A 141,381-nucleotide genomic window follows, 5' to 3' on the forward strand; every position below is an offset into this window, starting at 1 on the left:
AGCTCCCGGGATTAGGGATCCGATCCGGGTGATCCTGTCGGTCGAACGTGATTGCGCTCTCGGACCATTTGAGGTACGAGGGCGCGGCTGTACTGACTGCGCAAACTTCTCGGAGTTTGCGCTTCCTCTGACTCGTAGTGAGACCTTGGGGAAGTGCTCGCAGTTCTTGACCTTGGGGAAAACCTCCCCCTGGGGGTCGTCGTCCTTGGGGGGCTCTTCAGTGCTTGCCTTGGTGATGATGTCGGTGTAATACCGACGGAAGACAGTGCATTCCTCAAGGGTGTGCTTGGTTGGCCCTCTGTGATAGGGGCACGGCTTCTTCAACATTTCGTCGAAGAGACCGGGGCCAGCAGGAGCCCGCTTGGGGTTTTTGCGATCAGCTGCGGCGACTAGATTGTCGTCCGACTGTCCCTACTTCCCCTTGCGACCCTTCTTCTTCTTCTTTGGGTCGCGTGAGCCCGAGGCTTCGGTGGCCTCGGCCTTCTGCTTCCCCTTGGCCGCGCCGTCGGAGAAAATGGCGCCAACTGGCTCTTCCCCTGAGGCAAAGTTGGTGGCGATGTCGAGCAGCTGGCTAGTGCTCGTGGGGGTCTTGCGTCCGAGCTCGTGCACAAGCTCTTTGTAAGTGGTGCCGGAAATGAAGGCTCCGATGACATCGGAGTCCGTGATGTTGGGGAGCTCAGTGCACTGTTGGGAGAATCGCCTGATGAAGTCTCGGAGAGACTCATCGGGCTTCTGCCGACAGCTCCTGAGGTCCAGGATTCTCGACAAAGATCCTGACCAGGTCAGCCCAGTCGTGGATCATGCGCTTAGGGAGGTGCTCGAGCCAAGCCCTGGCCGTATCGGCCAGATGGAGTGGGAGGTTGCGGATGATGAGCAGGTCGTCGTCCGCGCCGCCTAGCTGGCATGCTAGGCGATAATCCGCCAGCCAGAGCTCAGGGTTGGTTTCCCCTGAGTACTTGGTGAGGTTGGCGGGCTATCGGAATCGCGCCGGGAACTTGGCCCTTCGTATGGCCTCGCTGAAGACGCGGGGACCCGGAGGCTCTGGTGACGTGCTGCGGTCGTGATCGGGGTCGTACCTCCCGCCTCGGCGCGGTCGGTATCGTCGGGACTCGGCCTCGTCCCTGTCACATCGCCTGGCCTCGAGGGTCGCCCGCACGTCCGCGTCGGCTCCGACGCGCTCGTGTACTGACGGGGCCCTATTGCCCCCTTGTGGGTTAGGGGGCGGCGGACCTTGTACCGTTGGTGCCTTGTTAGGAGGTGGTCGTTCCTCACGACGTCTCGTGCCGTGGGATTGTGAGGCAGAACTCTCTGCATTTTGCACCACAGCCCGCTCCAGAAGGCCACGCAGCCCCTGGCGCACTCTCCTTCCCTCAGGAGTCGACGGCTCGGGCATCGCCCTGAGGACGAGTGCAGCGGCTATCACATTCTGGCTGGCCGTGCTGAAGACTGGGGCGTCACCCCCTTGGTCCTCGACAATACGGCGGTTGACGTCACGGGCGCGGCGTCTAGCCTCACCCCCGTCTCCGCGGCCGGATGGGTCTCGGACCAGGGCTTCGCGGAGTTGGCGGAGGCGTGCGCGTTCTTCCTCGAGCCTAGCCTCCAGCTCATCGAGCTGTTCGAGGTCAGGGCGGTTCCCCCCAACGGGGGCTGATGCTACCCCACGGGCTCCAAGGTCGGTTCCGGGAGTTGGCTTGGGAGGTGGAGTTGCATTCTCTTGCCTAGAGGGCCCTGCGACCCCCTGGGCGTTATGCGGTGTGCCCCCGACTTCCAGGTTGAAGCATTCTCGTGTCGGGTCGTAGCTCCCGTCGTCGGAGTCGGAGTAGCCGAGACAGTAGTTGCTGGCTTCCAAGAAGCGCATGAAGGTTTCTGGGTCGCCGCACCCGGAAGCGCCGGCCCGCTCGTCGTCGCCTGAGGTAGGATCCTCCGGGTATGACGAAACGGGCGGCGTGGAGATGAGGTCCAGTGTAGACCTCAAGTGGTGACCTGGAAGTTCCACGTATTCACTTAGCGAAGTGCTCGCGGAAGAGGCATAGGTGGCGGCGGCGTTCCTGAGCCCAAAAGGTAACTCGGGGGGTGCCACTGTTCTTCCTTTACCCATGGGTGGAGGAGGTCGGGATGTTGAGGCCCCTTTGTCCCCCTTGCGGGGGACGGGCGCGGGCCGTCCCTTCCCCTTCGAACGGGGTGGGACGGGTAGCCGCGATGATCCTCTATTGGTCCTGGGAGCAGAGCTTAATGCCCCGCGAGCCCTTCCTCTCGCGCCTGTCGGGCCGGAGGAGCGGGCGATCTGGTGAGGAATATGCGGGGGGAGGGCCGGACGGGTCCTAGCCTCAGTGGTAGGGTCGAAGATCCTAGATGTCTGACGCCCCCGCCGTGTGCCCCCCGCAGGGTGTCCCGAACGGCTCCCACACACTGACTGAGGTAGGATCGGCTCGGGACTAGGCTCGACATCACCACGTGGCGGGAGGAGGATCATGTCGTAGCCGGAACGGAGGGACATGAACTCCAAACTCCCAAACGTCATGATGGTGCCACGGCGGAGCTGGTGAAATCCGTCTGCCATCCAAGCCTTCCCAGTAGGGACAGGCGAGCGTCACGTAGAAGGCCCCTACCTGGCGCGCCAACTGTCGGCGTCTAGACTCGTGGTCTAGGCACTAACAAATATAAGTCTGTGTGACTGTCCAAACTTGGATGGCGATGCAAGTGAGACACAGAGGGTTTATACTGGTTCGGGCCAAGAATGCCCTACGTCCAGTGCGATCGGGGGTTCTGTATAACCTTGCACCCAAAGGTGCTTGTAGTAGGGGGTACAAGCAGGTTGCGAGAGAGGGCTGAGTCCCAGGTCTCGGCTTTGTGGTGGACAGAGTGCTGGTTGTTGCTCTGGCGAAGAGTGTGTTAGGCGTATGTGTGTGAAGACCTGATCCTAGCTATGAGCCCTGGCTCCCCTTTTATAACCTCAAGGGGAGACAGGGATTTACATGGGTAAATTTCCCTGAGTGGAAGAGTTACAGCCCCAACCCTGTTGAAGCCTGTACGTCTTGTCCTTGAGGGATGGTCACTCCTGTGGAGGTTCACCGAGCCCTGTAGGAGTCGTGGGGGTCGGATCACCGGTGCTGCTGCATGTCGCGTCAACAGTGGGAAGAGACGTCAAATAGTGGTGCTGATTAACCTCCCCCATTCCCTTTCTACTGTGAGGCTGTACGCCACAGTGAAAGAGGTAAGAGCACACAGTGAAAAAGGTGATGCTGCAGTGCCCAGGGTGGTTGGAACAGTCGTCGCCCTGCCCTGCTGCGGTATGGGAGACATCGCGTCTGTCATGTCGTGGGTACGGGCGCCGTGTGGTGGAAGTCTCGCTGCCCAGGTGGAGTGGGGTCTGGTGCCCGAGCCTGGAAGGGGTCGGGCGAGACAGAACTTGTCGTCCGAGGCCCTGAGGGGTCGGGCGAGTCGGAACTTGTCGTCCGAGGCCCTGAGGGGTCGGGCGAGTCGGAACTTGTCGTCCGAGGCCCTGAGGGGTCGGGCGAGTCGGAACTTGCGTCCGAGGCCCTGAGGGGTCGGGCGAGTCGGAACTTGTCGTCCGAGGTCCTGGGGGGTCGGGCGAGTTGAATGAACTGGGGCCCGTACCCTGATGATTGTGGTTAGTATGTTTTTTGCGTTTTGTATTGCTCTGATTTGGGTATCCCTTTTTATGGTACCCAACAGTTATTTTCCTTATTTATACTCTTATACATTGCGTATTTTGTAATGTTTCAATAGTATCCGTGAGATGTGTATGTAATATCGATAGAATGTTACGATGTATTTTCGATTGTTCACATACTACCCATTAGAAGTTGCTTGCCATATTTTGGTTTTTTTTCTACATAGTATTCAATATTCATGTGATTTTCCATGATGTATTTTTTATGCTTCACATAGTATCCATGAGATGGTTTTTGTTGCATTTTGTTATCCATGTAGTATCTATGAGATGCTCCACGACAAATTTTCAATTTTTTCAATCTCCATGAGATGATTTTCTTCCTACTATTGGATATGAATATCATGGAATATCATTATCGTAAATGAAGATGTGAAACATGGAATTTAGAATGTCTCTTTGGAGATGCTCTAAGGATCCGTCCTCTTCTTTGCCAACCACATTGTCGGTCCTCTTTTTCCCCAGCTCCTGACCCAATGAGCGCCCACAATTCCCCTTCCTCCCATCGGCGGGACATCGGCTCCTCTCTGCGACAACTGTCAGAGTCTACTCTTCTCTACCCCGTGTGGCTCCTCTGTCTTTGTTGTCGCCTAGTAATCGAGCCTCGGGCCATCCTAGCCTCTAAGGCTTCTAGTCTCATTAAGCTAGCTTGGCACGGGAAAGCCCATGACGTGTCATGTCTAGGCCAAAGGCGAAGCCCGTGGGCCGTGGCCACCTAATCGGCATGGCATACTGTGCCTAGCCCGATGTTTACAAGCCATATTCTCACCGGGCTCGTGGCGTGCCGGGCCAGGCAGCCCGTTTGACCATGTATATGTCTTAGCCACCAATCGCTTGCTGTGCCATGACAATTATTTTCCAAATCAATCAGAGATATTGTCAAACAAGACCGAGCACGGGTATGAATTAATTTTCTATGGCCCAGTTTCACTCTGAAGTCTTCGTACGTAGCACTCCTGATAACTATTCTACTCATCCTGGACTGTTCTGAACTCTGAAGTCTTTGTGGCTGACATCTATGGACTGGGTCTCAGATCAATGACATATCCTGTCAGTATCCATTTCACCTCGTGGTGAATTGACCCCCGGATAACTCCTCTCCCTGTATAATAATCATTTTGCATGATGATTAAACTTCTCAAACTGAAACTTACAGTGTAAGAGTCCAATGCTTCGTGTCGTCAGTGAGCTCTCTCAAGCTTTCCTGACAACCAGCTTCATCGTCTTCTTGTCCTTGATGTGCCAACTCCTCCCGCATGGCGTCTCCGGCTGCGCTCCGAGTGACAGGATTGCACTCACGAGCTTCTCTACCAATCTCGACGCACAGACCAACCCATGGCCAGGCGCCGAGAACTACTCCGACGGCGACTGTTGCCGGTGGACCGGTGTCCGTTGTCGCCGGTTCGTCGGGTTCTTCGGAGCTTACCAGCAGCTCCGGGTTGTCAACCTGGACCTCGCCGGCCTGGGCGTTACCGGCTCCTTGCCGAGCTCGCTGGATCGCCTGGACAGGCTGCGCGTCCTCAACCTCTCCGGGAACTCGTTCCACGGCGCCGTCCCGCCGGAGCTACTGCGCATGCCGCGGCTGCGGGTGCTGGACCTCAGCCGAAACGACCTCAGCGGCGTGCTGTCTGGGGCCGGATCCGGACCGTCGTCTTCTGCTGGCAGCACCTCGGGGATCAAGCACCTCGATGTCTCCTTCAACGGCCTGACGAGCCTGCGGCCTGACGTGTTCCAAGGGCTTCCGCTGCTGCGCAAGTTCTCGGCCGAGTCCAACCAGCTCACCGGCGTCCTGCCGGGGTCGTCACTGTCGTCGTGCTCGGAGCTCGAGTACCTGAACATGGCGAACAACTCCCTCCACGGCACGCTCGGCTCCACCAACTTTTCACGCCTGACGAGGCTTGGCGCCCTGCACCTCGGCTGGAACCGCTTCCACGGCCGTCTCCCCGCGAGCCTCTCGCGCTGCCGGGAGCTAAGGGTGGTGAACCTTCGCCGGCACAGCCTCTCGGGGCCGGTGCCGTCCTCCTTCCGGCGGCTCCGGGCGCTGACCTTCTTCGACGTCGGCGACAACAGCATCTCCGGCGTTGCGCAGGCGCTCCGGGTGCTCCAGGAGTGCCCGCGCCTCGCCGTCCTCATCCTCACCACCAATTTCAAAGGCGAGGAGATGCCCGGCGCCGCCGCTGGCATCCGCGGGTTCCCGAGTCTCCGCCTGCTCGGGATCGCCAACTGCGCGCTCCACGGCGCCGTGCCGCCGTGGCTGCGCACCAGCGCTCGCCTCAGCGTGCTGGACCTGTCCTGGAACAACCTGACCGGCCGGATCCCGCCATGGCTCGGCGGCTTCGAAGCGGTCTACAGGATAGACCTCTCCAGCAACGCGCTGACGGGGGAGATCCCGCGCTCCCTGACGCGGCTCAGATCTCTCGCCGGCGGTGGCAATGCCTCGGCGCGCGTGCGGCTGTCCATGTCCGACTACGGCGTGCGGCTGTACGATTGGCACGTGGAGCGCGGCCAGCTCTGGTACGACCGCTACATCCCGCCGTCGCTAGACCTGAGCCGGAACCGCCTCGCCGGCGTGATCCCGCCGGAGCTCGGCGACCTCGTGGCGCTCAACCTGCTGAACCTGAGCTGGAACGCGCTGTCCGGGCGAATCCCGGCTACGTTCGCTTCCCTGAGGAACCTGCAGACACTGGACCTGTCGTACAACGAGCTCGCCGGGGAGATACCGCCGTCGCTGACGGGCCTGACCTTCCTGTCCTGCTTCGACGTCTCCCACAACCGGCTGCGAGGCTTCATCCCCGACGCCGGCCAGTTCTCCACGTTCCCGTGCTCCAGTTTCGCCGGCAACCCTGACCTCCACCTCCACGGCAGGTACTGTGGCGGAACCGTACGAATGCCGGAGCACGACGGGCATTTCCTGATGGCTACCATCGACATTTTTGGGATGCCGTTTATGCTCGGGATGATCTCCGGTCTCTGTGCCACCTTGTTTGTTCATGTGGTTGTGTCAAAGAGTACCAAACCCTCCGTTCATTGAGCCTACTCTTATTAGAAATTAAAAAGGTAATCTTGTTCCAAATTAATTATAAGATATTTTGGCATTACATATATAGGACATGTTCGACTTATCTTATTGGCAACGGCAATGGCTGCACCGGTTGCACTATTTCCACGCACAGTGATTTGTGTCTTTGTACTGCCAACAAAAAAAAACAACGGCTGCAAAAGATTCACAGCAAACACATCTTTAGTTTTTACCATGACTTAGCCAACTATCTAGAAAAGCCTAATTGAAGTTGGCTAGTTGGCTGACTAACAACTAGTTAGAGCATCTCCAGATTAGGTAGTGGGGGTAAGAAAATCAATTCCAGCAGACTACGACCCAACAAATTTGTTGGCTACCCAAATCCCCCCTCCCACTGCCCATTCATGTTGGGCTAGAGAGACTACCCAAAAATCTGCTCGGTTATTTTCTCTCCCCATGTGTGCCCGCACACAACTTCCTCCCCCCTCTGCTGTTTCTTCTCCTAGCTTTGTCATTGTGTCGAGTATGGTGGCGACCAGATCTGGCCATTCCTAGCCACGAGCACACCCCACCGACGCTCCCTGACGACGCGACAGGCATCCATGGTGCCTTCCCGACGCGGCTCCCCACCAGCACCTTCCCGTGTGTGGCTCCCCAGCATGGCGGCCATCCTCGATGCGGCTCCCAGCGGCACTTCCCCACGCGTGGCTCCCTAGCACGGCGGCCGCCCTCGACGCCGACGGCCAGCCCCGACGTGTCATGGGCAGCGCGATGGCCTGCCTTGCTTGCCATCATGGTGGTCATCCCCGATGTTGGCAGTCTGCCCCAGCACGGGCGCGAACGCGGCTTCTCAGCATGGTGGCCTGCCCCGACATGGCCTGGTTGGCTCGGTGGCCTACCCTACATCCCTAGCGCGGTGGCCGTCTCTAGCACCGTCTGCTCTGTGTGACTATGGGAAGAACACTAAGAGAATGACATATGGGACCCATATGTTCATTCTCTGCTAAGATAGATTTGGGTAGCCTGATTTAGGTAGTACTGCTGGAGTTGGAAGCGAAATATGGGTAGTATAAAAATAGGTGGCTATCTAAATAGACATTTAGATAGTATTGCTGGAGATGCTCTTAGAGATGGCCAGTTGACCAATAACTAGTTGGGAGCTTGACTAAACAATCAGAACTCGCTTTGGTTTCCTAGCGAGCTAGCCTCACTTAGCTAGGCAAGCCAAACCTTCTAGTTCACTTCAGCAAGAAAAAAATCTCCCAATATGGAGCCTGAGGTAAGCGAGCTGAGAATACAAACATCTGGCTTGTTTTAACTTGTAGCTTAGCAAGGTAATACAATGCCTAGCAAAGATTCTAAATATGCTCTTAGTCCATCTATTATCCTTTGTTTGGAAAGGCTACACCTAATAATTATCCCTATGCATTCATACATAGCCTAAGAGCATCTTCACTGGGTTGACAAAATATATCTTATATTGGGTTCAATGAGACCAAGAAAACACAATTTTTTATTATAGGGGTGATGTGCTCCCACAGGTTGAGTAATTCTCATCACCTTTATCCATAGGACCCACACTAGTTGAAAAAATATATCTTTCACCCTTTGCTCTTTGGATCTTCTCGGCGCACGATCATTGCATCGATGGCATTCACCTGCACATTTGGAATGATGGTACGACAACCTGCTCGACCCTTTTTCACTCGGGTGTCTAAAGCAATGTTGTGCTCAATTGGAGGAACTGCACGACAGTGGCTTGCTCGCCCTTGCATGCGCTCGGTTCTTGCTTCACGCAGTGACGGATCTAAGATGAAAGTTCATCTTCAACTTCTAGTCCCCTCCCCCCCACAAAGCAACCATGAAAAAAAATTCTTAGAGGGCTTTTAGGGGACATCATGGGATCAGCGACGGTAGGAGGCTTCAGCCCCCCAACACTAGATCTGCCCCTACTCAGCAAAGATCTCTTCTTCTGATCGCTACTTGTCACTATTGGTGTGTAGATGCACTTTGGCGGCACAATGCAACAGAGTGGCATCTTTGCCATGTATCTCTTTGGGCACTTTTGTCATTACCAACATGGTTATGTCATCCATCGTGTTAGTCAGTTGTAGTGAATAAGAGGTTAGCTTATTGGCCCTAAATGGTAAATGAAGCTTTTTGGGGTACACATCCACCAGTTTACTTGAGACGGAATGAATCTACAAGGGAAAGAAAGTTAAATGAGTCAACATGGAACAAGTTGTGCTCAAGGGAAACATGAAACGATAGGAATATGAAAATTCCCTAAATATATGTACTTAGAAGTTTCTTAGGAGTGTCGGTGTACCCTGTAGCATTATGGTGGTGGTGCACATTCTTCTTCGCGGGCCCGTAAAACTTCTCGCCCTTGGCCTTTGCTTCATTGCGAGCGAGTTGACGTCCACTTGCCTTTGCGCTCGATCGCTAGGAGTAGTGGTGCCACCACCTGCTTGCTCAAGCGTTCGGTCGTGGCGGACCACTCGCCCCTGCTCTCGACCACCCAAAGCATGGCGCATGGCGACTCAAGTGCTCACACGCTCAACCACCGGAGGAGCGCCACATCAACTTGTTGCTCAAACGCTTGGCCGCCGGAGGAGCAGCGATGATATGGCCATTGTTACATATCTAGTGTGTGGTTGCGCGTGAGAGGGAAAGAGAGAGGGGATGGAATGCTCTCCCCTTCTTTGAGGGATTATGAGAGAAGTTTCTCATCTCATCAATTAGAAAACAACTAGGAAAATACTAGAATTTAAAAGAGAGTCTGTTACAGCTGTTTTTCTTCTTCAGCCCTCTTTTTTCCAAAGATATAGAAAAAAAATGAATTTCCTTTCTTAATTGGTGGCTCAGTCTAGCAGGGCCCAAAACAAAAGTGCATATCTCAGGTTTAGTTTAGAGCTAAAAAAAACTTTAATACTGTAGTATTTTCGTTTGTAGTTGGCAATTATCCTCCGATCATGGGCTAATTAGGCTTAAAAGATTCATCTTATAAGTTATAAATAAACTGTACAGTTAGTTATTTTTTTATCTATATTTAATACTGCATATATATACCATAAGATTTAATTTGATAAAAAATCTTGAAATTTTTTTGGATTTTAGGATCAGCTAAACGAAGCCTTGGTCTTGGGCGGTAGGGGTACCAAACCAAGAAGCATCTCGAGTCTCGTTGATACGGCACGAGAGTAAGGGCTGGGTAACCGGCGGCATCTTCATTTGGGCCGGGCTGACTTATCGGAACGGCCCCATTTCGCGCCGTCGTCGACTCGCCATGGCCACGTCCGCTCCACGGCGGCCCCGCCGCCGCACCGTCGTCGAGCGAGAGGTCTCAACTCTCAACTCACCAAATGGCCGCAAACCACTGACACCGCCGCAGCTCTCTTAGGTCAGGTCGAGGAGCCCAGAGGCACGGCGGTGGGCGAGGTCCGCGCCCTCTCACTCACACGGATGAGCCACAAAGCGACGCCGCCCTCGCCCTCCCGCCGTCCGGCTGCCCGGCCGCGCGACCCAACCTCCTCCTCCCCCGCCGCACTTGTAGAGATTGGTGCTCAATTAACATCCGACTGATCAAGTAAGCGCTCATCAGCGTATATCTATTCCGAACAAATTGCAGTTCGGTTTACATTGCGTCCTGTTGGCTTTCCATCTTCTTCGTTGGCGTTTCTTTGGTTTTCTTTTCAGCATTCGACTGTTCGGATGGTTCGATTCCTGAAGCAAGTTGCAGCGATGAAGTACACGTGGAGGTTCTGAATTTGCCCTGCACATATTAACCTCTCTTGGTGCAGGTCAGACGTTTGAATTCAAGCGTATCTAGAGATCTCCACTTTGTTAATTCCACGCCTTCAGTCAGTGTCAACATCGCCACTGTTATCTTGCCCTTGCCTGCTGTTGTCTGCACCTATGACCTATGTTGGTCTTTCATGTTGCACTCATACTACCTGAAAAACTATTCTAACTTATCTCAAGCCACTGCTGTCCATAATAAAAAAAACTCATGGAACTTGCATCAGCGTCACATTTGACGCTGTGATTAATAATGTCTTGACTCTTTAGGGTGTCTAAAATAAGGTTTGTTTCTTGTGTTGTTGCCATGTTCAAAGAGGAGTTCATGGTTTCTTTTTCTTTCACCTTGCAGGAGTGTCTTCATTTGAAGAATAATTGTAGCTGCGGATAATGATTAATGAGGTGCAATGGCTTTGCCTTGAGATTTACCGCGAGTGTCCACCAAAGGCACCTAAAAGGGAAATGCCCAAAGGGGATGCAAGGTTTCCAGGTGAATAATGATCCTCGTAAGATGCATTTGAAACACAACCACATAAAATCCTACATGAAGTGTACAGGCCTTTTTTCTTATGCATCGGTGCAAATATATTCCCTAAATGAGTGAATGGTATATTTGTGTAGGATACAGCTCTCTATTCTATTGCTCTTACCTTTTTTTCTTATTTATTGTCTGTTACCTTCAGATATAACATGTTTTAACTGTTGGTTGAAAATACTATGTGGGCTATATCATCCCTCCAATTCTCACCTAAAAAACTAAAAAGTTGTCCACCTTAGCATACATGGAAAATGTCAAATCAAATAATGCTAATTGATTGCTACAGATAAGCTAAATGAAGCAAAACTAAGCCAGGAGTATGTTGAATCAAGGAATATTATCCATGCTGAAGAAAAACTTCATTTTTCTTGAACCGTGTTTGACCTTTCAACCAATGTCAGTTAATTCAGTTATCATCTTTGATTAAACTACCAATTCTCATAGCCAGGGCAGCAGGGCTTTGTATTGTTTAACTGCAACACGCTAGACATAATAACACAGCTGTCGGACCTCTAATACCATATATAACTGCGATTCCTCTCCTCCAATGATGCTAATGCCTCTCATGACTACTTCTAGCTTAATGCTAATCCTTGCATTCCTTTTTTCTCTTGCCATTACAGCTAATACCGCAGGCGGGTTAGCTCATACAAGTTACATGAAGAAAGGCTCCTCCCTCTCTGTTAGTCGTGCTTTTGATATCATACAATCACCGGATGACACCTTCTCATTTGTTTTCTACAATCTTTCCTCTACTGCCTTCACCATATCCATCTGGTTTACCACTTCAGCTGATAGAACCATTGCTTGGGGTGCAAATCCCAACCACCATGTGCATGGTCAGGCTGAACAAGGATGGTACCATGGTTTTAATGGATTATGACGGCACAGTTGTGTGGCAAACTAACACAAGGTCCAAAGGAGTAGATTATGCTGAGCTCATGGATTCTGGGAACCTTGTTATGAAGGATCAAGGTGGCAACATCCTCTGGCAGAGCTTTGACCATCCAACTAACATGTTGCTGCCGACACAACCAGTGACAGCCTCCACGGAAAAAAGTCTACATAACCCCCAAACTATCTAGGGTGTAATACTTTATCCCCAAAACTATAAAATCGGATATTTTACTCCCTGAACTTTCAAAACCGGTCAAATAACCTCCTCGAGTGGTTTTAGAGGGTGGTTTTGTCTTTTTCTTTTTTATTTATTTTTGCTAAATCTTTGAAAATCGTAATAAATCACAGAAAAATCATAAAATAAAAAATTCAATTTTGTTGGACTTCTAATGAGTAGATGTACACAATGAATATATAATATGGTATATTTTAGTACAAAATTTTTGTTGTAGCTTTAAATCTATATTTTTCTGTAATTAATAAGGAAATTCATATATGTAGTTTCTATGGTTCAATTGTGGTAAAATTTTTATGGTGGGCTCATTATTGTATGCTTGAACTATGATAAAAGTTTCGTAATCACGTATAACTTAGTTACAGTGGCGCTTAGCCGGTGACCACCCTAAGCACCACCGTTAAAGCCGGTGACCTCTGTAATGTGTTTCACGCTTATCCTAGGGCACCTCGCTTGATGTGTTAGCGGTGTATGTAAAACTCTAACTTCTAAACACGCCCAGCATGGTTTCGATAAAAAGATGAGTTCCAGACAGTGGTCAGTGTGATTGGACAAATCTACCATATGAATCTGGTGAGAATAAGGGGTGTATGTTCAGTCGAGAATGGATCACTGGCAATGTTCTTGTTTGGCAACCAGGGACCAGTGGCGGAGGGAAGGGGGGGCTGAGGGGGGCCTGGCACCCCCCAACCTTCCCATAACTCCCTTAATACACCTCATAGATTAGATGTTTAATTATCTAATTAGCTAGTTAACGATATTATCTGTACTAAGATTTTTATTCTTATTTCATATTAATCTCTAATAGTTTCTTATACAAATAGAATATAGATCTTTCTAATATTTTCTTCATATCTTTTATTTTTATTATTGCCTATCAAATATCAATTTGTCCCCTACCACACACTCTAATTAGCTAGTTAATTGAAAAACAACATTTTTCTTGTTTAATCCTTCTGAATTGATCTCCAACAATGGGATCTATATTATTTAGCATTAGTCTTCCTATTATCTTTCTTATCTCCTATGTTTGTATCATTATTGGTCTAAACTCTAAACGGTCATTTAGCCCGTTGTACTCAACTTTTAAACACTAACAGTGATATGATGTTTCTGTTTAACCTTCTATTTAAATGACCATTTTACCTGTTTAAGTGATCGTTTTGTCTAAGACTAAACGATATGTAACTGAATGTTTGTCATTTGATGTTAGGATCTAGTACTAATTAATTTTGCCCCCGTTTAACTACTTGTTTTTATTGTGATTCTTTTTCTGGACAAAGAAATAGAATGATCAAGTGAAGGTTAGAGGCCTGAGACTAGTTAAATTTCTCTTTTATTTTTGTTAGTTTTTCTGCTTTTTTTGCATCGCAACGCAAACGTTTATTTTGGTGCTATGTACATCTTTGTCATGTAATATTTTGACACACATGATTGTTCTTGGTTGCACAGCCCCCCTATGTCCAAATCCTGGCTCCGCCCCTGCCAGGGACTACTACAATGGGATCAGAGGTACAAGATAGCTGTTGGTGTGGCCAAAGGGTTGACCTACCTTCACCACGAGTGCTTGGATTAGATCGTCCACTGTGACCCTAAACCTGAGAACATACTCCTGGACCAGGATTTTGAGCCCAAGATTAGTGACTTTGGGGCTGCAAAGCTGCTACAGAGAGATCAAACTGATCCAAACATGTCAAAGGTTCGTCGGACTCGGACCAGAGGCTATGCTGCTCCAGAATAGGCCTCCAACATTCCCATAAATGAAAAGGTGGATGTGTATAGCTATGCAGTGGTGCTTCTAGAATCAGTCATAGGGCGAAGAGCATCTGAGTTGGCAGCAACTGGTACAGTGATGCAGAGGTTGCTATGAGATAGTTAGTATGGACAATCAGAGAGAAGCTGAAATACGGTGACCTGTCATGGATTACTCACTTTGTGGATCCTAAACTGAATGGCAACATCGTGCACTCAGAAGTTCTGTTGATGCTGGAGTAGCTTCCATGTGCTTGGAGAAAGAGAGGAGCCAGAGACCAAGCATGGACGATATAGTGCAGAAGTTTCAGTTCCATTCCTGTAATAAATAAATAAATAAATAAATAAGGCAGAATAGCCATATTGGTCCTAAACTATTACTCAAGGCTCAGTTTCACCCCTAAACTTTTAAAATGGCCGTTTTAGTCTTCAGATTCTATTTTTAGGCTCAATTTCATCCCAGAATTATGAAGATGACCATTTCAATCCTCAAACTTTGCATTTTGAGCTCGATTTCATCCATAAACTGCCGCAATGGTGCGGCCGTTGGGCGGGCGCAGACGAGCATCGATGACAGCAAGCGCACGCAGCAGCCGTCCGGCGAGCGCACACGGCGGCAACGCGGTTGACGTGGGCGAGAGCGATAGCGCGACTGGTGCAGGCAGGCGTGGCCGCCGCGGCGAGCACATGCGAGCCACCCAGCTCGAAACTGCTAGTTTCTTCCCAATGGCAAATCCATCGCTTCTTAGTGCATCGTTCCGAGCGAAGACGTCGTTTCCCTCCGAAGAAACGATTTCTTCAGTTTTGACTCTCTTTTCTCATTAATTAGTCTGCCATTTCAGTTATTTTACTTAGGTGGCATCTTATTTAATAGAGATAGAAATCGTCATAATGTCACATTAAGACTGCCCTAAGGGTTCAAAGAAATAGTCCCAAATAATAAAAGAAACTCTTGGAATTAATATGTTAGGTGAATGTCTTTCCTGCGTGCCGCCTGGGGACTACCCCAGCGTGCTGCCTTGTCTCTTGGCATGCTGCTTGGGATACCCCCCCCCCCACCCCCACCCCACCCAAAGAAAAAAAATGATTCTTATTACTGTCAATATAGATAACCCAAAAATGTAGTCTCTAATTTTTTTCTCTATATGTATGTAATATTCCCCATGAAATCAAAACATTTTACTATTATAGTACTGTCACAGTGACACAGAACGTGTTTGTGCTGTAATAATAATTTTATTAGATTCTTAAACAATAGATGAAGAACTGACAACCCTTAGCATGAAATTTCAGTACCTTGTTAGATTGACAGGCTGTTGGAATTAAAAAATAGTTACGACGTAGATGTGTAAAATCAATCATATGGAGATTGAGGCAGTTGAATAGGAGAAATACAGTTCAGAGTGTCGGCCACGTATAGAAAAAACTTGTTCTCACCAACTTCCAAGTCAGTTCAACTGATATGTCATAGTTTTAAATTAGGAACATAAGCCACGCTTCCATCATGTGCTTGATGAGTTGTTTAACTGCAAGTCTGCAACATGGTCAGTATACTGCCATACTGGCACAACCATGGGAGCACCAAGAACCAGCATGCATCTAAGCTACTCCTCTCCTCCCTCTATCTGATCAGTAGCAGCACTGGTCCTCTTTACCCTGGTATCGTTTGTGCATACCGTGTATCATGGTGAATCCGTTTTTGATACTACACCTTACATTCCTTTTGATATGTTCCCTTTTAGATGAAAGAGTAGCAGAGATTGCTCATGCCACTTACCTTCATAAGGGATCTTCCCTCTCCGTGAAGCAACCCTCAGATGTCATAAGATCACCGGATGGCTCCTTCTCATTTGGCTTATACAATCTCTCATCCACTGCCTTCACCTTGTCAATCTGGTTCACCAATGCAGCTGACAGGACCATCGCCTGGACTGCGAACCGAGACCGCCCAGTGCATGGGAGTGGATCAAAGGTTACACTGAAGGATGGCAGCATGGTTCTCAAAGACTATGATGGTACGGTTGTGTGGGAAGTCAGAATAAGATCTGCCAAGGTTGATCGTGTGGAGCTCATGGACACCGGGAACCTTGTGATGGTGGATCAAGGAGGCAACATCCTGTGGCAAAGCTTCAACCATCCGACCAACACTCTGCTACCAGGTCAGCCACTAACGGCCACGACAAAGCTGGTATCAACCAATCCCTTACACCAGTCAAGTTATTACACATTGGGCTTTGATGAACGGTACATTTTGTCACTTTCTTATGATGGGCTAGACATTTCCAACCTCTACTGGCCTAACCCAGACCAAAATAGCTGGTCGAACAAAAGGATCTTGTATAACAGCAGCAGGAGAGGTGTTCTTGATAAGCTTGGGCAATTTGAAGCTAGTGACAACACGAGCTTTGTTGCTTCTGATTGGGGTTTGGAGATTAAGAGGAGGCTGACACTAGACCATGATGGAAATCTTAGGCTTTACAGCCTGAATGAGCCAGATGGAAGCTGGTACATCTCTTGGATGGCTTTCTCCCAGCTCTGTGACATTCATGGCCTATGTGGTTGGAATGGAATATGTGTTTACACACGAGCAGCGGCCTGCACTTGTCCTCGTGGTTATGTAGTCGTTGATCCAAATGATTGGAGCAAAGGCTGCAAGCCACAGTTCAAAATCACCTGTGGAAAAGGTGTTCAGCAGATGGGCTTCGTGAGCATTCCTTGGACAGACTTCTGGGGCTCTGATACGGACTTTGTCATGTCTGCATCCCTGGACACTTGCAGGGAATTGTGCTTGGAGAGTTGCTCCTGTGTAGCATTCGTGTACAAATTTCATCCACATCCACATGGGTGCTACTTAAAATCTGGTCTCTTCAACGGCAAGACAACTCCAGGGTACCCTGGTGTTGCATACATCAAGGTTCCTGAGAGCTTTCAGTCTCACTCACAGGCAAATGCCTCTGACTTTGCTCATGGTCATGTTTGCAATGCATCAAGAACACATACATTCCATTATGCTGCCAGCAGAGGTGATGAAAAGGGTACGACATGGTACTACTTCTATTCGTTCCTAGCTGCATTCTTTCTTGTTGAGCTCTGTTTCATTGCTGTTGGTTGGTGGTTCATGACAAGAAAACAGTCAGCACGCTTGGCAATATGGGCAGCGGAGGATGAGGAAGGTTTCCGGGTGGTAGCAGATCATTTCCGTAGTTTCACCTACAAGGAATTGCAGAAGGCTACTAACAATTTCATGGATGAGCTTGGCCGTGGCCGACATGGGACTGTGTACAAGGGCATTCTGCAGGACAATCGTGTAGTTGCTGTCAAGAGGCTCATAGACATGACGGGAGGCGAAGCAGAGTTTGAGACAGAGGTGAGCGTGATTGGGAGGATCTACCACATGAATCTGGTGAGAGTAATGGGTGTATGTTCAGAGGGTACCCACCGGCTGCTGGTCTATGAATTTGTGGAGAATGGTTCACTGGCCATGTTCTTGTTCGGTAGCAAGGGATTACTACTGCAATGGCCTCAGAGGTACAAGATTGCAGTCGGAGTGGCTAAGGGATTAGCCTACCTTCACCATGAGTGTATGGACTGGATCATCCACTGCGACGTGAAGCCTGAGAACATACTTGTGGACGAGGAGTTTGAGCCCAAGATCAGTGACTTTGGGTTCGCAAAGCTGCTGCAAAGAGATGCATCTGATTCTGACATGTCCAAGGTTCGAGGAACTAGAGGCTACATGGCTCCAGAATGGGTGTCAAGCGCTCCTGTGACTGCGAAGGTGGATGTCTACAGCTTCGGAGTTGTGCTTCTGGAGCTGGTGATGGGCCTTCGGGTGTTTGAATTACCGACAAATGGCTCTGGGGATGCAGAGTCTGCATTGAAGCAACTGCTATCGACGATTGGAGAAAACATGAAAACTAGCGATGGAAATTGGATCGATGACCTTGTGGATCCTAGATTGAATGGCGATTTCGTGCGTTCAGAGGTGTTACTGATGCTTGAGGTGGCTGCTCTGTGTTTGGAACATGACAAAAACCAAAGACCGAGCATGAGTAATGTACTGCAGAAGTTCCTCTGCAGATAATGAATCTGGCAATGCTCTAAGTACACTATCCTCTTAGTATTTAACTATTCTCTTCCACTTAAGTAAGTTGTGTAGTTTTGCATTCCACTTTTTTTTCTTACATGGGTGTAAAGTCGATTGGTTTGGTGGATGACTAATTTGGTGTAACACCCCTTCAAACTTTGAAGCATCACTCTGGCACTGAGTTGCATGTTCTTTGAACTTTGAAGATGTTGCTGCCTCTCTTACAGTTGCTTTTGTAGTGAGTTACTTGATCTGTTAGCATCTTTATCTTCGGTTGACTAAATATTGCTTTGTCATTCTGTTCAGAGTTGTCTTGGTTGGATGATTTTTCTGTTACTTTTATCCTCTGTCTTCTTTGAATGAAGTAGTGACCAAACAAAAACCTTGGAGCCTTTTTGTTGATGACCTCTAAGCCCTGTTATTCACAATAGTCAGTTGTCAAATACTAGTTTTCTAGGGGAGCTGGAGCAAACATGCTTTAGCTTTTCCTAATGGATGATCTGGGAAAAAGGATCTTGCAATATGAACATGTCCTTTCTGCTTTCATGTACAGAATATCCGACAGCTCTAGTTGAGAGGTAAATTTCGCTAGGACATAGTTTTTTTAGTGCCTTTATTAGCTTAGCTGCTTTAGAGACAGTCTCAAATCGAGATCGATGGCTACCACATCGTAGATCAAGGTAAATCATAAAAAAAACATTTTATAATCTATATAATAAGGAAGTTTATTTGATATCTTAAACAATATTGTTTTTCATAAACTTAGTTAAACTTACTATGGTTTGACTTAAACAACTGGAAATCCCTAAGTTTTGGGTTGGTTCAGTGGATCTGAGTAGATAATTAGTCTCCGATGGAGTGAGAGGATATATATTAGATTAAAATAAAGCAGCAGAGCAAACAACTGATCCATGCATATTAGCATACGCGGCACACCACATGGTTTCTAGGTTAGGAGTGCCCTGGGCCAAAGGAGATAGATACATGTCCATTCTCTCGTACAAAAACAACCTCCTTCCATTATTGTAGGCCATATTTTGGTAGGAAATGATGAGAATACTTTCAAAATATAGTAATATTTTGCCATTTAATTTCTCTCGTTGTATGCCAGCAGCTGCAAAATCAACTTCATATATTAAATAAAGGCACTTTGAAATTTAAATATACTGATGATACAACTCCTGAACTAAAAACAAGTACGATTTGACTATTTTCTGATTAAGACTGATATGCATTGTAAACCAACTAACTAGTGTGTGGGGACGTTGCAGAGCTGTATAGTGCGGATGATAGTGACCTATAACAGTATAACTACTAGAAGGCTTTAGGTACTTGAGTCCACAGAAATAAGAAGTCGAGTCATTTCTTCTTTTTCTTTTTTTTCGACAACAAAAGAAGTCGAGTTCTTGTAAAAAGGAAGCAAGGTAGCAGGAGCTCAAAACAAAAGATTTTAAAAAATGACAATGAGCCGTCTTTTAGAATTATAATGGTTTGAGATATTTTAAAAATGTGAGTTCTCTAAACTTACCCATAATAAAGCATGGGTTTTATTGACTCATGCATGAGAGACCGGGTCGACCAGTATAGTTTTTTTTCCCACCTTAATTTTTAAAGAATTTGTGAGGCGATAACAAATTTTTGTACCATTGCAAGCACATAGGTGGGATTTTAGTGGTCTATATGATATAGGTGGAATTGAGGAGGGCAAATATTTTTCTAAAGTTCAAAGTTTACAAAGAAACCAATTGAAACAATATGAAGGAATGATAACAAGTGGTGATGAAGAATTAAAGTTTCATTGCTAAGTATTGTAAGAATTTGTTTGGACCATCGTCGACTTAATTAGGTCCCTGCACGACCAAGGAGGCACGAGAAATTTGAGGTCGGTCCCCCTCAACGAGCGGGTCATTTCGCGCCCATACGACCACATGGACTTCATTTATTCCCAACCTAAGTCAGCAGGCATGATTTGAGCAGCCGAAGAGCATCTTCAGCAATTTCCCTACCTCACTTTCCAGTAGTCTTCCAATACTATTTTTTTGTCCACCAATATTTCCCACCTCTTCCCTCAAATATATAAAGAGAGAGTTGTATCTCCCGATAACATAGACTATCATAACCATCATTTTTCAGCCATCTTTTTCTCTACACACAGGCCTTATCTTTTATTTGTGTATTGGTGGAATATATATTAGGGTGCTTTTGTAGCGAATCTTTCAGTATTCACAAAATAATATTGAGCTACCCCAATGTCTATACATTGGAGGACTACTAGAGATGCTCAGATGTATGAAAATGTTCCCAAGCAACTATTCATAATGAAAAAGGTCCAGTAATTTTTTGTCAAGAGAAGAGAGCCTATATTATTTACTCAAAAAATAGAGTTACATTCTTGGACAACCATTTGCTCTAGACACCTTGGAACATTAAGATACAACAAAGCTGAATGTATGCCCCTCTTCGCCATTTGTGGAAGCTCATCATGAATAGTTGCTGGACGATCTCTAAGGCGAGTAGTTGCACCTTCCCATCTCTAGGGTAATCCCAGCCCCTGATCCCCACCCTTCATGGCAAGCCCTGCACCATTGCAGATGGAGGGATGAAACCTGCAATTGTGTAATTTTTAGTATGAATTCCCTTTTCTGTACGATATTATCCACAATGGCCAATACTTTAGGTACTGTACCATTAAACATCTCCTTTAGAAGAGCTTTGGTGGGTAACAGATTGCTAAAATGATATCACTTAGTTTCTAGGTTTATGACTACAATCTTACATAAGGGAAGAGACACATTTATTTGGGGATTGCACAAATAACTGACTTTTGTCAAATCTATGTTCAAATTCCTTGTCAATAACAATCCTCGGTGACTAATAAAGAAAATTGGAATATGAAAACACTTTTGAAAACTAAAGGGGCTTATATCATCAGAAAGGACAATTTAGCAAGAGTAAAACATGCTACTTTTTGTAGACATGAGAAAACCGTAGTATCTCTTCTTTGAACATTTATGAAAATTCCTATTTCGTGTTGTTTTATATTGAAAAGCATCTAGGCCCCTAATGAGTTTCGGTGATTAATGACAATGTTGATTACTATGACTAACGTGTGTTTTGCAGAGGCAAAGTCATTAGTGTTAGGTCATGGTAATAGGTACTCGATGGACATGGACGTTCATGTCTAATTAATAGTGGAAATCATTTCGGTTTTTAAAGAATGGTTGGACATCATCAAGACTAGACTAGGTCTAGGTGTCATATGGTGAAGAAGGACACTTAGAGTAGTTGAGGACTTTGTTTTCCTTTGACCGTACTATTAAGAGGGGCATTGAATGAGTAGCTTGACCTAGGCAAGAATTTAGGTTTAGGTGTGGTGCACACTTGGTAAACCTAGCACTAGGCAGCTCAGAGATAGTCTTTAGATCGAGAGGAACAAACTTTGTTTTGGAATGATCGCGTTTCGATGAAGTTTGGGTGCCTAAGTAGGCACCGGACGCTTTGTGAGTGCATCCAGTGTGGTTGAATCGAGTCAGAGTGACTGAGTGCCTAGGGTTAGGCACCGGACGCTAGCACCGGACTCACCGGGTGCGTCCGATCCTAAACCCAGGGAGGTCTGCATTTGACTAAGGCATCCGACGCTAACACCGGACTCACCGGGTAGCGTCCGGTCCTAAACCCAGGTAGGGTGTAAGTTTACCCTCACACCGGACGGTGTCACTGGACGCTCAGAGGTAGCGTCCGGTGCTCTGTCAGAAGAGAGTACAGTTAGCCGTTGTGTGTCACCGGACGCTCGGTGCAATGCGTCTGGTGCAACATCAACAGCGTCCGGTGCTCCCGTTTTTAGTGTATAATGGTTAGCCGGCCCTTGGACTTGATGGGGAGTATTTATACTCCTCCACCTCATCGATGGGAGGTCTCTTGCCCATTTGATCAGTTGAGAATCACCTTGTGGTGCAAGAGAGAAGCAAGAGTCTAGAGAGGATTGAGATTTGAGAGATTTCTTGTGAGAATCCTTCTCTAGTTGAATTCCAAGAGTCAAGTGTGCATTCACCACTCTCTAGTGACTTGTTTGGGTCAAGTGAGAGTTCTTTGCTTGTTACTCTTGGTGATCGCCATCACCTAGACGGTTCGGTGGTGATTGGAGGCACAAAGACCGCCCGGAGTTCTTGTGGGTGACTCGTGTCAAGCTTGTCAGCGGTTGTGGGTGATTCACCACGACGGAGTGTCAAAGAATCAGCCCGTAGAGAGCACTTGGTCCTTGCGCGGACCAAGGGGGAGCAAGACCCTTGCGCGGGTGCTCCAACGAGGACTAGTGGAGAGTGGCGACTCTCCGATACCTCGGCAAAACATCGCCGAGCACTTTCTTGCTCTCCTTCTTTACTTTCTAGCATTTACTTTGTGCAATTACTTTGAGCTTTTACATTCCTAGAATTGCTATGCTAGAATAGGATTGGAACTAGGTTGCAAAACTTTTATTCGGTAGCTCTCTAGTCACACTAGGCACAAGAGGTTGAATTGGAGCTTATAGGTTGCTTAAATTTTTAGAGAAGCTCAATTCACCCCCCCTCTCCCTCTTGGGCATCTTGATCCTTTCATATATACTTTCATACTTAGAGCACCTAATCTCTAGGTTTTGCAAGGGGTGGGGGGAGTAACATTCGAAGCTGTTGACAGAAGCCTTACCAATTCGTTGGGCCTTATGGCTCACAAGAAAAGGAATGGTATGTAAGGTATGCATACCAAAATAACCTTTTTTTTTATGCACCATTCAAGAGGACACATTGCCTACCCGTTACCATTGTCATCTTGAAGAACATTGCAAGGCTGCTAATTTTTTCCTGCTGGAATTTGGAGTCATCGATGGATTTTTTTTTTGCCTCTTTTAGATGGCATTTTATGTCTAGAATTGGTTAATAATATTTTTTATTTTGCTACAACTATCAAGAATGTATTGTAGCACTGGATAAATGTTGAAGTAGTTTTGGCCTATTTTATTTTTTAGAACTATCAAGAACGTATCCAGCCTCGTTTTCCTCCTAACCTCTTCTCCCTGTTCCCGGCTATTATTGTAGGCCACATTTTGGCACGAAATTAAATACCTTTAAAATAATCATGTTTTGTCATTTCATTTCTCTCGTGATATATAATATAATATACTAAGTTAGCAGCTGCAAAATCGACGTCATATTAAATAAGAGGCATTTAAAACATAAAAAAAATATATACTGACACAACCTGTGAACTAAAAAACGCGTACGATTTGAGACTACTTACACTTAATAACTACTAACACTGCTTATTTGACACCCCACCCCCCCAAAAAAAAAGTTAACACAGATCCTAACCAATTATTAATAAACTATCACCCATTTTATATTATACTTTGTTGTTGCCGTCGGCAGAAATAATGGAATGGATCATACAGTATCTTTGTTATTATTATCCACGCATGTATATATTCATTCATTCACTCATCCAACAAGGGCCGACAAATTTTTTTTAAAAAAAAAAAAACAAAAACCGGGCTGGGCTGGGCCCCGCATTAGCCCAGCCCAAAAGTAGCGTGCGTGGATATATAAATAGTCGCATATACCCCTCGTCCTCTCTCTCTCTCTCTGTAGCGTAGGAGGTGGCATCACTGGCACGGAAGCCCAACTCTCCCGTCAGCTCCGTCGTCTGCGCCGCGCTCCTAGCTAAGCTAACCTCCTCTCCCCTTGTTTCGGAAAGTGGAACAAACCATGGATGCGGCGGTGGCGGCGGCGGCGGAGGCTCGGGAGCGGGTGCGGGCGAGCTTCGCGACGGGGAGGACGCGGGCGGCGGCGTGGAGGGAGGCGCAGCTGCGGGGCCTGCTGCGGATGGCGGCGGAGATGGAGGACGACGTCTGCGCCGCGCTCCGCGCCGACCTCGCCAAGCCCCAAACCGAATCCTACGTCCACGAGGTACTAAGTACACATGAGTTAACTATATACGTAGATCATACTACTATTAACTAGTAATTAATTATAACATCGTAAGAGTAATTAAGTACATGAGTATATACGTAGTGTACTTGTAATACATATTTGGTATAATAATTATTGAACAATTACACTTAGTTTTGGTGATGTCTCTAGATATCGCTGGTCACCACCTCCTGCAAGTTTGCTCTCAAGAATCTCAAGAAATGGATGAAGCCCCAAAAGGTACTGTACTATCTATATCTGCTATATGCAGTACATACTCCGTCATCAAGTGGTGGTTAGCTAATTTGTACACCGTTGTGGTATTGTTAGATCTATAAATTTTAGGTATAATATATATATATTTTTAGGTACATAGTATAAAATTAAGTTATGTATTTAGTAAAAAAGCTAAAGCGACGAACGGAGAGATAATTATACGAAGTAGTATATGTGCGTACGTGTGCACGCATTTCTACGCCTGTAAACAGACCTCCGATCGATATAGGCTCAAACCGCTCATCATCAAGGCTACTGATCTTTTTGCGTTCTTCAATTCTGTTCAAGAATGGAGAAAGGTCATGCAGCGCAAGATAAACATTGGGATGCTCATGCATATGATGATCATCATGTTTTTTTTTGTCTTATTAAAAGTATGAAACATCGCTATACAACACATGCAAGTCATTGCTCTCTCAGCTCTATCCCACAAATACAAGAAATAGTTTTACTCGTGCGGCCTTAAACTTCGACCTCTAAACTTCTCTTAACCAATAATAATATACTACCATGGCAACAAAAATTTAATCGTTATTGTTGTACACACTTTTGGTCAAGCCTCTAGGTGACATTCCCCGTGACTAGAGTTTGAATCCTTGGTCAGGCAAATTTCTAGTCGGCGGTGTAGAAAAAAACCTCCTCAACTACCCTATATTTTCAAAGCACACGTAAAATGGGCCGGCCCTCTCACTGGGTAACAGGTCCCTATGTGCGGGTAGGGCATGGGGTTCGAGAGTTTTTTCGGGCTAGATGAGAAATTTTGTACCTTAAGCTAAAATAGCTCAGGGTGTCTATCCCACAACCCGAGTTTTCTTTTACCAACTTTTGTAAGAACAAGAAAAAACTTTCAATATGATCAGACTTAGAATGACCTTTAGAAAACTTTTGTAGCATAAGCTTTCAATATGATTAGACTAATTATTGATCAAAATTGAATATATATGTTGTTGCGGTGGACAAGGCATAATAGGTAAACTCACTCATGCATGTCACAACTCACAAACACAACAAGATTTTTCAATTTCTCCTAGTAATGTGGGTTTCTCCTAGTGTTTTAACATTTAAAATTTAGTATAAACTTTCCCTACTAAATGCCTCCTAGTGAGGATTCCCTAGTGTTTGACTAGTGGTAGTGTTTTATTACTAACTAAAAACACTAGGAGAACTCCACCATTTTGGTAGTGAAAGCTTGTTTGTTTGAGCTTATCTACCGAATCTTTCAGTCATTCAGCAGTGTTTTTCTTTTATAATAAATTAGCGAACAGTAATTAGGCCTTGTTTAGTTTGTAAAATTTTTGGGTTTTGGCTACTGTAGCACTTTCGTTTTTATTTGATAAACATTGTCCAATCATGGAGTAACTAGGCTCAAAAGATTCATCTCACAAATTACAGGTAAACTGTGCAATTAGTTTTTATTTTCATCTATATTTAATGCTCCATGCATGCGACCAAAGATTCGATGTGACGGAGAATCTTGAAAATTTTTGCGAACTAAACAAGGCCTTACGCAATTTGGATAACTATGCAGTTTCAAGAAATAGTCGTCGTTTGTTGGTCATTAATTTCGATTTAAAGCTAGAACATACTACACACAGTTAGTTAGTTAGTTAGTTATGGCATGTTGACATCTAATAAATAAATTAAATACAAGACCATGCACTTAGCTTGAAGATGCCACGCGCAGTTGTAAAGTGTCAATCAACCCTTGACCAAAATTCCCATCTAAAATATAATTATACTCCATCCGTCCCAAAAATAATAATGTTATGAAATACGTGTTGATCAAACTTTTTAAATTTTAACTAACTTTATAAAAAATACATGTTACATTTATATCTCCAAACAAATTTGTTATGAAAAAAAAAAGTTGGCTTATCAGGAAGTAAGAATTACATCTATTTCGGAACTGGTCCATGTGGGAAAAATATCCTTGAGCTGCTTATGACATGCATGGCCCGCCCCACCTGCACCTGGTCCTGCAGCCGCCCATGAACTGGATGGAGCGTCCTGTTCTCGCATAGTATAGCCTCGTCGTCACCTTTTTGCGTTGTTCATCTCACACCACCCACACCCGGTAGGTACTGCACGGCCGTGGCCGTGCGCGCCACCCAAAACATCATTGTCCCTCCCAACTGCATGCAGAACAGAACCAATGAATGCGGCAATGTATACTGTAATAATAAATCGTAACGACATGTATGCATGGTTGTTTCTGTTTGCATGTGCAGGTCCCCGGCGGGGTGCTGACGTTCCCGTCGGCGGCGAGGGTCACGGCGGAGCCCCTCGGCGTGGTGCTCGTCATCTCCGCCTGGAACTACCCCTTCTGTACGTACAAAGCTAGCCCGCGCATTATTCATCATCATCATGCTTTTTAGTTACCCATCCCACTCGTTTAAATCAATGCGCGCGCATTCATGCTGCCTGCCTTTGACTGAAAACGACTAGTAATATTGTTGTTCATAATTAAATACTCCGTAGCATATAGTAGTACTAGGAAAAGAGATGGACCACTACTACACACGATGTCTCTGAAACGCAACGGTGGCTTGCTGTCGTCGTTGGAGTCTAGCTTGTTCCACCCACCAGTGGAAGCCATGGGCTAGCTATGGCCCCATGCCGTGTCTTTAATGAATTTTAGCTGAACGAGCCTAGAATATAACTTGTTTCTCAAAAACCAAAAACTTTTTAAAATTTTCTATCACATCAAATCTTACGGCACATGCATTAAATATAGATAAAAACAAAAATTAACTGTACAGTTTATCTATAAATTATAAGACAAATTTTTAAACCTAGTTACTCTATAATTAGATAATATTTATTAAATAAAAATAAAAATACTATATTGTCAAAATTTAAAAAAACTTTTTTGAATCTAAACCAGGCCATAATTGATCGAATGCTGGCTTAGCTTGACGCGACATATATATCGACGAGGAGCGAGCGTGAGGAGAGGGGATGCGACAAGCTTGCCTCAGAATGTGATGCCAACGCGTCATCAGCTCATGCGTGCGTTCGGCATGAACCATCACATCTAAAGAGGGCACACTCGGATTTAAAAATCATTTTAGATAAAGTTAGGATCAAACATTATAAATATACATCATTAATAATTTTTAAATTGTTAAATTTATAAATATAAAATTATATAAATAGACTTATCTTAAAAAAATACTTTCATACAATATATATTATTTTTTAAAATATAAAAGTAAAAGATTAAAATTATGTTTTAGAAATCGTGTTGGTGTCCTAACAACTTGTAAATTACCGAGGGAGTACGTGCGTGGTTCGTATCGATCGTCCACCCCCACCGGTGCCTGTGTTTTTAAATGCTACTGTATCTTCCTATCAAAAAAAAATGCTACTGTACCTACGTAGCTAGGAGTAGCTATCACGTCGAATTTCGTCCGTGCGCATGTGTCGATTGTTGTAGGTACAGTTGATTAATTATTCTGACCGTAGTTAATTAATCGATCGTATGCAATGGAATGGAGCAGTGCTGGCCATCGACCCGGTGGTCGGTGCCATCGCCGCCGGCAACGCGGTGGTGCTGAAGCCGTCGGAGGTGGCGCCGGCGACGTCGTCGCTGCTGGCCGAGCTCCTCCCGCGGTACGTGGACGCCTCCTGCGTCAGGGTCGTCCAGGGCGGCATCCCGGAGACCACCGCGCTCCTCGAACTCACCTGGGACAAGATCTTCTACACAGGTCCGGTCGTCTTTTAATTTGCAAACTGATTATATATATATATATATATATATATATATATATATATAATGAATGACCGAATGAATGAATGAATGAATTTCAGGTAACAGCAAAGTGGGACGCATTGTCATGTCCTACGCTGCCAAGCATCTGACTCCCGTCGTCTTGGAACTCGGCGGCAAATGCCCCGTCGTTGTCGATTCCAACGTCAATATCCACGTAAGCAGCAGCAGCAGCATCCCGGCCGTTTCTCTCTCTCTCTGATCACTAATCTATTTTTCTGAAGAAAAAGAAGAAGATGATGATGAATTTGAAATGCTGAATAATGAAGGTTGCCGCCAAGAGGATCGCCGCCGGCAAGTGGGGCTGCAACAGCGGCCAAGCCTGCATCTCTCCGGATTACATCGTCACCACCAAATCCCTTGCACCAAAGCTGGTACTGTGCTACAACGACAGCACTTCACTGATTCTGGCCTTGTTTAGTTCGCAAAAATTTTCAAGATTCTCTGTCACATCAAATCTTTGGTCGCATGCATAGAGCATTAAATAAAGACAAAAATAAAAACTAATTACACAGTTTAACGAAGCCTCTGTTCGTGCTCTTGGCGTCTGTGTGTGTATGATGAAACAACAACCAACCTTGGCATGGCATGCCATGGCATGTGCAGCTGGAGTCCCTGAAGAAAGTGCTGCGCAAGTTCTACGGCGAGGACCCGCTGCGGTCGCCGGACCTGTCGCGCATCGTCAACTCCAACCATTTCAACAGGCTCAGGACGCTCATGGACGACGGCACGGTCGCCGGCAAGATCGCCTTCGGTGGCCAGAGCGACGAGCAGCAGCTGTGAGTGGATTGCATTTTATACATTTTACAGCAAGCATTATTATGAGTGTTACCTTTTTTTTTACCTTGCAATTCAGAAGATGCATTGCGCAGCTTTTCAAACAATTTCTTCTTCGCCATGTTGCAGGAGGATCGCCCCTACACTGCTGCTGGATGTCCCGCTTGATTCTGCGATCATGAAGGAGGAGATCTTCGGGCCTTTGCTTCCCATAATCACGGTACGGGAAAACGAAAAAAATGTCATGTTGTTGGATCATCAGACATTCAGACATCTCTTTCTCCTGACTCTGCTCGACTAAACATTAATTTGTACTACTCTTGGATGAAATCACATTCTGCTCTTTTTACACTGTCGTTGCTAGCAGGTTGACAAGATCAGCGAGAGCTTCGCCGTGATCAACTCCGTGAGCAAGCCACTGGCAGCTTACCTCTTCACCAACGACAGCCGGCTCAAACAGCAGTTCGAGAGGAACATCTCGTCAGGAGGGATGATATTCAACGACACCGCCATCCACGTACGCTGACATTTACATTTCATATTTGCACAAAAAGAACATGATGTCTGAGTCTGACTGCTGCTTGCTCTCTGAACTGCTGTTTGCAGCTGACAAATCCACACCTGCCATTCGGAGGAGTTGGGGAGAGCGGCATGGGCGCGTACCACGGCGCCTTCAGCTTCGACGCCTTCACCCACAGGAAGGCCGTCCTGGACCGCAGCAGCTTCCTCGGCGAGGCTAGGGCGAGGTACCCGCCATACACGCCGGCGAAGCTCGGCATCCTCAGGGGAGTGCTCAAGGGCAATCCACTCGCCATGGTTCTGGCGGCTGTTGGGTATACAGGAGGAAGAAGAAGGGCATGAGTTGATTGATGATCCCTGCTTCATACTGATAATAATAAGCAGATTCGACGCATACGTAGTAGTGTGTCTCTTTTTTTTTTGGTTTTAGAAACGTATAAATTAAAGTAATAGTACATTTCTGTGCAAGTACGAAGGATTTGCACATGCAAGTAAATTTGGAGAAATGGTTTGGTGAATTGTTGGAGGTTGAAAAGCTAGACCAGAAATGTATCGAAACAATTTGGTAATTTGTTCAAGGTTGAAAAGACCAAAAATGTATGAACACTTTTGCGTAGGTATTCAGATTTCAAAGGAAAAAAAGTGACGCTTCTTTCGTACAACGTAGGTCACACACTACTGTACCGCCAAGGAAAAAGTGACACCGCCTTCGTACAGAGGAGTAGAGGAGTGTAGGTCACTAAAGTTTCGTAGAATTTCAAAAGCATCACACACTACATCAACCAACGCAAGTGGGGACTCATGCCAGCGGCATGTTACTTCCTAGTGATGAACTGATGGCCAAAAAAAAAAATTTATGGTTTTTTCTGTTTGTTTAAGGAGAAGATTATGCAAGTGGGGACTCATGCCAGCGGCGTGTCACCACAATCTTGAATCAACTGTTTTTTCATCTACCTAGGCAAGTAATGGGGTCCTGATCGAGCATCTTGTGTTGAGTATTGACGAGCCGGCCGCATAGCACACACTTTGTTAGGAAACAACACAAGATGCATGCATTTGGGCCCTATCGGCCTATTTCATATATATGGGCTGTAGTTGGGCTAGACAACATGGATATTCGATTTATTTTGAGAATATGATGATGACAGCAAAAATACACGCAATCTGCAACTTATTACATATCTCACCGATGCAAACGCAATCTGCAACTTATTACATATCTCACCGATGCAAAATATTTAACATATACAAACCCTTTGTTCTCAATTGTAGGCCATTCTGGTTTTTTTCTGCATCTAGATATACCTTATGTCTAGATATATAACTCTTGATATTAGAAAGTTTAAAAAATAGTAATCCAATAAAATATGAGATATGCACTGGTACAAGTCAAATATTTTTGAACTGTTCAAATGAACTTATATGGAGAAATGACCAAAGCAAAAGTTATAGATCATGATGAGACCTACAAATTTGCAGTTAACAACCATTTTCATTTGAGATCATTTTGATACATGAAATTTGATATAATTTTAAAATTTAAGGGCACTTTATCATTTTTTATATACCGTAACATTGTAAAATGAAAAGCACTTTGAAGGGCACTCGATCTCACAACTTCTTGATCCATAGTTATTACCATTATCAAGAGAACAGAGAGGACACATTGTGTAGGATTTTCTATGTGTGAAAGATGTATAGTCCCACTTTATTCAATCAAAGTCGAATAACGAAATGACCAAAATAAAAGTTATAAATCAACTTTGTTATTGATAACTTTTAATCTAAAATTATTTAATATCTAAAATTCTATTTAAATTCCTTATATTTTAACATTCAAATTTCGGACTATTAAAATAAATATTAGATGGAGAAATAACCAGAACAAAAGTTGTAGATATTTATGAGTTTTGCAACTTTGTTGTTGATTATTCTTTTATTTAAAATCATTTAACATCCTCTCGTGTAAAGAAACAACCCTTCGTGTAGAGTGACGTGGTGGTGTTTGTAGGCCCGATTCTTTTCTCTCTATAAGGCCTTGTTTAGTTCCTCCCCAAAACCTAAAATTTTTCAAAATTTTCTGTCACATCAAATTTTTGACACATGTATGAAGCATTACGTAGAGATGAAGACAAAAACTAATAACATAGTTTGTCTATAATTTACGAGACGAATCTTTTAAGTCTAATTAGTTTATAATTGGATAATATTTGTCACATACAAACGAAAGTGCTACAATGTCTGTTTTCCAAAAAATTTTGGAACTAAACAATGCAAATAGATAGGCAGATCTCTTACGTATTCTCGAGATCATAATTTGACCTTAAGCTTACAGAGAAAGGAAACTAAAGCAAAGCAATGATGGCTGTTAACATTTGCAAATTCAAGATCCAAGGCATCCTACTATCCTTCCTCAACACACACTCCCGAGTCCCGAGCTAGTCCCTTGCAACCTCTCAACCCATCACAGCTAAACATAGCAATCTCTTTCTCTCTCTCTCCTGCTTGCGCGCGCGGACGACGCTGGAATGTTAGGCGCATCTCGTACCACCACCACCACCAACACCAACACGGCGTCGAGATGAGCGGTGGTGGCGACGGCGGCGACAAGGAGGCCTTCTTCCACTGCCTGGACCGTGTGCCTTCCGGCCTGCACCTCGACGCCGACTTCCCTTCCGACGACGACGATGACGACGAGGACGACGTCCGCGTCTCCTTCACCTCCGCCGCGGGCGACCAGAACTTCAAAAGCTTCAGGTACCAGGCGGCCGTGCCGCTGGAGGAGGAGGACGAGGACGAGGAGGACGAAGAGGACGAGGACACGTCCAAGTACGACATGTGGATGTCCGACGAGCCCATGTCCATCCAGGAGCGCCGCCGCCGCCTCCACCAGGGCCTCGGGATGGCCAGCAGCCGGGACCTCGCGCTGCGCCGGCACAGCATGAAGAAACGCCCCGCCGATGTCCCGCGGGCCATGTCCCGGAGCGTGTCGAGGCCAAAGCCACCGCCGTCGCCGATCCCAGTCACCGGTACCGCCTCGGCCGCCGCTGCCAACGTGCCGAGCACTACCTCTGCGGCGTCGCAGGCGGTGGCTGCCGCCGCGACGCGGCCGGCGAAGGAGGCCATCACGAGGCGGCGCTCCGACAGCAACCTTGTCGTCGTGCGAGACGGCGCGTCGGTCTCGGGGTCGCAGCAGCCCTTGCGTCGCGTTCGTTCCTTGCCGGCTCGGCCCGACGCCGCCGCCGCCGCCGCCCGCGACAGCGGCACGCCCGTCGTCGGGAAACCGCAAGCCGTGGCTCCACGCGAGTTGCCTGCCGTGGCGCCGCCGGCAGCGCCAGCGGATAAAGGCAGCAGCAAAGGCGACGGCGACGAGGGGAGCAGCAAGAATAATCGGGACAGCGAGAAGGAGCAGGTGGCCGTCGTGGCCGCCAGCACACCCAAGGACGCCTCGTCGAGCACCCAGATGGGCGTGCCGGGGCTCGAGGAGATCGAGAAGTTCATCGGCAACACCCCCATCATGAAGCTCATGCGGCGTGGCACGAGCCAGCACCAGCAAGCGCCGCTACCCGCCGGCGTGCCACCCAAGGCCGACAAGGCAGGGAGCAAGAAGAAGGGCGGCTGGCTCAAGAACATCAAGTCCGTGGCCATTGGTTTCATCCAGGACAAGGACACCAACGCCAAGTCGGGCGCCGCGCCCACGGCGACGGCCGTGCCCAAGTCGGTCTCCACCAATGCCTCCGCCGCCGGGCCGACGCCGCCGGCGTCGGGATCCGAGCGGCCCAAGGTGCACCAGTACGGCAAGTCGAGCAAGGAGCTCACGGGACTGTACATGTGCCAGGAGATCCTGGCGCACGAGGGGTCCATCTGGAGCATCAAGTTCAGCGCGGACGGGCGGCGGCTGGCCAGCGCCGGCGAGGACAGCGTGGTGCGCGTGTGGCAGGTGGTGGAGACCAACGCGCCACCGTGCTCGCTGACAGCGATGGATGGCAAGTCGGGCCAGCTGGCCGGCCCGCTGCCGCCTCCTGGCGCGGCGGACGGGTCGGCGGCGCTGGCCTCCATGTCCAAGAAGGCGACCACTAAGGGGAAGAGCGGCGGCAGGGACGGGCTCCCCGATCACCTCGTCGTCCCGGACAAGGTGTTCGCGCTCGCCGAGCAGCCGGCGTGCGTCCTCGAGGGCCACCAGGACGACGTGCTGGACCTCACCTGGTCCAAGTCCGATCAGGTCGATCTTCCGTGCCCCATAGCCATTGCTTTGCTCTGCTGCTTGCACAGTGACAGCAAGCAGAGCCTCTGATGAGCGCTTGTTCTGGCAGCAGCTGCTGTCGTCGTCGATGGACAAGACGGTGCGGCTGTGGGACACGGAGAGCAAGGCGTGCCTCAAGACGTTCGCGCACAGCGATTACGGTGAGCAAGGCCATTGATGGTTGCTTGCTTTGTTTCTGCCAACCAGCTGATGATTCTGACATGCCAAAAATGCAGTGACTTGCATCCAGTTCAACCCGGTGGACGACCGGTACTTCATCAGCGGGTCGCTGGACGCCAAGGTGCGGCTGTGGAGCATCCCGGACCGGCAGGTCGTCGACTGGACGGACCTCAACGAGATGGTCACCGCGGCCTCCTACACCCCTGACGGTCAGGTCAGGCCCATCACCACTCACACTGCTCATTTCTCAGTTTCTCACCATTGATCACTAGCTCATCTTCATTTTCTAACTCGTTGCCACTGATATCTATCCATGAACAAATGTATTGAAGGGAGCGATCATCGGCTCGCACAAAGGGAGCTGCCGGCTGTACAAGACAGCAGGTACTGCTTGCATAATGGTCTAATGCCATTGTCTAGTCTTCATGATCAGTTATCAGTAGTTGCTGGCAAATGTTGTTTGCTTTAACGATCTGTGGCGGCGCTTGATTCTTGTCTTGCCGTTGTAACAGGATGCAAGCTTAGCGCAGAGGCGCAGATCGATATCCAGGCCAAGAAGCGCAAGGCGCAAGCGAAGAAGATCACCGGATTACAGGTACACAAACCACAAACACAATAACACTACACATACATCAATCAGCAAGCATTTTCAGCTTAATTAAGTGCATGGCATGTTTTATGATCTTGCCATGGTTTTGCCCTGGGTGCATGCAGTTTGCTCCGGGGAACCCTGCCGAAGTGCTGGTCACATCTGCCGACTCCCAGATCCGTGTCTTCGACGGCGTCACCATGGTCCAAAAGTTCAGAGGTACAAAATTAACAGTGGATCAATATCCTAAAGTTCAGAGAACAATCGCAAGAAAATTAAGTTCTTCTCCCCCCGCTCTGTTTTCCAAAAGGTTTCAAGAACACGAGCAGCCAGATCACGGCGGCCTACACCTCGGACGGGCGGTACGCCGTGTGCGCGAGCGAGGACTCGCACGTGTACCTGTGGCGGACCACCCGGGTGCCGCCGGCCGCGGCCATCGGCATCGGCATGAAGCCCAAGACGTGGTGCACCATCCGCTCCTACGAGAACTTCTACTGCAAGGACGTGTCCGCCGCGGTCCCCTGGACGCAGTCGTCGCCGGCGCCCGGGGGCGCCGGCGACGGCAGCCCCACCGGCGGAAGCCCGGTCTGCAACGACGAGTCCTGCAGCGTCGCCACTAAGCCGGAGGGCGGCGACCCGAGCAACAGCGCCGCCGCGGGTGGCGGCGGCAAGGGCGACAGCGGCAACGCGTGGGGCCTGGTGGTGGTGACGGCGAGCTTGGGCGGGGAGATCAGGGTGTACCAGAACTTTGGGATGCCGTTCAGAATCAAAGGCCAGGGCAATCTCTTCTATTGATTTTGGCCACTCCAACATCAGGGTGTACCACAACTTTATTGGGATGCAATTCTTTGGGCTGTTGGTGACTTCTTTTCTCCTAACTGTATTTTTGTGTACATGTGCAATGCAATTCAGCATAGGACAGAGGTGCCATGATTTGGTGTGTTGTAGCTAGTGAGATGAGATTTTCACTTGTTACCAAAATTAGTCAAAGTAAAAGAAATTTTTTATATATATAAACTTGTAATACAAGAACTCAGAGGTTTATACATATTGAAACAAAATAAAAGGAGATAAATTTTACACATTAGCCAGACATCGAAAGATTAAGCCAGCAATCTTAGAACATGATGAAAGAATATGCATTCTATACTAATTCCAACACCACAAGACATAAAAATTTTTAACCCCGACAGACTATTTCATCAAATCATCAAACACTACGCCGAATTCCACCAATTGAAACTCGTCGAAGCCCGGTTCCGGCGGCGGGTCGTCGTCGTCGTACGGGGGATTGAACTCACCGTGCACCAGGAAGTTCGACACGGCATCAGTAAATGGCTCAAATTCCACCAAGTTCGTGTAGATGCCAGGATCAAGCATCGGCTCTGCGCCTGCCTTCCCGGCGTCGTCGGCGAGCTCCGCCGGTGCCGGGGCCGACACGTCGCACGGGGGTTCCGCTTCGGCCGACCCCGCCGTGGCCGTCCCAGGGATCTCTTGCGGCGGCGGTGTGGTGGCCACGGGCTCTGCGCAGCATTGGTTGTCGTCGTGGATTTGGATCATGACGCCTTGTTCTTGGCACGGGGAAACATGGACCAAGCAGCTCGACGACGTCCCGCTGTCCGAGCTCTGCCGCGGCGGCGAACCGTATGACAGCCGCGGCTTCTTCTCCGCATGGTTCATCACCTCGCCTTGCTGGGGATCAACAAGACGGACGCTCGGCGAGGCTTCCTGGTTGTAACATGGATCAAGAACGTGCAGCAGCTGCGGCTGCACGGCGGTGCCGCAGTATTCATCCGGACCGCCCTGCACGGCGGCCTGGCATTGCCGGTAACCAAGAAATCGCTGATGAGGCGCGGCCGCGGCCGCGGCGTGGCCATGGTGATGAGCGGGAACGCCCCACGGCAGCATGGCCCGGCCATGTTGATCTCCAAGAACGGCTGGCGTCGCAGCGGCCTGCCCGTGTTGATGTCCAAGAAAGCGCAGCAGTGGCGGAGCCGCGGGCTGCTGGCCGTGTTGATATCCAAGAAAGCGCGGCGCTGGCGATGGCGATGGCGTTGGCGGTTGACCTTGCTGATGTCCAAGAACGCGCCGCGCTGGCTGGGCTTGCTGAAATCCAAGAACGCACGGCGGCGGCGATGGCGATGGCGTTGGCGGTTGACCTTGCTGACGTCCAAGAACGCGCCGCGCTGGCTGGGCTTGCTGAAATCCAAGAACGCGCGGCGGCGGCGATGGCGATGGCATTGGCGGTAGACCTTGCTGATGTCCAAGAACGCGCCACGCTGGCTGGGCTTGCTGAAATCCAAGAACGCGCGGCGGCGGCGATGGCGTTGGCGGTTGACCTTGCTGATGTTCAAGAACGCGCCGCGCTGGCTGGGCTTGCTGAAATCCAAGAACACGCGGCGGCGGCGGCGCTGTGCCCTGCACTTGGGCGACCGCGTCGAACAATCCCGGCGACGCCACGACCCTGACCGGCTTCAATTTGCCGTTGCGGTCGAAGGCGACCATATCGTCCCCGAGGATCTGCCGCTTCTTCTCCTTATCCTCCTTGTCCAGGCGCGGCGAGAGGTAGATCCTGCAGAACACGACGAAGGTCCCGTCGCCTCCGCCGTGTCCGTCCTCCTCCAAGGCGGTGAACTCCTCCATGAGCCACGGCGTCTTCTCCCCCCTCTTCCTCCCATTCTTGCCGACGTAGAAGCCGAAGGAGCGCCTCCTGCCGCCGTGGGGCTGCTCGCCGTCGCCCTCGCCGTCCTCGGTGCCGACGACGCCCTTGGGCGTCTGCTCCGACTGCCAGCTTCCGCCCGTGGCGACAACGCGCTTCCCGCGGCCCGCCGCCGTCTTGCCGCGGCCGCCGCAGCGGCTGAGCAAGAGCCACTTGTGCTCGAACCCCCGCGAGAAGCCCGGCTCGCGCCCCAGCAGCAGCGCGCCGGGGCTGTCGCTGTAGACGTCCACGTCGCAGATGACCCGGTCCGTCTGCAGCGGCACGCCCGCCGCCCACGGCTTGATGTAGTCGCGCACGCACTCCTCCGCCGTCGGGTTGAAGTAGACGCCCGGCGGAAGCGCCCGCAATGGCGCCGCCATCGCGCTCGCCGGCCTCCGGCCCCGCCCCGCCCTAGTTCTAGTTCTACGCGGTGTTGTAGACGGAGAGAGAGCAGAGCAATTTCGCCGGCGGTGGAGTCGTAATCGTGGCGGAGTTGTTTCGCCAGAGCCGAGGTGCTTTGGCAGCTTTATATGGTGGGTCTGTGTCCGCGTCGAGGTCGACCAGGGTCAGGCCCAGTCCACGTCCAGGCCCAAATCTGAGTCGGGTTCGGGTCCGTCTCCTATATCCCAAATAAACCAGACTTTATTTTTTTTCTAAGAACTATTAAAATTAGTTTTTCACCTTCTTTAACTTTTAAAACTAATTGTTTTTGCATCTTAGGTGATTTAGTTTCACTGTTCGCCACGTTAAAGGGGGTAAATTGGACTAGGTGAAAGTTTATGGAGTTAAAATCGAACTGAAAATATTTTAGAAACATCCAAAAATCTGTAAAATAAATTAAAAATTATCGAATATTTTCCATTAAAAATAAATAATTTAAAATACTAAAATTTTATTTATTCTTCAAACTTCATATAAAAATTGTTTTACCTTGAAAAAATATGAAACTAGTTTTATATTTCTTTTCTAAAATCATGCTTCGCCTTATGGTGCCTAGCTAGAAATTGTTTGAATCTTGATAGACTTTATTTTAGTGCTTATTTACTAGTAGAAGCCCTCTTTATCTATTACTAGCCAACATTGAGGTGTAGCATGGAGTTTATTCTCCGCATGGATCATTAAGTCTAAGTTAAGGTTAACATTTGGTACTACGGATGTCAATACATTGTGGTTGTCTTTGCTTGTGTGAGATCTAGTGCAAAATTTGTTAGAACCCTATTGGGTGCACATTTGATAGTTCTTTTCACTCAAGTTTCTTAGAGGAGCATATGTAAATGTCAAGTTGCTCATTCAGTGAGTGTTGGTTGCCAAGTTATGTGTTTCATATGGAGCACATTAGAAAGTAGATTTGCATTCTTCACTATTTGATCAATGCCTCAAGTGATTACTTGGCCTATCCTTTGGTGATCGAGCAATTTAATTTGTACGGATTTGGGTTTGGAGGTTATGTACACATGTTCAGACATTTGCTAGGGCTAGAATTTCCTAAAGACTTAGATTTGTTCATCGAATTTGGTAATGTGTGCTTGGGACTTCCTGGTTGTTCCTACTTGCTCAATTTGGTAGCTTCATGTGAAGCATTAGTTGGAGGTTTGTATATGCATTTGACTTAGAGTTGGAGATGAGCATTTGGCATCATAATTATGTGTGGTGTTGGCCTTGTTGTTCATTCAGTGGAGTTAACTGACGTGCTTGTTTGTGGGTCAATCATTTGCCAAGTCAAATTGAGCTACCTCTATGTCGGAGGTGATAATTTTGTTACTTGTTGATCATTCATTTGAAGATGAAGCATCTAAAGATTGGACATTCAACATCAAGAAAGATGTGTTGCTCTATGGTTCAATTGTCGCTAAGGTGGAGAATTGTGATGTTCGTGCTCCTAATGACAGCATTTGAAGCTCATTTGACCAATTACATTATGCAAAATATTGCTTATATGTTTGGTTAGGTTTCTAGGGACTTTTTTGTGACTATATGAAACTTTGGAGGGCCTTCCATAAAGTTCCCACTTCTGCCCAAAAGGACCTCCTGAGATCCCCTTCCTGTGTGTGGCTTGTTCATTTGGTTTTGATGGGGAGAAAGGTAGGGTTTTAGAGAGAAGAGGGTAAGGCTTTGATCTACCAAATTCATTAGTAGAAGAGTGATATTTGTGGGGATTAGAGCCTCACAAACGTTGTTGGTTCCCGCCTCTTGTATATTCATCTTTATAGTGGATTGTTTGCTCCTCGACATCCGTTGTTTGTCCCCGCATGATACGATATTTATCTTGTCATACTTATTGATCAGATCCTATCTTGCTTATTATTTGTGCCATTTTATCCAAATTCATGGTGCGACATATGAGACATACATGGGTTCTTTGATATGTTGACGATGGGATTGATGTGTTGGTGAGTTGATCCTTGCAAGCATCTTCTTTATAGTGAAGTTTGGATAGTGCTTTTTGAAGAATTGATGCTATGGAGCTATTTTCTAGTATGCACATAAGGTGTTTGGTGAAATGCTTGCTAGTTTCGATGCTTCCACTGCCCCTCTACTTCACAAATAGTTTATCTAGACAATAAATAATTCCTTCTAAATCATGAATAAATCAATCTTGTAATTGGCATAATACATAAAACATAAAAAAGAAAAATCTTAGGCATTATTTTATTCATAATTTTGAACTTTATCTTTCATTGATTATTTACATACTTTAAAAGAAAGACAATAGCATTTGAAATATGCACTTAAATAGCAGCATATGTCTTGAATATGTTTTGGGGGTTCTGAACAGTGTAGTATTTAGTTTGTTTTTTTGTATAAATAATCCTGGTTTTCATAGTTGCGCGCCTTCATTGATCAATTTTTAATCTAGACGATCTTACATAAAACTAGCAATGGAATTTCAAAAGGACAAACAAAAAAGCAAACAAAACTAGCACTGGTTTAGTTGATCACATCATTGATAAAGGGGTAGCTGTGTTACAATATGCTGATGACACCATAATCTGTTTGAAACATAGTATACAAGGAGCAAGAAACATGAAGCTTTTACTTTATATGTATGAAATGATCGTTGGTCTCAAAATTAATTTCTATAAAAGTGAAGTTTTAACTATAAATGATGAGGATAACTGGGCTAGTAAGTATGCTGAGATTTTTAACTGTCAAATTGGAACATTTCCCATCAAATATCTCGGTGTACCAGTCAGTCCAAGTCGGTTACATGTGATTGATTGGATGCCTTTGGTAGAAAAAAAATAGTAAAAAGCTTGATGTCTGGAAAGGAGGCTTAATGTCCATTGCTGGGAGGAACATTCTTATCAATGCTAGCTTGAGTAATACTGTTGTGTATCATATGTCTATTTATCTTCTTCCCAAGACTATCATTGATAAAATTGGTTGATGGAGAAACCGTTAGAGAATCTCTTTCCTGATCTATTCAAGTTGTGCTCTCTTCCTAATATTTCGGTGGCTTCTGCTAGACAAAATTCGGTTTGCTTTTCTAGATGGTTGGTTGATGACTTAAGAGATGATTGGGGTCATATAATGAATCAATTTAATGAAATTTATCTGAATAATGATGAAGATAGGGTCATTTGGAATCTGGGAAAGAAAGAAAAGTTCACAGTGAAATCAGTATATAAAGCTTTAACAAAAAAATGATGCTGGTCCTTATTTTGAAAATTTGGAAAGGAAAAATTCCTGCAAAGATCAAAATCTTTCTATGGCTGGTGGCTAACAATGCTATACTTACAACAGATAACATGATTCGTAGGAAATGGACTGGTGACCCTTCTTGTCTTTTCTGTGACCGAGATGAATCGGTTTCTCATCTTCTTTTTCAATGTTCTATGGCTAAAGCCGTGTGGGGGATTGTAGCCTTTTCCCTGGGAGCAACAAATGTGCCTAGAAATTTTAATCAATGCTGGTTGTGGTGTGAGAAGTGGCTTCCTCATAGACAAAATTTTCATGCAATTGGCATTGCAGCGATTTGTTGGGCTATTTGGAAAACGCGAAATAATATTTGCTTTCAAGGAAAAAAGGTCACAAGTCCTATCACCATTATATGCCATGCATGTTCGCTTATTTCTTATTGGGCAGGATTGTATGAGAACCTGGACAAGGAAGAACTATCGGCTGGTGCTGAGACAATGCTGAAGATTGCGTTGCAATTGGTGGGTAAAGCTAAAGGTCCCCAAGATCAAGAAGTGATAAAAGGGAGAGATGCTGATGCCGAAGACCACTGATTGTTCTGCGGTTCTGCAGCTGCCGTTTTGTTACCCTTTGTTCTGCTGGAGTAGCTGGAAGTCTACTTTCACCCTGGATGTAATCCATTTTGTTGGTTCCCTTATGTCCGGTGGCTTTGAGGGGTTAGTTGAGAATATTGTAGTTCGTCCTTTTCAGGTAGTAGTAAGCATCGGTCTCTGGATTTCTGATCCTATCTAAACTCTTTGTACGAATTGTATTTCCGTTGATGAAATGGAAATGGGGAAGATCCCTCGTATCGAAAAAAAGGGAAGGCGATGCTTCAACCTTAGGAAAATGAATCTTTGTGGTGACGAACGCAGTTTTTTTGCCCTTAAGGGTACATACCCTCACTCTCGCATCCATTAGATTCACATTGAGAAGTGTGCAAACACACATCTCAATGCAGTTTTGTATGAGATCTGTGTTTGCATACTTCTCAATGCAAATCCAATGAATGAGAGAGTGAGAGCATATGCCCTCAAGGGAAAAATAAACTTTACCCAGACCTAAATATGCCAGTCATACCCCAACAAGAATCCTTGTGGTTCCGAACACTATGCTCTTTAGGTTGGTTTCATAATCACTGTGTGATCTATAACTTGTAAGCAAGTAACTAAGCATCACTGAAACCTTTTACCCTTGCAACTTTTCTATGCATGATTTTTGTTTTGTAGTTGAGACCTGTTAATGCAAATGTACCATCAGTGTTAATGTAACGAGTTCACTGCATACACATGTGATTTTGACGTTTTGTAGGATAAAGTAAATTTTGCCCCTAAGGGCACATGTCCTCACAAATGTGAACCATAAAATTTACACTGAGATTCGTGTCCAACAGGAGACTCCTACTGGGCACGAATCTCAGTGTGAATCTTGTGGTCTATGTTATGAGGGCATGTGCCTTTAGGGGTAAAAAAATTCATTGCGTTTTGCAGTTGTGAAATGTTGTGGTTGGTTTGAGTTGTCACATTCTGTGTTTTGCTAAATAACAGGTTACAACTACGAAACTCGGCAACAAAGTATACAGTATACCACCCAATGTCTATCTTGGTTATTGCAAACGTGGCAGGAATGGCCACATTCTGTGTTTTGCTAGGTACGTAACTATTTGGAAGAACAGCAGCAGCCACCACTATGAACTTACACTAGCTCTAAGCCTCGACCTCCGTGGGCCGCCACATCGTCTTCCTGACGCAGAGCAGCCCCTGCCCCTGCTTGGACACTGTCATCCTGACCTCCCAGTGCAACGATCTCACCATGCTCTGCACCTCCTCCACCGTCGCCTTGTCGTCGCGGACGATCAGCTTCCCCTCCGGCCTCAGCATCCTGTCCACCTCGGCGATCACCGGCAGCAGCTTGCACCTGCATCAGGGACGAGAGGATGATCGGAACCCATGCTTGGGCGGCCATGGCTCGGCTAGCTGTACCTGCATGATCTGATGGAGCTCTCACCTGCTCTTGAGCTTGGAGAAGAGGTGGTCGGCATGGACGAGGTCGTACGTCCTCGGGTATGTGCTGAAGGACTCGCACCAGTCATGGTACATCCCGAACAGCCCGCGCTCGTAGATGATCGGCAGCGTGTCCGGCGAGTCCACGGTCACCACGTTCATCACCCACACCTTCATGTCCCGCAACGCCGCCGCGAACCTGCAGCCGGCGACGAAGACGACGACGACGACCAGACGGCCGGAGACGATGACGACGGTGAGAATGATATCCATGGTGCGTGGTGAGATTGAGAGTGAGATGTCTCCTATCCTACGCTACGCACCCTCCGTAGACGGCTCGCATGTCCATGACGTTCCGGACGTTCTTCCAGTCGATGCCCATGCCGTGGAGGTACGAGTTGTCCACCACTTTCCTCCAGTGCTGCTGGTCCGCGGCGAAGTCGGCGGGCGCGGGCTTGCCGTAGACGCCCACCTGGTCGGCGCTCAGCCAGTAGGGCGTCGTCGTCAGCCGCTCTGGCCACTGCGCCGGCCACCGCGAGCCGCGCGCGGACGCGTCGGTGGGCAGCCGGTGCATGCACGGCCGCAGGGTCACGTTCCACGTCGCGTCCTGGTCGTCGTCGGAGTCCCCGCACAGCGGCGGCTCCGCGCGCGTCCTCCCGTCGTAGCACTCGTTGCTCGTCGGCTTCTTGAACACCACCATCGCCGTCTGGTCCACCGTGTCGCTCGTCCTCTTCACCATCTCCCAGCACATGGACTTGGTGAGCGCCGCCATTGCTGTTGCAGACAAAACAGGAAGGAACAGGATCAATCATGGATACAACTCAACAAGGTATGGATTTGGATTGGAATGAAAACCTACCGTGCCAGATCTGGACGTCCTCCGGGACCTTCCGGTACACGGGCGTCGCCGACCAGACGAAGAGGCCGCCGGGCCGGAGGAGGCGGTTGACCTCCAGCAGCAGCGTGCCGCCGTCGATGTGCCACGGCACCCGGCACCGGGCGCAGTGGACGACGTCGTAGGAGTTGCCGGGGAAGGGGAGGCGCTTGGTGCCCATGACGGCGGAGACGGCCGGGATGCCGCGCTCCAGCGCGAACTGCACCTGCGCCTCGTGCTCGTCCTTGGGCGCGAACGACATGGTCAGCGCGTCCTTGTCGAACATGAAGCCGCCGAAGCTGGCGACGCCGCAGCCGACGTCGAGCACGACGCGGCTGCGCCGGCCCCACGCCACCTCCGGGAGCCCCTCCTCGATCACCTCGATGTAGTGCAGCGCGCCGTTCTTGAACTGCGTGCCGCCGCCGGGGAACGTCAGGTGCTCGCCGGAGACCTTCACCCAGTTCTGGTGCCCCTTGTAGGACGCCAGCATCGTGTGCGGCACGTTGTGGTACCAGATCTTGTCGCGGCTGTGCGGCCACGGGATCGGCTGCCGGTACCCCTCCGGGAGCGGCACCAGGCACGACGGCGCGTCGCCGGGGCAGTGCCGCTCACGGTGCTCGTAGTGCTTGTTGCTCTTGAGCTTCTTGATGGCCGCCTCGTTGTCCAGGCACGGGATGTAGTCCGCGCCGGTGCTCGCGTTGCAGAGCTTCCAGGTGTGGCTGTACGTCTCCTCCTCCTCCTCCGCCGCCGCCGTCTCGCCGGAGGCGGCGCCCTGCTCCTTGCTCTTCTGCTTCTTCTTTCTCTTGTTCTTGCCTGCAAGCGCCGCCTTCTCCTCGCTCGACTCCGCCGCCTGGGTCGGGAACGCGGCGTTCTCCGCCGCCGCCGCCGCCGCCGCCGTCTCGTTCAGCAACTCCGCCTGCCCGCTCGGCAGCAGGTCTCCTTCTCCAGCCGCCGGTTTCTTCTCTTCATCGGTTGTGGCGCTGCTATTCACTGCTGCATAGCTGTCTTCAGTGATGTTGCCGCTGGCGCTATCATCCGCGGCTGCGAATGCCATGGTCTCGGCCGCGACGTTCTGGCCTCCGGAAGTCGCGTTCTTCGATGCCGCGCCGGTGCTCGCGTCGTCGTCCGTGCTTTCCACCTTGTCGTCGCCGTTGGCAGTTTCATCGGAGTTTTTCTCAGCGACGACCTTCCCGTCTTCTTTCACGGGCTGTGCGCCGTCCATACTGCCATTCATGTCGTCGAAGCTCGTCTGGTTCTTGACCGTGTCGTCGCCGCCGCCAACGGTCTCCTTCGACTCTGTCGGTGTCTCCTTGGTGCTGTTGTAAGCCTGGCCGCCGGCGTTGTTATCGTCAGTGGTGGATGCCTCCTGGGCAGTGTTGTCAGCCTGGCCGGCGGTGCTCTTGTCGTCAGTGGACGCCTCCTCTTCGCTCTTGTCAACCTGGCCGCCGGCTTCGCTCGTTTTCTTGTCGGCGTTCTTCTCGTCCTGATCCTGTCCGGTAGTGGTGGTGGTGGTGGTGGTGGTGTTGTTGCCATCGATGGCCGTCTGCTCGGCGCTCTGCTCGACTTTTTTGTCGGGATCCTCCGGCTTCGCCACCTCGCCGCCCTCCGACTTGCCGTTCTCGTCGGAGAACGTCTGGTTCTTGGACGGCGTGTCTCCCTCGGCAACGACGCCGCCGGCAGGCTCGCTGGAGTCCTCCGCGTCCGTGCCTCTGCCGGTGCTGTTGGCTGTCGCGTCCGTTCTCCCCGCGACGTCGCTCTGGTTGACGTCGTCGTTGCCGACAGTAGTGACAGGTTCGGTCGTCTGCGCGGCGCCAGCGCCGTCGTCCTTGTTGTTGCCGGTACTGTCCCCATCAGCGTCCTCCTTCGTCTGCGACGCGTCGCCACCGCTGCCATCATCTTTGCTGCCGGTGTCTCCGGCGTCCTCCTTCGTCTGCGGCGCGTCGCCACCGCTGCCATCGTCTTTCTTGCTGCTGGTGTCCCCATTCTCCTCCGTCGACTGGGTGCCACCTCCTCCTTCGCCAACGCTGCCATCATCTTTCTTGCCGGTGTCCCCATTATCCTCACTCGACTGCGTACCGCCGCCAGCGTCGACCCCTTCGCCACCGGCGACGCCATCTTTCCTGCCAGTGTCCGCCACCTGGTCACTCGCTTGCTGCGCGACGTCGACGGACCCGTCCTGGTCCTTGGCGCTCGAGGTGTTCTCGGGCGTCACGGTGACCGCGATGTTGTTGGACGACGCCATCATCCACGCGGCGACGAGGCACAGCGCCACGAAGACGACAATGGTCGCCGAGGAGCAGAACGACGACGACGTCGGCGGCCTCCGGGCGGCGCCGGCGCCGGCGCCGCCCCCGCCGTCCAGCCTCTGGTACCGATCCCGTTCGAACAACGGCATCTCTTGATTCGGCTTTTCAGCTAGCTCATGCAGTGCGCGCTCACACTATCTGCAGAGGAATTAATGCAACATGGATGCCGAAATGTCAGAAATTCAGAAAAACCGTGATGTTCAGAACAAACAAACAAAAATAAGAAAGAAAGAAATCTCTGAATCAGATCTCCAATATCTAGCTGCGTGCACAATGAATAAGGGATGAACAGACACACAAAAAAAAACATGCAGTTGCAAAGTGATTCCAAAGTCGGAATTAAAATGCAAAATCTGAGCACTGCAACGGCAATCAAAACCTGAAATGAAATTGGGCCAGCAAGCAAAGGATCAAGAAACATCACCAGGTTGAGAAGCAGCGGCTCCGGCCGGGAACCGACGGCGAAACGGTGAGATGAAGAAGATGCCCTCTGGATCTTAATTGGCAGCCCCAACAGAGCGATGATAGTGGGAGGGTTCTTGGATTCCTGGGAGAAGTGGCCGGGGGAGGGTGGTGGTGAGCATGCAGTGCAGGTGCAGCAACCTCAAATCTACCGTGTTTCTATTTCCCAGCGACACGCAACCGGCCATGCAGGCGCCGATCTGAAGCTTCTTCTTTTATTGGCGATCGAGCTTGGGTGGAGGGGAGGGGATGATGCGAGAGGTAGCGGCAAGTGAGGAGAAATGGGGGCGACCACGAGCATCATCACTCCCCGGTGTTATGGCGCCATCTCGCCATACAATATCATTTGTTTGCATTTTGGCAAGAATATATGGAATTTGTTTGTACTACTCGTTGCAGTCCTAAACATAAATCCACTAAGACATCGATACATTCTATGATTCAGCATTCTTTTCTTAAAAAAAATTACACACTCACATTAGCGTCACCGCACGCACTCTCGACCTGATGAAAGCCCCATCTCTAAGAAAACATCTGAAAGACTAAAGTTAAGCACATCTAAAAGTCGACAAAATCTATATAGGTGTCTTGCTATCGATAAATATATTGTCTATCACTTAAAGCATAGAACCGTTTAATTCCTAGATGTTCATAAACGTGATCATGCAAACCTAACCTGGCTACCTCTACGAGGACACATCCGAAAGATTTAGAGGACACATCTCAAAGTTAATGAAGATAACATAAATGTCTCGTTATTGATAGGCATATTATGTACCACTTAAAGAATAATATTGTTAATTTTAAAGCAAATTCAGAAAAACATAAGTACTTATGTTAAGTCAAAAACTTAAACCTGAATGGACATGTTCTACCACAAGAAACCTAACTAGCTAAACTATCTATGAGATATATTATTTCAATCGAAATCACGAATAATATTGCTTGACCCTTTTCTATCTAACTCTTCAATTTTTTAGAAAGGATAAAGAGCGTGTTTACCATCAATCGGTTTTCTTTAGCCACAAATGAATCAAGTTAACCAAAATATTCTCTTCATGTTTACCATGGCTCCATTTGGCCAAATTCAAAGTTATTTTTATTTTTTTTTATAATAAAAAAGCAATAACACTTCGGAGGACAATTTTGGCTCCAATTTAAGCAAGTTAATATAGAACCAAAAAGATTGTGATGTTTGGGCTGATTTATATTCCATCCCTTATTTATATAAACTATAATTTGTTCTAGATATTTATGTACATTATTTTTTTATATATCTAGAGATATACTTCCTCCCTTTTTTAATTATACAAGACATTTTATTTTCCTAGGTTTATTGCTTTAACTATGTATCTAGATACATATTTGAGTTCATAGCAAAATTTATATATCTAGAAAAATCAAAGATGTCTTATAATTTGGAATGAAGAGAGTACTACATAATTTTGGAATGGAGGGAGTAACTTTTATTGTACAAAGATTTTGTAGTTCAGCAATGCTTCAACGCTCATTCTTGCATGTAAGCACTATAAGTGGAAGAGAAGTGAGCAAAATTTTTTGTTTGAATAGCTTTATCTTGTACTTCTTTGATTTCAAATTATAAGATGTTTTGGCTTTTCTTGATACTTAGTTTTGTTATGCACTTAGATATTTAGTATAAGATGTATTCTTTTCTAGGTTTATTTCTCTTACTACATATTTAGTACATCTAAGTGCATAAAACAATTAAGTATCTCAAAAAGCAAAACATCTTATAATTTCGAACAAAGGTTCTACGCACGAAACCATTAGCGAATATAATTAACTCAAAATTGTAACCTGACTAGAAAGTTATGGGCAGAAATACAGTTTTATTACATCTGCCACATCTAATATTTTAAGTCCATTCCTGTAGAGAGAACGAGAAGCTATGATATACTAGCTTGTTTAGCACGAGAAATCTGATGAGAAATGGCAGAAATTCACAGTTGACTCGTGCAGAGGAAGCAGGTTAACCAACTTTTTCGTGCGTGCACTTTTTCCTGCACACCTCTCCTGTCAACTTTTGCATGGGTGCGTGGAGGTATATTCACAGAGCAGATTTGTTATCAGTGGCTGACTGGCACGTACACTTGGTGGTTATAGGGATCTAGAGCGTAAACAATGCATGCAGCGATCATCACAGAATTAGTGATCAAGTTGAGTAAAATCCACAAAACTGTACTTAGGTTGATAATAGAATTATTCAGAATACTCCCTCGCTCTGTTCCTCTGCGATCATACAATGAACCAATGAAAGATGTGTCATACTATTTTCATCAAAGGTAGTACTTAAAAGTTTCTAAATAATCATTATGTAAATATCTGTTATGCCTGTTTTAATCTAGGCCTTGTTTAGTTCCCAAAAAATTTTGCAAAATTTTTCAGATTTCCCGTCACATCAAATCTTTAGACACTTGCATGGAGTATTAAATATAGATGAAAATAAAAACTAATTGCACAGTTTGGTCGGAATTGACGAGACGAATCTTTTGAGCCTAGTTAGTTTATGATTGGACAATATTTGTCAAATACAAACGAAAATGCTACTATTCCTATTTTGCAAAAAATTTTGGAACTAAACAAGGCCATATGTGATATTATGTGTGTTACAAGGGTCTAGGAAGGGTCTACTGTTGTTTGGATGCTTGCATGGATTTTAATTCAGGCCTTGTTTAGTTCACCCAAAAATCAAAAACATTTCAAGATTCTTTGTCACATCGAATATTGCGGCACATGCATAAAGCATTAAATGTAGACGAAAACAAAAACTAATTACATAATTTACCTATAAATCGCGAGATGAATCTTTTAAGTCTAGTTAGTCCATAATTGGATAATGTTTGCCGAATAAAAACAAAATACTACAGTACCCAAAACTAAAAAAAATTTGAAACTAAACAAGGCCTCAATTGAAGAGCTTGTTTGGTTAGGCCTTGTTTAGTTCCCAAAAAATTTTGCAAAATTTTTCAGATTCCCCGTCACATCGAATCTTTAGACGCATGTATAGAGTATTAAATATAGATGAAAATAAAAACTAATTACACAGTTTGGTCGAAATTGACGAGACGAATCTTTTGAGCCTAGTTAGTCTATGATTGGACAATTTTATCAAATACAAACAAAAGTGCTACAGTGTCGATTTTGTAAAAATTTTTGGAACTAAACAAGGCCTAAGGGACTAGCAAACTTGTCCGGCTAGGCAGCTTCCTAGAGCGCGTTAGCTGTTGAGGTCGCTGCCTGGTTGATCAGGATCCAAATGTGCTGCTCTCTAGTGTGACGTGTCCGTTGTGTGAGCTTAGGTGTAAAGAGCATCTATACACTACTAAAATAATAGAGTTTTTTTAGTGTTTTTAAGTAGTAATAAAATACTATCATTAGTCAAAGTACTAGGGAATTTCACTAGAAGACATTTAGTAGGAAAAATTTGTACTAAAATTTAAATGCTAAAACAATCTCTACTATAATTGAAATCTTCTCTAGGCAAATTCCACCTGCAAGATCAACGACTCACAACACATGTCTTACAGATTTAACGGCCTAGATTAGAAGTATGATCACGACCTTACACACCCGCTTCCACCCACTCACACGCGACCGCACACAATGTTGTGACCAAGGTTCGATTCCCAGGGCCGCTGCACTGGAGCCCCCCCCTTTTTTCCCCTTCCGAGACGAGAGAAGGGATACAGGAGCCGGGCGAGATCAGAAGACCGTGCTTGCGGCTCCATAGCACCTACGCGGTTTAGGCGAAACGCACAGCGGCTCCAAGCATCGGCTACCTCCACTCTCTTCTCTTCCCGTCGACCTCTGTCCTCCAACTTCTCGTGCACGTCGTGCTATGGAGAGCGCGCCGCAGGCGATGCCGAAGAGGAGCCCGACGACGACCACGAGGATGCCCCTGGCGCGCTCCTGGGGCCCGGCGGCCGCAGCCGCGCCCGCGGCAAGGTGCGGGAGATCGGGGCGGTGGATCTGGACGTTGGCGGGGATGGAGTGGAGGTGGTGGTGGTGGTGGTTGCGGTGGCCGTGGGGGACCTGCGGACCGAGGCGGCGGACGCGGAAGACGGTGATGACCGTGGCGACGTGGGGGATGCCGAGGTGGTGGTGGACGGCGCCGTCGCCTCTGCTGGGGTTGGGGTTGGGATCGACGGGGAAGGCGACGAGGAAGGTGTGGCACGGCCGCGCGTCGGCGACGAGGAGGGACGCGGCGACAACGGCGAGGAGCAGGAGGAGGCGGCGGAGAGCCGGATCTGCGCCCGGGGAAAGGGAAGGTTCGCTGAGCGCGGTGCGCGCTCTAGGCGGCGGCGGTTGTCCTCCAGGGGCTGGGGCGCGCGGCTTAGGGTTAGGCGCTGGGTCACGGGTCTGAGTGGGATGGCGAGGAGGCCAGCTGGGCCTTGGCGCGCGCGTGGGCCGGAGGGAAGGGGAGGGCGCCGGCCGGTTGCTTGCCCAGCTGGGCTGGCGGAGCGACTCGGGCCTGGCTCAGTTGCTGGGCCACGGGGAGGGAGAGGGAAGTTAGGCCACGGGAGGGGGGGGTGCTGGGCCACACAGGGTGGGCTTCGCGGCGTGGGAAGGGTGCTGGGCCGCGCGGTTGAGAAAGTGGCGCAAGGAGGTCAGGGAAAAGGGGAAAGAATTGGCCCAAGAAAGGAGAAAGCAAAAGGTGTTTAGAGAAATATTCGAAAAGAGATCGGATAAAATCCAATGGAGTTTTGAGACGTACTCCAACGAAAAGGTTGAGAAGGGATTCGCTAGCCTTTGAGATAGGCTCAACGAAGATTTGGTAAGACTTTGCTACGGGTTTGTGCACTCCAAAAGAAACTCAAAACCCTAAATAGGACTAAACACTAAACCGACTCACGAACAAAGCACTTGCCTACAAGCAATTCTATATTGATGCAACGGTTTGTTAGCGGGTTAGGATCGAGTTTCACCTAGAAACTATATGATTCACACAATTATAGGAAAAATTTTAAAAAGCTCATATTTTTGGTTTTTCGTAAAAATCTGGGATGTTACAGCTGAGCTTGGATGAAGTCGACTCTGCTCTGCAGCCGGGGGGGGGGGGGGTGTGGTGTGGTGGTGGGAGGGGAATCCGAGGGGAGACGTGTTTATTGCAGTTTAGCCCCTTTGTTTGTTCCTCGTTGTAGGAGAGAGAAGAATTTATTATTCCTTCTTATTCATGAGTGTATTCTAGGTTATATTATATGAATGATCATATGCAATTGTGTGAGACCAAACACTATGAAAATATTATCATTGTTTCATTGAAAGGTTTTCAAGTACATCCTTACAATAGATCCGTAGCGTTAGCACGGGCACTGTACTAGTAAGAGAAGTCCACCTCAACTAAGAGAATTAGAAAAATTGTGGTTGTGATATGGCTCATACGGACAGGTTTTCTATCCCTCCTATCCATCTCTGTTTTTTCTTTTTGAAAAAAAACTTTTTCCTCTAAAAGAATCTTTGCCTCTAGGCTTCCGGCTATTTATTTTTACGGCTGATGCTAATACTGATGCTGATTTATTTTTTTTAAAAAATATTATTTCGTAATAACAGAGCATACAAGAATCAAGACCTCGAGGGCACCATTTTCTCTTTATTTTTTCCCGCTAATAAATGCAGGAAAAATTGCTATTGGTCCATGGTTCCATTCCCTTCTCCAGCCTCCACTGACGCGGACCATTCTTCCTCTAAACCCCTCCTCTCCCCCGCCGCCGGTGCACCGACATGGCCGTCCACCACCTTCTCCGCCGCGGGGTCTCCAGCGGCTCACCGATCCACCCTCTCCGCGGCCTCTTCCTCGCCTCCAAGGTACCTGCGGCTCCTCCCCTCGCCCTTACCCACTGCCCTCGCCGTCACACCGGTCCTTGATTTCGTGCGTGCTTCTTTCCCGGCGGCGCAGGAGCTTGGGCGGCACCCGTTGAGCTCGGCGGCGGCGGGAGACGCAGCGGCCGAGCTGAGGAGCGCGCGGGAGGACGTCAGGCAGCTGCTCAAGGCAACCTCCTGCCATCCCATCCTGGTACGGTAGTTCTTTCTCCTCGTGCCGAGGCTCCCTGCGGTTGGAGCAGACAAGTGATTGTACTGTGGGATCTTGTTTATTCATCTAGCCACCCAGAGATTCTGCATCTCTACAAAGTCTCTCTCATGTTTTCGTTCAATTGATGAAATAATAATACTCTGCAACCTTTTGTTTTGGGTAAGGAAGGAACTCGGTCGATTTAGTTGGCCATATTTTTACTCAGCTGACCACACATCAGTTTATGCAACAGAGTTAGCTTTGGGAGATGTATTAGTGCCCCAAATGCACTGTTCTTTCTGTTTATGCTAGATTAATTTTGGTATTTTTGCTTGTGTGCACATTACTGTTTTCCTCTTCGCGAATCGCAATCCAGCATTAGCTGCTTCAGCCTCCGGGTTGCTTAGATACGACTTACGAGTTATATTTTTGTTCAGGTTCGATTAGGTTGGCATGATGCTGGTACCTATGACAAGAACATTCCTGAGTGGCCCAAGTGCGGTGGAGCTAATGGTAGCTTGAGATTTGAAGTCGAGTTAAAACATGGGGCCAATGCTGGTAAAGCTTCTTCTCAATCGATTAACTGTAACTTCATGATGAGGGGATACTCTTACATTTAGTTTCATAACAGGTCTTGTGAATGCTCTGAAGCTGATCCAATCGATCAAGGACAAGTTTTCAGGTGTTACGTATGCAGATCTGTTTCAGCTTGCCAGCGCCACAGCCATTGAGGTCCCTTAAAATTGCTCCAGCTTGCCAATGATTAGGTGATATTTATTCATAAATTGTTTCTTGTTAATGACAACTGACTGGTTGTTCTGGTTTCTTTCATTTCAGGAAGCAGGTGGCCCCAAAATTCCGATGATCTATGGAAGGGTTGACGTTACTGCCCCTGAACAATGCCCACCAGAGGGGAGGCTTCCTGGTCAGTAATAATGAATTTTTGACCGATCTTAACTCATATACCATAGTGCCAATTTATGTTGAGTCTGACTCAGAATCCAGAACCTAGAACATAGGGTTGTTCCTTGAGTTTCATTTGATTGATGTTAATCCAAGCATACTCTTACAATCATTGCTTAGTGATTGAAACACCGAATCGGTATCTGATTCATTAACCTTTGTATGGTTGTGCTCAGAGTTCCACCACATAGCAAACTTTCAGCTAACTCCCCGATTAAAACATCGATACCTATCTCTTATCAAATCATTATCATATTTAAACCCATAGATGACTTGTATTTGCTTGCTTAGTTGTTCATGAAAGTTTGGCATGTTAGCACACTGGCAGCTTTCAACAGATTAATATTACCAAAGTTTATGATCCATGTCACAGAAAATATACTTTGTCCTAGTCCTGGACATCATCCACTTTAAGCTGAGACACATCCTATCAGATTTATGGTACCTAATGTTTATTTGTCTTCAAGGTGCAAATTTGGCACACCAAAAACTAAAATACAAACAAAATGCTGATGCAATATTGGAAGTAGAGGATGTAAATACAGCCCTGGCTAACTTTAATGGTATCCCTTTTCATTCCACCAGTGTTTGTTGGGTTATCTGTAGTGCCTCCAAATTCAGCTTTTGAGATGCTTAGGACAGATTAATCTATATTCTTTTGGAATTTAATTAGTAAGATATGAAGGTAGAAACAAGCTAAAGTCATAGAACAGTGTTATGTGATCTGTAAAGCATAAGTCTTTTTAAAGAATTACCTTTGTGGGATTTACAGTCTGGTCAAATCAAATGGCTGAACATGCAGAGTGCACAGGGTAAATTGTTTCAAGTTCCCACATCCTACAATGTAACAAAATATTGAGAAGCTGCGCTACCTAGAATAGAATCATGTTCATACAGTTGTCTTATGGTCATAGAATTCAAAATGACACTGCACATTATCTTCCTAAGCATTGCAATTTTCTTGTTTCAAACACCCCTATCCAGTGGTTCCTGATTGATCTCTTCATGCCATATAATTATTTAAGTTGACAGTTCAACACTATACTGCCAATGCTTTGTTTCTGTACAGAAGATTTTATTCCAAGGTTACTCATATTTCTATTTTCTCACCCATGCAGCTGCTGGCCCACCTTCACCTGCGGAACATTTGCGTGAAGTATTCTACAGAATGGGCCTGAATGACAAGGTGTGAAGTGTGAACTGAATGCTGTGTTTAAATTAGACTCGGCATAATTCTATATTTGCTAGTTACAACTATTTCCGTTCTGTAGGAAATTGTTGCACTGTCAGGAGCTCATACACTTGGACGGGCAAGACCAGAGCGTAGTGGCTGGGGTAAACCAGAAACAAAGTACACTGTATGTAACCTACAGATTTAATCATGTGCTGTCCTTTTTTTCAGTTATTGCATTTGCATGCCTGTCCCTGTCCTTCATAATTTACTTATTATATTAGGGAGTAAAATGTGAGTGTAACCAGTATTTTTTATTCGTGCTAGACTGCTAGTTAATTTCTTGTTTGGCTTTGTCCTACTGATTGGTCCTTGCTTATACATTTGCTGCATGGACACCATATTTGATTACTTGTCTGTGCTGTTATCTGATAAGACATTATTGTCTACTCTGCCCGCTTTTCACTATATTGTGGTGTGTCTGCTAGCTTTCTCCTCTATGGATCTTATCTATATTCTCTCCACCATTATTCTTGTAAAGATGCTCTTTGTGTGATTAGTACACTAATAGCACCTTCACATTTATACAGTCTTGTTTGCTGAATGGTGATGGAGTGGTGTTACCTCACTCATTTGTTAATTGTTCTTTTGTTTGATACTTTGATATGCCAGAAAGATGGACCTGGTGCACCTGGGGGGCAATCTTGGACATCTCAATGGCTCAAGTTTGACAACAGCTATTTCAAGGTATTGTCCATAAGTTTGCCATAGGATACCTTTCAATCATGTAGCTTTAACAAAAATGTGGGCATAACAATTCAGGCTATCAAAGAAAGGCGAGATGAGGACCTCCTAGTTCTGCCTACTGACGCTGTGCTGTTTGAGGATTCCTCATTCAAGGTTAGTGAAGGTCCTCATGTTGCAAAAAACTGCACATATCTAGCTTTTCTCTTGGACCAAGTCTCATGATGACTTTTCATACTTGAAGATCTATGCTGAGAAATACGCCACGGATCAGGATGCATTTTTCGAGGACTATGCTGAAGCTCATGCCAAATTAAGCAATCTTGGGGCAAAATTTGACCCGCCAAAGGTAAAAGGATTCATGACACTTTCCAGTCTTGAGAGGTGGTCAGGTACTCAGGTCATGTAACATGCTTTTCATTGAAATGTTTGCAGGGCATCTCACTTGAGTAGATGTGGATGAAGGCGACTCGACAGGGTCATGTTCCTTTGCACGACCATTTTCGAAGGTTTTGCATGGAAAACTTGTTCGAGTTCATTGACGGCCCCAGAAGAAGGATTCACTGATTAAAGGAAGATTTTTGTGCTGAGCATGCTCTATTTGAGTAGTATGCTACACTAGAATAAAGAGGCATCCGTCATTTCAGGATAAATATTTGTCACACTAACCGACGTTTACCTTGGTTGCATGGTACTGCATTCAGCTTACCAAATGAATGTTCCCACCGAATTGAACCAAATTTTGTTCTTCCATGTGTCCTGTTTGTCATTTATGCTAGATTACATGCGCAAATCTTATGACACTCAAATTTGAGTTTTATTGAGATGATATATACTCTCTCCGTCCTATTGAAAATGACGTTTTGAACTCCATGCCATCTTGTTTGACTGTTTGTCTTATTCAAAATTTTTATATAAATATTAATTATTTTGTTATGAGTAATTCATTTATTTTATAATTTGTAAAAAAAAATAAATAAGATGAATGATCAAACATGGTACCCAAAAGTTAAAAACGACACTTTTAATGGGATTGAAAGAGTATCGTACATGCGATTAATATGCTGCTCTTAAGGTATTAGGCCTATCTCAATAGTGTTTTATCAAAGTTTCATGAATATTAAATATGCTGATGTGATATTATATTAATAAAGAGGGAGAGGTGATAAGAGTTTTATGTAAGTAAAGAGAGTTTTATGGGGATGAAACTACACTGGATGCATTGAAAGCTAGGTCACGAAACCTCTGCTCCCTTCAGCTATACGTCTATACCCTCGCCGTAGCATACGCTGGGTTGGAGCTTGCTGTTATTGTCGACCTATTTGGCTGATATAGCTGATGCAATATTACTAGACCGGGTAAACAGTATCGATTCAACACTAAAATAGCGAATCGTTGCGTTAAAAAAAAATGAATCATTCTCTCACAGCACTGCAAAACGATTCCAAAAAACAGTAAAATAACGAATCATGCTCTGACAGCACTGCGGTTGCAAAACGATTCGGATTTAGGAACCGTGGAAAAGAAAAACGACTTCGAAAACCATGAGCAACAACATACATTAAAACATATATAGGAAGACTTCATATTTACAACTAAATGGATACAACAAGAAGTAACTCTAGATGACCAATGATTTTATTACAGCATTGAAACACTACCTAGACTGTCTACCAAGCTACTGCTAAATTTTGGGCTGACCTACTGGCTACTGCCTAACCTGAAGAGAATTGAGCTTCTTGTTTATCTCCCCAAACTTATCCTTTAAGCGCTTGATCTGAATCCAGCAAAACAATACTGAATATTCGGAATGATCCTAACATGGTAAGCACTTAAAACTGTAGTTCTTTTTATATAGAAAGACATACCCGCTTCAGTTCGATCTCCAGCTCTCGCTTCTTCTGCCCAAGTGACTGGCGCAGCTGAGTGACATCAAAGATGCTATCAAGTTCCTCTTCAAAAGCTGATTCAAGGTCTTGTCTTAGAAGTGCTGGTAATTTGTCAACAATCGGCATGAGGAGAAAGCAATTGAACTGCAATTTCATGATGAGCCAAAGCATTATGCCATGAACAATGGAAAAGGAACAGCTTTTAGTAAGAAATATCAGGTGAGCTAGGGCATAACAAGTTTTTTCGGATGAGGGAGACCTTCAGTTCAGTGGTGACAAGAAAATGCTCTTTGATTCCAAGAAAAATCTGGTGAACCAGCGCATAAACAAGTCTTTCAGATGAGGGCACCAGACGTCTGTTCCAGAGTGTGCTATCCAATAGATCAACTAGTCTTGTCTCTGGCACAGCACTGGACGAATTTGTGTCTGAATGGTTTGACTTCGAGTCACCCTTTGCCCTGTCCTGTTTGTTGTCATTCAAGCCAGAAAACTGCTCGTTCAGTGTATTCACTGATAGTTGCTCCGGTGCAACAAATGAATCGAGGAAGTGTCTCAATCCAGCACGGTTCTGCATCCAATAGAGCAAAAACATCACACATGCTGATAGCATGTATCTAAAATTCCTAAAGTGTAAAAAGTGCACCTTGTTGTGAAGGGACCAAGTGACATAACGAGTGGTACTCTCCAGATCTTCCATACACCTGCATTAGAAATTTGAACATACAAAGAAATAAAAATCTATATTGCCCATGTAACAATTAACAAAGCCTATATAAGCACATCAGGGGGAACACAAATGATGGGATTTAGCAGTTATAGCTAAGGAGTAAGGAGTGGGAAACTGGGCATGTACAATAGGTCAATAGCTAACAAATAGCTGCATCTATAGGGTCTTGTACTCTTGTTTGTTTTAGCTTGCAGATTGTGGACAGTGGATTTCAGGTTGTTACAATCTGCAAGCAAGGGGGAGGTAGATCGTAACAAACTGCAAGCTAAAACAAACAAGGCGTATTTGTAGGCCGGAGTGTGTGTTTTGTGTTCCTTTTGGGTGTGTTGGTGTGAGTGTGGGGTGGTGTTGAACCTGTTTTGTACTTTTGCGTTTGAGCCTCCTTTTCTCCTATCTTAATGCAATGATACGCAGCTCTCCTGCGTATCCCAGAAAAAACAAACAAACAAGGAATAACTCTATTTTACTAATCCACTTAACTGAAAAACACAAACCCCTCAAATCGCTTATTACAAAATGCTCAGGGACACAGGATTTGACATCAACAGATCAGCGGTAAAAGGTACGATGGTAAGAAACTAAGAATTGGGATATCCACATTCCACCATTTGTGACAAACTCAAAACAGCCTTCACTAGGATAATCGTTAGACCAAATAACTCCACCATTCCATAAATATTGTGAAACAAAATGACTAGCATTATAACTAGTCAACTCCCTGCCCACCACTGAGAGCATATGTTGAAAAGGATCCATACACCTTTTCATCAAATATGATATTCCATTCAATCTAAAAGTGCTGTTTTTATCTTTTTCTTTTTCAATTTGAATGGAAACTGGAAAATGACAGCTGACAAGCATAACTAAGTAAATGAGTCAGAAAAACGTTTTCAACACTTATAGATAAAGACAAATAGGCAACCTATATTTTCAATAGGTGATCCATAGATAGCACAATAACTGTTGACAACAAGAAATGTTAGAAGAGGTGGCTGCAGTTTCAAATCAAAGATGCTAGATGCAAGATGTCAATATGAGCATTGCCTTTGCAAATAAATTGTATTTTCACTAGATTGCACACAAGCAAATAAACAATATAGCCATTCATATGTATTAGAATCTGGAAGGTTTACCTTTGACGACATGATTGCTCAGTGGATTCAGCAAACCTCTTGAAAGCTTCCTGGACACGCCTTACAAGCACTTCATGGCTACTAAAGCCCTCACCATCTTTCTACAAAGTCCCATCAGAGCAATTTTCCAAAAAAAAAAAAAAAACATAATCAAAAGACAAAGAAAAATCCTATCATTTGAATAACTTAAGGACAAATTAGTACCTCCAGCAGATAAACACAGATTGGGATCAGCCTCTTCAGTATGTATAAAAGCCTAAAACCCAGCTGCGTTAAGATTAAGTAACAGTTATCAATCTCAGAAACATAGTAATCAAATGAAGATCAAAGCCTATCTAACCACTACAAAATAGTTGAACTATTTAATTATTTTGTTGATCATGCTATTGCTACCACTATCTAAATATATCACATGCTTTAGAAAGGGAATGTCTTGCACAAGAAGCCCAAACAAAAAAGACACGTCTATCATGAAAATGACTGTTGCAGGTTTCTGAAACCATAATCACACAAAGTATGACAAATATATATGGAAATGGAACATGACGAAATCCAAATGGCAGATCAATAATGAGCCCACACATGAGGCAAGCTGACCAACCTGATGAAGGAATGGCTCAAATGTGTCACGTGCCTTTGCCACAGCAATTACACAAGCAGTCCTAACAAAACCAGTCAATGTTCAGAATGAAGAAAATATACAGTGTAACTATATTATTTCGGAATGAAAAATGTGCTTATCTATATTCAATTCAAGAAAACTAAGTACAGACGTACAGTTTTACTCAGGTCAATTTCAGTCAAGCTAAACTAACTTTAAATTCCTTACGGTTCTTAAAGATCAGCATTTAAAATGTGCAATATAAGGATGTCATCTTTAAAATAAAGAAACCGCAAAAAACTAAAGAAAGAAAGAATAGTAGACTAATACAACTTAAGAACACCTCGCATTGCATTTTGTGTTTTGATGCAATTTCATGTCAATATAATAATCTAATCCTACCCTTAGCATGAGCCTAGAATATCCTATTCAATGTTTGCAGATTTGAATCTCTTCCACTGATGTCATTTTAACTCAATCTGATCATAGGAATGTAGGATCCTAGGATACCTGGAGTAGTTTGTCCCATCATGAATATCCTCAACACCACAAGCATTGACAATTTCCTCCCTAGTTATTGGAGGGCACCTGATACTACCAACTACCAGACGAAATTCAGCCATTGCCCGATGGTATTGTGCACCACCATAAAGACGCATTCCACCATTCTGCAAAAAGGACATTTAAAACATTTGATAAATGAATTAAAAATGCACTTAATATAACTGTAGTCTATATTACATCCATAGCCAAGGTAGTAGTATATGGTGTGCGAAACAATAAACTAATACAACTAGCTGAGTAGTGGAGATAAAATATGTTTAGCCTTTAGCTTCTGTAGAAAACAAATGCTTAATGTTCAAAACGTGGTAAAAGATGATGGCTTCATGGGTCAACTACTCAAGTAGCTGAAATCAGCGTGCCCCTCCTAAGTACTAATTGATTAAAGGCTTGTCACTTGTTAGGAAAGCATATTAAACACAATCAGGGAGTAGTAGTGTGCATCTTTAGTACCAAAAAGAAAAAAACTGAACTTACTGGCATCATCTTGTTCGGGAGCTGGAAATTCTCACTTCCTGTAAATGTTCCTCCATTAATCCTCTCATTAACTAAAGTTTCTCCTGTGGTCCAACAGTTTAAACAAGTCATAAAAAAGCAGAATGTAGCAAGAACCTCAAGACCTCCATAAAATAAATCACACGAGATTAAATACTCACCAAATTTATCAGGGGGTGCCACCACCATGCCTTTCAATAGCAAAGATAACTGAAATGAAATAATCCGGCATTAATTTTAAGTCTATCTCAAACAGCTTTTATTTCTGAATACAACATTCTAAGACAATTCGTGGAATCAAATGCTGTAGTGCAAGAAGATTGCACCATCTAAGCAATAATGTAGTTTTTTCCTTATATGTGTGGTACAAGCACCTTGGTCAAAAATGAGTCATGGAATAGCTGAGCTTTCTCCTTCAGTTTGGCTTCGTTCATATCACTGTTCAGATATAGGATGTCAACATAAACAATACATCTTGATTCTTGAATAACAAATATATTATCATGAGCATGTAAAGTTGGACATATGGGGAAGAACATAACCCAGCCTTCCATCAAAACTTTAAGCTTCAGAAACACCACATAACCCACTACAAGGATCCACTTTATTGAATAGGTAATCAACTAAAAGTGTAAAACATCACCTGAGTTCATGACTGACTTCACGCAATTTACTTGTTGTATTTCGATGTTGCTTCTCAAGAAGTGGAATGATTAATGGAACACTCTCAACATACCTTTCAGTAACAGAAACAACATTTGTATCATTCAAAAGAAAGATATGAGAATGAAAAAATACATTATTGCTAATACACCAGTACCTCTTCTGCAGCAACTCTTCCAAATATAATCTTAAATTACCCACTCCAATTCTATCTCTCTCCTTGGTTGTAAGTGACCTTCCTAACTTATCTTCAATAGATGCAATATCTTCCATCTCTCTTGATAAGATGGCCTTCATGACAACACAATAAAAAAACATTAGATGCCTTGTGGAAAAGTTTCCTGCTTATGTTATACATACATAAGAGAAAAAACCCAAATTTGGATATCTAATGAGCAATGCTGGCAAAAAAAGCTGCTCTGAAACATAGGCATTGTGTTCTGTAAAGCAGTTCAGTTAGAACGTTCCGTAAAAGCAGTTTTTTTTTCTTTCTATGATATTCCATCCCTTTGGAATATATCAAGTTTAGGATTTCAGTAGTCAAGCTCTGTTGATTTTTTTTTAATGAAAAACTATGGGGAAGTTCACCACAGTATTGTTATAAAATAAAGATTGTTATGTACATAGAACAAGGTTAAATTGCGAAGTAGTAATATGATGTGATTGTAATGTAGCCCTTGGAAATGATAACATGCATTATTCTTTATGAGACAGTACTGGCTATACCTTCTTAAACTCTTCATTTGATCTGAACACAGCTTCATGGCAAGAACCAACTCTACCAGAGGGTACTGATGTGAAAAAGGGAGAATCTCCCAATAAGGAAACATCTAGCACACATGTTGGTGGGTGAAGAAACACTTCAACATCAGAGGGGCGAGCAAATTGTGGTATTTTAGTGTCCAGTTTTGTAGAGACTAGAACAGTCCTGGCGAGATCAGGGTCGACCTGCAGTACCAAAAGGCAAAATAAAACTTTGTTTAGTGGAAACATTTTATCAGTTGCAGAAGGGTTGTGCTAGGGGCCTGTTTGGTTCCCCTTGCTAAATTTTAGCTAGCAAAAATTAATTTACTACTCTTAGGTGACTAGTGGGACTAAACTGTTTTAGCTCCTTTTTAGTCGGTGTGTTTGGAAGTTTAGCTACTAAAATGACTAAAGTTTAGCTGGCTAAAATTTAGCAAGGGGAACCAAACAGGCCCTAGGTCAAGCTCTGGTTGAAGGCCCACAAGTCCAGAAAGTGATTTTGTCTTTTGATTATGTATGACACCCAATAAGTTATGACTGTAACTGGTGTAAAATCATGCAAATGTTAGTCTAGAGGAATTAGGCATATAAAAAAAGATTACTTCAACACCAACCTGCATTACTACTCTCCGTGTAGTTGCATTACTCCAATCACTACAGTCTTCAAGGCACAGTATGATGGTCTCTTTATGCTGGATTTTAGCACGAACAAGCCTCTCAACAGCAGAAGCCTGGCTCTGCATTCACAAGATTGCCAAGGGTAGAACAGTTTCAGTGCGGAATCAGATGCACCTAAAAAGGTTAAAATGGCTACTGTAAACTGATGCAGAGGAAAACAAACAAAGTACCTGCAAAACTCTGTTTTTACGGCCAGGAGCTGGAAGGATGAGGCCTGGAGTGTCAATAATGGTGAGATTGGGGGAATGCTTGTATTCTACCTTAATTATGATTTCCTTCTCTGAAAATTGGCATGGATCATTCTCCAACCTCAAGTTTTCAGCTTCAATATATGCCTGAAAGTAGTTGAGCAGAGTTTACAAAATAATGTCCACATGCAACAGAAGTTTGGGTAAATCAGAATAAGGAATCATTTAATGCAACAATGATCTAAACCTTCTCCGCATTACAATTTGACAATATAGCAAAATGGAGAAACACTTTCCTTGTTAATCAAGCAATCAAAAGCTGCATATTCGACATTATGGACAGTCAAATGATTTCATGTATCAAGATGGTGCTTGGTAGCAATTGTCCTATATGCCTCCTTTTTATAGCAAACTAGCCTAAAAGTTCATAAACAGTATAAAGTATACAGAACCACGAAGTTAGCTATTGGATGCTGGTCGAACTTTCAACATAAATAGATCGAATTAGCTACCAAATAGCTTCTCCAACATCATAAAGAAATATTCAGAGAGCAATCACATAAACACACAAGGTGCATTACAAATATCCCACCCATCCCTTCTCCTTAAAATGCTATACGTATGATTATTTTCGTAATGACTAATCCCATCCCATCTGCAGCACCCCAGGTCCTCCTTCCGGCACAGGAGTACAGGACACAGGCAATTACACAAACACAAGGGGTGCATTGCACTTTACAGATACATAAGAGCAGGGGGGAGCACACGGGGCACTTGCGCGCGCCGTCACGGAGCGTACGCACCTGGATGTCGGCGAGCGGCATGGGGCGCGCGGCAACCCCGGCTTCATCATGCTCGTCGGCGTCCCCTGTTGCAGAGAGCAGGCGGCACTGGGGCTCGTCGCAGCGCGGGTTGAAGCGGAGGTGCAGCGCGACGGGGCGGCGCGTCTTGGTGCCGCCGCCGACGTGGTTGAACTGGAAACCCATGAGGGCCTCGACCAGCGCGCTCTTGCCGTCCGTCTGGTGGCCGACGACCACGACCGCCGGCGCCACCGCCGCACCGCCCAGCTCGGACGCCAGCGCCTGCAGCTCGTTGTACGCCTCGTAGAGGAGCTCCCGCGCCTCCCCCGCGTCCGCCTCCGCCGGGACCGGCGTCGCCATTGGGGTCAGTCAGTGGGTGGAGAAGTGGGGCGGCTGGTTTCAAGCACTGCTCGTGCGCCCGCGCGTTATCTCTTTGGTTTTTTTTTTCTTCGCTACATTCTGTTTTGCACTTTTCATCTTTGTTTTCTTTTGAACAGACAACAGGTTCCAATAGACTCGTTGGACATATATTCTTAGGCCTTTTTACCAATTTGTTTGCTTGTACAATCATCCATACTATAAAATATCATACAGGTTTACTTTTAAGATTTGATGCTATTTAGAAATTGAATATAATTTAGATGATTTTTTTCTAAATATTTTATGTAATTCAGAGTGCTTGTAACGTATTTATATACCTAGTTATTGTCTAATATAATTCTTTTTTCGTCGCAGAAAAAACAAATTATTTTTTAAAAAAAACACAAAAGCTTTGTCACGGATTTTATTAAAATTAAAAAGAAATAAAAACAAATACTTACCTATTTATTTATGGAGCCTAAATCCAGGATACCACCCAACAACTTCGGTGCAAAAGACCAATCCAACTAGGCCCTGTTTAGTTTCCTACCTATAAATTTTTCATCCATCCCATCGAATCTTTAGACACATGCATAGAACACTAAATGTAGATAAAAAAATAAACTAATAACACAGTTTAGTTGAGAATCGCGAGACGAATCTTTTAAGCCTAGTTACTCCATGATTAGCCTTAAGTGCTACAGTAACCCACATATGCTAATGATAGATTAATTATGCTTAATAAATTTGTCTTGCAGTTTCCTGACGAGCTATGTAATTTGTTTTTTTATTAGTCTGTAAAAACCCCTCCCGACATCCTTCTGACACATCCGATGTGACACCCAAAAAATTTTCGTTCCCAATCTAAACAGGCCCTAAGAACTAACGACATATATATGACTACTTAGACTTCAGCACGTAGATAAAAAAAAGGAGGCAACTTTTTTTCCAACACAGGCTTAGGCCTTGTTTAGTTCCGAAATTTTTTTGAATTTTAATATTATAGTATTTTCGTTGACAATTATTATTCAACTATAAACTAAGTATGCTTAAAAAATTGGTCTCGTAAATTACAGATAAACAGTACAATTAGTTTTTTTTTCATCTATATTTAGTGTTTCATGCACGTGCCGCAAAATTTGATATGATGAGAAATCTTAAAAAGTTTTTAGATTTTGGGGTGATCTAAACAAGGCCACAGACAACTTTTGCACATCATCTCGGTTTTGTCTTAAGGCCTGTTTATATGCACTCAAAAATCCAAAAATTTACAAGATTCTTTATCACATTGAATCTTGCGGCACATGTATGGAGCATTAAAAATATAGATAAAAAATAAGTAATTGCACAGTTTACTTAAAAAAACGAGAAGAATCTTTTAAGCCTAGTTAGTCTATTGAAAGGTCCAAATGGCTAGAGGGGGGTGAATAGCCTATTTAAAATTTCTACAAACTTCACTAAGCAAGTGAGTTAGTAAAACAAATGGCGAAGCAATTCTAGCACTAGCTCAACTAAGCTATGCAAGCCACCTATACAAACTAGTACAAGGCTAAACACTAAAGCACAACAACAAGAGAACTAAGCTAAACAAGCTACACAACTAGCAAGGTATGCACAAAAGTAAAGGAGAGGTGAGAGATTGTTATACCGACGTTGTAGAGTAGAAATATAGCCAATCAATCAATCACAACAATAAGAGAATCCTCGGCAAGAGATGACACAAGATTTTTTACCGAGGTTCACTTGCTTCCCGGCAAGCTAGTCCTCGTTGTGGCGATACACCCACTTGATGGATCACGAGCTGATTGGCAATCCAAAGCCAAACCCTCAGCGGGTGCCGCACATCCACTCACAAGATGGGGATCCTCCAAACCACGAGCAATCCACTAGAGTAGCCAATGGCGATCTCCCGCGGGGAAGGCTCAAGAACCCCTCACAAATCACTTGGTGAGGCTCGAAACAATCTCCAATCACGAGCTCAACACCACCGCTGCTCCAAGCCGTCTAGGGCGTCGGGAAACACCCAAGAGTAACAAAAAATCCGCAGCAAACTCAAGAATCAAGTGCCACTAAATGCAACTCTCAAAGCAATGCACTTGAATCTCACTCAATCTCACTAGGATGAGCAATCAAGCAAGGAGATGAGTGGAGGGAGTGTTCTCTAGCTCAAAGTATGCCTCAAGTAATCAAAAATGCAAGAGCGAGCCTCCCAAAGCCGGCCACCCTCAATTTATAAGCCCCTCAAAGAAACTAGCCGTTGGCCATTTTCACTGGGCTAAAATCGGGGCACCGGACGTTACCAAGTGATCACCGGACGCTCGACCTCCAGCGTCCGGTGCTCAGGGGTTGGTCACGTGTCCGTCCTGAAACTCGCGTGTCAGATCCTAACGGTCACCTGCGGATCACCGGACGCGTCCGGTGCACACCGAACTCATGCGCAGAGAGGGTCGCAAAACGCAGGGTCACCGGACGCTAAGCACCGGTAGCGTCCGGTGCTCACCGGACCCATGCGCAGAGAGGGTCGCAAAACGCCCTCACACCGGACGCTAACCACCGGACGCTCTCAGAGTGCGTCCGGTGCTTAACCCTAGCAGGGTCAAGCACACCGGACGCTGAGGCCAGCGTCCGGTGCCTCCGCACTCAGCGTCCGGTGAGTGTTTCTCAGAGAGAAAACACTCCCGCGACTTCTCCAAATTTCCCACGGGTGCAATAGAAAATATACACTTATTTTTTCTCAAAAGCGCCGAATCCCGCCTCGCAAGCTCGGCGGGAGGGAGAGAGGAACCCAAACCCCTCTCAACCCTAGGAACTCCACCTCCTTTGCAAATGTGCTAACACCAACAAGTGTCCACCACCAAAATGCATGTGTGTTAGCTTTTCACAAACATTTTCACCAAAGGAGTTAAGTTAGCACTTTACTAGATCCTAATGCATATGCTTAAGATATGGACCTAGTAGCACTTGATTCGAGAGATAACCGTGATTTCCCCTCTTGATAGTCGGCTATCTATTCTAAACCCGGTCAATCACTTCTCTACTCATCTTAGACCGGCAAAAGTAAAACCCTATGTTTATACCTTTGCCTTGATAACTTTGCTCCTTGTCTATCACCATGATCTCCGCTTAATGCTTCATCCCTTTGTGATCATGTGGCCACCTTTTCATGCCACCATGCACCTTCATCACATGTGTTGATATGCCTAACTCAAATCACTTAAACACAAGGCATTAGCAACTTGGTGTTATTAATTACCAAAATTAAACTTGGGCTTTCATCCATGATTGAATAACTTTTGTCAAATACAAACAAAAGTGCTACAAGTGTTAATTTTAAAAAAACATCTAAACAAGGCATACCGTCATAGCACACGAATTATTAAGTGTATGTCTTTTTTTTTCGCCACAAACCTCCAACGCTCCTCCCGTTGAGTGCTCCAACCTTTTCGTCAGGTAGATGCAGTAGCTGACACCTCTGCAAAGCCTCCATTCAACTTGACGTGAGCCCCGAGAGCAGAAGTGGAGCCTCAAACCACTAGCCACGGTGTCACGTTGGAGTTAGCCTTAGTTAAGATAAGGCCCTGTTTAGGGTTTAGAGTTTAGGGTTTAGGGTTTAGGATTGGAGATAAAACTTTTTTGGATGTCACATCGAATGTGTCGGGAGAGATTTTTAGAAACTAATAAAAAAACAAATTACATATCTCGTCTGGAAACTGCAAGACAAATCTATTAAGCATAATTAATCTATTATTAGCACATGTGGGTTACTGTAGCACTTAAGCCTAATCATAGACTAATTAGGCTTAAAAGATTCGTCTCGCGATTTTCAACCAAACTGTGTAATTAGTTTATTTTTTTATTTATATTTAATGTTCTATGCATGTGTCCAAAGATTCGATGAGATGGATGAAAATTTTTTAGAGGGCCTAAAACTAAGGGTGTAACATTGAGCCAACTCCATCAAAGCATATCCAAAGTCGCTCCACACCACCTCATGACTTCAACCACAACTCGCTCTAAAATCCGTCGCACAACACAAGGGGGCTTAACAAGATCACTAAGAGCACTCCTAATGCAGAAACTATTATGATTCTTATAGATATTAATTGTAGTGCCACATAAGCATTTCGCTAATGTGGCGAGGTAGTTATTGAAGAGAGAGCAAAAATCATAGAAACTGGGTCTAAGGGCACTCACAATGCAGACTCTGTCATAGAGTCTAAAATTATTTATTACCTCGAACAACGTAGATTTAGAGTCTAAATAAGACTTGGAGTCTTATTTTTTCTACCTCTTTTTTCAATAAATATGATGCCACATCAGCAAAATACCATAAATAATATGTAATTAGTTGTCTTGGACTCTGTAATAGAGTCTTGCATTGTGAGTGCCCTAAGTTAGAAATCAAGTCTACACGAAATCCAAGACATAAAGTGATATGATTGGCTGAGAATGAAGAGAGAATAAATGTGATTGGATTAAAAAATATTCTATAGAAAGTATCCATTGGGACCATAGTTTCTTTATATAGTGTCTATAAAAATTAATATGTATAGAAACTACATGTAGTTTCTAGCATTGAGAGTGCCCTAAGGTCCCATTTAGATCCTTGAAATTAAAACACATTTCAATAATTATAATTTAGACACATATCAATTAAGTTAACATGATCACATATAGAACGTAATTGTATGTTGTTTTTAGTCACACGAGGAAGATACTTATGTAATAGACTTGTGCTATAGGTGAATGAGTCAAAGGACGTGGTATAGGTTGCAGAGCCGAAGAGGCGGTGAAGTGAAAATTTGGGTGTCAATAGGGCACTGAAACACTCTATTGCCATGCATATAGCTTATCCCATTTCTTTCAAAACAATTATGTAATGCCCATTGTACTCGGTAAAGATTTAGAACCTAACTTTTCTTGAAGAATCTTAGGCCCTGTTTGATTCCACCAACTAAACTTTAGCTAGCTAAGCTTTAGTCAGTAGCTAAAGTTCTAAACACATTGACTAAAAGGAGCTAAAATAGTTTAGTTCTATTAGTCATCCAAGAGTAACTAAAATAATTTTAGCTAGCTAAAATTTAGCATAGGGAACCAAATAGGCCCTTAATTATAAACCCAATTGCATCTTGCACAAAAGAATAATGATATAGGTTGTCTTTAAAATAGGTGCTCTCATGGCATCTATATCTCTTATATAGATAAACCCCACTAGCTAATTCTCTTGACATGCAAAGCATCCACATCATCATCCACTAGAGCATCCCACTAACTAATTCCCTTGCCATGCAAAGCGTCCACATCAACATCTACTAAATCATCCCACTAATACATTACCCCGCCATGTAAAGTGTTCACATCATTATCCACTAATAAATCGAACTAACACATATCATTTATCATGTATCTATGTTATTCACATTAGCAAACCACACCATTTTCTAACATATATTTAGTTGTCCATGCTAGAATACTAAAAATCATCCACTAACATATATTATGATAGTATAAGTTTATCGGTAATTCCCGCAGCAACGCGCGGGACATTCTCCTAGTTCCTTTCACTTTGGCAACATAATAGAAACACTTACTTTTATGTTATCTTAAACTTAAAATAGAATTTATATTCCATTTTGGCTACAAAATTACCGAAAATCATGTTTTCTGAAACTGCAGTGGCAGACTCTTTCTAGTAAAATTAGTAAAAGCTTATCTATTTACTGGATATGTATATCATACTGTATATCATAAACTAGGACAACCCCCAAAACTATTCATGAATCGGTAACGTTGGTACCCTTCTACAAATTAACAAATGCATGAGCAAATCACAGGACGAACGAGGTATGTTTTGTGTGACTTTTAGATGATTTTCTGGTAAGTGTAGATTGAGGAAAGGGTAAACTCTAAATGATTGTACGGAAACTCTCCACTCTCTAAACACACGCCATTCGGTATGCAGGAGGCCCAAACACGCACTTGCCGATTAACATCGCTCGAGGCCCACTTGTTCTTTACCCTCGTACCGAATTTTCCCGCGCTCGTTTTTTCTTCAGCAAAAGCTTCAGCGCTGGAGCCTGTCACGCCTGCACTGAGTAAAATTAGAAATCAACATAACTGAAAAATCGACACAAGACAGGGCGAGTTATGGCTCCCCGCATTGAACATTAAACATCATCCACATTTGATCTTTTTTTTTTTTGAGGAAACGGCAGGGAAGCCCCCTACCTGTTTTTTTTTTCTTTATTCATTACTATGAACAAATATAGTCCTCACATTTGATCTAACAGCTTTGCAATGTACATGTTACAGAAAAATTATCATCGATTGCAGGAATCACTATTAGTTATTCCCTATGAAGTATGAACAATTCGGATATAACAACCACAGATGGCCATTGACCATGTTGAATTATCTACAACTAATTGTACATGTTTCTTCTTTTATTCTTCACCACCGAGTCCTCCAAATCTTAACTATGGGTGATGGTAGGCACCGCATAATGCTGCATTAATAGCTGATAGCAAGATTATGCTCAGCTTATGTTTGGTACCACCAGACTTCCCATCTGAAGTATTCTGGGTAATATCTGAAGAAAATGTTGCAACAAAGCAAACATAACTAAAAGTTAGTCACATGCTGTGATACACGTGCAGCAATATCAAAGTAAGAGATACTAACCTCCCCACATCTCGCATTGATTTTCAGTGATAAAATGCTATCAGCCCTGGTCTCCCCGATGCTAACTGCAGCTATCGGAGCATGTGCTTCGTGTGCCAGCCTGAATAATAATAATAATAATCAACCGGACATAATTTAATTCAATTTGAGAGACTTTGCCGAGAAAGAATCTTAAAACAGATTTCATCTAGCTCTTGATCATGTAGCACAAAAGAGAGTGTCAAATATTATTATATATTTCTAATGATACCTTGCCAGCCGAAAAGCAGACATTGTCATTAGTGCTGAACCAACCACCAGAAGTGCATCGCAGGTTCTTGCAGCCTCCTTAGCGCTTTCAGCTCTCTCTTGAGGAACATTATCACCAAACATCACAACCTTCAACATCAGCAATAACAAGTTAAAAACTTTCAGTTATGATATTCGTACGGCTTTAGTAACATCACATAGCCATGTGAAGTTGTGTGAAACAATGCTAGGAAATGGAATATCATATTGACAGTTTACATCCCAGTTCTAGTCATTGATAGGCAGATTACTAAGGATTAAAGAGATATATAGGAAGCTAAATAAATTAATGTTGCTAATTCAAAACAATAGAAGCCTACGGTGGGGATTGTAACCCCACCCCTTTCGGGTGTGGATTAGCTCAAAGGAAAACCACTAAACCCAGGTGGCTAGATGTGGCTTAGAATAATTTTTAATAATACAAAACTGCAACTGAGCATACTTTCATGAAGAAATTAATCCTGCAAGTATCAGGTGAAGAGAATCTCACATCAGGCTTTAGCACTCCACCACATTGATGGCAGCTAGGAATTTCAAAATCTTGCTCCCAGAACTTCTCATCAATCTCAACATCACCATCAGGTCGTTGCTGCATTCCAAAACTTTTGTCTGAACCTGGTTGCCCTACTTCCAAACTATCGATAGCTTGAGCCCACTGCAGAAACAACAGTAATCATCAGTTGTCAGGGGCTACAGAACGATCCGTTCAAATCTGGAAAAGAACAAGCATTATGTCACTTTAAAATTTGAGTAGCAAGTGGTAGCAATCATCTATAGAAAATGTATTGCTCTCCCGATCAACATTAACATCTAATGTACAAGCTGACTAAATGATCATTACAGATGAACCATGCAGTGGTGGAGCTTAAACAAAATCCTAAGGGGGTCCATCAATGAATCAGGAGGGCCACTATGCATAAACTAATTTAGCCATAGATTATTGTATGTTTATTAAGAAAAATGATGAACCTAGGGGTGCCCATGGCCCAGGTTGCCCTTACCTATCCTCCACTCCTAGAACCATGTCTGAATGATTCAAAAAGCAAAGGCAACAAGGCCTTGTTTACTTCCATCCAAAAACTCAAAAATTTTCAAGATTCTCCGTCACATCGAATCTTTATACGCATGCATGAAGTATTAAATGTAGACAAAAATAAAAACTAATTATACAGTTTGGTCGAAATTGATGAGACGAATCTTTTGAGCCTAGTTAGTCCATGGTTGGACAATAATTGCCACAAACAAACGAAAGTACTACAGTGTCGTGAAATTTTTCCAATCACCAACTAAACAAGGCCCAAATACCAAACTATACGATAAGTCAACAACTTCAAAGGGACGTGAAAAAAAAATCACTTTAACTTAGTTGTGTGACAGATACATTTTTCAAAGGGTTCACGTCGAACAGAACACAATATAAACTAGAGCGGGCTCCCGTGCGAGTGCACGATGAACAGTGCACCGAAATGTGCACTGTGGCTGATGATAAACAGTGAACCCAGATCCGTTACTGGTGGCTAACGGTTTGGTACTGTTACTAACGGGTTGGCACTGCAGATGAGCAGTGATCTGTGAGGGGGCGAGCACTGTAGATGAGCAGTGGAACAGTGAACAGTGTCTTTCACCAAAAATAAAGATCTATTATAGATGAGAAATATAATTGGTATCAAATAGACAACAAACCTTTGGGTTTAGGTTCTTCACTTCCTCCTGGAATGATTCCCGGCTGATGGATGTACCACATTCTAAACAAATAACATCATATACACTCCCATGCAGCTCAAGTGGATTACTCCCAGCACGATGATGCAACCTAAGTTACATGTGCAACAAGTGAAGGTGAAAAATACACTTCTGTTACCTATTAACAAACACAGGCCCGCTCACTACCTATCCACATTTTGGGTAACCATTGAGTGAACACGACCAATCCTTTCTAGAGACGCAAGAGCATAATGGGCTGCATTTGGTTGTGCTCTCCTAAACCTTCTCCATCCAGCATAGCTCCTAGCCCAGTACCGCCTCCGGGCTTGAATAGAGCGAACAAACTCCTATGTTGTCCAAGTGGTAAGTAACCACAAACAAGATAATAAAGAGCAAATTGGTGAATGGAAGAATGATTTCATAACTAAAGTTGGCTCAACTAAATAATAACCAAAACTGAATTTACAAAAATCATAAGGTAAAATCACTGTTGGCCTACACGGCTGTTTAGCCTGTTTACACGCCGTGTAAACGCTACACATGGCTTGCCGTGTCCGTTTAATCAGCCATTTATCCCGTTTAATCACTGTTTAGTCCGTTTAGCCCAAATAATAGCTAAGCGATAGGTGATCGTTTAATCCATTTAAATGTTTAGGCTAACACTGGGTAAAATTATAAAAGAATGCCACAAGTTACAGAACAGCTACAGTAACCGAGCAAAGCAGAAAAATGATGAGGCCTACATGGACCAAACATCATTGCTGGGCATGCTATTGAATGATTCCTGTAGGTAAATTATTTGCTCAATAATCAAATATCATTTTTTAGTTTGGAGTCATTACTCCAGATAGTTATACAGCTGAACAAAGGTGAAGAGAGCAGGGTTAACTTGTTATGCAATACAGCTGGTTGTAACCAAGCCGTGGAACTAACGAAGCCATGGAATCTGGCATGTACTCGGACCATTTTTATCTATCTTTAATGAAATGACGCGCAGCTCTCTTGCGTATTCGAGAAAAATAGCTGATTGTAACACAAGTAGCCTCTTTTTAGGAGTCCTCATACATAAAGGAAATGGACACAAAAAAAACACAGAATCATAATCTTGTTATCTTTAGGATGCAAATTTCAAAAATCAGGTCCAATAATTCAAAGAACTTTGTAAAAGATGTTAGTACCCCTTCTAAAAATAGCACCATAATGAAAGAAATTTGTGCAAATCTGTATCAAAAACACCAAGAGACATCATTGGACAAGCGATGCTGGGCACACCTGATGAGTAAGTGGTTTAAAACCCGTGCTGTATGCACCATTAGGACTGCCATAAAATAAGAATTCACATTTTAGAATATTGACAGTAATTGTAAGGCTGACAATACAGTTTGAGGGCATATACAACGACGCACATACCTCCTGTAATCAGGAATCCCAGATTCAGTGCTCATTCCTGCTCCAGTTACTACCATGAGCCTTTTACTGAAAGAAAAGAGGCAATGAAGTCCATTTCACTTCAACTACAGCTCAGAAAAATGACAAGTTGATTCAAATAAGGAGGGTCTCACCTCTTATCAATAAATTGATATAATAGGTCCACGTCTTTAGAGCTTGGGGGGTCTGAATCAGGAACTATCCGTTTATCTCTCAAAAACTGGATGTAGGTTTCACAATAGTCCTTAGGCGCAACGGCTGATGAATGGTTGTTTCTTGCTTTCAAAAAGCGAAAAGAGTATCTCAAGGAGAGAGGATTTTCCCTTCCATAAAGAAGCGCATTGTTTCCTGATGCTTGGAAGTTGCAGAAATGAGCATATGACCCTAAACAAAAACCAATCTCAAGTGTTATTAAAAGCAAGGATCACTTAATAAAACCCTATAAAAAGATTCCTCTCAAGCAAGTAAGCAACTTACTTCTAGACGCCGCCCACAGAGCACCAGTTAGGCCTGCAATTATCTGAGTCCCATTACATGTGTAAGTCGGTTGCATAAAAGCCTCAACCTATCCAGTTAAAGAAATTTATACTCATAACCCACAAACGTACTTGCAACCTATTGTTCTGAGAAAATTCAATTACAACAGTATGCAAAAAAAAAAGTGGGGGTTATTTTAGGCCAATCTTTGTTCCACACAACGTTTTTTTGAGGAAACTGTTCCACACAACGTTACAGTCTTATTGTCACAGCTGAGCATGTCAAAGTAAAGTGCCACATAGTCTTCTTCCACTCTTGCATGCTTTGACTTTGAATTCTGGTTCCAGTGTCTAATATCATCTCGGCCGTATCTGTTCTTGGAATTTGCAGCGCCAACTGGCAACTCACTGAACGAAAAGGTTTAAAGCTGCATCTCATAAAAAAAGGCCATTTGGGCCTGTTAAACACTCTCCATTTGGGACAAGTATGATCACGCACTAACCCATGGCAATGCCAGGTTAAAAACCTTGGCACCGAGCTATCATCAAGCTACGAAATCGCAGCTCAATTTTGATAAAGGAATTCGTCCACCCAAACAGCACCCGACATTCTTCTTCCCCATTCCTATCCCCCCCCCCCCCCACACACACACACAGCTGAGACTACCTAAATTGCTAGTCTCCACGATGCACTGAACAACCAATGGGGACTTTTTTTTTGACTGATGAGCGAGCACCCTCAGACACGAATTCTTCACACGCCTTAGAATTTCGATTGAGGCAAACAAGAGTTCTTTGATAGAGAAGAGAAGGAAGAAGGGAGGGGGGGACGGAGCTGCGCAGCGCAGAGGCAGAATGGAGAGGGCGAGTAGTTACCGAAGCCGAAGCGCGGTAGGCGTGCGCGGCAGGGGCAGCCGCCATCGGGCGTCGGCGGCGCGCTCCGGCGGGCGGGCGGGCGGCGGCGAACGTGACGTGGAGGCGGGTGGTCCGGAGGACGCGAGGCAGGCAGGCAGCAGGGGCGGGTTCTTCCTTTGTTTGGTGGGAAGTATAAACAAAAGGAGGGAAGTGACGAGACCAACACCAACAGCTCCCGTGCCGTGCCACGTCAGCTGTTACGTGGGCCGCAGACGTGTCCGCTAGCATCGTGTCAGGACTCAGGACGTTGAAACCGTTTTACTATACTCCACTTCGTTTCCTTGGCGTTTCGCTTTTTTTTTTTTTACAAAACCAAACAGCAAGCTTTATTTAGTATATAAGGAGATGTTTGGTTGAGCTTGTTAAAGTTTGACAGGTACGATAATATTTTCATTTTATTTGACAATTAGTGTTCAATCATGGACTAATTAGACTTAGAAAATTTATTACTCTCTAGCCATATTTTTAGTTTCATAGATAGTCTATATTTAGTACTTAATATATGTATCCAAACATTTGATGTGACGTACGATAAACTGAGTGTTACATCATTTGCTAAAAGTACAGTAATACACCTAGGTTGTGAATCTACCCAGATACAAGAAGCTTTTGCAGGCTTGCCGAGCTAGCTTGTGAGCACCTTGCTCGATGTAGCCACTGAAAGATCATTCCATATATATTAGGGCACTCACAATTCAAGACTCTATCACAGAGTCCAAAACAATTAATTACATATTATTTATGGTATTTTGCTGATGTGGCAGCATATTTATTGAAGAAAAAGGTAGAAAAAATAAGACTCCAAGTCTTATTTAGACTCCAAATCCACATTGTTCGAGATAATAAATAACTTTAGACTCTATCATAGAGTCTGCATTGTGAGTGCCCTTAGCAAACCTCAAAAATTGGTGCAAACGCGCGCTGATGCCGTGAAGCCACCATCCATTACTGTGTCGACCATTTCTTGACAGTGTGATTATACCGTGAAATTACTAGGGCCAGGTTAACCAAACTTAAACCAGTCCATTCCATTTCTTTGTAATAATCTTCAGGAGACCTGCAACGTGGTGCCGGGTGCATATCACAAGTCTACTACTCTTTTAACTAAACTAAACCAATTTAACCGAAAATTTGGTCAACCAAAATTTTCATGATCTAATAGATGAAGACTTTAACATTAATCAGATTGACCGATTTAACCAAATTCTTTCCGACTTGTATATTTATGAAATTTCTTTCTATGAGACCTTATTTGTTACAAGCATTTATCTGTTGGTTTCCCTTTTGTTTTTTTACAAGGTCCAATACTTGTTATGTGCTTTCCAATACAATTATGTTCCATTTTTCTTCTATTAGTATAATATATATATATGTATCTTTTATGATAAAATTCGGTTAACACTTCTCGAAAACCGAAATTCTTGATAACTAATTTAACTGAAATCCTAGGTCTAGCATTTGGAAGGAGGGAGCTGAAGGACTTTTACGGGGCATAGTGTTCTCTAACGCAATTTATAGGGTTCGTTAAGGAGAGGTCCATCCAATAATTCCTTGATGGAGGAGACCCTTTCGTTTTGTGTTGTGTGCGCTGCTCTTAAATAAATGATGATACAACAGTGCTCTAGCTAAAATTTCAAAAAGAAAAAAAAAATCCACGATGTCATACTCACTTCACGCAACTAGGCCTTCAAGCTTGCTCGGTTGTATTCCTGCACTTTTATCTCCAAAGTTTCAGGACCAAGCTTTTATTTTGATCCTCATGAATAATCCCTTTTCCGAGTGTATTAATTTTATGGTAAGATAGAGTTCGAGGAACTATTAACAGACGAAAGGTTCGATGCACCTATATAGAGAAGAGAAATACTCCATCTATCTCTGAAAGTTTCAATTCTTAATGTTGTCTTTAAATCAAATTTTTTAAACTTTGACCAAATTTGTAGAAAAAATGCTAAAATTTATGGTATCAAATTAATACCATTAGATTTATCATAGAATATATTTTTATAAGATACTTATTTTATGTCATAGATATTAATACTCTTTTCCATAAAGTTGGTCAAACTTTAAAAAGTTTGACTGACACAGATTTTAGGAATTGAAGCTTTCAGGGATAGAGGAAGTATATATTTGGGCCTTGTTTACTTCCACCCAAAAACCCAAAATTTTTTAAGATTATCCGTCACATCGAATCTTCAGACGCATGCATGGAGTATTAAATATAGACGAAAATAAAAACTAATTGTATAGTTTGGTTGGAATTGAAAAGACGAATCTTTTAAGCCTAGTTAGTCCATGGTTAGACAATAATTACCACAAACAAACAAAAGTGTTATAGTGTCGCGAAATTTTTTCCTTCGAGAACTAAACAAGGCCTTGATATTATGAACACACAATTCGGAATGCACCAACACAAAACCCAATTGTAGGCCTAGTGATTCTGAGAGCATCCTGTTCTTTACCTCATTTTGGTAAGCTGAGGTGGCTACATGTTTGTTAGTTTTGCAAGATCACACATTGCTGCCGTAAGGACAAAAAGTCGGCCCTTGAGATTTGTGATCTTCAGCAACTGCAATACATTGGCAAGAACCCACTGCATACTTCTTCCCCTTCCAGCCTCTTTTACCATCCTAGTGCTTCAAACTGAATTTTCGAAGACTGCTATTTAAACCAGTCCAATCTGCTATGAATTCCACAATAGCATTCTCTATAATGTATGACATCTAAAGTTCCAAAAAGGAATCTGTCTGTGGGAAAAAGTTCGAGAGTTGCTCCTTCACACGCTATTTCAATGTTCTTCAATCTCCAGCCCCAGCGCCCATTGTTTAGTTCAGTAGGCAACTAAAAAACCTATCCTGGGCTGACATGTCTATTTTGAAGAGTTTGATCATAAACATCTGAACTAAGTCCACTATTGAAGGTTGGCAAAGCACAATGATCCATAGAAGAAAACAAGAGAATATATGTTTATGTGTTCTTTAATTATCCTGGTCAACATCAAGGAATGCTAAGATTAAAATTGCTTTAGAAAAGAGGACGTAAACTTACTGGATACAATTATATGGACTACAATACACAGATTGTGGTTATGAAAATGAGGTGCACAATCAACCATCCTCCCATCCCTCCCAAAAAAAAGAAGGAAATCTAAAGGACAATCTTGACGTACCTATTTTTGTATATTGAAGGATCCTTCTGTCATAATCACCTCGCGCAGCTAAATCATCAAGCCCTGTGGATCTTAGTTAAAATCCCTACATTCTTGACACCAATTCTCAATGGAGATCTTAATCACATCAATGATTCTCTGTGAATCTCTACAAAGAAAGTTGACGTGCCTTGCACCTTCTGGTGAGACATAAGACCATCATTCACAACTGAAAGCTATTGAAATGCTATGGATGAGAGAAATCTCTGTACATTGATAACTTTATGTACCATAAACAATAAAAATACAAATAGAAAACCATATCAACATTTCTACATTTCAAAGAGCACGGCAGATGAAGGAAGAGGAGTGGCATACAAATAAATTGCTACCATGAAACAAAAATTAGATTACCTAGGGATGGGATGCATATTTTTTTTTTGACAACAAGCAATATAAATTTATTACCCGCAGCAAGAAGCTGCTATAATGGTGACAGAGTTGAGGTCTACATTAAGTAGAGCCTGAATCAAAGAACAAAATGGTCCACAATGAGACCTAGTACAATTACAATCTTGAGTTGTGAGCAGGGAGTTTTGGGCCTGTTTAGCCAGAGTGTCTGCTGTTGTGTTTTGTCTTCTGTTGATCTTGAAGAGATGGGCCTGAAGGGTGGCCGCGGTGTTTGAGTAAACCTGCGTAAAAGGTTTGATCCTCGACTGGGGAGGGTTTTCTTATTGCTCCTGATGAAGGAAGTGCACCAGCTGCTGGGAATCTGAAAGAAAGGTGCAAGATTGGATTTGAAGAGCTTTGACGATAGTTGCTCCAAGGGCAAGGGTTGCTGCTTCACCCATGAGAACAAATCGACAATTGTGCAGTTGCGCCTTGACATACATGGCTTGAAGGGGCTGAACCTGAAAATTGAGAATAAAAATGCCTAGGCCTGCATTGTTAGTGTTTATGTTCTGGTTGTCTGGTACCACAGCAACATCAACATAACATCTTGAGCCTTGGAGGCTTGCAGTGTAGGGGCAGAAGTGTGGGGGTGGTTGTTGGCTTTGAGTAGATTCCTGCAAAACCGATATTTGATTACCTGGAGGTTGAGCAAACTGGGTAGATGACTGAGGAGGGTTGTGCTCATTGTAAGTCATATAGGCTTGTACTGCTTGGTGAACCTGAGGAGGCGTCCATTCCTTCCTGTTGAAATGGTAATCGTTCTGTAATACCCGATTTTAAGGACAAATCCAGATATGCACCATATGTGAGTTTTAGAAGTCAAATCTCACATATAGCTACAAATAAGGGGTAATATCAAAAGACAATGCATAAATATATAACGTACTTAGTATAAAAGAGATAACCTTCAGTATCAAACAGCGGATAGACAACTCTAAACTTCGGGTATTAACTCCTCTCCACAGGATCAAACTGACTGGTTGATCACAAGCCCAAAACTTATCCTGAGGTATTGGGAAATTGCAAGAGTGAGCACATATCGTACTCAACAAGTATAACTAGGGGTTCATGAGGCTCAAATAGCTGACACTGGTTTGACTGCATTTAGCTTTTAATAGTTGATAGCATGTTTAATCATTGGATAGCAAATGTCAAGGTAGCATAATAAATTCCATAACCACATGATCAATGTATACAAGAATTAAGAATAACACATATAAACAACATAATAAACCATCATTTATTATCATTATTCACGTTCTTCAGTGTCCGTCTATTCCGTCAGTTTTCCGAGCCGCCCGTATCCGTGGGCACGGCTAGTATACCAGATTTAACACTCTGCAGAGGTTGTACATCTTTACCCATGAGTCGTGATTTACCCTTTCGCCCGAGGTGATCAGCCTCTTAACCCACTACCAAGGAAGGTCGGCAGGGTTCACTATGAAGTCTTTCAAAGGTTCGTCTAACATGTTAGGGCCGCAAGGTTTCCTTTGCGCGCAGATATAGATACCCCCCCTTCCGAATGGCACAATGACGCGCAGCCTATACACATAAGGACAGGGGCTCGCACTATACCCAAAACGGTTCAGCCCCTCCGCCCTTTCGGGTAACCTCTAACAAGCTAGAAAAGCTTACTCATACTTGACTAAAGCCAGAGCCATATAGCCCTCATGGTTGTACGAGTTGTCCCAGCTTTTGCCAAGGGATAAGTCCTTATGGAGGTCAAGATCAATCCAGCAAAAGCCAGAGTTCTTTCCACCCTTTATATTCAAGTTGCTAGAAAGCTTATTTTATTGTTTATTGTATATTCAAATATTCATGTTACAAGATCATGGATTAATAATCAAGCACTAGCAAAAACTACCCAAATGCATATCCAAATAGGTAACAAGGAATCCAGGATAACAATCATCTATGATTTTGCTAAGGTCATCAAGGTGGACACATGCATATGATCTATTGTATTAATTGTGTATAGGTAACAAGGATAATCCCAAGTTATACTTGCCTTGATCAAAGCTCTCCTGAGCCTGCTGCTGATCTTTAAAAGCTTGACCTTGATCACCAACGTATCGCTCACCGTCTATATCCGATCATCAATCAACAACACACAATCCAATATAGACAATCATACACGAAGCAAACAAGCTATAATTAGAACAATACACCAAACAGTGGTAAAACAAATATAAAAGTTTATCAAAATATTCTACGCAGCGCTACGATCACATAAACGTAAGGTTCACGAAAATCGGAATTAAAACGTAGAAGATATAAATTTTCTAAGATTTTGTATAGAAAAGTAATTAATTAATTAAGGTCACGAAATTAAAAAGTTTTAAAATGAGTAAACAATTTTACTAACATGTAGAGCTCATGATTATGAACCTAACGCAATTTGAATGGGATAAAACGGTGTTCAAACGGAGAAGATATGGCCTAAACAAACTAGTGTATTTTCTTTGTATTTCTGGATTTGTTTTTCTAAAGAAAAACGGCAACAAAATTCATACACGTCATCACCGCATCATCATGACATCATGGAGCTAACAATGAGCGCACGGGGAGGCTTCCTTGCCTGGCGACCTGGAAGTGTAGAGAAATCTCTCGACGAACTCACCTGCACCGATCGTAAATCGTCGTTAGAGCATCAGGTAGTCCTCATCAAAGCTGAACTGCGGCTCGAGCTTGCCCTCAGGATGTTCTTGAGCTTTGGCGGTGCTCTTCTGCAAGAACTCCCACCCCTGCTCTAGGTTGATCGTCTTCTGCTTGTGCATCGCCATCACTCCCCAGCTGCAGCCGGCTCGGCACGGCATGGTAGGCGCGTAGGGGTTCCACCGGAGAGGGCAACCGGATCAACTGCAGGGGGTAACGCCCGGAGACGTAGGCGTTGGCCTCGGCTTGGGCGGCGGCTTCCCCAAAGACAGGACGTGATGCTGAAAGAGATCGATGCCCTAGATGAACATGACGTATATATATACACGCTCCGTTTGGATCAAGTTCGACTAGGTTTACAATTTATTATTTTTGGAATATTTAATTTCATGGCTAAAAAATAATTATTCTAGAGAATCTAGAATTACTATTTAGCTGCCGAAAATACTTCGAAAGCTCCAAAAATTCGAAGCAATAAATTCTCAGAGATATTATGTAACATGAGAAACCCAAATAAAGTATTTGGAGATCATGATAAGATAATTTGAAGTATCTAAGAATTAGATTATGCTCACGGAAAAAGGCCGGAAAAATTTTCTGAGAGGTTTGCAGAGATTGCTTGGTGGACAAGAAACTGAAAGGAGTGACGAGGTATGAAAGAAAAGATTTTGAGAGACTCTAAATGAAATATTGAGTTGAGAGACAAGAAATTTGATTGTAGAAAAAGATAAATATGTGCCGAAAAAGGAAGATCGATCTACTAAACGTATTTTAAATATTTTTCTTATTATCAACATACAAAGAACAACAAGCAAATATCACAACAAATCTTATGCATCTGCATGTATACACAACAATGTTGCTAAACCCTATGATGAATTTTAATTTAAAGAAAAATTTCATTTTACTATATTTTTATGAGCACAACAATACAAAATTAAATTAAATTCTCCTATTTGAAATATTTGCAAACTTTAGGGTGTTACACGTTCCTAGCTTTCCAAATGAACCAGAGAGTATAAAGTATTTGGCAGAGTAAAGGTTCTAGAGTATGATCAGTGATGATGAGAGCCAAGGTTGATTGGACACCATCTAATTCTGGAGCAAAGTTGGATGTATTAATGGAGGGATTAGCTGTGAGCCATACCTGTCTGGGTAGAATACAGTGGAAGAATAGATGGGAGTCATTTTCAACCATATTGCATTTGTCACATGTATTGTTACCTGTGGGAGAGAATCTGGTGGCTCTGTCAATTGTCGCTAGCGCTCTTCGCATAAGCCTCCAGGTGAAAGTTTTAATGATAGGAGGAATAGTCTTGCATTTCCAAACCCTGCATAGAATTGCATTAGCCTGGGGAGTAATGCTTCTGACACCATGTACAGTGTTAATGGCACATAGATGTTTGAAAATAGCTTTTGTGGTCCCCATTCCATCTTTGGCAGGAGTCCATCTCAGAATGTCATTTTCTGCACTGTCAACAGCAGGGGTATTTATAATGTGTTGTACAGCTTGATTGTCAAAAGCGTTAGTGAGAAGGGGAATGTTCCATTGGCGAGTGTCGGGGTACCAGAGTTGATTTACATTGCTGGGGAGTGGTGTCGTTGTGACCGGGAGGAGGAGATGATCATGAATGGAGTCCCAAATATCACACCAAGGGGAAGACCAAATAGAATCGTTGCCTTGATGGAGTTGAATTTGCACACTGTCTGAGAGTTCCTGTTTTACCTGCAGGATAGAAGACCAAAAGGCCGATCTGGGTATATTATTAGTAGAGTTCCAGAAAGAAGAGTTAGGGTAATATTTAGCTTTGATTACTTGGGCTAAAAAGGGTTTTTATTTGTTGCAAGGGTATAAGCTGTGTGCATTATGAGGCTTTTGTTGACAAGATGAAGATCTCTTATGCCTAGACCACCATTTTGACGGGATTGACAGATATCTTCCTAGGATCTGAAGTGAATAGGGTTAGTGGCATTCTCCTCCTGAATTCCTGCCCACCAAAATCTTTTAATGATAGTTGTCAGTTCAGCTACAAAGGATTTGGAGAAGAGGATGGTAGCCATGTAATAAACAGGAATGGCAGAGAGAACCGATTGAATATAGGTAAGTCTACCAGCATGGTTAAGTTTGTTAGCCTTTACAGTGGTAAATTTTGCATGGAATTTATTCTTGATAAAAGCATAAGCTTTGTTCCTATCTTTATGGTGAAAAATCAGAGGATGGCCTAGGTGAAGGGTATTAGGATTGAGATCAGGAACTGGAAAAATAGATTTAATTTGGTTGTGAACTTGAGTAGGAACATTCTTACTAAATAAAATGGAGGACTTGTTAAGGTTGGGGGTCTGACCTGATTGTTCGCAGAAATCATAAAGAGCTGTGTGGATTGTCTGGGCCTCCTGCAGGTTGGCTTTACCACAAATGATTAAGTCATCTGCAAAGAGAAGAGAGTGGATCGGGGGGCATCCTTGCCCCAAAGATATACCTGTAAGTCTGGAGTTCTGCAGGTGATGTTGAAGAGAGATTGATAATTCATTGATAGCAACAACAAAAAGATATGGAGAAAGAGGACAACCCTGCCTTATACCTCTAGTGACTGAGAAACCTGCAGTGGGTTCACCATTCACTAGAATGGATAGAGTAGTAGTGGAGATACATTGGTAGATGAGGTTTATAAAAGAGGTAGGAAGCTGAAGTCTGGTTAGAGCCACCGCTATGAAGTCCCACTTTAACCTGTCAAAAGCCTTAGCAAGGTCTATTTTGAGGAGAAAAGCTTGATTAGCCCAGGATTTAAGAGTGAAAGAATGAATTATTTCCTGAGCAATAATAATATTGGTGCAAATATGTCTATTTTGTATAAAAGCCGTTTGAGAATGGTGAATGTTGTGAGGGAGATGAGGTTTTAGCCTATCAGCCAGAGTTTTAGAAATGATTTTGTAGGCAACATTGCAAAGACTAATGGGTCTATAATCTTCGGGGATAGCAGGTTGCAGTTTTTTGGGGATAAGCACTAAAAAGGTTTGGTTGATTTCCGGGTGCATGAAAGCTTCAGTGTAGAACTTAGTTACCAGGTTGAGGATATCAGGGCCAATCCAAGGCCAGGCTGATTTGTAGAAGGCTGCATTGAGCCCATCCGGTCCCGGGGAGGCATTACTTCGCATACTTTTGATTATGGAGTGAAGTTCCTGCAAAGTAGGGATCGAATTGGTGAAAGTGAAATCGGATTGATTAATCTGAGGATGATAAGTAGAAGTATCTGAAGAAGTGACTTTTGCAGTTGTTTGGTGATATGTTTGAGCATGAGTGTAAGTGTTAGCATGGATCTGATCTGCATGAGACTGCGTGGAAATATTATTAACAACAAAAATATCGTGGAAATAGTTGAGTAAAGTAGATTGTAATTGATCTTGAGTAGTAGAAGGTGTACCATTAGGGTTTTGTAAAAAAGTAATTGTTGACACCGTTTTTGGGCACGTGTCCATGATTGGTAAAGTATAGGTCGGTAAGATAAGACGGCAGTGCTTGATCTACATGATGGGTTGTCGATGAGGATGGTTGCCGATGGAGGGATGGTTGAACGTGACCAAGTCCGTAGGTGATGATGTGTCTGTGTCGATGGCTACGACAAGGGAGTCTGCCGATGATATGGAGGGAGCATCTGGAAGTTGCCGATCGGTTTGTGGAGGTGTTCCAGTTTGTCAAGGGGGGATAGTTTTATGTTTTCCTTAGTTATTTAAATCGTTTTGTATATGGATTCTGTGTAATTTGGAATTCGAGTTCTAGTCGTGTCTCGTTGTAGCTCTTTGGGCAGGGTATAAATATGGACCCTAGGACTTTGTAATATCTATCTATCAATCAATCAAACACCAGTTTTTACTCATATCCTAGCATCTACTTTTCGACGACTTCGTCATACCTTTTTTCTTTTCATTACGAGTACTTAGGAATTCGTCGACTTAAGCTCAACGTGTTCTCAAGTTCCGCGTGAATACCTCTTGGCCGTGGCATCCGGGCGCATCGCTGTTGTCGGGACCAAAGTATTCGAGTTACCACCTTTGCCGATAGTAAGGTCAAATCGGCTGGCACGCCTTAACGTTTAAACCGGGTATTAGCCCTTTGTGTTTGCAGATCAGCTTTTGCATCAACACATCTTTTGGCACGCCTGGTGGGACAGATCCAAGATCAAGATCAACATGTCGACTTCTGAGTTTGATCAGGAGAACGTCATCCCCATGACGGAAGCCAATCTCAAGGATGAGCAGAAGCAAGCTATTGCTAAAGCCATGGAGGATTACAAGCAGCAATGCCTGAGGTCCTTCAGCATGAACAGGAGCAACGAGGTGATCCAGAAGGATGCACTGCCGGCACCTCGGCAGGTTACTTTTGAAGCCAATCCTGGTAAACTTCAAGAGATGGTTGATAGTGCTATCAACCGTGCTTTGATTAACCAAGCTGGTGTACTGTCCAATACGGTTTTCAATGCCGTGGCTAGAAATTTCAAGGAAGGACAATTGCCACCAGATTATGTGGGCCCTTCTCATCATCAGCCAGGATCATCGGTGGTCAGAGCTCCATCGGTTGCTACAGCCGCTGCGGGCCTGGAAATTCCTGTCCCTCCAAGCACGTTAGGAGTCACTAATGCACGATCTACGCCAATGATAAATCCACCGACTTCAGATGGGCAGATTAAACTCACTACAGATCTGTTGGCATCGGCAATGTCGGGATCGATTCCTCCTCCTAACTGGTGGGGTTATGGTATGCCTCCAGAGTTAACACAGGGTACATCACAGACGACTGATGTGAGAGGCAAGGCTACTATGACATCGGCACCCCCAAGCATGCCGATGAATCAGAGTCCCCAGTATACCACAACTACTACTGCAAGACCTTACACTGGGAATTCTCAAGCTCCGACGTTCCAGATGCCTAATGCATCGGCAGACTCAATGCTGATGCAACAGAGGTTTGTGACTCAGCCAGGGTATGTCAATCCAATGATCATGCCCAATTACCGGTCATCGGCAGGTCCTATGCCGATGGACGCTAATAATGGATGGCTTGGGCAGCAAGTCTTTCCGCAAACACCCCAACAGAGTCGTCAGGCTACAGGGTACCAGCAAGGCCAGATCTATCTCGGGTTCCAGAATCAGGGAATGCCCAACCAACCAGTGAATTTTGGGCAGCAGATCGGCGGACAGCAGATTGGCGGGCAACAGCTTGGTGGTCCACAGATTGGGGGCCAGATGATTAACCCGATGTTCCATGCAGATCGTGCGCCACATCGACACGTGGAAGCCTACCAGCAGGCGCCCGATCCGCAACCGTCTCATCGGCAAGATGCCGATGCTTATTGGGCCGATAAGATCGCTGAAGTGATGAGGGACCAATTTGGGATAAAACCCAAAGTCAACACTTACTCTTATCGGACACCGTATCCTCCCACATATGATTTAATCCCGCTTCCAAATCGGTACAAGGTACCGGATTTTACTAAGTTTTCTAGGCAGGATGACACGTCAACCATGGAGCACGTCAACAGGTTCATCATCCAATGTGGGGAAGCTGGTAACAGGGATGAGTTAAGGGTTCGTTTATTCTCATCATCATTGTCTGGATCGGCTTTCACTTGGTTTATATCATTACCTCCCAACTCAGTGATTACCTGGGCCGATCTGGAAAAACAATTCCACAAGTACTTCTTTTCTGGGGTCCATGAGAAGAAAATCACCGATTTGGTTAAATTGAGGCAACGCAATGATGAATCGGTTGAAAGTTTTGTGCAGAGAATACGGGAAGTCAAGAACAAATGCTATAGCCTGGTTCTGGATGATCGGCAGCTAGCCGATTTGGCTTTCCAGGGTTTGTTGCCACACATCAGGGACAAGTATGCGTCTCAGGAGTTTGAAAGCTTAAGTCATTTGGTGCAGAGAATTTCTGATCAAGATATCAAGCCTTTCGAGCCCAAGAGAGCATGGAACAAAAAGGTGTCGTTCGTTGATGAAGCAACAAGCTCGGACTCTGATGAAGAACCAGTCATCGGCTTGGCGGAATGGGTGAAAAATAAGAAGCCGATGTCTTGCCCTTTTGGGCACAAGGAACCAGAAAAGTTCGCATTCGACACCACTAAGGCCGATAGGATATTTGACTTTCTACTCCAAGAAGGTCAGATCAAGCTGTCACCTAATCATGTGATCCCATCGACTAAAGAATTAAAGAGGATGAAATATTGTAAGTGGCACAATGCAACCTCTCACGACACTAATGAGTGCAAGGTCTTCAGACAGCAGCTGCAGTCGGCTATAGAGTCTGGAAGGATCAAATTTGACAGCTCCAAGACCCAGAAGCCGATGAAGATTGACCAACATCCTTTCCCGACAAACATGCTGGATGCTAAGGGAAAGGCCAAGGTCTTAACATCAGAAGCAGCTAAAAGAAGTGCATCGGTGGATCCTCAGCATCAAATCACTACTGCTGATGCGAAAGGGAAAGGCTTGATCCAGGAGGGAGCTAACTCAGGAAGGCCTCCCCGATCCGGCATTGTGATAACCCACCGGAGGCCCCGGGAGACTTGGCAGCAACGTGAAGATCGGTATCGGTGCCAGCAAGAGGATTATCGTCGGGAAGAGGAAAGACGCCGACAGGAGTGGAATCGGCATAGGGACCACTGGAATTGCTCGTTCTTCATTCGTTGTTGGGAGGAAAATATCAAACTTCCCACTGTCAGAGATTGTCCTGAGTGCAACGGTTACGACCGGTATGACAGGTCCGATCGGTACTATCGTGATAATGATCGGCGATCTAATAGGCCGATTAGGGGGAGAGCATCCGTTCATGATCGGCTGGGGGGCAGGCTCAGTGTGCATGACAGGCCTGGGGATCGTGTTGAATATTTTCCCAGAAACCAGGAAGAACTTGAAGGAATGGCTAATGCACGGGTTCCCGATGAATTCATATTTTGCAGGGATGCCAACACTTATCGGATGGATTCCAGGGAAAATCGTCGCCCAGCGGTGAGGCAGCAGCAACTTCCTCCATGGTGTCCAGAGGGATTGACCAGAACACAGAAAAGAAGGCTGCAGCGCGAAAGGCGAGAAGAGTTGAGCAAGGGAGAGAACTCTGGACAGTCTGGGGATCAGCAACAGTCAGATCCTAAGGAGAAAGGTCCATCGGCAGATGTCAACATGGTCTTTATGTTGCCGATGGAGTTCCTTGCGCCATCCAGTGATGATGAGGTAGAGTTCTCCGACCAAATAGCTCAATTGGCTCCGGATCCGATGACAGCTATCTTCGAAAAGCCTGCCGATGATGAAAGGCAACATCTCAAGGCTCTGTTTGTCAAAGGAAGGGTTGATGGTCAACCGATGACCAAGATTTTAATTGATGGTGGGGCTGCTATCAACATCATACCGTATGCAGTGTATCGAAAGCTTGGAAAAGGAGATCAGGACCTGACCAAGACCGATATGATGCTCAAGGACTTCGAGGGCAATGTATCCCCAGTTAAAGGAGCTATATGCGTAGAATTGACCATCGGCAGCAAAACCTTGCCGACGACCTTCTTCGTGATCAGTGGAAAAGGTGCCTACAATCTGTTGCTGGGGAGAGATTGGATTCACGCCAATTGTTGCATCCCGTCTACAATGCACCAGTGCTTGGTCCAGTGGGTAGGTGACAAGATTGAGATAGTCCCGAGAGATTCTTCCTATGTTATTGCATCGGCAGAAGCAGACACCTATGAAAGGACTAGGTGTATTTCAGGAGAAGTTTGGGAAAAGGATTTCCTCAAAGTTGCCGATTATGAAATTCCACCGATCCAAGCAGTCGGTTCTGAAGATGGTTTTTAATGGATAGGTTCGCCGATGATGGAAAGTTTGGCCAGGGGTTCACATCGGCCGATGATTTGGTAGAAGTAGATATAGGTAGTGGTGATAAACCTAGACCTACTTTTATTAGTGCTAAGTTAAGTCCTGAGTGTAAACAGCAGTTGACTGATTTGTTAAAGGAATATAAAGATTGCTTTGCTTGGGATTATACTGAGATGCCTGGTTTGGACCGATCGATTTTTGAACATCGGTTGCCTATCAAGTCTGGATTTCGGCCACATCAGCAGCCAGCTCGCCGATGTAATCCTAATATTCTTCCCGATATCAAGGCCGAAATAACTAAACTCATTGAAGCCAAGTTTATTCGGCAATGTCGATATGCCGAGTGGATTTCCAATGTTGTTCCGGTCTACAAGAAGAACGGGAAGCTTCGGGTTTGCATTGATTTCAGGAATCTCAACAAAGCTACACCGATGGATGGCTACCCAATGCCAGTTGCCGATCTGCTAGTTGATGCTGCGGCTGGGCATCGGATCATTAGCTTTATGGATGGCAATGCAGGATACAATCAAATATTTATGGCAGAAGAGGATATTCCAAAGACTGCATTTAGATGTCCTGGTCATGTCGGGTTGTTTGAATGGATAGTCATGACCTTTGGCTTGAAAAATGCTGGTGCTACTTATCAGAGGGCCATGAATTTCATATTCCACGAGTTCATCGGTAAGCTGGTGGAGATTTATATTGATGATGTGGTGGTTAAGTCTGGGGACTTCACAAAGCATCTTGCCGATCTACGAAAGGTGTTGGAGTGCACGAGGAAGCATGGTTTGAAAATGAATCCCAATAAGTGTGCATTCGGTGTATCGGCAGGGCAGTTTCTTGGTTTCATGGTGCATCAAAGGGGGATTGAAATTAGTCAAAGATCTATTGAGGCTATCAACAAAATAGTTGCCCCCACCAACAAGACTGAGCTCCAGTCCTTGATCGGCAAGGTAAATTTTATCAGGAGATTTATATCTAATTTGTCTGGTAAAATTCGTGCTTTCAGTCCTCTTCTTAAACTGAAAGCCGATCAAGAATTTGTTTGGGGAAAGAACAGCAGTTGGCTCTGGATGAAATCAAGAATTATTTAGTGAATCCTCCAGTTCTAATTCCACCTCAGCAAGGGAAGCCATTCAGATTGTATTTGTCTACCGATGGGATGGTCATCGGTTCGGCTTTAATTCAAGAATTTGAAGGGAAGGAACGCGTGATTTATTACTTAAGCAGGAGGTTGATTGATGCTGAGACCAGGTATTAGGCTATTGAGAAACTATGCTTGTGCCTGCATTTCTCTTGTACCAAGTTAAGACACTACTTGCTATCGGCCGAATGCACTGTTATTTGCAAAGATGATGTGGTTCGGTACATGCTATCTATGCCGATTATGAGTGGCAGGATCGGTAAATGGATTTTGGCGCTGTCGGAATTCGATTTGCGTTACGAATCAGCTAAGGCAGTTAAGGGATAGGTTATGGCCGACTTTGTAACTCAACATTGCGGTGCAGTGGAAACTTTGGAAATTGTACCTTGGACGCTCTTCTTTGATGGATCCACATGTGAGCGGGGGGCAGGAATCGGCATAGTATTAATTTCCCCTCGGGGAAAGAAGTATGAGTTTTCCTTGCCGATTGCTGCCACGTCGACAAATAATCAAGCTGAGTATCAAGCTTTAATAAAGGGATTAGAGTTGTTAAGAGAGGTTCATGCTGATGCTGTTGAGGTCTTCGGGGATTCTATGTTGTTATAAATCAATTGGCTGGAAGTTATGAATGTCGAAGTGAAGTTCTCATAACTTACTACGAAAGGAGTATGCAACTGTTAAGAGAATTCAAAGATTTCCGATTAGAGCATGTTCCTCGATTGCATAATGAAGAGGCCAATCGGTTGGCTCAGCATGCCTCGGGATATCAGCCTATGGTTAATGCAACATCGGCGATCGGTGCCGATGATTGGAGAAAAGAAATTATTGATTATTTGAAGGATCCATCTAAGAAAGTTGAGAGGAGGGTTCGGTTTCAAGCCACCAAGTATGTGCTCCTCGAAGATGAATTGTATTACCGAACTATTGATGGGATTCTTCTCCGATGCTTAGGTGATGATGAAGCTAGAAGTTTGATGGGAGAAATCCATGAGGGGGTATGTGGAGCACATCAGTCGGCTTTCAAGATGAAGTGGATGGTTAGGAGGAACAGATATTATTGGCCGATTATACTTGAGGATTGCTTTAAGTATTTCAAAGGGTGTCAAGGATGTCAAAAGTTTGGTAATATTCAAAGGGCGCCTGCATCGGCTATGAATCCTATTATAAAGCCTTGGCCGTTCCGAGGATGGGCTATTGATTTGATCGGCCAGATTTATCCACCATCTAGCAAAGGGCATAAGTTTATTCTAGTTGCCACCGATTATTTCACCAAATGGGTTGAAGCTATTCCTTTGAAGAAAGTCACATCGGCCAATATGATTGATTTTGTGAAAGAGCATAATATTTACCGATTTGGGATTCCTCAAACAATTACTACCGATCAAGGCACTATGTTTACATCAGGGGAGTTTGATGAATTCGCAATCGGCATGGGGATTAAGGTGTTAAATTCTTCTCCTTACTATGCTCAAGCTAATGGGCAGGCTGAGGCGTCTAACAAAGGAATTATTAAGCTTATTAAACGAAAGATTGAAGAAAATCCTAGAAGGTGGCACACGTTGTTAAATGAGGCTTTATGGTCATACCGGATGGCTTGTCATGGATCGACCAAGGTTTCACCCTATCAGTTGGTGTATGGGCATGATGCAGTATTACCTTGGGAAATTAAGGCTGGGTCTAGGCGATTATCTTTTCAAGATCAATTGGCTGCCGATGATTGTGCTACTTTGATGACAGACGAGTTGGATGATCTAGCAGGGCATCGGCTGAGGGCTTTGATGAGTATAGAAGAGAATAAGAAAAGAATTGCCAGATGGTATGATAAGAAGGTAAAAGCTAAGGAGTTTGCCGATAGGGACTTAGTATGAAAGTTAATCTTACCGATCGGGACTAAAAGTCCAAAGTTTGGGAAGTGATTTCCCAATTGGGAGGGTCCCTATCGGATAAGTCGATCGGCTCCTGGTAACGCTTATATCTTAGAAACCCTCGAAGGGGTCGAATTTCCCAGAGCATTAAATGACAAATATCTGAAGAAGTACTACCCAAGTATATGGGTCGATGCATAAAAATTTAAATGCCGATAACACTCCTATCGGCTGGATTGAAATGTATCTTGGGTCAGACTTAATGTTTCAAAAGATGCCGATAACAGTCCTATCGGCTAGACTAAACATCAAGAAGGCTGGGAAGCAGAGAGGAGCGAGTATCTTGCCGATGAAGGGCTCACATGTTTAGCAGCGCTTGGATGGCCGATATGGCACGTAGGCGGATTTGGTTGGCTGCTTCTATCTCTTTGACGTCTTCATCGGCGGAACCTTCTATCGGCTTCAACTTCTTCTTCAACTGCAGTGCTTTGCGACCATGGGCATTTCGCTCTTGCTCAAGGAGTTTGATGGTCTCCGGCAGTTGGCTCTCTTCCTGTTGGGCTTGGGATAGGGCATCCTCCACTTGCTTGAGTTCTGCCAACACGGCTTCTCTTTTTGCCGATAGATCAGAGATCTTCTGCTTCAGTGCGTCTCCTGAGGACTTCAAGGTGCCGATGTTCTTGTGCTTCTCATCGGTCAGGATCTTTTCTTTCATCATCTCCTCGGAAAGACGAGTCTGAGCGGCTCTGTCGGCAAGGCGCTGGGCAGCCCTCTGGTACTGCAGTTGACGACTCTCCAGGTGTGCTGCTTGGAAAAGAACTTCTTCAGCATCGGCGGGGATTTGGCCTCTCAGAGTCTTGAATAAAGCTTTGGCCGGATCAGAATCATCGACTAGCTGAGCTGTGTCTTGGTGGAGGAGAGCCGATAATTCTTCCAGCTTCGCCCTGACGTCTACCGATGTGATCATAACTGCCCGAGAAGAGCTTGCTTCTTCACCCTCATCTTTGGAGATGTCGATGGCGAAAGAGAACAAGCTGTCGGGAGAGTCCTGCTCCTGAAAAAGAAATAAAACGAGTTATTCTGTGATCAGGTATTGATAAACGATGCAAACAGAGATTGGGTAACTTACTTGCTTCAGGGCAATCTCTTACCTCTGACTCGAAGATGCCGATGGAGCTACGGGTTGATCGGCTGGAGTTGCCGATGGAACTACGTCAGCTGAAAAATTAACAGAAGTGGTTATAAAGCAGAAAAAATAAGTTCATCGGCAACAATATTATAAAAGCGTGTTACCTTGAGGAGAAGCAGTGCTTGTCTGGATAGAAGAGACCACCGATGCTATAATGGAACCTGCTGGATCGGTAGTTTGTTCATGCACATCAGCCGATATGACTTATGGCTGGAGAACTTCTGGTTGAGGTTCTTCTGGTTGGGGTTCTTCTACTTGCGGTGCTTCTTGCACTGGAGGGGGAGATGGTACTTGCTGTGTCTGTATCTCTGGAGAAGAAGGAGAGGATTCCACCGGGATTGGAGATACCGGAGGAGGAGGTGGAGTTGCTACTTTCTGGCGCTTTGTTTGTGCTCTGGTACTCTTGACGCCTTTTCTCTTCTGCTGGCTGGACTGGGGGGCATCGGCACCTTTGCTTTTGGTCCTTGCCGATGCGCTGGTATGCTGATACAGAAAGGGAGATTTGTGAGTGCAAGTACAACAGGCACAGGAGTAAAATTGGTGTAAAAATTGGGAGTATACCTTGAACGCCTGTGCCAAGGTAGAGGCAACTACCGATGGAGATGTCTTGGTCCTCTTGGTGGTTACTTTCTTGAGGCTCACACCTCGATGCATTATGGCGGCCAGGGTAGGAGCATTGTTGCCGATTGAAGAGATCGGACCCGATGGGAACAGATCAATCGGCTTGCCGCTTCTGCTGACTGACGGGGGAGTGTCATCGACCTGAAAAGTCACACAAAGAGTAAGTTACCGGTGAAAATGAAAATAGAAGAGTCAGAACATCGGTTTGGAGGTACTTACAGTATTTTCGGGGACTTTGTACTGAGGATCGATCATGCCGCGGTATGCAAGAGCCGATCTGCAGAACAGGTGCTCCTTCCATTCTGCCCACCATTGTTTGTATGACTGAGTGATGAAGGCGGCTGGAACCCACTCAGACAAGTCTGCATCTGTATCGGCACTTGGTGGCAGTTGGGCTACTCGAATCCATTCAAGAAGATTGGTGATGGCTTCTCTGGGTTTTATCACATCGGCATAACAGAGTGCAATCGGCAGCTGGCCGAAAGCCAATTGACGGGCAAATGCCGATGGGTTGTAAAATTCATAGGTTTGGATAGAAGTTTTCCCACTGCCAAAGAAGTTCACTGGTATGGCTCTGGGGGTGATCAGTGCCATCATCACTTCGTGATCCTTGTTGAGAGTATCATCGAACGGGTTGAAAACTAGAGGAAACATGGTGTCTGGATCGTCATAGGGCAACCATGCTCGTTCCTCTCTGGTCAAGCCTTCATACAAAGTTTGGAAGAATCGGCTGACCTGATCTGCATTACCCCCTGTACCAGGTAGAACTATGGCAGCCTCGCCAAAATTCAGGGGAGGGCGTGTTGCCGATTCTTCTTCACCAAATTCATGGTCCTCGGTTATATCTCTGGGGAAACGCTGCGCGAAAAGATCGAACTCAAGGCGCTTGTGCATGTGGAGACTGAGCCACATGTTGATAAACCACCAGGGACCCCCCAAGTTGCCGATGGGCTGGCCAAGCAGGAGTTTCTTAGCTACCTGGTGGAGAAGATGATAGGCTGCACCGAGCAGGTATCAGCCGAGGGGAAATCGGCCACCGTTAGCCAGTCTCTCTGTTGCCGATAGATAGACGGAGGTCGGGCCTGCCGATCGGCCACAGAATACGAACTTGTCCAGCCACATGTTCAGAAAGGTGGTTTGTTCCTTTATGTCAACGGACCCCGTTTTGTGGCTGAATATACCCGGACCAGCCGCCGATGGAGCAGGTTTCTACCTTGGCGCTAGGCGTGGTGTCAAAGAAATGGGTGCTATCGGCAGAAGATACATCTAGGCCAGTGAGCATAACTACATCGGCAAGTGTAGGGGAAGCAGGGCCGTGGCCAAAGACGAAGGCATTGAGCGTGTCCGACCAGAAGTATGATGTAGCTATCAGCAGTGATTCATTCCTATGCATATCGGCAATAGACAACCTGATGCATTGGTCTAGTTTTCTCTCGCCCCATTTGACTTCATTTGAGTGGCTGACCCTCAAGAACCAATCCTTCCATCCCACGGTAGGACTGGGCCAGGAACGGAAGGTATCCTTCCATAGATCCAGAGAGAAATTCTCGGCTCTAAAAGGGATCCTGTTGGTTTCTGCGTTAATGAGGTCGGTTGGATCTGGATTCCCTAGCGGACCAAGACATTGGAGGTGTGGTTGATCGGTGGGGATGACGATTTTGTTGGACAGATTCTAATGGTTTTGAAGGTAAAAGAAGAAACAGAGAAGGAAAAAGAAAATGTTCAGTAAAATAGATTGCGGATGAATAGGGATGCGAGGAAAAGTACAAAAGATGGAGTGAAGAACTGACCTCAGGAACGATGAAGTTGACGGCCATCTTGTCACGAGGAGGATGATCAAGGGCTTCTGAGTTGGTGAAGAAGGGACTTCGTCGGAGATCTTGGAGCTCTTGAACAGCACCGCCGCTGGGAAAGTGAAGTTGGAGTTGTGGAATGATGTGATGGAGAAGGAGTACCCGAGAAGGAATTATTTATAGGACAAAACGGGCAAAGGCAAATTTGACTTATCTCTTCGCCGTATCCGTGAAATCCGAGAGTAATCAGGTAGATATGGTAACTGTTCGCACGGTAATCAAGGGATTGTGCAGGTGATTTGACAGGAAGCGGTCATTATCCAAAGATATTTTACTGTGCGGGATCTCCTGGTCGGCCCATCGACAGCGCCTTATAACGGTCATATTGCCGATGAGCGAATAAAGTGGAGATAGCTGTGTGGGAGGATAAGATATGGACGTCCTGGTCAGTCCATCGGCAAGTCTCTGTAACGGTAATATTGCCGATGCGCGACTAAAATGGAAATGTCCGTTTGGGAAGTTGAGGATTTCGAGGAATCTGCAGAAGAATCAAATCAAAGTTGTTTAGATTAAGGCTGTCGGTTACAGATTGGGAGCATTAATTACGGAAAGGCATCATTACTGCGGAGAATTTCGGAGCATTAATGATTTCATATTCCGAAATTGGGGGGCATGTGTTGACACCGTTTTTGGGCACGTGTCCATGATTGGTAAAGTATAGGTCGGTAAGATAAGACGGCAGTGCTTGATCTACAGGATGGGTTGCCGATGAGGATGGTTGCCGATGGAGGGATGGTTGAACGTGACCAAGTCCGTAGGTGATGATGTGTCTGTGCCGATGGCTACGACAAGGGAGTCTGCCGATGATATGGAGGGAGAATCTGGAAGTTGTCGATCGGTTTGTGAAGGTGTTCCAGTTTGTCACGGGGGATAGTTTTATGTTTTCCTTAGTTATTTAAATCGTTTTGTATACGGATTCTGTGTAATTTGGAATTCGAGTTCTAGTCGTGTCTGGTTGTAGCTCTTTGGGCAGGGTATAAATATGGACCCTAGGACTTTGTAATATCTATCTATCAATCAATCAAACACCAGTTTTTACTCATATCCTAGCATCTACTTTTCGACGACTTCGTCATACCTTTTTTCTTTTTATTACGAGTTCTTAGGAATTCGTCGACTTAAGCTCGACGTATTCTCAAGTTCCGCGTGAATACCTCTTGGCCGTGGCATCCGGGCGCATCGCTGTTGTCGGGACCAAAGTATTCGAGTTACCACCTTTGCCGATAGTAAGGTCAAATCGGCTGGCACGCCTTAACGTTTAAACCGGGTATTAGCCCTTTGTGTTTGCAGATCAACTTTTGCATCAACAGTAATTCTGATCTTTCTTGATCTTTTGATAATAGATTGATGGAAAAAGCAGTGTTTCTGTCACCATGCTTGGCCCAATCCTTTTTGGCTCTTTGCAGGTGGAACTGCTCATCCTTGTGAAGGAGCTGCTGGTGTTGGTGTTGATGGGAGAGACGTGCCTGCAAGTTATAGTCTTGGAGAGTAGGGTGAAGAGTTTGAGCAGTAAGAAGCTGGCTTTCAATGTTAGAGAGGAGATCGTCTAAACGGGGTTTTTTCCTACACCACTTTTTAAGATCTAGAGCAAGGTATTTAGTTTTTTGGTGGAAAGGTCTATGAATCGACTTGTTCCGACTAATCCTAGCCGTAGTATCATAATCCTCTTCGAGCAGCCACCGATTTTCAAAACGGAAGAGTTTAACATAAATATGCCGATTAGAATCAAGCAACGTGAGGATAGGAGCATGGTCACTGCGAAGCATAGGAAGATGGTAAACAGTAGTTCTAGGATACTTCGTACACCACTCAGCGTTAGCTAGACATCTATCTAATCTTGGAAGGTGGGAGCAGAAGTGAATCTCTTGTTAGACCAGGTATAAGCTGGACCACTATAACCAAGATCAATAAAAGCACACCGTTTGATAGCATCTCTAAATAAATTCATGCGGCGCACATCAGCTCTACCAGGCCTATGTTTTTCGTGAGGATGTAGGATCTCATTCATATCTCCCATACAAAATATAGGTAAGTTCGGATTGTTTTGAACAAAAGAGTAGACATGCATCCAAATATTATCTAGTAGACGATGATAGGGATCATCATAGATACAAACAAGCCCAAAGTTCTGGTTATCTAGCTTATTATTACACAAAGTGAAAATATAGTGGTCGGAGTGATCAACTACGGTGATTAGAACATCCTGCTTCCAGATGAGCCAAAGGCCACCAGAGTGGCCTAGAGCAGGGACTACAAAGCCATCAGAAGCATTGAATCTGTTAATAAGCGAAAGACGAGATATAGAAGAATTTTTTGTTTCAGAAATAAAACATACCTGTGTTCTGGTGGATGAGAGGAGGTGGGCGAGGTGTGTCATTTTAGAACTGCGCAGGGATCCGCCCGATCCCTGACAGTTCCATGTCAGGAGCGTCATGGTTGACCCGACGTCCCGCGGGACACTGTGTTCTGAAGCTGTTGGCGATGAGAGTGGCTCCCAGCATGACCATGTCCACCACCATGGCCAGAGAGGTATGCCATGTCCACCACCATGTCCACCACTGACAAGTGCTCAGCGGGTTCATCCAGTTGGCAGTTCAAGGCAACGAGAGGGACATAGTCGAGAGGCTACCCCGGATCTGTTTTGCCGCTCTGACGGCAACAGTCTCGGGGATCCTTTGGCATCGGCTCTGGGGACCCATGCGAGAAGCCTTCTTCGCCCGACAGCTCTGGTTCCTACCGATGCTAGCCAGATCTTCGAGGACTATGCAGCCACCACCTTCGGCCTGGCACCAAATCAAGTTTCTGGTGACCCTTTCTGCACTCTCAGGAGCTTGGATAGCGGTAATTGTGTTCAGCCTCATATCGGCAACAACTCCAACACTCTAGATCCGCATACCTCTGGCCATGGTGGTGGATATGGTCGGTCATGCTGGGAGCCACTCTCATCGCCAACAGCTTCAGAACACGGCGTCCCGCGGAACGTCGGGTCAACCATGACGCTCCTGACATGGAACTGTCAGGGATCGGGCGGATCCCTGCGCAGCAACAAGATGGTGAGGCATATCAGAATGACAAATCGTCAGAGGGCCTGGGCACCGGCTGCCATCCTGCACAGAGCTGTATTATGTCCTTGAGCGCCGGCGACGCTGGCTCCATAGTCCACTGCTGGTAGTAATCCTCTGGCCTGAAGACAGGTCCAGGGCCACCGATCAGGCAGGGCAGCGCGCCGTTGAGGAAGGCGTCCCCTTCCGAGCTGACCAACCCCGCCACCACATCCTCTCGGTCGCCGGCCTTCTCCGGCATGTACTTGAACACAGTCGTCTTCTTCGGAGGCCCTCCACCCGCCTCGTAGATGTTGCACTGCGACACGATCTGGGCCTCGACGCCTGCGCAGACCGCGTAGATGCCCCAGCTCCGCGTGTAGTTGTTGTAGAGGTGCACCTTGCCGAAACGGAGGCGGGGGTGCCTCTGCCGCGTGCCGTCGAAGAAACAGTGGTGGATGGTCACCCTGATGCAGCGGTCGCCGACGTGCGTCGGGTCGGCGCCGATCAGCATCGTCTTGTCGTGCCGCATGAAGTGGCATCTGCGTGCAGTAATCGGTTGATTGGCTGGTTTGTTCATTCATTCATTCATGAATTCAGTAGATCGTTGTAACATTTCCAAGACCTTGAGACCGTGATGTCGGTGCTCTGCCGCGTGATGTCGATGAGGCCGTCGTCGTAGTCGGCGAGGGTGCAGCGGTCGATCCAGATGTTGGTGGAGTCGGGCTTGATCTGGATGCCGTCGACGTCGTGGCCGCGTCCTCCTTCGAACACCAGGTTGCAGACGATGACGTGGTGGCAGGACTTGAGCTGGAGCCCCTTGCCGGCGAGCACCACGCGCTGCCCGCGGCCGTCGATGGTCTTGTACGAGGAGACACGGAGGTAGGTGCGGAGGTGGATGGTGCCGGACACCTCGAAGACGATCCACCGCGGCTCCTCCCCGCGGCACGCCTCCCTCAGGCTCCCGCACCCGTCGTCTGCGCCCGCGCCGACGACGGCTCGTCGGTCAGGAACCAATCAAATGGTTTGAAGCTCTGACTGAGGCGCGGATACCCTCGCCGTGCGTACGTACCTTGGAGCGACGTGACGCGGTAGATGGATCCGTGGAGGCCGCCGATGGCGTGGCGGCCGAAGCCCTCCGCGCGCCCGGCCAGCGCGCGGAGCCTATGGTCCGCGTCCTGGTACGGCATCGTCTCTCCGCCGCCGTGACGCTCACCCTGAGGATGAGGAGGGTGCTGCTGCTGCGGCGGCGGCGGCGGCGGAGGAGGAGGATCCATGTGGTGGGGCCCCGAAACTCGTGAACCCATGGAACACGCGGTACGCCGCCGCAAGCTGCTGCCGGCGGCGGTCGGGACTCGGGACGCCGGCACGCCGCCTCCCCTGTCCCCTCCTCCTCCCAGCGGCGCTTCTCTACGCGGCCAGATCCGCCGACACGGAAGAAAAGTCCGCCGAGGCCCGAGGGAGTAGCCGTGTGAATTGGTTGCGACGCGGGCCCATATAGAATTTAATTCCCCGAGGTGGAATAATAGCCCAGGCCCATTTGTCCAGCCCAAAGGCCCATCCCATGTCCTGATATAGCTAAACTAGACTACTCAGTTTTCTGACCGCCTCGCTCGCTCCTGTGTTTCGTTCACAACCTCCATCCCGACCAAACGACCAAACCCTCCCTCTCCTGCTCCGGGCTCCAGCGGCGGCGGAGGCGGCGGCGGCGGCGAAGATGATCATCCCGGTGCGCTGCTTCACCTGCGGCAAGGTAACACGCCTTTCCCGACTCGCCCTACAGTTTGCGCGCCGCGGCTGGTTTGGGTTAGGTTGGTTCCTCTAGGGTTTGGTTCGCGTCGCCCAGCGACAGCTCGAGCTCGGTACCCCCTCTCTCTGGGCCTGCAGCACTCACCGCGCGTCGTGATTCGCGCACGCCGCTCGCTAGGCTGCTAGCCGCGTCTCGAGCGAGCATGGAGGGGGCAGCGGGGAGGAGAGACCTTACTGTGAATGGTTAGTTGAACTAAGGTGTGTGTTTGTTTCTCGCTGTTTCAGGTGATTGGGAACAAGTGGGACCTCTACCTCGACCTCCTCCAGGCCGACTACTCGGAAGGGTAAAAATCTCCTGTCTTTTTTTTTATCACAGGTCTCTTATATTGCAGTCTTGCAGAGTGAAGTTACCATGCCTTTGTATGCGAAACCAACAATGGGCTAAGCATAGGACGTAGAACAAATATGAGGGATGATAATAAATGAATAATTGCTAGCCTGTTAACATTTTCTATAGAATCGTCGGTGTTTCGGATGATAATAGGTCGTTGCGTTGACCAAATTTCTCGCTCGGAGTTCCGTCCCTCTCTCTCTCCGGCCTCTTGAACGCAATCTCTCTCCGTCGTCACCCATCTGCTCCTCCACTAGCAAAGATGGAGAGATTCTTCGGCACTGCTCCCATTCGCCGTGCCTTGTGCTCGGGGCTGCGGCCCCGATGGTGCTCGCTGCGATGGTGCTGCCTTCCCCTGCAGCTGTGGTCGGGGTCGTGGAGCTAGTGCTAGCTGCTCGCGGTGGCGCTGCTCCTGTCTTGCCACACCTCGTGCTCGGGGCTGCTGCGGCGGCGCTGCCTTCCCCTGCAGCTGCACTCGGGGCCGTGGTGTTGGTGCTGCTCGCAGCGGCGGTGTTGCCTTCCCTTGCGGCTGGGGTCAATATTATGGCCGTGCTCTTGGTTTTCCCCAACTCCGCCAACTTTGCATGGCTGCTGTAATAAGTCGGTGGACAGGTGCTTCTTATAAATTGGCTGGCAATTAATGAACGGAGAATTAGTGGTGAGCTGTTACAGCTTAAAAGGAAAGTGCACGGAGAATTAGTGGTGAGCCGTTACAGCATAAAGGGAAAGTGCAGCAGTTTGTATGTGCATGCAGCTGAGGAGAATGGTGAGAATACTGAATACACATGCAGGGAAGAAGAAAGGGCAAGCATGGACATGCTGGAACGAAGAAACAGCAAAACCACAAATAAAGAGATGGCAAACACGAATTTTCATATGATGATGACGTGGCTTCATGAGAAGCCAGTAAAATCCTATATTGGGGATCTATTTAGTTATAGAAGATAAGAGCTTGGGTATACTGATTCAGCAGCAGTAGCAGTGTGTCCTTGACTATATGCCTGATAATGATTAACAGTTTACTGACCAGAGGTCACTGATCTATAGGTGGATTTCTTTGTACTGCGTTAAAAGATTTGTAGCCTCTAAGCCTTATTTGTATGCTAGCAAAATGTCATTTTGTGGCCTCCGTACACCTACATGTTATCTTAGTTCAGATTAGCTAAGATGTATATGTCCTTAACTTCAGGGTTTCTCTTTTTGTGCCCTACTAAGGTCTAATGCTTAACCTTTTATTATATTTATACATCCTGAATGTTGGTGGTTGAAATTTGTCATTACTGATGGTATTTATGTTTAACAGTACATTTCATTTCACCACTGATGAATTGAATTTCATTTTTCATGGCAATGAAATTACAGAAGTTTGTGAAACTTAAACCGTTCTTACCCCGAAACCAACTACTGCCATCCTTACTGAACGCCCAGGGCTCAGATGAGGCGGCAACCACTCGACCAAACAAACAAAACAAATCCCAAGTTCAGACGATATGACCTTACACAAAAGGAACAACATGTTTAATAGTACATGGAAACCACAATTGATTGTGAGCCCAAGAAATTAAATCTGTTAAACCAGTGGACACCTGTCATGGGCGCAGTTGGCTAGGCCATATAGGCTGTTTCAGTTAGTATGAGAGGTTCATTAGGGTTGTGGTTAGAGATAAGATTAACTATCTTGCTTAGGAGTCAATTAAGCCTCTAGCTATATAAGGAGAGGTGATGTATCAAGCAAGAAGAAATAGCTATATAAGGAGACATGATGTACCAATTAAATCAGGCAAGAAGAAATAGTATTATCATGGTTCCCTTCTATCCTACCCTTGTGGTCGGCTGTCTGATGTCAGGCTTCTTGGGTTTGGGCCATTCAGATAAACGTTCATAAGAACACCATGTGGGAATGTACCTCCATGTCTGCAATTCTGCATATATGTTTTTTTGTGATTTTTTCCTCCCACATGCTGGGGAGCTACATATCATTAACATTATCATTATATTAAGAATTAGCCTTATTCTGACGCGAGGGCAGATAAGATGGGATAATCCTTTTTGAGCCCTGGTTTTACTCCAAAACTGCATCGCCTCACTAACTAGCAATAGCACTCCTGCTAGGTTTGGAAAGAGACCCTAAAACACACACTGGTTGTGGTGGTAACAAATCGATCATGCTCCTGAGATGACAATGGAGTTGAGCCCCTTCCTAGCATGTCTATCTACTCTCTCGTTTGCTCTGTAGCCCACCAATCATTAAAGGAAAACTCATCTATCAACAGTAATCTAAATATAATACAGTGTATTATGATTTTGTGCTATGCATTGCAGTTGGTAAAGATTTTGACCTACTCAGTTCCATGTCCTTGTTACTGATCGATTTGTATTTTGTCAAGTATCGTTATAAAATTGTCTCTAGTTTGTATCCACAAACTCCATTCTTTAGAATTGCCAGGGATTTTCATTCATGGTCTTACTTTCTATGCTTTCTGTTGCCAGGGATGCTCTGGATGCTTTGGAATTGTTCCGCTACTGCTGCAGGCGGATGCTCATGACCCATGTTGACCTCATTGAGAAATTGCTCAACTACAATAGTAAGTTGATTTTTGAGCTGCTATTCAAGTTGCGATTTTCATTTATGGCCGCACCATTTATTTACAGATGTATCTATCTTTATTTTCAGCACTGGAGAAGACTGAGACAAGTTAAGTGAGCACATCATGCTCCAAAAGCACTACTGTTTCGTAGTATCATAGTGTGTTGTATGTTGTTTCTTATCCATCAGGAGAGAGATGCTTTGAGTGTGAACATGCTTTTGCTCATGAGCGTGGACTTTTCATGTGAAATTGCATGTTGCATCTATGCCATGACGTTGGATATTTTAAGTGATATAACTGTAACTGAAACCTAATGTATTTGTGTGGATTGAATTCGATAATATTTTGTTGACAGATGTGCGTCTTTGGTTGGACTACTTTTGGTCATGCATGCTTGTACACCTCTTATTATTGTATTCTATAGCTCTAAGAGACATTTCTCATCCATAGGAGCTATTGCTCTCTCCATATCATTATTCAACCACAAGCGGTCATTCTGGTAGAGGTTCTGATGATGTTAGAGAGCACTTACCTTGAGAGCTTTCAGTATGCAAAAGGTGGTGTCTTCTCTTCGTTCATGTTCTGGGTATCCGCATTATGCTGCATGGTTTCCACCGTTGCCTCTCTCTGATCTGGCTGTGAAAATCATTTTCACTGCTAGTTTTGATATGAATCAGTCGTGATATAATAGTGGTCACTGTCGGTTTTAATTACACTAATAATGAAAATACTGTTGGCAAAACCATTTATATGTAAGTAGTGAATGAGCTCATTTCGCTCCGTGCATGAATATTAAAATTGATTTGGGAAAGGAAAAGTCTTCGTAACCAACACACACCCCCCCCCCCCCCAACTATATAGGTTGTTGGACTGTTTTACTGTATAAACTATAAAATCGGATTTTCTATCTCTTGAACTTTCTAAAATTGGTAAAAAAAGGTAAAAAAAACCTCTTAAGTGGTCTTGGGTGGTGGTTTTGTTACGGTGATGGTGGTTTTGTGTTTATTTATTTATTTTTGCTGAATCTTTAAAAAAATTATAATAAATTACATAAAAATTATAAAATAGAAAATCTAATTTTATTAGACTCTACATGGTAAACATATAATATGGTATGCTTTATTATAATTTTTTGTTGAATCTTTAGATCTATGAATTATTCCAAAAATTACAGAAAAACATAGATCTAAAGTTACAACAAAAATTTGTTTATAAACATACTATATTATATTCACTGTGTAAATCTACTGTGAAGTCCAACAAAATTGAATTTTTTATTTTATGTTTTTTCTGTGATTTACTATGAGTTTTTAAAGACTAGCAAATATACACGTGCGACACGCACATGTTTGTTAAAACTATTTCAATTACAATGAAATATTAACTGAATTGTCGATACAAAATAAGATGACAAGGTCTTGATCAATTTGATTGGGTCATATAGAATAAGGTTCAAATTATTTATTTATTAGGATGCCTCAACCCTTAGCTGTATATATCATTACACTTTTACTTCACCTTTTGAAACGAGTATTGTTTTCCCTATCTTATCCTATTTCTATATTTTTATCGATCCATCATCGTGCGGGTGGAGAACCCCCATCCTTGTATAGGTCGATCCATCATCGTACGGGTGGAGAACCCCCATCCTTTTATAGGTCAGATGGAGAAGTTGTCGTAGTCTTAGTTTTGGTACTGGAGGCTCTAGAGAGGTTAGTCCGTCCTTCTCACGTATGAATTGTGTTTTTTGTGTGCCTTTGTCTTATTTCCACCTCCATGTTGCAGGTACTATTCATTCACAATGTGGTACTATAAGTAATACAAGGCATAGAAGAACTTATGCTCTATTGGGCTACCTAATGTGTCTGGCCTAGTAATGAAGGAATAATTCAATTTGTAGTTTCTAATTATTTGAAAAAATGAATCTAGGGAAGATCAATTTATTATTCTTGGATCTAGAGCACTGTTAGAAGAGGCTTGGTAGTCGGCATCTTCCTCACGTGTTAGTTTTTCTTTCTTTTTTGTTATATAACAAACAAAATAATGTGTGTTCAGATTTTTATTATTTTCCTTTTAATTACTAATACATGAGGCTAGACTTAAAGCTTATAGAGTATTGATCGTGTCTTCAGGACTTAGTAGTCTAAGGAAAAAAGATGGCGCAGATCAAGGATAGAAAGTCGTACTTGCATCATCACACTGATCACCGTATGTGGTGATCGCTGGAACTCAAATGACCCTCCTCCCATGCAGTCTATGACATATGGATCTAGCAAAATGGAGTCCCATTGCATAATACGAAGTAACCTAAAAATACGTGTATGTATTCGGTTCAACAACTTACGGCTGATAGACATATGCTGCCTAGCCTGATGACTAACACACGTATTTGCCAGCCGTGTTGTACACCAAAGACCAAGCCTACCAGACCGCTCGCCGAGTTGTGCCTTGCCACGCAAACTATCTATACATGCGTATACATGCACTGCATACAAGGCCCGCTATCGATATGGCCCTGTTTCTTTCCCATACATGTACGTGATGAGCATCCGTATGTTTTCTTTTTATTTTTTTCGTTTGCATGTCCGGTGATACACGTGAATATGTACGCGTGCACAAAGCAGATTTAATAAATATAACAAAAATCTGTCAAACAGTAGCAAGCATTATATATGCATTTATGTATTTAAAATTGAATACATAAAGATAGAGGGGTTGTGGAGTCCTAACACGGGGATAGAGAGATCGTAGAGTCCGTTTAGGATTGTACGTGTATGACAAGAGATTGAGTTATAAACGTTTACATCTTATACATATAAGATGTAAGATCACGTATGACAGAGGGCTCACATAGCATGAAATTCAGATCGAACGGTTATTACGCAGAGAGATTCCTTAAAAAAACTCGCTCTTTTATAGTGTGATGATTCAGTGGAAATAAATAAAAAGAAAGAGACAAAATCACTGTCACTATAGGAAAACCAGCGTACAAAATCACTAAGGGTTATTTGACCGGTTTTGGAGAGTAAGGAGTAGAAAATTCGGTTTTATAGTTCGGAGATAAAGTAGTCCACTTGTATAGTTAAAGGGGTTATGTAGACTTTTTCTTTGGAAAACGGAAAAAGTCTATATAACCCCAAACTATCTAGGGTGGACTACTTTATTCCCCGAACTATAAAACCAAATATTCTACCCCTTGAACTTTTCAAAATCGGTCAAATAACCACCTTGAGCGGTTTTGGATGGTGGTTTTGTCTTTTTCTTTTTTATTTATTTCCGTTGAATCTTTAAAAAATCATAATAAATCATAGAAAAAACATAAAATAAAAAAACTAATCTTGTTGGACTCCACATGTGTAGATCTACACAGTGAACATATAATATGACATGATTTAGTACAAAGTTTTGCTATAACTTTAAATCTATGTTTTTCTATAATTAATTAGAATAATTCATATATGCTGTTTCTATGGTCCAATTATGGCGAATTTTTTCGATGAGCTAATTATTGTATGGTTAAAGTATAGTAAAAATGTTGTAACCATTGGATCAAGTATAACTTAGTTATAGATTTATTTAGCTTTATTCTTGTTAAATCTATGCTTTATTTATAACTAAGTTATACGTGATCTAATGAGTATAAAATTTTTACTATAGTTCAAGCATACAATAATAAGCCCACTATAAAAATTTCACCACAATTGGACCTTAGAAACTACATATATAAATTATTCTAAGTAATTACAGAAAAACATAGATTTAAAGCTATAGGAAAAACTTTGCACTAAAGTATACTATATTATATATTTACTATGTAGATCTACTCATCGGGAGTCCAAAAAAATTAGATTTTTTATTTTTTATTTTTCTATAATTTATTATGATTTTTTAAATATTCAGCGGAAATAAATAATAAAGAAAAAGACAAAACCACCCTCCAAAACCACTCAAGGGGTTATTTGACCGGTTTTGAAAGTTCAGGGGATAGAATATCCGGTTTTATAGTTCGGAGGATAAAGTAGACTACACTGAATAGTTTAGGGGGTTATGTAGACTTTTTTTTTGGAAAACCATGTGTTTCGATTAAATTCATCTCGAATTCGTTAACTGCAACTGCCTCATACAGGAGATGATCCACTGGTATTTTAGTAGCTTGGTTGATGTAGGTATCAACTAAGCTCGTTGTTGTTGTTGCTGCTGCGTGCAATCAAATGATGAGCTCATTTGGTGTAGCAAGCACCCGTCTACTGAAGTAGAGTACTGATCACGGGAATGAGACAGTTCTATTCTAGGGAGCAAACTAGGTAAAAATTTCTGTATTGAGGGTGGGGGTGCACTATGTAATAAAGTTTCTTTTTACATAATCTTTTTTAACCTTTTTTTCACTAGATTCGTGTCCGTACGTTGCTACGTGATAGCTAAACTTTCGTATTAAAAAACATACGGATCACATGATAATAATACTATGAAATTATATACCGACATTTTATTCAATATCAGACAAATCATACTTTACACAAATCCAACTATAAGAACATGGCTAAATGCCTAGAGCGTGAAGCTTGCATGTGACTATCAAAATAATTATGTAGATCAAATAGTGGCGAAGCGTGCAAGTATGCAACCACCTCTGTGTCCTCATGTGTTGCAGCTGGATGATGTTACCACAAGATGAATGTAGAGTAGGACTTATGATCTGCATTCAGTACAAACTTAACTCAAATCTAGATCATAAAATCAATTTATGAACAGACTAGCTATTGTCCTTTCATAGAAAATAGCCGTTAACATGGAGATGCAGGAAATACAAAATTATCAGGTTCGCAACAACAGTATGTTTATTTGTTTCGTCAAAGAGATTGTGTAATCTTTCTAATCTAATATAAACTATATCACTCAAACGATAGGACTATTTGCACCTTAAATTCAAACAAACTGATAAGAGAAATGCATTCTGACAAGAATCATTAATAAACTTAAAACAGTTGAATATCTTATGAGATCTAAAGGATGGTCCACTCTATTGAATCAACAAAACATGGTGACGGACTGTTGACTGCTGCTTGAGCCATAGGGCACATCATGAGAGTGTAACAGCTTCTTCATGCTCCTATATGTCACTTGTCACCTGCAAACGCCCACGAAACTGACACACACATAAAAAGAAATATTACTACCAATGTTTTAGCCGAAGAATATCAAGTTATAAGCCAATAACTAATACAAATTTATTTTTTTTCATTTGGACTAAACAAAAATGATAAGCTGGCTAATCATTGCCATATAACACAAAACTAGCCGAAGAATATCAGGTTATAAGCCAATAACCAATACAATTTTATTTTCTTTTTTACATTTGGACTAAACAAAAATGATAAGTTGGCTAATCATTGCCATATAACACAAAGCCCTGAATTTAGGCCCGGCCGGCGCACCACCACGTCGAGGGAGAGGGTGTTTAGTTCATAGAAAATTTTGCAAATTTTTTTAGATTTTCTGTCACATCGAATCTTGCAACATATGCATGAAACATTAAATATAGATAACAGAAATAACTAATTGCACAGTTTACCTGCAATTTACAAGACGAATTTTTTGAGCCTAGTTAGTTCATGATTGGATAATATTTGTCAAATACAAATGAAAGTGTTATAGTATCCATTTTGCAAATTTTTTTAGAACTAAACAAGACCCTAGAGGAAGAGGAAGGGGAGGTGCGGGCGGACACGGGGATGGAGGCGCAAGTGGTGGCACAATGGGAGAGGAGAGGGGCAGACATGCGTGGGAGGGATGACATTTCTTTCTCTCTCTCTTTTTTTTCTAATGAGAAAGGAGGGATTAATTCATTGGATTGGACGGGTCCGGGACCAATTTTTTTAAGAGGAGAATACTGCAACAATAACCAATGCTGACGTGGCTGGTCTAAGGTGTCGGAGAATGACCTAGGATTGTAGGGGTTAATTAGTGTCTAAATAGGATTCTAAGGCCAGTCTTAATGGGATTTTATGGGAGGTTTCACACACATTTAAAAGGGTGTCACATCAGCAAACTGTATGAAACGAGGAGGAGAGAAAGGAATTTGTTTCATAGCCACTAAACAAGTAGAGCGGCGTTTCCAACATGACGAAACGAGAATGAAACCCGCGTTGAGGAGCTCAGGCGTTTCATGGGAGCCACTCAGCTTCACGCGGAAAGAGATGGATAAAAGGAAACATAGGGAGAGGAAAGATAGGGATGAGAGGAAAAATAGTAAAATAAACTATAAAACCGTGCAATGAAATTCTACACCGTAAGAACCTCGTTTTATGTCAATGTTTTATACTACATCGAACATAAAATGGCGTAGAACAGCATTGTAGAAAACACACAAAGAACTAAGAATAAATATAAAAGAACAATAAATCCATAAGATCTGAGAGTACAGTCAAATATAGCTCCATTGTATAGAGCTCAATTTTTGAAAATGTTAGGTACCAGTTCCACGTACTTTCTAACTTGAAATGAATCAGTTATGAATTGAATCATCTGGATGCTCCTCTAGGCGGGCTTGCACGTTAAGTTGTATGCCAAAGCTGTTGATGGGCTCACTGGTACGGTGTGCGACATCCGGGGTGTGTCCGTGCCCAGCTCAGGCGAACATGCAACAGGAGGAAGGATGAAGGGAGAGGCCATTGCTGACTTGTGAGGCGGTGCTTCATCGGCGGGCCGCGGCCTTGAGAAGCGGTGGTCGACGGACGAGCGGTTGCACTTGCACAGCATCGCGGGGGCGCTTTGTGGGGTATAAACCTGTATCCTTATGGATCGATATGGGCGTACCATTAGAGGTGGCCCAACCCACAAGATGAAGACGTGCGGCGCACGACGCTGGTCGGCATGCACCACAAGACTATAAGATATTGTACCAAATAGGATACTTTGCTTGTAACTCTGTCCTTCACAGTATATAAGGAGGGGCAGGGGTCCCCTAGAAGACATGTCAACTCAAGTCATACACAATTCAATTCATCACAATCAATACAATCAGACGTAGGACGTAGGTATTACGCTCACACGGCGGCCGAACCTGGATACAAACCTTTTCTGTGTCTAGCTTGTGCACCTGTCTGCCGATAAACTACTACCGTGGTATATCCCAAGGTAGACTGTCGACTAGCTTTCGTCGACAGGCGCGCCAGATAGGGGGTGTGCGTACAGCTTCCCAAACGAACAAGATAACCATCATCCCCGACTTCGCGGCCATAGCGGGCGGCTTCACGTTCACCGTCGGCTTCAACAGCTTCACCGCCACGACCACAGAGGAGGCGTAGATCCGACCTGCGCCAATCACTTCTTCATCGACGTCGGCCACGGCTCCAACCACGCTGGCTACGACTCCGACTACTCCAGCAACGTCTCTGACCACGCCGACAACGCGTCACCCGCTTCCCTGCTACAGAGAGAGGCAGATCGACGACACCGACCTACTCGGGCTATCGACCAAGTTGTTTGGCCTACTTGCTCTGACCACCAGTCGCAATAATAATCGCCGCGAAGAACGGCGCTACGACAACCACCGTCATGACAACAAGTCAAAAAGCTTGAGGGCCAGACAATTTTGTCGGCACAGACCAGACTTTCGTCCAAAGATAAGTACACTTCTAATATTTTATTTATTTTTGGCATAATATTTTTTATTATCCTTCAAAACCAACTTTTTGGTTAGCCGACTATTTTTTTTCCTACACGAGTTTTCCAGAGCCGACACTGTCTCCGACTTCTCCCTACACGTGCATGAGATCTGCCCTCTGCGTTTTGGGTGGTCGACAGTAGCTCTTTGGCGAGACTGACAATCCTACGCGTGCCTAGGTTCCGCACCTCATGCTGATTATTGGCTAGACCAGAGCTGGTACAAGCTCTAGGATGAATTAACTACTCGTGCTAATTTTATAACAAAAAATCTAAAACTTATCTCTGTGTTGATTTTTTATCTAGAGTTTATTTATACATCATGTACTACCTATTCTCTATATTTATTTATTTTTCAGAAGTTTGGCCCAGTCAACAAGCTACGCTCGGAGACTCGTCGACTATTCTCTACGCTGTGCTCGGGGACTGCTCCGACCACCGAGCACGTTTACGTTTCCAACCACGCTCGGGGACTTGTCGACTAGTCTCTACGCTGTGCTCGAAGACTCTGCCGACCACCGAGCACGTTTACGTTCCCAACCACGCTCGGGGACTTGTCAACCAGTCCCTACGTCGTGCTCGGGGACTGTGCTGATCACCGAGCACGTTTATGTTTCCAACCATGCTCGGGGACTGGTCGACCAGTCTCTATGCCGTGCTCGGGGACTGTGCTGACCACCGAGCATGGTTACATTTCTAACCGTGCTCGGGGACTCATCAATTACTCCCTCGGGACTTGCTTCGATTACTCTTCGACCACAGCTTGGGGATTGATTTTTCTCAGTTACATATAAATTGGACTGGATAATTTTAATTTTTTAGACCTTGCTAAAAGGCTCATACTTCGTCTTCCAGCAAGCTCGGGGACTACATCGTCATGATGCATCTGGTGATGCGTCTCAGCATCAAAATTTCTACGTGGATTTTTCTTTTTAGACCCTAGCACCACGTGACTACGCCATCTACTACCAGACTTGGGGACTAAGTGGGCACACTTCATCTTATAGTGAATATGCTTGCTTTTTTAAGGTCTATACTTTTTAGAAAAGTAAAGTGGGCACACTTCATCTTACGGTGAATATACTTACTTTTTTAAGGTCTATACTTTTTAGAAAAGTAAAGTGGGCACACTTTACCGGGAAAGCAATCTTTTTTCTCAAGAGCACCATGCATTATTCGAACAACCTGCATCTTCGGTGTCGACATTGATCAGCTATCAACTGTTCGGGCGACTTTTCTACTGGTCGGAGACGCCAAGCCTCGCTAATCGAAGAAGCTCAAGACGGCGCATTACATCATAATACATGGAGCTCGGGGACTAGCTGTGGAGGTATAAACCCCTATACCCTCATGGGTCGATATCGGGCGACTTTTCTACTGGTCGGTAGGGGCTCTTCCTACCTATATAAACACGTAACCGGGCGCCCAAAGGGTATCCCATTCCTGCCAATTTCACATGGTATCAAAGCCTACTTCCCAACGGAAATCTACCATAGCTTTCGATTCCTCTTCCTCTGCGCTCTCAGCTACACCCTCCCTAACCACATTCTTGTCGCCGGTCTCAGAGAAACTGAACCGCACATACCACCAATCTTGAAAAGCACAAGTGCTAGCAGCGCTGAGGGGAGTCCAACTTGCCGATTGGCTCGAGACCAATGCTGAGCCGCCGGCTCAGTACTTACCCAAGAAGAAGCCAGATGATGAAGATGAGGTGCCGGCTCAGTACTTACCCAAGAAGAAGCCAGATGATGAAGATGAGGTGCCAGTGGTCAATCCTGATCATGGTACCTAGGTGGCAAAGGAGTGGATTGTCCTCAGCTACCTCCTCACCAACCTCTCCAAGGAGATCTTTGGCTATATCAACACAGAGACCACGGCCAAGGGCGCTTGGGCAGTGATTGAGGCGCCTTTTGCGTCACAATCTCGTGCCAAGATCATCAGCATGCGCATGGCGCTTACATCTGCTACCAAAGGTACATCTACCATTAGTGAGTACTTTACAAAAATCAAAAGTTTGACAGATGAGAAAAGATGATAAAAATTAAAGGTATAGGTGGACTTTTCAAAGATGACAAAAGTTTTTGCTGTTTCGTTATTTCTTAATCCCTGGGTATGATAACCTTCCAGGTTCACATTGGCAACTCCCTTTGAAAAGCTTCGCATTGACAAGTCACCTTCACCCAGAAGGTCTGGCACAACCTGCAGGCCTTGGGCGACAACGACATCGCCTTGGCCTGCTTCTCCAACATCCTCATCGAGATCCAAGTAAGCAACCATGCATCCCCGGCCCTCTTCTCTACAACTCGATTCCTCTCTGCCCATGTGCTTCTTAAAAGTATACTATGTACGTAGAGAATACTGGCCGGTGACCCTACTATCCAGCAATTTTTGAGGTATCGGCGGTTCTGGCAATGCAGATCAGTGTATCAAGCACATGGAATTAGAAGCAAGATAGCACACGAAACACATATGGTTCATATGACATACTAAGAATCTTTTTAGTGGCGATCGGAAACCATTTGTGTTGAGGCAGTTATTCTAGACACATCTATATATTTATCTATCTCTAGAAATCAACATTTTGTAGAGGCGACTAGGATCCAGACCCCCTCTAGCTAGAAATCATTTTCTAGAACTTCTAAACCAAGCCAAAAATACCAAAAAATCCTAAGAGAGGCTCACCAACCAATGCAACCCTCATAGTTGCAAGTCACGAATCACACAAAATATATGTATGTACTGCCGTAAAAGATCAAAGTGATGGCCTGGGACCTCGCACGATGTAGGTGACATATTCTAACCTATGCCTAAAAGTTACTTGTGACTTAGTAGGTGATATATTTCTTTTCTAATACGTACATATTTGAGACCCTAAACAAATTTAAATTAAAATACTTTCAACGGGAAAGATTCAGAACTCTTTGAGTATTGTAACTTCTGGGTTAGGTAATTTCTTCACCTGAGTCGTTTGAAATATATATAAAAATGAATTTTAAAATCATTAATTTTAGAATAAACCTTTTGGGCCCTAAATGACTTGAATGAAAAAGTCATTAACTAAAAGTTATAAATCTGTTTGAGTATTAAACTTCAGTTTAAGTCGTTTCTGAATCTGAGTTACTTTTGAAAATTCAGAGAATGTATTTGAAATTCTGAAAATTTAAAAAACCTGGGCATTACTAAATACAAAGATGTATATCGCTTCGTATATACTACAACTTCGATAGAAAGTTTGCCCTAATCGAACTGATTTACAAAATTTATGAATTTTGCTGAGGTCCACATATTTTTAGAGCCAGGCCATATTGCAAGCACTAGTATACAAGAGCTCAAAGCCGGCGTTGGCAAAATCTTTCCATAGGCAGTTTTAGCTATCGTGCGCCTATGTTGTAAAAACACTACGCCAAGAGATAACAACTGCCTGTGTTAATGGTATAACACAGGCGGTTAATGTAACAAAACCGCCTGTGTAAATCCTCGATTTACACAGGCGGTTCAGTTACATGAGCCGCCTATGAAAATGCATTACCACAGGCGGTTCACTTAACAGAACCGTCTGTGTAAAAAAATGCATTTCTACATACGGTTCTCAGTTACCCGCCCGTGGAAAAGTTTATTTCCACAGGCCACCAGCGTAGACAGTTCACAAAACTACCTGTAGAAAGGGGTTGCGAACCACCTGTATAGTACCTCTGTGTACTATACACAGAGGTACTAGTGAAGTCGTCTCTAAAATTATCCACCTGTAGAAAGGGCTCTGTGTACTAGTGAAGTCGTCTCTAAAATTATCATTTTAGAGGTGGTTCAGCTTGAGACGGATTTTGATAGAGCCATCTCTTTTAATATCGTTGGCAAAACCATTTATGTAGTAGTGAAGAGTGAATGAACTCATTTGGCTCCGTGCATTAATGTTAAAATCCATTTGGAAACCATGTCTCTCAATTAACTTCATCTCGAATTCTATAACTGTAACTACCTCATATACAGCAGATGATTCACTGGGATTATTTTACTAGCTTGGTTGATGTAGAAATCAATTGATTAAAAGATCATTTCTTTTATGGCCAATCATCAAATGAGGAGCTCGTTTGCTGTAACAAGCGCCAGGCTGTGTACTGATCGCGGGGATAATAAGATATGAGACACAGTCCTCTCCTAGTCAGCTAAGGCAAACTAGATAAAAAAGTCTCTTTTAGGGGTTGCGCACCTTTATCTTTTCTTTTTTTTTCTTTACATAAAATTAGCACCACTAGTCGTCTCCGCCTTTACACAGTGTCTTCAACCAATACAATATATGAGATGCATGGTAGTTGGTATAACGGAGTAGCTGCCATCCACTTCAACCATAAAAAAACTGTAAAGCAACACAATGCACAACAGAGATGAAGTAAACAAATTAAGTCCAACAGATGCTGCTAAAGATCTGAAGTTGCCGCTGCGTTCATCAACATATTGAGTTCACCCCTTGCCCAAGCCCAACAAATAACATGCAAGGACGCAGTGTTGAGCTAGCCCCCAAAACGACGTCCACCACCGGCGGCGCACCGTCCATGGCGATCTCTCTCCGATCCCATCCGCCGGGTCCTCAGGAGTTCAGAGTTGCGCTCCGCACGGCGCCTCAAAAGCTTCCCCGGACTAAACACAAGTGTAAGTTCTCTGTACCTTTGCCCGTCTTCCTCAAAGATGCTTGTGTAGGCGTTGAATTATTCACCATCAGTTGGCATTTTTGCCATCCCGTTCATGACGGGGTGATATACGAAATCATTATTGAGTGCCCCGTCGTGCGCCACGGTGGCCTGCTGTCAACGCGTGATTAGAGGACATCCGGCACGGCGCTTCTTGATCCTCTGGTTCAAGTTAAGAGGGGAGGTCTTCAGAGCCATAGAAGAAGAGAGCTCGAGGGCGGCGCGGGTGGTGCGTGGTTTGTGACCAGCGGCGAGCGAGCGAGGTGAGGTGGTGTTGGTGAGGGCACATCACCAAACGGGTGAGGAAAGACAACCGGTGAGCGCGCGGGATCTGTCAAAAACAATCCAAGTTTTATATGTCTCTTAATCGACTTAATTGGATTGCGTCGCTTAAAAATTCTCTAGCTTCTTCCTCTCTGCCTGTGCTCCCCGACCACACCACCACTACAGTATTAATTTAGCAAGACATGCACTTAACATGAAAGCTAATAACGGGTGAGAGGGTGAATTTAAATTTAAATCCTATAACTCATATTAATTTATTAATATAAAACCTATAAATTACTTTAGCGAGACGTGCACTTAAAATTTTTCTAGTGTTCTGTAATTTACCATTAAACCTAAAAGAGTTTAGCAATATAGAGTCAATTCTATCAACTAGCCTATAATTAATATAGGAAGGAAGTAACAAACATGATAATGAAACACCTCAAATAATAAGAAAGGGGAAACTCTAGAAATGTGGTAACGTATCCTCGGGATATTAATTGCCAAACTGCAACACCTAGTCTAAGTTGAAGTGGCACCGAGGAACCTTCATGGTCACCAAGTCTCTCTTGGTCACGGTGTTAATTGGATTTACCACATATATAAGCCTTCAACTAACCAAAGGCTGCACTACTACATATAGGCTTTGTAGGAGAGGTTCGTTATCCTTTTCCGAAGGGGTGGCTAGAAATCCCTAATTTGTAGAAATGGTTGGCCAACCATCCCCTACAAATCATATTTATAGGGCCGGCTGAAGATCCAACCACCTCTACAAATTAATTTCCACAAATCATGCGATTCCAAATATAAAAAATAGTGAAAAAATGGCAAAAATTTTTATTTAAACCCGAGGAGGCCCCCATCAGTCAGCCACCAGGTTACACCAAGGAGTTTCAAGTCACGTCATTTTTTGCATACTTCGTGGCTGACGGAATTCGAACCCACAACCTCCTCATCATGCGTAGCCTCCTATACCACTGTACCTCACATTCACAAATCATATTTATAGGGGCGGCAACTACAAATCAATTTCTAGAAATCATATGATCTCGGATATAAAAATTAGTGAGAAAATGACAATTTTTTTTATTTCAACCCGGGGAGGCCCCCACTGGTCAGCCACAGGCTACTCCATCATAGTTTCAAGTCACGACATTTATTGCACACTTCACGACTAGTGGGATTCAAACCCACGACCTTCCCCTTTCACGGGATTCGAACCCATGAGACCTCCCCTTAAGCGTGGCCTCCTCTACCACTGTACCTCACACTCACATATGTCTATCCATTTTAGTTGCCAACATATTATACTGAAATGAGCATAAATTGATTATTTGAGGCATATAAATGGTTTTAAATGAAAAAAATCACTAATGGAATGCCCCTCTTTGCCGACTGCGAAAGGCCCTAAAACAGGTGGCAAAGGCTTTGCCGACTGCTTTCCACGTGGCAGTCGACAAAGAACACGTCGCAAAGAATTCGTCGGCAAAGAAACTTTTGCCGCCTGCCAAGTGAAAAGCAGTCGGCAAATCCTTTGCCACCTGCCAACATGGCAGTCGACAAAGGAGACATACGTTGTTGTGAGATGACGGAGCGCGTTCTATTTGTCGACTGCCACACGACAGTCGGCAAAGGCTTTTTTTTAATTTTTTATAACAAAATTTCTTTGTCGACTGGCTTGATGGCCAGGTGGCAAAGGCTGTTTTAATTTTTTCAGAACAGAAATTCTTTGCCGATTGCCTTTATTGGCAGGTGGCAAAGGATTCTTTGCCGACTGCCCTTTATTGGCAGGTGGCAAAGCTGCCCTGTTCATGAGATTCCAGCTTTGCCACCTGCTTTCCACGTGGCTGGTGGCAAAGGTGGAATAAGTAAATTTTTGGTCTGTTTTTTCTGTTTTGCATCACATCAATCAAATCACATATATGATTATATAACTGGAATTCAGATATATCACACATATCCACATATATATCACACAAATCCATATATATAGCACACATAAACCATAACAAAGGAGTCCAACAATTCCATCATCCAACAAATCGTACTAATCGAGCATCCAACATCAAACATCCAACATGGTGTGCAAAACCAACATCAAACGTCCTGCAAAACAGAAGAACCACATAGCCAGTCACGCGTCCTACGACTCATCGCCACCGTGGTGTGAAGAGCTCCCAGTCGACCACGAAGGCCACGAGGACGGTCCAACCCGTGGCACACTGCTATACACCCACCCAGATCCGATTTGCTGGGCAGGTGGAGGGTCGCTAGCCCACCCAGAGCCCCCCTTCTGCGTAGGCCTAGGAGGAACGCCACCTGGCCATGAGAGCTGTGGCTCAAGGGCAACCGGCGCCACATGGCCTGGAGAAAGGCCACGTGGAGTTGGGTTCGAACCCGCCGATAGTGGTTGCATAGAGAAGCGATCTCATTAGTACCTATGGATGGCCACACAAGCAAAAAGAATAGAAGGACTGCTAGAAACTCACCGGAGTCCCTAAAGGGCTAGGAACAGGGGGTGGACTGAGAGCAGGTGGTGGAGCGAGGATCACGGAAGGCAACGGAGGACATCTGAAACCAGGGATCTCCAGGCCCTGAAAGAAGCTGGCAAACTCCTCATCTGACGCGCCGAGTGCTCTTGGAAAGCCTCCAACTACTACCGATGGGCCTCCTATTGGGCCACCAGCTGCTGCTGATGGGTCTCCTCTTGGGCCACCTGTTGGCCCCGCAACTCGGCCAGCTAAGACTGCAATATTACACCCGCGATGTTTAAATAATGCATAAGGAAAGCTACATATGTAAAAAACATGGACAATCCGAAAGACATACTATCGCAGATATGCACGCAGCGTACCAACGACCATGTTTCCCTTTCGGATGGGAGACACCTAACTTGGCTACGCAATCTACAACTACTACAAGAATGAGAGGTGAATTATACCTAGGGTAGCGGCACAAAGGCGGGTAGCAGAGCAGTGAAGAGTCGACGCGGTGTAGGAAGAACTGCAGCGCCCACGAAGATGATCGGAGTCACCGAGTACCTCCCACAGGTGGTCCTACAAAAAGAACAAAAAAGATTAGTATCCACTCAAAATTTCGGCAGCACCTCCCCTACACGGGGAGATTCCAAAACCTACAAAAAAATAACGGCGCGAATGCCGATAACCACTGCGGCACGAAGGCCGATAACCAAAATGGCGCGAACGCCGATAATCACCATGACACGAAGGCCAATAGCCACAACGGCGCGAAGGTCGATATACCTTGGTCTCGTAGCCGGGCCGGTTCGACGATGGTGGAGGTGTCGGTGGGACGTACACGCCAAGAAGACAGTCGAGGGTGGAGCCTCACTCCTCTCCCCTTCTCCTCTCTTCCTCCTTCCTTCTTTGTTTTCTTCTTTTTTCTTCTCCTTCTTTCTTCTCCCTTCTCCCTTCTCCTTCTTCCTTCTCCCTCCTTCTCTCTTCTCCTCCTTTCCTTGTCCTTCTCCCACTCCTCCTCTTTGTCCGAGGGGCTGCGCGTGTCGGGGGCGCCGGGGCGGCCGGGTGGTCGAGCAGCTAGGACGGCCGGCTGGCGAGGCAGCCGGGGCAACTAGGGCGCGGCCTAGCGCGGCTGGCCTGCTGGGGCGCGGCCCGGTGGCTGGGGCACATTGAGGCCACGCGACGTCGACGAGGCGGCAGGCGTGTGGGGCGACGCGCGGGAGAGGATGGCGGCGGGCGGGGCTCGGGGGACGGCCGGAAATCATGCGGCGGCGGGCGAGAATCGGGCTAGCGGCGGCGGCGCGGCTAAGAGCATGGGAGGGCGCGAGTGAGGAGAGAGGGAGGTAGTGGATAAGGTCAGGTCGGGCCGGCCCAGGCTTTTAGGGTTAGAACCCTTTGCCGACTGCTCCAGCAGAAGGCTGTCGGCAAAGACTCATTATTTTTTTATTAATTTTCTTTGCCATCTGCCTTTGCCCATGGTAGTCGACAAAGACCATATGTAATTTTTTACCTCAAATTTTTTTCATCCGCAACTTGCTCCAAATTTTATGAAAAACATAGCCTCCACATGCAATAAGAGTGAACCTTAAAAAGTTTTGTGATTTTTTGACCGTTTTTGGTATATATCATTAATTAATTTCTTTTAATTGAATTTTCGGCCGCATAATCCAACTTTCAACTGCTAGTGCATAAATTAATGAAACTTAGCCATTTGAAAAATAACATTCATGTTGGAGAGTCTATTTTAAGGCCATGTCCAGAAACTCACCCAAAATTTTGACGTCCTTGTTCACGGAACATGACCATCGAGGTGTGGTAGAGGTGCTTTTAAATTATATAAAATTCAAAAAAGTCAAAAAATTACGATACTTGACGAGGTGTCATGTTATCACATGTGAAGTCTATGATAAAAATTTGAAAAAGTTTGAAGCAAGTTGCAACGCGGAATGTCCAAAACCCAGACATCTCACATATTATCACGTTTGTATATCGGTCATCTAGTATCACTCGAGTGATCTAACTTTGCATACGTGTTAGGATCGAGTGGCGTGGCAAGTTGAGAGGCTAACTCCTTTGGGAAATGTTTATGAAATTACTAACACACATGCACATGGTGGTGTACACTTAGTGGTGTTGACACATTTGCAAAGGAGGTGATGTTTGAGAGATAGAGAGAGGTTTGGGATCCTGTCTCCGTCCTGCCCAGCTTGCGAGGTGAGATTCAACGTTTTTTTGGAAATGAATTGCTTTTTTCATTGCGCCGTAGGTGAAGTTGTGGGACACTCGTGGGATGCTGAGATTGGTAACGTTGGACACTGGACCTGCGTCCGACTTAGTGTGGTAAAACTATGTGTGTTCCCATGAGTCGTCCAACGCTAAGCGATGCATGCGTCCGATAGTGAGAAACCAAGTAGCTCTCTGAGTTGAATCCTATGTGAGGCGTTGGCGTCCGACAAGTTGAATCGACGCGTCCGGGATGCCTCTGTGAGTGTGGCATTGACTGACTTAGTGATCATTAGAGATCAATGGCTCATGTTTAGCTAAGGACACGTGACAGCAATTGGGAATTGCAAGCAAAGCAGCGTCGAATGCAAAGACGCGTCCGATGCCTTAGCGTTGGCGCGTCCAATGCCCCTCACCAGGCTGCTTTGGGAGGCTAGCGGCTAGTTTAGCCCTTGAGGCTTTAAATAGAAGTGATGGCCAGCCTTGGCTGTTGCTTGGCACCCTTGGACTTATTGTCCATGCTTGTTAAATTGTGACTCAATAGCGAGTGAGTGATTCTAGTGCGATTGTATTGAGAGATTGCATCGAGTGGCACTAGGTTTTTGTGTTGCAAGCCGGTGTTGCTTGTAAATCTTGGAGGTTGCCACCTCCTAGGCGGGTTGGTGGCTTGTGACTCCGTCGAAGGACGGAAGGAGATTGTACGATTGTAACACCCTAAATCTTGAACTTTTGGAAATAGATGAAAAATAATTTAATTTGTTATTTTTGTGCTCATGAAACATAGAAAAATAATATTTATTGTCTAAATTAAAATTTATCATAGGATGTAGAAACATGTTTGACCATACATGTCATTGCATTTGATTTATTGTGCTGAGTGATTTGACCAAAGTTCAAATATATTTTAAAAAGATTTTAAAATAGATTTAAAATAGGTTTTCAAATAAAAGAAAAGAACAAAATAGAATGGCAAAAGCTCTCCCTCCCTGGTTCTAGCCCGATGGCCCACTCCATCTCCCCTCTCGACCTGCTCCTCAGACCGCGCGGGCGTCCCTCCCTCGGCCAAGCTCCCCTTTCCCTCGGCCCAACGCTCAGCTCAGCCCAGCAAAGCCGCAGCCCACTTGGCGACAGGCCAAGGCCCGCTCGGACGTCGCTTCCTCCTTCCGCTGGCAACGTGACCCCACATGTCAGCGTCACCTCCCCTTCCTTTCGTCTTCCCTGGACGTGCACGACCAGGACTCCATCAAAGGAGGTCGTGTCGAATCCTGGTTTCTACGGGATTCATTGCCCTGGGAACCCACCGAGCATCCTATAAGAAGCACGGGCACCATCCTTGACTCTGTTTCACATCCACATCGATCTAGAGCTCTAGCTTCGCGACATTGGATCGATTGGAACTCACCGAAGAGCCAGAGTTCGCCACCGCCGTGACCTTTGTTCCCTATGTAAGGTCCTCATATGGCTAGAGGGGGGTGAATAGCCTATTTAAAAAATTCTACAAACTCACTAGAGCAAGATGTTAGTAAATAACAAAGCGAAGCTTTTTGCTCTAGCTCTAAAGGGGTGTTTGCAAGCCACCTATCCAACAATTCTAGTTTATATAATCTCTAGGCACACAAGAGCTATGTCACTACTTACACTAGAGATCTACCTAAAGTTTCTATACAAGTAAGTAAGCTACTCTAGTTTGCGGGAATGTAAAAGAGATGGTTTGATCTTTATACTGCCGCGTAGAGGGGATGAACCAATCAATAAAATGAAGTCCAATCACCGGGAGAAATCCAATGAACAATCACAATGGAGACACACAATTTTCTCCCGAGGTTCACGTGCTTGCCGGCACGCTACGTCCCCGTTGTGTTGACCAACACTTGGTGGTTCGGTGGCTAAGAGGTGTAGCACGAACCTCGTCCTCACTAGGACACCACAAGAACCGACCCACAAGTGAGGTAACTCAATGACACGAGCAATCCACTAGAGTTACCTTTTGGCTCTCTGCCGGGGAAGGTACAAGACCCCTCACAATCATCGGGAGATGGCCACGAACAATCACCAACTCGTGCCAATCCTCCTCCGCTGCTCCAAGCCGTCTAGGTGGCGGCAACCACCAAGAGTAACAAGAAAACCGCAGCCAAAACGATCCCCAAGTGCCACTAGATGCAATCACTCAAGCAAATGCACTTGGAATCACTCCCAATCTCACAAAGATGAATAATCTATGAAGAAGATGAGTGGGAGGAGTTTGCTTAGGCTCACAAGGATGTCAAGTATGTTAGAATGCCAAGAGAGTGAGTCCCAAGCCGGCCAAACACATATATATAGCCCCTCAAACAAATAGAGCCGTTGGCTCTTTCACTAGGCAAAACACGGGGTCACCAGACGCTCTTTAGGCGGCACCGGACGCTCAACCCCTGCGTCCGGTGCTCCAGAAACGGCCACGTGTCACCTTTTGAAACTCTCGCGTCAGAGTCTAACAGTAACCTGCAGAGCACCAGACGCTCCTATCCGGTGCACACCGGTCTTAAACACAGAGAGGTCTACAAACGCACAGGGTCACCGGGCGCTGAGCACCGGACCGTCTGGTGCTCACCGGACTTAAACCCAGGGAGCAATGCAAACGTGCGGACACTGGACTCAGAACACCGGACGCTCCAGCCTACGTTCGGCGGCTGGCATCCAGTGCCTTACCCTAGCTGAGCCAGGCACTGACTACACTGAACGCACAGACTCAGCGTCCGGTGCTCCAGAAGCCAGCGTCCGGTGAGTGTTTCTCAGCGAGAAACATTCCCGCGACTTCTCCAAATTTCCCACCGCCGCAATAGCAAACATGCATTTCACTTGTCGGCGGGAGGGAGAGAGGAACCCATCCTCTCTCTACCCTTCAAACTCCACCTCCTTCTCAAAGTGTGCCAACACCACAATGTGTAAACCAACAAGTGCGCGTGTGTTAGCATTTTCACAATCATTTTCTTTGAAGGAGTTAAGTTAGCTCACTAGGTTCTAAATGCATGCACATGAATAATGACATCTAGTGGCACTTGATAACCGCTTAGCCAAAGAATTCCCCTCTTTATAGTATGACTATCTATCCTACATGTGATCACAACCTCTATGGTGTCTTGATCACCAAAACCAAAACCCTAAGCAATACCTTTGCCTTGATCTCCATAGGGTTTTGTTTTTCTCTTTCTTCTTTTCCAAGTTGAGCACTTGATCATCTTGTGGTCATCACCATCATCACCATGATCATCACTTGCTCCATCACTTGGCATGTACCAACCTCATTAAGTCTACACACACTTAGAATAGAGGTTAGTACTAGGGTTTCATCAATTATCCAAAACCAAACTAGGGCTTTCAATCTCCCCCTTTTTGGTAATTGATGACAACCTTTTTTTACAAAGATTTTCAATAAAATTTTCTTGGATTCATGTTACTTGCCCAAGCATTTTACCATGTGCAAAGATTATGGACAAGTTTCATAAATCCAAATTGGTAGCAATTGCTCCCCCTACATATGTGCTAAGAGTTTAGATTTGAAAGCTTGCACATATGCTTGAATTGGAAACATAGGAGTCAATTTCTACCAAATGATGCTAAGGTGTAAAGAATGGACCTTTGAAGCGTGATACCAACCGGAGTTGCCAATGTATACCATCCTTAGCACCAGTAGTAACTAGACATTTCACAAAGACTAGAACACCCCGTGAGATCAACATTATAAACAAGGTTCTAGCATCACTTGTGAAACAACTAAAAGTCTAGTTACACTACCTATGCATGCTAGTTCTTCATTTCATCAATCAAACCTATAGCTAGCATACACCACACAAGCAAGATATCGGAGAGAAAGCTTCTAAAGCTAATGCTAATGCAAGCAAACATATGTGATGCACATTCAAATGCAACATACAAGTTTATGAGCTTGCTCCCCCTACTTGTGTGCTTCAAGTTTTAATTGATCCCCTTCTTTTATCATGTTACTCCCCTATCTTAAATCTTTGGGAAATTTTCTCCCCCTTTGTCATCAATGACCACAAAAGGTGAGCTCAAATTTTAGATAGGTTAGTGTGAAACCATGTGAAGTGAGATCATTTTTCCAAATTGGTCCAATCTAGATTACTTGCCTAAGATATTTAACTCGATTTGATCCAAGGACAAGCTTCTTCACACCTCCAAATAAGGGTTATCTTGTACCATGTTGAGTTAAACACTTATAGCTCATATTCTAGATCAAACACTAGGATTACAAGCCCACAAACATGTTATATGCTACCACTAGATCAAGGCAAGCATAGAAGCAATAGTGGTACCATACAAGCATCAAATTCATTTGATTTTCATGAATGATCCTAAGACATGTAAAGGAATGACTAGATGCACTAAGCAAGTCCTTAGCATAGGATGAATGACATGTCAAACAATTTTACCTTGCTTTGCTCGAAGGAGAGACATGTCATATAAGTGGGGTGCATCAACACATATTTGAGAAGTCAAGTATGTTCAATTCATTCCTTAGCTTGCAAAACCTCTTCTCATCAAGTGCCTTGGTGAATATATCGGCAAGTTGATCATCGGTGCCTATACTCTCAATGCAAATGTCCCCTTTTTGTTGGTGATCTCTTATGAAGTGATGGCGGACATCTATGTGCTTTGTTCTTGAGTGTTGAACCGGATTGTTGGTGAGCTTCACGACACTTTCATTGTCACATAGCAATGGCACTTCTTTGAAATTGATTCCAAAATCTTTCAATGTTGCCTTCATCCATAGGATTTGTGCAGAACAACTACCGGCCGCAATGTACTCCGCTTTGGCGGTTGATAGTGCAACACTATTTTGCTTCTTGGATGACCATGAGACAAGTGATCCTCCCAATAGTTGACATGTGCCCGATGTGCTTCTTCTTTCAACTTTGCATCCCGCATAGTCCGAATCGGAATATCCAACAAGTTCAAACTTTGCACCTTTGGGATACCACAAACCAACATTTTGTGTATGCTTCAAGTACCTCAATATTCTCTTTGTTGCTTTCAAATGACTTTCTCTTGGTGAGGCTTGAAATCTTGCACACATGCATACACTAAACATAACATCTGGTCTTGATGCCGTCACATAGAGTAGGCTTCCAATCATAGACCGATACAACTTTTGATCCACCATATTTCCACTTGAATCACTATCTAGGCTTCCATTTGTTCCCATTGGAGTGCTAATTGATTTTGCATCATCCATACCAAATTTCTTAAGCATATCCTTTATGTACTTGCCTTGACTCACAAATGTGCCATTCTTCAATTGCTTGATTTGAAGACCAAGGAAGTAACTAAGCTCTCCAATCATTGACATCTCATATTCATTAGCCATCATGTTTCCAAACTCTTTACAAAATTCTTGATTGGTTGATCCAAATATGATATCATCAACATAGATTTGCAACACAAACAAGTCCTTGCCAATCTTCTTGGTGAAGAGAGTGGTGTCAACCTTGCCCATGTTGAAACCTTTAGAGAGTAAGAAATCTCTCAATCTCTCATACCATGCTCTAGGTGCTTGCTTCAAACCATACAATGCCTTTCTTAGCTTGTAAACATGGTTGAGTTTCTTATCATCTTCAAAACCGAGAGGTTGCTCAACATAAACTTCTTCATTGATATAACCATTGAGAAATGCACTTTTCACATCCATTTGGTATAGCTTGATGTTATGAGTACAAGCATAGGCTAACAAGATCCTAATTGCTTCCAATATTGCAACCGGGGCATATGTTTCACCAAAGTCAAGACCTTCAACTTAAGTATAGCCTTGTGCTACCAATCTTGCTTTGTTTCTTACAACTATCCCATCTTGATCTTGTTTGTTGCGAAAGACCCATCTAGTGCCAATGACATTATGATCACTAGGCCTCTCAACTAATTCCCATACTTGATTTCTCTTGAAATTGTTAAGCTCTTCATGCATAGCATTAACCCAATCAACATCTCTCAATGCTTCATCAATCTTTTTTGGCTCAATGTGAGACACAAAGGAGAAAAATGCTCACAAAATGATGCTAATCTTGATCTAGTTTGCACTCCTCTTTGAATACCACCAATGATATGATCCAATGGATGATCTCTTACAATATTTGTTGGTTGGAGTATTTGCACTTGATTGCTTGCACTTGGTTGATCATGAGATGATATACTAGCTTGTTGGTCATGCACTTGTGTACCACTTGTACTAGCTTGATTTTGGTCATGAGAACCACTAGCTTGCACATTAGAGGTAGAAAGCACTTGATCTTTGTCATCTTCAACATCAATCACCTCTCTAGGCCTTAAATCACCAATATCCATATCTTTCATTGCATCGGCCAATTGAGTGCCTCTCACATCATCTAGATTCTCATCTTCCTCTTAAGAGCCATTGGTTTCATCAAATTCAACATCATGCACCTCCGCAAGAGTACCACTAGCCAAATTCCAAACTCTATAAGCTTTGCTGGTAGTGGAGTAACCAAGCAAGATTCCTTCATCACATTTCTTTTCAAATTTACTCATTCTAGTGCCTTTCTTCAATATGTAGCATTTGCAACCAAAGACCTGAAAATATGCAATGTTGGGCTTTCTTCCATTCAAGAGCTCATATGGAGTCTTCTCCATCATTGGGTGACAATAGAGTCGGTTGCTATAGTAGCAAGCCGTGTTGATTGCTTCGGCCCAAAAAGAATGACTCACATTTTATTGACTCAACATTGATCTTGCCATGTCAATCAAGGTTCTATTCTTCCTCTCAACAAGACCATTTGATTGTGGAGTGTACTTGGCCGAGAATTGATGTCTAATGCCAAATTCATCACAAAGCTCATCAACTCTTGTATTCTTGAATTCACTTCCATTGTCACTTCTCACTTTCTTGATGGTTGTTTCAAACTCATTGTGTATTCTCTTGACAAATGATTTGAAGGTTGCAAAAGCATCACTCTTGTCACTAAGAAAGAATACCCAAGTATATCTTGTGAAATCATCCACTATCACAAATCCATATTTGTTTCCACCAATGCTTGTGTATGTGGTTCGTCCAAATAAGTCCATGTGCAACAAATCAAATGCCTTGCATGTACTCATAATGCTCTTCTTTGGATGGGTGTTGCCAACTTGCTTTCCGGCTTGACATGCACTACAAAGCTTGTCTTTCTCAAATGTGACATCTTTCAAGCCTCTAACAAGATCATGCTTGACTAACTTGTTCAATTGTTTCATGCCCACATGACCAAGCCTTCTATACCATAACCAACCCATGTTAGATTTAGTGAGCAAGCATGTTGATAATTGAGCTTCACTAGATGATAACGGGTGAGAGGGTGAATTCGATGCTTAATTTTAAATTTAAATCCTATAACTCATATTAATTTATTAATATGAAAGCTATAAATTACTTTAGCGAGACATGCACTTAAAATTTTTCTTGTGATCTCTAATTTACCTTTAACCTAAAAGAGTTTAGCAATATAGAGTCAATTCTATCAAGTAGCCTATAATTAATATAGGAAGGAAGTAACAAACATGATAATGAAACACCTCAAATAATAAGAAAGGGGAAACTCTAGAAATGTGGTAACGTATCCTCGGGATATTAATTGCCAAACTGCAACACCTAGTCTAAGTTGAAGTGGCACCGAGGAACCTTCATGGTCACCAAGTCTCTCTTGGTCACGGTGTTAATTGGATTTACCACATATATAAGCCTTCAACCAACCAAAGGCTGCACTACTACATATAGGCTTTGTAGGAGAGGTTCGTTATCCTTTTCCGAAGGGGTGGCTAGAAATCCCTAATTTGTAGAAATGGTTGGCCAACCATCCCCTACAAATCATATTTATAGGGCCGGCTGAAGATCCAACCACCTCTACAAATTAATTTCCACAAATCATGCGATTCCAAATATAAAAAATAGTGAAAAATGGCAAAAAAATTTATTTAAACCCGAGGAGGCCCCCATCAGTCAGCCACCAGGTTACACCAAGGAGTTTCAAGTCACGTCATTTTTTGCATACTTCGTGGCTGACGAAATTCGAACCCACAACCTCCTCATCATGCGTAGCCTCCTATACCACTGTACCTCACATTCACAAATCATATTTATAGGGGTGGCAACTACAAATCAATTTCTAGAAATCATATGATCTCAGATATAAAAATTAGTGAGAAAATGACAATTTTTTTTATTTCAACCCGGGGAGGCCCCCACTGGTCAGCCACAGGCTACTCCATCATAGTTTCAAGTCACGACATTTATTGCACACTTCACGACTAGTGGGATTCAAACCCACGACCTTCCCCTTTCACGGGATTCGAACCCATGAGACCTCCCCTTACGCGTGGCCTCCTCTACCACTGTACCTCACACTCACATATGTCTATCCATTTTAGTTGCCAACATATTATACTGAAATGAGCATAAATTGATTATTTGAGGCATATAAATGGTTTTAAATGAAAAAAATCACTATGGAATGCCCCTCTTTGCCGACTGCCAAAGGCCCTAAAACAGGTGGCAAAGGCTTTGCCGACTGCTTTCCACGTGGCAGTCGACAAAGAACACGTCGCAAAGAATTCGTCGGCAAAGAAACTTTTACCGCCTGCCAAGTGAAAAGCAGTCGGCAAAGCCTTTGCCACCTGCCAACATGGCAGTCGACAAAGGAGATGTACATTGTTGTGAGATGACGGAACGCGTTCCATTTGCCGACTGCCACACGACAGTCGGCAAAGGCTTTTTTTTAATTTTTTTATAACAAAATTTCTTTGTCGACTGTCTTGATGGGCAGGTGGCAAAGGCTGTTTTAATTTTTTCAGAACAGAAATTCTTTGTCGATTGCCTTTATTGGCAGGTGGCAAAGGATTCTTTGCGGACTGCCCTTTATTGGCAGGTGGCAAAGCTACCATGTTCATGAGATTCCAGCTTTGCCACCTGCTTTCCATGTGGTAGGTGGCAAAGCTGGAATAAGTAAGTTTTTGGTCTATTTTTTCTGTTTTGCATCACATCAATCAAATCACATATATGATTATATAACTGGAATTCAGATATATCACACATATCCACATATATATCACACAAATCCATATATATAGCACACATAAACCATAACAAAGGAGTCCAACAATTCCATCATCCAACAAATCGTACTAATCGAGCATCCAACATCAAACATCCAACATGGTGTGCAAAACCAACATCAAACGTCCTGCAAAACAGAAGAACCACATAGCCAGTCACGCGTCCTACGACTCATCGCCACCGTGGTGTGAAGAGCTCCCAGTCGACCACGAAGGCCACGAGGACGGTCCAACCCGTGGCACACTGCTATACACCCACCCAGATCCGATTTGCTGGGCAGGTGGAGGGTCGCTAGCCCACCCAGAGCCCCCCTTCTGCGTAGGCCTAGGAGGAACGCCACCTGGCCATGAGAGCTGTGGCTCAAGGGCAACCGGCGCCACATGGCCTGGAGAAAGGCCACGTGGAGTTGGGTTCGAACCCGCCGATAGTGGTTGCATAGAGAAGCGATCTCATTAGTACCTATGGATGGCCACACAAGCAAAAAGAATAGAAGGACTGCTAGAAACTCACCGGAGTCCCTAAAGGGCTAGGAACAGGGGGTGGACTGAGAGTAGGTGGTGGAGCGAGGATCACGGAAGGCAACGGAGGACATCTGAAACCAGGGATCTCCAGGCCCTGAAAGAAGCTGGCAAACTCCTCATCTGACGCGCCGAGTGCTCTTGGAAAGCCTCCAACTACTACCGATGGGCCTCCTATTGGGCCACCAGCTGCTGCCGATGGGTCTCCTCTTGGGCCACCTGTTGGCCCCGCAACTCGGCCAGCTAAGACTGCAATATTACACCCGCGATGTTTAAATAATGCATAAGGAAAGCTACATATGTAAAAAACATGGACAATCCGAAAGACATACTATCGCAGATATGCACGCAGCGTACCAACGACCATGTTTCCCTTTCGGATGGGAGACACCTAACTTGGCTAGGCAATCTACAACTACTACAAGAATGAGAGGTGAATTATACCTAGGGTAGCGGCACAAAGGCGGGTAGCAGAGCAGTGAAGAGTCGACGCGGTGTAGGAAGAACTGCAGCGCCCACGAAGATGATCGGAGTCACCGAGTACCTCCCACAGGTGGTCCTACAAAAAGAACAAAAAAGATTAATATCCACTCAAAATTTCGGCAGCACCTCCCCTACACGGGGAGATTCCAAAACCTACAAAAAAATAACGGCGCGAATGCCGATAACCACTGCGGCACGAAGGCCGATAACCAAAATGGCGCGAACGCCAATAATCACCATGACACGAAGGCCGATAGCCACAACGGCGCGAAGGTCAATATACCTTGCTCTCGTAGCCGGGCCGGTTCGACGATGGTGGAGGTGTCGGTGGGACGTACACGCCAAGAAGACAGTCGAGGGTGGAGCCTCACTCCTCTCCCCTTCTCCTCTCTTCCTCCTTCCTTCTTTGTTTTCTTCTTTTTTCTTCTCCTTCTTCCTTCTCCCTTCTCCCTTCTCCTTCTTCCTTCTCCCTCCTTCTCTCTTCTCCTCCTTTCCTTGTCCTTCTCCCACTCCTCTTTGTCCGAGGGGCTGCGCGGGTCGGGGGCGCCGGGGCGGCCGGGTGGTCGAGCAGCTAGGACGGCCGGCTGGCGAGGCAGCCGGGGCAACTAGGGCGCGGCCTAGCGCGGCATAGCGCGGCATAGCGCGGCTGGCCCGCTGGGGCGCGGCCCGGTGGTTGGGGCACATTGAGGCCACGCGACGTCGACGAGGCGGCAGGCATGTGGGGCGACGCGCGGGAGAGGATGGGGGCGGGCGGGGCACGGGGGACGGCCGGAAATCATGCGGCGGCGGGCGAGAATCGGGCTAGCGGCGGCGGCGCGGCTAAGAGCAGGGGAGGGCGCGGGTGAGGAGAGAGGGAGGTAGTGGATAAGGTCAGGTCGGGCCGGCCCTGGCTTTTAGGGTTAGAACCCTTTGCCGACTGCTCCAGCAGAAGGCTGTCGGCAAAGACTCATTATTTTTTTATTAATTTTCTTTGCCATCTGCCTTTGCCCATAGCAGTCGGCAAAGACCATATGTAATTTTTTACCTCAAATTTTTTTTATCCGCAACTTGCTCCAAATTTTATGAAAAACATAGCCTCCACATGCAATAAGAGTGAACCTTAAATAGTTTTGTGATTTTTTGACCGTTTTTGGTATATATCATTAATTAATTTCTTTTAGTTGAATTTTCGGCCGCATAATCCAATTTTCAACTGCTGGTGCATAAAATAATGAAACTTAGCCATTTGAAAAATAACATTCATGTTGGTAGAGGTGCTTTTTAATTATATAAAATTCAAAAAAGTCAAAAAATTACGATACTTGACGAGGTGTCATGTTATCACATGTGAAGTCTATGATAAAAATTTGAAAAAGTTTGGAGCAAGTTGCAACGCGGAATGTCCAAAACCCAGACATCTCACATATTATCACGTTTGTATATCGGTCATCTAGTGTCACTCGAGTGATCTAACTTTGCATACGTGTTAGGATCGAGTGGCGTGGCAAGTTGAGAGGCTAACTCCTTTGGGAAATGTTTATGAAATTACTAACACACATGCACATGGTGGTGTACACTTAGTGGTGTTGACACATTTGCAAAGGAGGTGATGTTTGAGAGATAGAGAGAGGTTTGGGATCCTGTCTCCGTCCTGCCCAGCTTGCGAGGTGAGATTCAACGTTTTTTTGGAAATGAATTGCTTTTTTCATTGCGCCGTAGGTGAAGTTGTGGGACACTCGTGGGATGCTGAGATTGGTAACGTTGGACACTGGACCTGCGTCCGACTTAGTGTGGTAAAACTATGTGTGTTCCCATGAGTCGTCGACGTGTCCAACGCTAAGCGATGCATGCGTCCGATAGTGAGAAACCAAGTAGCTCTCTGAGTTGAATCCTATGTGAGGTGTTGGCGTCCGACAAGTTGAATCGACGCGTGCGGGATGCCTCTGTGAGTGTGGCATTGACTGACTTAGTGATCATTAGAGATCAATGGCTCATGTTTAGCTGAGGACACGTGACAGCAATTGGGAATTGCAAGCAAAGCAGCGTCGAATGCAAAGACGCGTCCGATGCCTTAGCGTTGGCGCGTCCAATGCCCCTCACCAGGCTGCTTTGGGAGTGATGGCCAGCCTTGGCTGTTGCTTGGCACCCTTAGGACTTATTGTCCATGCTTGTTAAATTGTGACTCAATAGCGAGTGAGTGATTCTAGTGCGATTGTATTGAGAGATTGCATCGAGTGGCACTAGGTTTTTGTGTTGCAAGCCGGTGTTGCTTGTAAATCTTGAAGGTTGCCACCTCCTAGGCGGGTTGGTGGCTTGTGACTCCGTCGAAGGACGGAAGGAGATTGTACGATTGTAATACCCTAAATCTTGAACTTTTGGAAATAGATGAAAAATAATTTAATTTGTTATTTTTGTGCTCATGAAACATAGAAAAATAATATTTATTTTCTAAATTAAAATTTATCATAGGATGTAGAAACATGTTTGACTATACATGTCATTGCATTTGATTTATTGTGCTGAGTGATTTGACCAAAGTTCAAATATATTTTAAACAGATTTTAAAATAGATTTAAAATAGGTTTTCAAATAAAAGAAAAGAACAAAATAGAATGGCAAAAGCTCTCCCTCCCTGGTTCTAGCTCGATGGCCCACTCCATCTCCCCTCTCGACCTGCTCCTCAGACCGCGCGGGCGTCCCTCCCTCGGCCAAGCTCCCCTTTCCCTCGGCCCAACGCTCAGCTCAGCCCAGCAAAGCCGCAGCCCACTTGGCGACAGGCCAAGGCCCGCTCGGACGTCGCTTCCTCCTTCGGCTGGCAACGTGACCCTACATGTCAGCGTCACCTCCCCTTCCTTTCTTCTTCCCTGGACGTGCACGACCAGGACTCCATCAAAGGAGGTCGCGTCGAATCCTGGTTTCTATGGGATTCATTGCCCTGGGAACCCACCGAGCATCCTATAAGAAGCACGGGCACCATCCTTGACTCTGTTTCACATCCACATCGATCTAGAGCTCTAGCTTCGCGACATTGGATCGATTGGATCTCACAGAAGAGCCGGAGTTCGCCACCGCCGTGACCTTTTTGTTCCCTATGTAAGGTCCTAATATGGCTAGAGGGGGGTGAATAGCCTATTTTAAAAATTATACAAACTCACTAGAGCAAGATGTTAGTAAATAACAAAGCGAAGCTTTTTGCTCTAGCTCTAAAGGGGTGTTTGCAAGCCACCTATCCAACAATTCTAGTTTATATACTCTCTAGGCACACAAGAGCTATGTCACTACTTACACTAGAGAGCTACCTAAAGTTTCTATACAAGTAAGTAAGCTACTCTAGTTTGCGGGAATGTAAAAGAGATGGTTTGATCTTTATACTGCCGCGTAGAGGGGACGAACCAATCAATAAAATGAAGTCCAATCACCGGGAGAAATCCAATGAACAATCACAATGGAGACACACAATTTTCTCCCGAGGTTCACGTGCTTGCCGGCACGCTACGTCTCCCGAAGTACAATTTTCTCTACATCATCAACTCCAAATATGCATTTGAAACCAAGATCACAAAGTTGAGCTACATATAGCAAATTGAAGTTCAAGCTCTCTACTAGTAGCACATTGGAAATGCTCAAGTCGTTGGATATAGCAATTTTACCAAGCCCTTTGACCTTGCCTTTGCCATTGTCACCAAATGTAATACTATCAACACCATTGTCATCATTTGGATTGATTGAATTGAACATTCTTGAATCACCGGTCATGTGTTGTGTGCACCCACTATCAAGCACCCAATGCCTTCCTCCGGCTTTATAGTTTACCTACAAAACAAATCAATGTTTCTTAGGTACCCATACTTGTTTGGGTCCTTGGAGATTAGTGACTAAGCTCTTTGGTACCCAAATGGCCTTCTTCTTTGGACCCACAATTGGTGTACCAACAAACTTAGCATGCACACCCTTCTCACCCTTGGTAAGTACATAACAAGAATCAAATGGAATGTAAGGTACATTAGCAATTTTCTTGTTCTTGTTCATTTTATTACAATTAAGCTCTAGGTGCCCAACTTGCTTGCATCTATTGCAATACCGACCATTGCTCTTCACAAAGCTAGGCTTGTGAGTTGCAAAGGCCGCCTTGCCTTTCTTGGGGGTATAGCCTAATCCCTCTTTGTTGAGAGAAAACCTTTGGCTACCCAAGCACTTTAGCAAGCGGGCCTCACCACCATAGGCCTTGCCTAGGGCGTGAGTGGGCTCATCCACCTCTTTCCTGAGAGTCTCATTCTCAACCTTTAGTGAAGCATCACAAGTGACACTAACACTAGAAGTGGAGGTAGAGTTGGTGGTGGTGGATGAAGACCTACAAGAAGAGTTAGTGGCAACAGCAATATGTAGGTTGGGTGATTCTTTAATTAAGTCACATGTTGTGCCCACATCACATGATACAACAACCTTTTCCTTGTTCTCTTCTAACAACAAGGAGTGAGCTTTCTCAAGCTTGGTGTGAGCCTTGCCAAGCTTCTCATGGGCTTCCACTAGCCTCTCATGATTAGCATTTAGCTCATCAAAGGATTGCTCAAGAGCTTTTAACTTCTTAGCCAATTCTTTGCACTTCTTGTTTTTAGATTGAATAAGTGAATCGGCTTGCTCTAATATGTCCATGAGTTGTTCATTAGTGAATTCGTTTTCATCATCACTATGACTATCATGTTCATGTTCACTTTCACTTTCACTGTCATCATATTGTACCTTGTGGCCCTTGGCCATGAAGCATGAAGGAGTGTCAAAGAGTGATGGCTTGTTGATAACAATGCTAGCAAGTGTCTTCTTCTTGGATGCTTTGTCATCATCACATGAATCATCATCCGAAGAGGCATCACTATCCCAAGTCACAACATAGGATCCACCCTTCTTCTTCTTCTTCTTCTTCTTGAAGACCATCTTCTTGTCCTTCTTTTATTTCTTCTCCTTCTTGTTCTTCTTCTCATGCTCATCATGATCACTATTGTATGGACAATCCGCCACAATATGATCGGGGCTCTTGCACTTGTAGCATAGCCTCACATATTCCTTGTTCTTAGAGTTGTCCCTTCTCTTCCTTGTATGGTAGCCCTTCTTCTTCATCATCTTGCCAAATTTGCGAACAAAGAGTGCTAGTGCTTCATCATCACTATCATCATTGGAGCACTCCTCATCACTTGATTCTTCCTTCTTGGCCTTGCCCTTGTTCTTGCTCTTGGATGAAGAGCTAGCTTTGAATGCTACACTCTTCTTCTTCTTATCATCATCATCCTTCTTCATGATCTCATCATCATCATTTTCATTGTATTGATCTTCGGTCATGACATCTCCAAGTACCTCATTGGGAGATACACCCGTCAATCCACCTCTAAAGATGATTATTCTCAATATCTTGAACCTCTTAGGCAAGCACATCAAGAACTTGTGAATGAAGTCCTCATCTTTCACTTTCTCACCAAGGCCCTTGAGATCATTGATGATGACTTGGAGCCTATAGAACATCTCCGGTATAGACTCATCATCCTTCATCTTGAAGTTGGATAGCTTGTCCTTGAGCATATACAATTTGGCACTTTTTACGGTTGTAGTGCCCTCATATGTTTCTTCTAGCCTTGTCCACACTTCACTTGCTCTCTCAAGATCTTTGACTTGTTCAAATACCTTTGAATCAATGCCATTATAGATTGTGTTGAGAGCCATTGTATTGCATTGCTTGTTTGCTCTCACATTGTCGGTGGGGTTAGCGGGGTCAAGGATCACAAAATCATTCTCCGTGACTTCCCACACTCTATCATTTATTGATCCAAGGTACATTTTCATCTTTCTTTTCCAATAGTCAAAAGAACTTGTGCCATCAAAGAACGGTGGTTTGCCCCCAACATGGTTGAACACTATTTGAGCCATAATTTGAGCACCGAGGTTGTTAAGCCTTCACAAAACGGTGACCAAGGCTCCGATACCACTTGTAAGGTCCTAATATGGCTAGAGAGGGGGTGAATAGCCTATTTAAAAAATTCAACAAACTCACTAGAGCAAGATGTTAGTAAATAACAAAGCAAAGCTTTTTGCTCTAGCTCTAAAGGGGTGTTTGTAAGCCACCTATCCAACAATTCTAGTTTATATGATCTCTAGGCACACAAGAGCAATGTCACTACTTACACTAGAGAGCTACCTAAAGTTTCTATACAAGTAAGTAAGCTACTCTAGTTTGCGGGAATGTAAAAGAGATGGTTTGATCTTTATACCGCCGCGTAGAGGGGATGAACCAATCAATAAAATGAAGTCCAATCACCGGGAGAAATCCAATGAATAATCACAATGGAGACACACAATTTTCTCCCGAGGTTCACATGCTTGCCGGCACACTACGTCCCCGTTGTGTCGACCAACACTTGGTGGTTCGGTGGCTAAGAGGTGTAGCACGAACCTCGTCCTTACTAGGACACCACAAGAACCGACCCCAAGTGAGATAACTCAATGACACGAGCAATCCACTAGAGTTACCTTTCGGCTCTCCGCCGGGGAAGGTACAAGACCCCTCACAATCACCGGAAGATGGCCACGAACAATCACCAACTCATGCCAATCCTCCTCTGCTGCTCCACGCCGTCTAGGTGGCAGCAACCACCAAGAGTAACAAGAAAACCGCAGCCAAAACGATCCCCAAGTGCCACTAGATGCAATCACTCAAGCAAATGCACTTGGAATCACTCCCAATCTCACAAAGATGAATAATCTATGAAGGAGATGAGTGGGAGGAGTTTGCTTAGGCTCACAAGGATGTCAAGTATGTTAGAATGCCAAGAGAGTGAGTCCAAGCCGGCCAAACACGTATATATAGCCCCTCAAACAAATAGAGTCATTGGCTCTTTCACTGGGCAAAACATGGGGTCACCGGACGCTCTTCAGGAGGCACCGGACGCTCAACCCCTGTGTCCGGTGCACCAGAAACGGCCACGTGTCGCCTTTTGAAACTCTCGCGTCAGAGTCTAATGGTAACCTGCAGAGCACCGGACGCTCCTAAGTTGGCACGGGACGCGTCCGGTGCACACCGGTCTTAAACATAGAGAGGTCTGCAAATGCGCAGGGTCACCGGACACTGAGCACCGGACCGTCCGGTGCTCACCGGACTTAAACCCAAGGAGCAATGCAAAACGTGCGGACACCGGATTCAGAACACCGGACGCTCCAGCTTGCGTCCGGTGCCTGGCATCCGGTGCCTTACCCTAGCTGAGCCAGGCACTGACTACACTGAACGCACAGACTCAGCGTCCGGTGCTCCAGAAGCCAGCGTCCGGTGAGTGTTTCTCAGCGAGAAACATTCCCGCGACTTCTCCAAATTTCCCACCGGCGCAATAGAAAACATGCACTTCATTTTCTCAAAAAGCGCCGAATCCCGCCGAGCATGCTCGGCGGGAGGGAGAGAGGAACCCATCCTCTCTCTACCCTTCAAACTCCACCTCCTTCAAAGTATGCCAACACCACAATGTGTAAACCAACAAGTGCACGTGTGTTAGCATTTTCACAATCATTTTCTTTGAAGGAGTTAAGTTAGCTCACTAGGTTCTAAATGCATGCACATGAATAATGACACCTAGTGGCACTTGATAACCGCTTAGCCAAAGAATTCCCCTCTTTATAGTACGGCTATCTATCCTACATGTGATCACACCCTCTATGGTGTCTTGATTATCAAAACCAAAACCCTAAGCAATACCTTTGCCTTGATCTCCATAGGGTTTTTTTTTCTCTTTCTTATTTTCCAAGTTGAGCACTTGATCATCTTGTGGTCATCACCATCATCACCATGATCATCACTTGCTCCATCACTTGGCATGTACCAACCTCATTAAGTCTACACACACTTAGTATAGAGGTTAGTACTAAGGTTTCATAAATTATCCAAAACCAAACTAGGGCTTTCACCCTACTACATCCAGGGCACCAAAAATTGTGTGTAGAGCTTCGGACTGAGGTGACAAAGATGTCGAGCCTATCCTCTCATTCTCTATCATGCTCTATTGCTTCCTCATCGACGACGAACTCTTGCCTCTTGTCTGCCATATCGCGACGCCGACCGTCCTTGGATCTTCTCTGCCCTCAATTTCACCTCTAGTGAGCTCGCAAGTCTCTTCTCTTGATCCCCATCCTCTCGGTTTGTCAAACGGTGCACTAGAACAGTGTCCCACCCAACTCCGGCGAGGTCAGGCTTATTCCAGCCATGGCGCCGCCGTCAGCTCGCTGTCGGCTGTCCTCTCCTTTCCTAGTTTTTAATCCTAGCCATCCAACGCAGATCCAACATCCTAGATTGATTGATACCCCTTTGGCCGTGAACTTTGCTAAAGAGACCCTACACTTCTTGATTATATAACCCGTAGTCCAAAGCATAGAAAAGAAAATACGTTTTTTGTTTTTAAAACGTAAACTGATTCAGTGTATTTCAAAATACGTTTTCTATATTTACAAGAATGCCACTGAATTTGTTTTGGCCATAAAATATTCGTTTTAACTCCGATTTGACCCATTCAAATTGTGTTAGATTCGTATTCACGAGATCTACATGTTGGTAACATTGTTTCAACAATTCTAAACTTTTTAATTTCACGATCCTATTTAATTAATTACTTTTCTAAAAAAAATTGTAGAAAATTCATATATTTGTCGTTTTAGCTCTGATTTTCATGATCTTTACGTTTATGTGATCATAGCGCTGCGTAGAATGTTTTTATAAACATTTATATTTGTCTTACTATTGTTGGTGTATTATTCTAATTATAGCTTGTTTGCTTTGTGTATGATTGTCTCCTTTGGAATGCGTGTTGTTGATTGATGATAGAGTTTAGATGGTGAGTAGTACATTTTTGAGCAAGGCCAAGTCTTTAACGACCAACAGGAACCATAAGAAAACTTTTATCAAGGCAAGTATAACTTAGGATTATCCTTATTACCTATATATATATATATATATATATATATATATATATATATACATGTGTTCACCTTGACAACCTTAGCAAAATCATAGATGATTTGTTAACTCAAATTCCTTGTTACCTATTTGATATGCATTTAGTTTTTGCTAGCGCTTGATGTAATCCATGATCCTGTAAGGTAATTAATGACTATGTAATAAGTGCTAAAACATGACATTAAGACTATATGAGATCTTGTCTGTATGTGATCACCTGGGATAACCGTGCAACCATGAGGGCTATTATGGCTCTGGCTTCAGCTCAGTATGAAGACCTTTTCTAGCTTGTTAGAGGTTACCCGTAAGGGTGCTAGAGGGGCGTGCCGACACGTGTATAGTGTGGGCCTCTATCCTTATGTGTATAGGCTGTGCGTCATTGTGCCATTTAGAAGGGGAGCTCTACATCTGCTCGCCAATTAGAAATCTGATAGCCCTAACTTGTTAGACAAACTTTTGAGATACTTCATAGTGATTCCTGCCGACCTCCCTAGGAAGGGGGTTAAGAGACTAGCTACCTCAGGCAAAAGGGTAAATCATGACTCATGGGTAAAGATGTGCAACCCCTGCAGAGTATTTAAACTGGTATACTAGCCATGCTCACGGTCAAGAGCGGCTTTGGGGACATCTACATTAAGATGATGACGCTTTTATGTTATTATGATCATTTACTTATCGTTTATTTTTAGTATTAATTATGCTTTTATTTGATCATGCGGTTATGGGATTTACTATGCTACCTTGACATTTGCTATCTAAATATGAACATGCTATATGCAAATAAAAGGTAATTGCAGTCGAACTAGTGTCAGCTAATTGAGCCTCATGAACCCCTAGTTATACTCGTTGAGTACGATATGTGCTCACTCTT

General features: G+C 44.6%; 11 protein-coding genes and 1 pseudogene across 14 annotated transcripts; 7 read left to right on the forward strand and 5 right to left on the reverse strand.

Annotated features, from left to right (window-relative positions):
- On the forward strand, positions 4,783-12,223 carry LOC8076300 (phytosulfokine receptor 1). Of its 2 annotated transcripts, XM_021445844.1 has the most exons (4): positions 4,783-6,751; positions 9,834-10,516; positions 10,867-11,004; positions 11,676-12,223. In XM_021445844.1, the coding sequence occupies exon 1, from the start codon at positions 4,863-4,865 to the stop codon at positions 6,723-6,725; it is 1,863 nt and encodes a 620-aa protein (XP_021301519.1). In that variant the 5' UTR covers positions 4,783-4,862; the 3' UTR covers positions 6,726-6,751; positions 9,834-10,516; positions 10,867-11,004; positions 11,676-12,223. The 2 variants fall into 2 exon arrangements, with proteins under 2 accessions (XP_021301519.1, XP_002441915.2); XM_002441870.2 differs by lacking the exon at positions 11,676-12,223 and having other exon boundaries at positions 10,867-11,163.
- On the forward strand, positions 13,269-14,316 carry LOC110429629 (annotated as a pseudogene).
- Positions 15,505-18,180, forward strand: LOC8079900 (putative receptor protein kinase ZmPK1). The gene has a single exon (XM_021446583.1). The coding sequence runs from the start codon at positions 15,621-15,623 to the stop codon at positions 18,018-18,020; it is 2,400 nt and encodes a 799-aa protein (XP_021302258.1). The 5' UTR covers positions 15,505-15,620; the 3' UTR covers positions 18,021-18,180.
- LOC8079901 (aldehyde dehydrogenase) lies at positions 23,647-29,922 on the forward strand. The gene is made up of 10 exons (XM_002441873.2): positions 23,647-23,962; positions 24,137-24,205; positions 26,470-26,566; positions 27,742-27,948; positions 28,052-28,167; positions 28,280-28,384; positions 28,617-28,789; positions 28,917-29,007; positions 29,155-29,304; positions 29,394-29,922. The coding sequence occupies exons 1-10, from the start codon at positions 23,762-23,764 to the stop codon at positions 29,646-29,648; spliced, it is 1,464 nt and encodes a 487-aa protein (XP_002441918.1). The 5' UTR covers positions 23,647-23,761; the 3' UTR covers positions 29,649-29,922.
- Positions 31,676-35,232, forward strand: LOC8079902 (WD repeat-containing protein 44). Of its 2 annotated transcripts, none has more exons than XM_002441874.2 (7): positions 31,676-33,528; positions 33,620-33,710; positions 33,786-33,943; positions 34,062-34,113; positions 34,242-34,324; positions 34,444-34,537; positions 34,629-35,232. In XM_002441874.2, the coding sequence occupies exons 1-7, from the start codon at positions 31,888-31,890 to the stop codon at positions 35,111-35,113; spliced, it is 2,604 nt and encodes an 867-aa protein (XP_002441919.2). In that variant the 5' UTR covers positions 31,676-31,887; the 3' UTR covers positions 35,114-35,232. The 2 variants fall into 2 exon arrangements, with proteins under 2 accessions (XP_002441919.2, XP_021301411.1); XM_021445736.1 differs by having other exon boundaries at positions 33,623-33,710.
- Positions 42,190-46,516, reverse strand: LOC8076301 (probable methyltransferase PMT26). Its single transcript, XM_021446689.1, has 5 exons — positions 46,302-46,516; positions 43,557-46,015; positions 43,021-43,471; positions 42,702-42,896; positions 42,190-42,611 (listed from the first exon to the last, which is right to left on the reverse strand). Exons 2-5 carry the CDS (start codon positions 45,964-45,966, stop codon positions 42,401-42,403), a joined length of 3,267 nt encoding a protein of 1,088 aa, XP_021302364.1. The 5' UTR covers positions 45,967-46,015; positions 46,302-46,516; the 3' UTR covers positions 42,190-42,400.
- LOC8076302 lies at positions 50,063-51,770 on the reverse strand. The gene is made up of 2 exons (XM_002442871.2): positions 51,743-51,770; positions 50,063-50,607 (listed from the first exon to the last, which is right to left on the reverse strand). Exons 1-2 carry the CDS (start codon positions 51,768-51,770, stop codon positions 50,063-50,065), a joined length of 573 nt encoding a protein of 190 aa, XP_002442916.2.
- LOC8076303 (probable L-ascorbate peroxidase 6, chloroplastic) lies at positions 51,985-56,119 on the forward strand. Its single transcript, XM_002441875.2, has 11 exons — positions 51,985-52,165; positions 52,257-52,373; positions 52,808-52,928; positions 53,002-53,102; positions 53,208-53,295; positions 54,452-54,519; positions 54,605-54,691; positions 55,177-55,251; positions 55,327-55,404; positions 55,493-55,597; positions 55,684-56,119. The coding sequence occupies exons 1-11, from the start codon at positions 52,082-52,084 to the stop codon at positions 55,699-55,701; spliced, it is 942 nt and encodes a 313-aa protein (XP_002441920.1). The 5' UTR covers positions 51,985-52,081; the 3' UTR covers positions 55,702-56,119.
- LOC8082754 (dynamin-like protein ARC5) lies at positions 56,783-64,213 on the reverse strand. Of its 2 annotated transcripts, XM_002442872.2 has the most exons (17): positions 63,731-64,208; positions 62,910-63,074; positions 62,676-62,798; positions 62,044-62,265; positions 61,475-61,608; positions 61,298-61,390; positions 61,029-61,092; positions 60,816-60,864; positions 60,637-60,719; positions 60,109-60,266; positions 59,599-59,659; positions 59,202-59,264; positions 58,998-59,098; positions 57,781-57,838; positions 57,397-57,705; positions 57,117-57,281; positions 56,783-57,025 (listed from the first exon to the last, which is right to left on the reverse strand). In XM_002442872.2, the coding sequence occupies exons 1-17, from the start codon at positions 64,085-64,087 to the stop codon at positions 56,957-56,959; spliced, it is 2,274 nt and encodes a 757-aa protein (XP_002442917.1). In that variant the 5' UTR covers positions 64,088-64,208; the 3' UTR covers positions 56,783-56,956. The 2 variants fall into 2 exon arrangements, with proteins under 2 accessions (XP_002442917.1, XP_021302310.1); XM_021446635.1 differs by having other exon boundaries at positions 60,637-60,864; positions 63,731-64,213.
- LOC8076304 (NAD-dependent protein deacylase SRT2) lies at positions 70,342-75,807 on the reverse strand. Its single transcript, XM_002442873.2, has 11 exons — positions 75,541-75,807; positions 74,666-74,753; positions 74,323-74,572; positions 74,171-74,236; positions 74,033-74,078; positions 72,947-73,107; positions 72,740-72,869; positions 71,547-71,711; positions 71,019-71,146; positions 70,769-70,868; positions 70,342-70,676 (listed from the first exon to the last, which is right to left on the reverse strand). Exons 1-11 carry the CDS (start codon positions 75,805-75,807, stop codon positions 70,623-70,625), a joined length of 1,455 nt encoding a protein of 484 aa, XP_002442918.2. The 3' UTR covers positions 70,342-70,622.
- Positions 98,375-100,854, reverse strand: LOC8076305 (probable pectate lyase 4). The gene is made up of 4 exons (XM_002442874.2): positions 100,481-100,854; positions 100,034-100,385; positions 98,703-99,950; positions 98,375-98,617 (listed from the first exon to the last, which is right to left on the reverse strand). The coding sequence occupies exons 1-3, from the start codon at positions 100,713-100,715 to the stop codon at positions 99,431-99,433; spliced, it is 1,107 nt and encodes a 368-aa protein (XP_002442919.2). The 5' UTR covers positions 100,716-100,854; the 3' UTR covers positions 98,375-98,617; positions 98,703-99,430.
- On the forward strand, positions 101,000-104,502 carry LOC8076306 (DNA-directed RNA polymerases II, IV and V subunit 10). The gene is made up of 4 exons (XM_002441876.2): positions 101,000-101,161; positions 101,443-101,501; positions 104,039-104,133; positions 104,223-104,502. The coding sequence occupies exons 1-4, from the start codon at positions 101,126-101,128 to the stop codon at positions 104,246-104,248; spliced, it is 216 nt and encodes a 71-aa protein (XP_002441921.1). The 5' UTR covers positions 101,000-101,125; the 3' UTR covers positions 104,249-104,502.

This window comes from Sorghum bicolor, chromosome 8, assembly GCF_000003195.3.
Source record: "Sorghum bicolor cultivar BTx623 chromosome 8, Sorghum_bicolor_NCBIv3, whole genome shotgun sequence".
NCBI lineage: Eukaryota > Viridiplantae > Streptophyta > Magnoliopsida > Poales > Poaceae > Sorghum > Sorghum bicolor.

Coding starts and splice junctions, on each gene's coding strand:
- LOC8076300 (XM_021445844.1), top strand. CDS start 4,863: ATGCTTCGTGTCGTCAGTGAGCTCTCTCAAGCTTTCCTGACAACCAGC.
- LOC8079900 (XM_021446583.1), top strand. CDS start 15,621: ATGGTGAATCCGTTTTTGATACTACACCTTACATTCCTTTTGATATGT.
- LOC8079901 (XM_002441873.2), top strand. CDS start 23,762: ATGGATGCGGCGGTGGCGGCGGCGGCGGAGGCTCGGGAGCGGGTGCGG. Junction 26,567..27,741: donor CGCCTGGAACTACCCCTTCT/GTACGTACAAAG, acceptor GGAATGGAGCAG/TGCTGGCCATCGACCCGGTG. Junction 27,949..28,051: donor GGACAAGATCTTCTACACAG/GTCCGGTCGTCT, acceptor AATGAATTTCAG/GTAACAGCAAAGTGGGACGC.
- LOC8079902 (XM_002441874.2), top strand. CDS start 31,888: ATGAGCGGTGGTGGCGACGGCGGCGACAAGGAGGCCTTCTTCCACTGC. Junction 33,944..34,061: donor CCTACACCCCTGACGGTCAG/GTCAGGCCCATC, acceptor AATGTATTGAAG/GGAGCGATCATCGGCTCGCA. Junction 34,538..34,628: donor CATGGTCCAAAAGTTCAGAG/GTACAAAATTAA, acceptor GTTTTCCAAAAG/GTTTCAAGAACACGAGCAGC.
- LOC8076301 (XM_021446689.1), bottom strand. CDS start 45,966: ATGCCGTTGTTCGAACGGGATCGGTACCAGAGGCTGGACGGCGGGGGC. Junction 43,472..43,556: donor GGACGTCCAGATCTGGCACG/GTAGGTTTTCAT, acceptor TGTCTGCAACAG/CAATGGCGGCGCTCACCAAG. Junction 42,612..42,701: donor TTCTCCAAGCTCAAGAGCAG/GTGAGAGCTCCA, acceptor TCCCTGATGCAG/GTGCAAGCTGCTGCCGGTGA.
- LOC8076302 (XM_002442871.2), bottom strand. CDS start 51,770: ATGGATAGGAGGGATAGAAAACCTGTCC. Junction 50,608..51,742: donor GAGGGATAGAAAACCTGTCC/GTATGAGCCATA, acceptor CCCCGGGCGCAG/ATCCGGCTCTCCGCCGCCTC.
- LOC8076303 (XM_002441875.2), top strand. CDS start 52,082: ATGGCCGTCCACCACCTTCTCCGCCGCGGGGTCTCCAGCGGCTCACCG. Junction 52,374..52,807: donor CCTCCTGCCATCCCATCCTG/GTACGGTAGTTC, acceptor ATTTTTGTTCAG/GTTCGATTAGGTTGGCATGA. Junction 53,296..54,451: donor ACCAGAGGGGAGGCTTCCTG/GTCAGTAATAAT, acceptor TCACCCATGCAG/CTGCTGGCCCACCTTCACCT.
- LOC8082754 (XM_021446635.1), bottom strand. CDS start 64,087: ATGGCGACGCCGGTCCCGGCGGAGGCGGACGCGGGGGAGGCGCGGGAG. Junction 60,865..61,028: donor ATGACTCATTTTTGACCAAG/GTGCTTGTACCA, acceptor ATTTCATTTCAG/TTATCTTTGCTATTGAAAGG. Junction 60,267..60,636: donor TCCCGAACAAGATGATGCCA/GTAAGTTCAGTT, acceptor TCCTTTTTGCAG/AATGGTGGAATGCGTCTTTA.
- LOC8076304 (XM_002442873.2), bottom strand. CDS start 75,807: ATGCTAGCGGACACGTCTGCGGCCCACGTAACAGCTGACGTGGCACGG. Junction 74,573..74,665: donor TCTGTGGGCGGCGTCTAGAA/GTAAGTTGCTTA, acceptor GTTTTTGTTTAG/GGTCATATGCTCATTTCTGC. Junction 72,870..72,946: donor GTTACCCAAAATGTGGATAG/GTAGTGAGCGGG, acceptor CATGTAACTTAG/GTTGCATCATCGTGCTGGGA.
- LOC8076305 (XM_002442874.2), bottom strand. CDS start 100,715: ATGGGTTCACGAGTTTCGGGGCCCCACCACATGGATCCTCCTCCTCCG. Junction 100,386..100,480: donor CCGCGTCACGTCGCTCCAAG/GTACGTACGCAC, acceptor GCGCGGGCGCAG/ACGACGGGTGCGGGAGCCTG. Junction 99,951..100,033: donor ACCGACATCACGGTCTCAAG/GTCTTGGAAATG, acceptor TACTGCACGCAG/ATGCCACTTCATGCGGCACG.
- LOC8076306 (XM_002441876.2), top strand. CDS start 101,126: ATGATCATCCCGGTGCGCTGCTTCACCTGCGGCAAG. Junction 101,162..101,442: donor GCTGCTTCACCTGCGGCAAG/GTAACACGCCTT, acceptor TCGCTGTTTCAG/GTGATTGGGAACAAGTGGGA. Junction 101,502..104,038: donor CAGGCCGACTACTCGGAAGG/GTAAAAATCTCC, acceptor TTCTGTTGCCAG/GGATGCTCTGGATGCTTTGG.